Source organism: Hyla sarda, chromosome 1 (assembly GCF_029499605.1).
Source record: "Hyla sarda isolate aHylSar1 chromosome 1, aHylSar1.hap1, whole genome shotgun sequence".
NCBI lineage: Eukaryota > Metazoa > Chordata > Amphibia > Anura > Hylidae > Hyla > Hyla sarda.
The window spans coordinates 371,567,626-371,689,521 of record NC_079189.1 but is presented as its reverse complement, the minus strand read 5'-3'; the positions used below and the strand labels follow the sequence as shown (position 1 = coordinate 371,689,521).

The window sequence follows — 121,896 nt, the reverse complement described above, 5'->3', positions numbered from 1 at the left end:
CTGCTGTGGAACTCTGCAGCTCCTCAAGGGTTACCTTAAGTCTCTGTGCTGCCTTTCTGATTAATGCCCTCCTTGCCAAGTCCGTGAGTTTTGGTGGGCGGCCGTCTCTTGGCAGGTTTGCTGTTGGGCTATGTTCTTTCCATTTGGTTATGATAGATTTGATGGTGCTCCTGGGGATCATCAAAGATTTTGATATTTTTTATAACCTAACCCTGAGCTGTACTTCTCAACAACATTGACCCTTACTTGTTTGGAGAGTTCCTTGGTCTTCATGGCAGTGTTTGGTTACTGATACCTCTTGCTTAGGTGTTGCAGCCCCTGTGGCCTTTCAAAAGAGGTGTGTATATGTAATGACAGATCATGTGACACTTAGATTGCACACAGGTGGACTTTAATTCACTAATTAAGTGACTTCTGAAGGTAATTGGTTACATCAGAGCTTTTTATGGGCTTCCTAACAAAGGGGGTAAATCCATACGCACATTTTCTATTTCTAAACAGTTTTTTTATATATATTTTTTTCTCATTTCACTTCACCAACTTAGACTATTGTGTTCTGATCTATCACATAAAATTCAGATTAACAAAACATTGAACTTAAATGGGCACTCTCATTAAAACAAATTTTTGCTATTGCACTCCTTATGGGGAATAAAAAATATTTTTAATATAGTTTGTTTAAAAAAAAATGAAGTTTTCTTTGTTTTATTTGTGCCTAGAAAAGCTCAAGAGCAGATTTTCCCCCATCTCATACATAGACTTTGTATCGAAGCCCAAACACAGGAAGTGCAGCCTGGAGTGCTGAGGAGAGTGTGTCCAACCAACAGCATATGGCAGTTAAGTGACTATGATTGGATGAGGCTGGATACACACCCTCAGCACTCCAGGCTGCATTTTCTGTGTTTGGACCTTGGTCCAAAGTCTGTGTATAAGATGGGGAAAATTGTGGTCTTGAGCTTTTTTAATCCCTTAAGGACCATGGACGTATATACTCGTCCATGGTTCTCGTGGGTGCTGCCCAGTGCACCCACGAGATTGCGGCAGGGGCTCGGCTGTAACTCTGTCTCTCTCCTGTAGCACCCCACAACAATCGTGGGGTGCTGCTGCTTACCTGGGCAGCCGGGGGTCTTTAAAAGGACCCCCAGGTCTGCCCTGGTTATTGCCAGAGGCAAGTCCTGATATGCTGCCTGCCAGTGTAAAACTGGCAGGCAGCATATATCTGCAATGCTTTGGAATACTAAGTATTCCAAAGCATTAAAAAAAAGTGAAAAAAATATAAAATAAATAAGTGTATAAAAACAATAAGTGTAAAAAAAAGTGTAAACAAAGTAAAAATACAGTGTAAAAAGTGTAAAAAAATAATAAAAACACATTTATTAAATAAATATAGTAAAAAAAAAATGTATAATGTGTAGGATCACATGGCGCACATCTGCGGCATATTACATGCTGTGGATGCCTGCCAACAGTCACAAAAATGAGCTCCCTGCTGCGGCTGGGTAGCTTTGTGTGTCCACTAATAGTGGCGGATTTCACGAGCGGACACACTGAGCTACACAGCCACAGCAGTGATCTCGCTCTTGTGACTGCTGGGGGGCATCCGCAGTGTAAAATATGCTGCGGATGCGCTTTGTGACCTTACACTGCGTCCCGTTCATACTGCGTTTACGCAGTGTTAGAGGTATCCGTCAGCATCACGTCAAAAAGAGTGATGCTGATGTATACTGTAGCAGCAGCATTTATTTCTGAATGAGACTGCTACAATATACATTGGCATCCCTTTTGTCATAACAACGGACACCTATAGTGCAGAAACACAGTATGAATGGGGACAATTCATACAATGATGCCCTGAAAGCCAAAGGGGGCTCCTCTCCTTCTTGGTCCTACCGGGCGGTCAGGCAACCAGATATGGCCTAAGTAGGGATACTGCCCAGCCCGGCACAAACAGCATGATAAAATATGGGGCGTATTTCCTCCATTTCAAAAGTGACTTACCAAAATGATGTCCCACAAATAAAGAATTTGTGGGGAAAAAAAGCTAATTGCTATTTTTTCCACTGACTTTGAAATTTTTCTAACCACACAATAAGGGCTCAATGTACTCACTTTTGCCCTAGGTGAATACTTTAGGGGGTGTAGTTTTGAAAATGGGGTCACATCTGGGTGTGTGGTATTGTTCTGACATCTAGAATGCTTTGCAAGTTGAAGTGCGGCCTATAATTTGTATAATGATATCCTGAAAGCCAAATGGTGCTCCTCTCTTTTGGGTCCCACCATGTGGCCATGCAACCAAATATGGTCTAAGCGGGGGTATAACCGAATACGGGATGAACAGCGTAATAAAATATGGGGCGCATTTTCTACTTTTCAGATGCAATGTACAAAAAATATGTCCCACAAATGATGCATTTGTGGAAAAAAAAATAACATTTTTATTTTTTCACTGACTTTGTATCCATTCCAGCCACAGTCTTATAGTAATAAATGTAGGGGTACGTGGTCGCTTGAGTGCTCCGTACTCAAAAATAATGCATTCAATAAACAAGGAGAGTGCGACACACGTTTCAAATGCAGCTTTGATTTTTCTTTATGTATATATTCAGCAGATATACAATTTTCAAAAAGTAAATTCACTCATGTGCACAAATAGATCAGTAGCGTCCAGCGGGAGACATCTTTAGGCTCATCAGGTTTTCTTGACTTTTATAACCTGTGTACGGCCATCTCCTACACCAGTAGGTGAGTAAGTCCATGCAACGTTTCGAAGGAAACACCTTCTTTGTCCAGCATGATGTGAAAAACGCCCATCACCACATTAAATACGTTTACAATCTCGCGAGATCTTAATTCTACAGCGGAAATACAAAAGTTACAAAACACGTATCAAAAGGTATCAAAAGAAGTTAAAATCACATAAAAACAAAACAGTATAGTTAAAGTGTACGCTTAGTTATAAAAATACATTAAAGTTGCAGATCTCATTAATCCCATCCGTTTTTAACGTGCCCAGTTTTTGTATCCAGCGCACCTCGTTCCTCAGTAATTTCATTTTTATCTGTTCTTTATTCTCACCCTCTATGTTTTCAAGTATCTGCCATCTAAGTTCATTGACATTGTACAATACAGAAATGTAGGTGCACTACTGTGGTAGATGTATACAATGACATTGGCTAATCCCTCAACACTGATGTTAAAATTGAGACATTCGCCAGTGTATCCTTATATGAAGGACACACCAGAGACCGCACACCAACGCCAAGGTTTCTCAGATGGCACGGGACCTAACGCTAACCTACCTGTGCGTAATAAGCAAAAACCAGGGGCCAGTGGGCAATTACAGCAGCACTAGGTCGACATGTAGCCTGCTCCCAGTTCCCTCCAGCGTGACTAAGCACACATACAATGGAAGGGGGAGAGGCTAAAAGCCCCACCCAAGTTGGCTGATATAGGTGCATGGCCTCACAGGTGCAACCCTAATGCTGCCTGGAAAATGTTCAAGGCGCATTAACATATGGAGTTTACACACCTCCACGTATAAATTTACAAACAACAACAAAAAACGTGGTCTCTCATGGCTGGAGGTGCTCAACCCCAAATGCAGTTGTGCATATATACTGGGGGAGCAGCTCCTGCCCTTGTAGTCCGTTGCTAGGGGCGATCCCCAGCATAAAAATGCATACAATGGAGGATGCCTGCAGCGGACTACAAGTGCCACAATAGAATCCTACACCAGATAAACGGTGTGGATGTGTAACAATTAGAATAATACAATACAGAAATGTAGGTGCACTACTGTGGTAGATGTATACAATGACATTGGCTAATCCCTCAACACTGATGATAAAATTGAGACATTCGCCAGTGTATCCTTACATGAAGGACACACCAAAGCCCGCACACCAACGCCAAGGTTTCTCAGATGGCACGGGACCTAACGCTAACCTACCTGTGCTGGGAGCAGGCTACATGTCGACCTAGTGCTGCTGTAATTGCCCACTGGCCCCACTGGTTTTTGCTTATTACGCACAGGTAGGTTAGCGTTAGGTCCCGTGCCATCTGAGAAACCTTGGCGTTGGTGTACGGGCTCTGGTGTGTCCTTCATATAAGGATACACTGGCGAATGTCTCAATTTTAACATCAGTGTTGAGGGATCAGCCAATGCCATTGTATACATCTACCACAGTAGTGCACCTACATTTCTGTATTGTATTATTCTAATTGTTACACATCCACACCGTTTATCTGGTGTAGGATTCTATTGTGGCACTTGTAGTCCGCTGCAGGCATCCTCCATTGTATGCATTTTTATGCTGGGGATCGCCCCTAGCAATGGACTACAAGGGCAGGAGCTGCTCCCCCAGTATATATGCACAACTGCATTTGGGGTTGAGCACCTCCAGCCATGAGAGACCACGTTTTTTGTTGTTGTTTGTAAATTTATACGTGGAGGTGTGTAAACTCCATATGTTAATGCGCCTTGAACATTTTCCAGGCAGCATTAGGGTTGCACCTGTGAGGCCATGCACCTATATCAGCCAACTTGGGTGGGGCTTGTAGCCTCTCCCCCCTTCCATTGTATGTGTGCTTAGTCACGCTGGAGGGAACTGGGAGCAGGCTACATGTCGACCTAGTGCTGCTGTAATTGCCCACTGGCCCCTGGTTTTTGCTTATTACGCACAGGTAGGTTAGCGTTAGGTCCCGTGCCATCTGAGAAACCTTGGCGTTGGTGTGCGGGCTCTGGTGTGTCCTTCATATAAGGATACACTGGCGAATGTCTCAATTTTAACATCAGTGTTGAGGGATAAGCCAATGTCATTGTATACATCTACCACAGTAGTGCACCTAAATTTCTGTATTGTATTATTCTAATTGTTACACATCCACACCGTTTATCTGGTGTAGGATTCTATTGTGGCACTTGTAGTCCGCTGCAGGCATCCTCCATTGTATGCATTTTTATGCTGGGGATCGCCCCTAGCAACGGACTACAAGGGCAGGAGCTGCTCCCCCAGTATATATGCACAACTGCATTTGGGGTTGAGCACCTCCAGCCATGAGAGACCACGTTTTTTGTTGTTGTTTGTTCATTGACATTGTGTCTATATTCTGAAAAGTGTCTGGCTACACTTGTTTCAAATGTTTCTTTATTTGCCGCATTGTCTTCGCTCTTATTGACATTATCCTGTTCTTTTCTGTACGTTCTAATAGAACTCTTATGTTCATTAATTCTCTGTTTAATGCTTCTTGTGGTTTGGCCAACATAGCCCTTCCCACATGGGCATTTAAGAAAATAAATCACCTGTGTGCTGTTACAAGAATGCCAGCCTTTGATTGGGATCCTAGTCCCTTTCATAGGATGGACAACGACATCTCCTTTTATAATCGCATTACAATTTTGGCATGACAGGCAGGCAAATGTGCCTGACTGCCTAGCTTTCAAAAAACTCTGTTTGCTAACTTGCTTCTTTTTGATGTCAGCTTTCACTAAATGATTAGCTAGTGACTTGTTCTTTCGATATGTAAATCTCGGATGACTGCAAAACAAACGGGCGATTTTGTCGTCCGCTGTTAGCAGTCCCCAGTATTTACATATAGTTTGTTTTATTAGTTTAGAATGGCAGTCATATATAGAAAAAAAAGTTATTTCCCTATCACCTTTTACATCTTTCTTTTTATTTACCTTTTTCTTCCTAAGCTCTTCTCTCGGTATTTGATCAACTTCTCTCGCTATCTCCTGCATTTCTTTCTGATCATATCCTCGCTGTATGAACTTTTTAATCATAATCTCTTTATTTTTCTGAAATTCATCCTCTTTACTACAAATCCTCTTCGTTCTAATTAGTTGTCCCTTCGGTATTCCTTTGAACACCTGCGGGGCATGCCCACTGTTCCGATGTAACAAATTATTACGGTCACTGTCTTTCACGTATAATGTAGTCTCCAATTCACCTTTTTCATTCTTGACTACCTTCACATCCAAATAACTAATCTCCCTATCACTGACTTCCAACGAGAATTCAATGAGAGGGTGACATCCATTTAAGTATTCCACATATGTCTGAAGCTGAGACTGTGGGCCCGCCCAGAGAACGAAAACATCGTCCACATAGCGGACCCACAGCCTCAGCTTCTCACTAAATTCATGTCCAGCAATAAACTTGCTCTCAAATTTACACATGAAAATATTAGCAAGATTTGGTGCGACAGGGGACCCCATCGAGGTCCCCTGTTCCTGGAGAAAAAACTCATCACCAAATCGAAAGTAATTCTTAAGTAACACAGTTTCTAGTAAATCCATAAAGAATGCAATTTTCCCATTGGACAGACTACTGTCCATAATTAGATGTTCCTTAATAGCAAACATTCCCTCCTGGGTGGGGATATTTGTATAAAGGCTTTTAATATCAAGCGTACATAGCAGAACTTCTTGTAACCCAGTCAGACCAGCAATGCGGTCCAAAAATTGATTTGTGTCCCTAAGGCAGTTAGGAAGGGCAGTTACTACTTTTTGTAGATACCCATATAGGTTGCCAAAGGGCTAAGAACGGAGTTCTATATTTGTTGCCAAAGGTGCATAAGAATATGGAGAAACCCCCGGGACGTCCTATCGTCTCGGGGGGTGAACTCCCTAGCAAATACCTTGAGGGGTCTAGTTTTTAAAATGGGGTCATTTTGGGGGGGGGGGTGTTCCTATGTTCTACTACCTTCGAATTTCTGCAAACCTTGCATAGCACATAAAAAAATGTACTTTTCACATTTTCAAAATTTCAAGTTAAATTGTTAGGCTTCTAATTAATTTAAAATGTTAATTAAAAACAAACAAGAAAAATGCTGTCAAAATAAAGTAGACATCTGAAAGTATAAATTTCATAAACTATTTGGTCAGTATGTATAAATATATGCAACCTATTTGTGTTAAAATAGCAAAAAATCGTAATTTTGTAAAAAATTTCATGATTTTTTGCATTGTAAAAAAAAAACTACCAATGATATCGGTTTACTTTTACTATGTACATGAAGGACAACTTGTGACATGAAAACAATGTCAGAATTATCGTGATTGGCAAAACGTTACCAGAGTTATTCTCTAATAAAGACGAACATCCCCCATTTGAAAAAACAGGCCTGGTCTTTCAGGGGTGTACAGGTTTTTTGGGGTTGTTCCTTAAGGGGTTAAGCACAAATAAAACATAGGAAACTTAATTTTTTTTTTAAGTATATTAGAAATATTTTTTATTTACCATAAGAAGTACAATAGCAAATATTAGTTTTAATGATAGTTACCCTTCAAGGCTGTAATGTACCAAAATGGGAAAAAAGTCAAGGGGGTGAATAAGTTTGCAAGGCAGTGTGTATGTAAACATGAATAAAAATAAACATATGTGATATCACCATGTGCATAAATGCCCAAACTATAAAACTATAATGTTAATTAAACCGCACAATCAATGGTGTACACGTAAAAAAAATTCCACAGTCCAAAAATTGCATATTTTTGGTCACTTTGTATGCCCTAAAAAAATGCATAAAAAGCGATTAAAAAGTCCCATCAAAACAATCATGGTACCGATAAGAACTTCAGATCATGTCGCAAATAATTAGCCCTCATACTGCCCCGTATATGAAAAAAAATTTAAAAAGTTATAGGGGTCAGAAGATGACACTTTTGAACATACTAATTTTGGTGCATGTAGTTATATTTTTTTAAAGTAGTAAAATTAAAACTATATAAATTGGGTATCATTGTAACACTGTATGGACCTACAGAATACATGGTGTCATTTTTACCAAAAAATTTACTGCGTAGAATCAGAAGCCCCCAAAATTTACAAAATAGCGTTTTTTTTTTCCTATTTTGCCCTACAAATAATTAGTTTTTGTTTCGCCATAAATTTTGGAGTGAAATGATTGATGTCATTACAAAGTACAATTGGTGGCGCAAAAAAGAAGCCCTCGTATGGGTTTGTAGGTGCAAAATTGAAAACATTCTCATTTTTAGAAAGTGCATTGGAAAATACGAAAGTGCAAATATGAAAAAACCTATGGTCCTTACAGAGTACCAAACTAAACTTTTTAAATGTTGTTCCTTATGTTATTATAAGACACTTTGCTATTTATTTGCTTATTTATATGTTTTTAATGTGATTGAAAAAATGGCCGATAGGTGGCTCTGTTCTGTTCCCAAACAGTTAACTTGGTCTCCACCCAGACTTGCAGAAGTCCAAACTCAGGAAGTGCGTGCAGGGCTTGGTGAGGCACAGCTCTAGCAGGCTTCAGTGATGTCACCCCTGCTGGGGAACGCCCACTTTCTCCTGCCGGGAGCTCACACAATGGGGGACATTTATCAAAGCATTTAGTTTGCTTAAAATTGTCACAAAATAGTCACACTACTCTCTTTTTTCTGCCACTTTTTGATTATGCAGTGCCCTAAGCAAAAAATAGAAATCTTGCTTACCAAAGCAAAAAGTGATTTTTGACTTGCAGTGGTCAGAGATTTATCAAGTGCGAAAGTCGCAAAAAAGTCACATCACATGAAAAAACCAACAAAATTTACTCCAGCTCAGACATGGAGCAGAAAAAGCCACTACCAAAGCAAAAAAAAGAAAAATTGCTTACATGAAAGAAATTTATAACAGGCTGAAAGCAGTTGATAAATAAGTCATACATAAGCAAAAAAAAATTGTAAGAAAACATTGAGAAATGTCCACCAATGTGAGCAAGGGGAAAGGTATGATACACAGCTTTTTAATGCTTGGAAAATGTTTAAGGCAGTTAGTTTAGAAAATATGGTTTGATGACAAGCTCTCTTTAAGGAGTTAAAGGGGTTATCCAGGAAAAAAAATGTTTTTATATATATATATATATATATATATATCAACTGGCTCCAGAAAGTTAAACAGATTTGTAAATTACTTCTATTAAAAAATCTTAATCCTTTCAGTACTTATGAGCTTCTGAAGTTGAGTTGCTCTTTTCTGTCTAAGTGCTCTCTGATGACACGTGTCTCGGGACCCGCCCAGTTTAGAAGAGGTTTGCTATGGGCATTTGCTTCTAAACTGGGCAGTTCCCGAGGCACGTGTCATCGGAGAGCACTTAGACAGAAAAGAACAACTCAACTTCAGAAGCTCATAAGTACTGAAAGGATTAAGATTTTTTTAATAGAAGTAATTTACAAATCTGTTTAACTTTCTGGAGCCAGTTGATATTTTAAAAAAAGTTTTTTTCCTGGATAACCCCTTTAATGAAACAGGGGGAATTTATAATTCTATGTAATTTTTCTGTTGTTCTTCCACAGATAAGGTTTTTTGTTTTTTTTATGGTTTGTGTATGTGTGACTAATTTATTAAAATGGTGCACTGTATGGATAACTCCTTCATGACTCGGCTAATTTTTTTTTTACTTATGCTTTCTTCCTCAAAGTGTACCTGTCATAAAAATAAAAATAAAATGTTCTGCATGTTGTAGAGTCAAATGCACATTTTTCATTTATCAAAGTCTGCATGTTTTTAGATCAAAACTGATTTCTAAAAATAACAGAGATAAACACCCTTAGCTGAGTGCCTTTTTCTCTGCTGTCTGTGTGCATGATAAAGACACTACTGTACATTTACATTGGGAACCACATAGGAAATTCTTAGCATGCACTTCTCGCAGCTTGTTCTAATATTAGGTTGTGGTCTGACCATGCAGAGCTAGACTGATGAAAACTTTTGACGTGTTCCTAATCATGTCAAAATTAGTGATGATGGCCATTTAAAGGAGTAATCTTATGGAAAAAGAGGATATACGTTTTTTTTTCTCAATTAGATATCTCTTTTAATTTATGTACCCGTGTGTCAATTAACAGTAAAACTTTAACATGCACCTGTGTAATGGGTTAGAAATATGGATTTCAACATGGTAAAGGAGTTATTCAGGATTAGAAAAATAAAGTAGATTTTCCAGGTTATTTGTGATATTGCAGCTTATATCTATTAATGGGACGCAGCCCATTATGACCTTAAGGACACAGCCGTTTTTTGCAAATCTGGTCACTGTCAGTTTAAGCATTAATAACTGTGGGATGCTCTAACCTATGAATTTGATTCTGAGATAGTTTTTTGTGTGCCATACTCTATTTTATGTTATTGGTAAATTTTCCTCGATACTTGCATCATTTCTTGGTGAGAAAATCTAGAAATTTCATAAAAAATTAGAAAATTTGGCATTTTTCGAACTTTGAAGCTCTCTGCTTGTAAGGAAAGTGGAAGTTCCAAATAAATTATATGTTGATTCACATATACAGTATGTCTAGTTTGTGTTTGCATCATAAAGTTGAAATGTTTTTCCTTTTTGAAGACATTAAAGGTCTTTTTAGTTTAGCAGCAATTTTCCAATTTTTCATGAAAATTTCAAAATCTGAATTTTTCAGGGACCAGTTCAGTTTTGAAATGAATTTGAGGGTCTTTATGTTATAAATACCCTATAATGAACACCCTTATGAAAACTGCACCGTTACAGTATTCAAAATGAAAGTTTGTTAACCTTTTAGGTGTTTCACAGGAATAGCAGCAAAGTGGAGGAGAAAATTCAAAATCTTTATTTTTTACACTAACATGTTCTTGTAGATAATTTTTTTTCATATTTACAAGGGATAATAGGTAAAAATTTCCCACAAAATGTGTAACCCTATTGCTCTTGAGTAAGGAAATATCTCATATGTGGATGTAAAGTGTTCTGCGGGCGCAGTAGAGCACTCAGAAGGGAAGGAGCGACAATGGGATTTTAGAGAGCGAATTTTGGTGAAATGGTTTTTGGGGTGCATGTCTCATTTAGGAAGCCCACATGGTGCCAGAACAACAAAAAAAAAAACCCACATGGCACACTGTGGGAAACTACACCCCTCAAGGAACATAACAAGGGGCACAGTGAGCCCCACAGGTGTTTGACGGCTTTTCACTAAATTTGGATGTGAAAATGAAAAAATATATATATTTTCACTAAAGTGCTGGTGCAACCCCAAATTTTTCATTTTTACAAGGGGTAATAGGAGAAAAAGCCCTCCAAAATGTATAACACAATTTCTTCTGAGTATGGACATACCCCATATGTGGGTATAAAGTGCTCTGCAGGCACACTTCAATGCTCAGAAGAGAAGGAGCACCATTGGGCTTTTGGAGAGAGAATTTGGTTGGAATAGAAGTCAGGGGCCATGTGCATTTACAAAGCCCCCATGGTGCCAGAACGGTGGACCCCCCCCCCCCCACATGTGACCCCATTTTGGAAACTACACCCCTCATAGAATTTAATAAGGGGTGCAGGGAACATTTACACCCAAATTAGCAGGAAACTGCATAAGGGTTTCCACCTACCATTCTCCCAGCCCTCTGGCAGTGAGCTCATGGTAGGTTTCATACTGGTGTGGTTTTCTGTGGCGGCCATTGTTTCTGTGATGCTTTGTCTGTGGGGTGGAGTGGCCCAGAGCCAGGGGCTGCCTGGCCACTGGGTCGCTCCCCCTTTGGGCATGGGGTCTCGGAGGCGGTGGTCGCCGCCAGGTGCTACGCCAGTGTCAGGTTAGGGACCCACTCTAACGAGGTGGCCTTGACATGGCGAGTGGGTTTGTACTTTTTGATCAAAATGTATGCTAACAACCTGTTAGTTTTTAAAATTATGCTGCATTTGACAGATTTTTTGAACAGTGGGCTGTGTAAATGAAAAATAAAATTTTTCATTTTCATGGACGACTGTTCAAAAAATCTGTCAGACACCTGTGGGGTGTAAATGCTCACTGCACCACTTATTACATTCCGTGAGGGGTGTAGTTTCCAAAATGGGGTCACATGTGAGGGAGGTCCACTGTTCTGGCACTATGGGGGCTTTGTAAACATACATGGCCTTCAATTCCAGCCAAATTCTCTCTCCAGAGTCCCAATGGCGCACCGTCTCTTCTGAGCATTGTAGTTCGCCGCAGAGCACTTTATAAAAAAAAAATTTTTATCACTAAAATGCTGGTGTTACCCAGCATTTTAGTGAAAAAAATAAAAAAAATTATTTTCACGTCCAACTTTAAGGAAAATTTGTCAAACACCTGTGGGGTTTTAATGCTCACTATACCCCTTGTTACATTCCATGAGGGGTGTAGTTTCCAAAATGGGGTCATATGTGTTTTTTTTTTTGTGTTTATGTCAGAACTGCTGTAGCTATCAGCCACCTCTGTGCAAATCACCAATTTTGCCCTCAAATATACATAGTGCACTCTCACTCCTAAGCCATGTTGTGCACCCGCAGATCACTTAACACCCACATATGGGGTATTTCCGTACTCAGGAGAAATTGCGTTACAAATTTTGGGGGTCTTTTTTTTTTCCTTTTACCACTTGTAAAAATGAAAAGTATGGGGCAACACAAACATGTTAGTGTAAATTTTTTTTACACTAACATGCTGGTGTAGACCCCAACTTTACCTTTTCGTACAGGGTAAAAGGAGAAAAAGCCCCCCAAAATTAAGGAAATACCCCATATGTGGCCCTAAACTGTTTCCTTGAAATACAACAGGGCTCTGAAGTGAGAGAGCGTCATGCGCATTTAAGGCCTAAATTAGGGATTTGCATAGGGACGGACACGGCAGTGTTCCCCAAACAGGGAGCCTCCAGCTGTTGCAAAACTCCCAGCATGCCTGGAGTTATTTTGCAACAGCTTGAGGCTCCGTTATGGAAACACTGCCGTATGAGACGTTTTACATTTTTATTGGGGGCCAGTGTAAGGGTGTGTATATGTAGTGTTTTACCCTTTATTTTGTGTAAGTGTAGTGTAGTGTTCTTAGGGTACAGTCACAGGGGTGGGGTTTACAGCGAGTTTCCCGCTGGGAGTTTGAGCTGCGGTGGAAAATTAGCTGGAGCTCAAACTTAAAGCGGGAAACTCGCTGTAAACCCCCGTCCGTGTGAATGTACCCTGTACATTCACATGGGCGGGGGCTAACCTTCAAATGTTGCAAAACTATAACTCCCAGCATGCACTGACAGACCGTGCATGCTGAGAGTTGTATTTTGCAACATCTAGAGGCGCACTGGTTGGGAAACATTGTCTGTTTCCTAACTCAGTGTTTCCGCACCAGTGTGCATCCAGCTGTTGCAAAACTACAACTCCCAGCATGCATGGTCTTTCAATGCATGCTGGGAGTTGTAATTTTGCAACAGCTGGAGGCACACGGGTTGGGAAACACTGAGTTAGGAAACAGACAATGTTTCCCAACCAGTGTGCCTCCAGATTTTGCAAAACTACAACTCCCAGCATGTTGCAAAACTACAACTCCCAGAGCCAAAGGGCATGCTGGGAGTTGTAGTTTTGCAACATCTGACCCTTCACATGTTGCCAAACTACAACGCTCAGCATGCCTGAACAGTCTTGGCATACTGATGCCATCTTTACCCCGCTCTACTCGGACTTCCAGCGGCGGGCAGAGCGGGGATTGACCCCGCCCCTTCCCTGCGATTTGCCAGTCAGTCCTGACCTGCCAAATGCAGGGGGATAGAAGGAGGTGGCACCCCCGCCACCTCGCTCCTATCCTTTTAGGATGATCAGCTCTGATCATCCCTGTTTTCCGGGCTATTGGGTCACCAGAGTAGGAGAAAATCCCCATAGCAAACATATGCTGCTCTGGACAGTTCCTAAAATGGACAGAGATGTCAGCAGAGAGCACTATGGTCATGATATCAGCAGAGAGCACTGTGTTCCAAAAAGAAAATAATTTCCTCTGTAGTATTCAGCAGCTGATAAGTACTGGAAGGAATAAGATTTTTTAATAGAAGTAATTTACAAATCTGTTTAACTTTCTGGCATCAGATGATTTAAAAAAAAAAAAGTTTTCCACCGGAGTACTCCTTTAAAGGGGTACTCCAGTACTTAGACATCTTATCCCCTATCCAAAGGATAGGGGATAAGATGCCTGATCGCGGGAGTCCCGCCGCTGGGGAGCCCCGTGATCTTGCACGTGGCACCCCATTTATAATCAGTCCCCAGAGCGTGTTCGCTCCGGGTCTGATTACCGGCGACCACAGGGCCGACGGCGTGTGATGTCATGCCTCCGCCCCCGTGTGACGCCACGCTCCGCCCCTCAATGCAAGCCTATGGGAGGGGGTGTGACAGCTGTTTAGGTCTGGAGACATGCTTGGACAGTCCATCACCTTTACCCTCAGCTTCTTTAGCAAGGCAGAAGTTGTCTTGGAGGTGTGTTTGGGGTCCTTATTATGTTGGAATACTGCCCTACAGCCATGTTTCCAAAGAAAGAGGATCATACTCTACTCAGTATGTCAATGAACTGTAGCTCCCAGTGCCAGCAGCACTCATGCAAGCCCAGACCATGACACTCTCACCACCATGTTTGACTGTAAGCAAGAGACACTTGTCCTGGTACATCTCACCTGGCTTCTGCCACACACGCTTGACACCATCTGAACCAAATGAGTTTAGCTTGGTCTCATCAGACCACAGGACAGGGTTCCAGTAATCTGCTTGTCTACAGCAAACTGCTTACTAGCTTTCATGTGCACCATCTTTAAAAGAGGTTTTCTTCTAGGATGGTAGCAATGCAGACCAATTTGATATGTTCATATGGGCATATGGTCAGAGCACTGACAGAATGCTTCCACTCCTTTAACCTCTTCAGCAATGCTGGCAGCACTCAAACGTCTACTTCTTAAAGACAACCTCTGGTATGATGCTGACCACATACACTCAACTTCTTTGGATGACCAAGGCCTGTTCTGAACCACCCTACATCATCCTGCCCACCATGAAGCAGCTCAGTTTTATGACCTTGGCAATCTTCTCTTAGCCTAGGTCATCTTTATTACAAGCAACATGAGGTGCCATGTTGAACTTCCAGTGACCACTTTTAGAGAGTATGAGAGCAATTGCACCTAATTTAAAAAACCTGCTCCCTATCTCCCTGAGACCTTGTAACACTAATGAGTCACATGACGTCGGGGAGGGAAAATGGCTAATTGGGCCCAATTCTGACATTTCCATTTAGGCGTGTACTCACTTTTGTTGCCAAGGTTTAGACATTAATTGTTGTGTGTTGAGCTATTCTGAGGGACACAACATTAAACACTGTTATACAGGCTATGCACTCACTACTTTACATTGTAGCAGAGGGTCATTTCTTCAGTGTTGTCTCATGAAAAGATAAAATAAAATATTTACAAAAGGTGAGGGGAGGACTCATTTATATGAAATACTGCAATTCTCTCTGTTTTTCTATTTCTGGAGTATCTTTTTAAGGAGTAGCTTTTACTATTTTAATAAAGTAACGATATCACATTATATAATCACTATAAAGTCCACTATTTCTTATATGATACCAATTCTTAATCTGTAATTGATACCTTTATATTTTATGGCATTACCTTGCTGTTAGGCTGTAAACAGAGATTGCTGACTACACAAAGAGAATATTATGCTCTGTCATATAAAGTTCTGGAGTCTTCATACCACATTGTTTCCTGGATTATAGTTACCTGAAGCAGATGAGTAGATATGTCAAAAGTATTGATTCATTGTAACTGTGAATCTTATTAACATATTTTTTTAATGAAATATTAGGTGATTTATGAAACCATGTATAAAGGATCAGTGGTGTAATAGCACATAGCCGAGTAATTATATTGCTTATTTAAAGGACTACAAAAAGTGCAAACAAGAATCCCATTGGTTGCTATAGGCACTGTAGATACTTCCTCCAAACCTGCGACAGGAGTGAGAGGGCGCTGGACACACAGCAAAAGGAAAGGCATACGTTTGTTCCCCCATGATGCAACTCAGTAATATTGCTTCATCAGTAAGGCTGCTTCATACATAATTGACAAATAAGAGTCTTGCATCATTTATGAGAAGAGGGCCTCCCGGTGAAAATGGACAGCCCGGAACAACTAACCCTCCCCACCAGACAGTCCCTGCAGCATAGATGGCCCGGACCAGCTCACCCTTCCTTCCCACTGAGGAGAGGTGAGTAGAAAACTTAAGGGGGGTCTGGATGATGACGAAGGCCGCAGCGGTCTTCAAGGGATTGACAGGCGGAGAGTTCACTCGAGTATAAGTCGAGGGGGGGCGTTTTCAGCACGAAAAATCGTGCTGAAAAACTCGGCTTATACTCGAATATATACGGTAGTTAAAGGAGTACTATAGTACTCCTGCTCCGTCCTGCCCGGGCTGCAAAATAAATGAAAATGAATCATCACTCACCTCCCTGGGTTCCCACGGAGCTCCACTACTGCTGATCGGTCCTCCGGTCCATCTCCTTCATACTTCCAAGTGTTACAAAGCGTCACATGGCGCTCAGCCTATCCCCGGCCGAGGCAGAACATCGCGGCGGCCGGCGATAGGCTGAGCGCCATGTGACGCTTCGTTACACCCGGAAGTATGAAGGAGATGGACCGGAGGACTGATCAGCTATAGTGGCGCCCCGCGGGAACCCAGGGAGGTGAGTGATGGTTTATTTTCATTTATTTTGCAGCCCGGGCAGGACGGAGCAGGAATACTCTGCACTAGAGTACTCCTTTAACATGTGCCTCTAATTTGGGTGAGGGGTGAATTTATAAAGTTGTTTGTAACAGAGTGACCTAGATTTTTTCAGTGTGGCCTAGTAAATAACCTAGTCCCGTCCAAATTAATTATTTCCTTTGATCAAATCAAGCGCATGCACCTAAAGGAAATCACACAGACACACAAATGGTCAGTGGTAAAATACTTCTAGCTTTATTAGGAAGTCCACTGGGTTATATAACCTTTGTAATTAGCATAAGTTCCCATCCTCACTAGGGAGTAAAGTATAGCTGTGACATACCATCTAAGGTATGCTTTTCCTGAAGATATTGGCGTGCTCCAAAAGTCTTTGTCCAGAAAATTCCTCTTCTCGATGGGAGGGGGTGAGCAAGGAGTAGAGTAGCATGGGGAATGGGTCTTTATTAAATGGCCATTTTATGTGATTATATATACATCCATTACAAGAAGATAAGTTAGTAAATCTTAGGGTTAGGGGGTTAGGGTTAAGGGGTTAGGTCAGGGGGAGTGTTTCCAGAGGTCAAAAGTCACCCTCAACTTCCCAGCCTCCCAGCCACCTAGTGTTGGACCCAGCTGGTGTCGTTAGTAAATATTTGAATGCGATGAATTACGATCTATCAGACTTGTTATTTCTATGAGTTTAAGTGATATGTGTGTGGGTCCTTTCTTAGTATATTGTATACAGTGGCCCTACGAATGTGAAGCAAGTAGCAATGCGCACAATGTACGCATTGCCACTCAGTATTGTACAGAATTGGGGAGTTTAACGGTTAACATGGATCCCTACTTCTGTACTTACAGTCCAAAATGCATTACCTGTTTTGACTTCCTGCTCCAGTGCTCTACAGCGGTGCAGGGCTTCTGGTGTAGGCTGCGTGCAATGACATTTGTTAATCTAGTGCAGCCTATGGGAAAACTCCTGTGCTGTTCCTAGTGCCCTGGGCAAGCATCATAAAAAGAGGGTCCGGGCTTAGCCTAGGATCGCAGGGAAGGTGAGAGGATTTTTTTTTCTTAGGTTGGTTCATACTGAGGGCTTCTACCTGATGGAGGGGAATTACCTACTTACTGGGAGCATCTAATTAATGGGGGAAACTTCCTACTAACTGAAGGTTACTACCTAATGAGAGGAAATTACCTACCTACTGGGGCCAAGTACCTGGTTATTTATTTATTATTCTCAGTAATTATTTATTTACTTACTGAGACTTTAAAATAGAATTTTTACTTACTTTAAAAACACACAGAATTTAAAACATCTGTCCCACAACAGAATAAACACTTAAGTGTTTAAGTGTTTTATATTGTTTTGGGAGAAATGTTTTGAAAGTTATATTTTACAGTCTCAGTAAAAATATAAAGAAGAAAAAACCTAAACAATTCGAGTACCATTCACATTATTTAGGGAATATATTAGATTATCTATTTACTTGGGACCTACACAAACACTTCTATCCATTACTCTTCCCCCAAACCAATTTCCCCCCAAACCAAGGGAATCGTTATTTTGAGCATGTGATGGAAAAGTGCAAGGCCTAAGATGTTTGTCTGGCAATTTCTGCAGAGTTGAGTCATAATTGAAAGAATTCTAAATTCCAGATAGAGAAACAATGGCTTCAAGAAGATGCCGATTGTGAGTCACTGGATGTAAATACACTGTTGTGGAGCTGGGGTCACCAACACATGAGCACTGTATTGGTGTATGTTGGACAGTGGTTTTTAGTCATTATCATTATGGTGGTATTATCCAGACACTATGTGGTGGTAGTGGTATCAGTCATAGTGTGGTGGTATTCTTTTTACCTGTTATAGTGGTACAAAACAAAACAAAAAACACACATACTTTCCTCTACTGCTTACCCCGGGGCTGCAGCTCTTTAGATTAGATGGTGTGAGCTCCTGTTGTCCTTCATTCTCCTGATGTTGTACCACTCCCCTTTCAGCAAACAATATAGTTGAGGTATGGAGCACAAGGCCATCCATCACAAGCTGGCATAATATTGCCCTCAAAAACCTATTTAACCCTTTAAGGACTCAGGGTTTTTCCATTTTTGCACTTTCGTTTTTTCCTCCTTACCTTTTAAAAATCATAACCCTTTCAATTTTCCACCTAAAAATCCATATTATGGCTTATTTTTTGCGTCGCCAATTCTAATATGCAGTGACATTAGTCATTTTACCCAAAAATGCACGGCGAAATGGAAAAAAAATCATTGTGCGTCAAAATCGAAGAAAAAACGCCATTTTGTAACTTTTGGGGGCTTCCGTTTCTACGCAGTGCATATTTCGGTAAAAATTACAGCTTATCATTATTCTGTAGGTCCATACGGTTAAAATGATACCCTACTTATATAGGCTTGATTTTGTCGCACTTCTGGAAAAAATCATAACTACATGCAGGAAAATTTATACATTTAAAAATGTCATCTTCTGACCCCTATAACTATTTTATTTTTCCACGTACAGGGCGGTATGAGGACTCATATTTTGCGCCGTGATCTGAAGTTTTTATCGGTATGATTTTTGTTTTCATCTGACTTTTTGATCACTTTTTATTAATTTTTAATGGTTTAAAAAGTGGCCAAAAATGCGCTCTTTTGGACTTTGGAATTTTTTTGCGCGTACGCCATTGACCGTGCGGTTTAATTAATGATATATTTTTATAGTTCGGACATTTACGCACGCGGCGATACCACATATGTTTATTTATTTATTTTTTTTACACTGTTTTATTTTTTTTATGGGAAAAGGGGGGTGATTCAAACTTTTATTAGGGAAGGGGTTAAATGACCTTTATTAACACTTTTTTTTTTGCAGTGTTATAGGTCCCATAGGGACCTATAACACTGCACACACTGATCTTCTACACAGATCACAGGCGTGTATTAACACGCCTGTGATCAGTGTTATCGGCGCTTGATTGCTCCTGCCTGGATCTCAGGCACGGAACAGTCATTCGTCGATCGGACACCGAGGAGGCAGGTAAGGGCCCTCCCGGTGTCCTGCAAGCTGTTCGGGACACCGCAATTTCACCGCGGTGGTCCCGAACAGCCCGACTGAGCAGCCCTGTCACTTTCACTTTCACTTTAGAAGCGGCGGTCAGCTTTGACCGCCGCTTCTAAAGGGTTAATACCGCACATTGCCGCGATCGGCGATGTGTGGTATTAGCCGCGGGTCCCGGCCGTTGATGAGCGCCGGGACTGACGCTTCATATCGCGGGAGCCGGCGCAGGACGTAAATATACGTCCTGCGTCGTTAAGGGTTTAAAAACAGACTCTGGTCTGTCTGTGATGTCTGGATTCTGTTCATTGTGTGAGTCCAATGTGAGTCCAAAATTGCAAAATGTTTTAGAGTGCCTCATAGAGGCGTGTTACAGATCTCTCTCCAAAAGGAACATTAAGCAAACACAGTGTTTAGAGCTTTTATGCCTTATTGAGGCAAAAAACATTATAAAATCCATCCACTACTATAATCATGAACATATGTGGCTGAGATGTAACTGTATGATGATTTTAGCACCAAAAATTATGTGTGCAAATATTTTTAACCCAAAATGTATTAATGAATGTATTCATAATAAAAAGATATGAAAGAAAAAATAACTTATGTATAGACGAACCTAATTTAAAAAGAACACCTAAAATAACACCAAGTGGTTGTAACGCTGAGCGCTCCGGGCCCAGCTTCCCCTCTGGAGCGCTCGCGGCATCACTTCCCTGCTTGCAGCGCCCCGGTCAGCGAGTCTGACCGGGAGCGCTGCTCTGTGTCCCTTGGAGGGGATGCGATCCCCGTGGCGGGACGTGCCCACCTGCGGGTCGCATCCCGTGTCACTCATCGGCCCCGTCCTTCTGCTCATTCCCGGCGCGCGGCCCCGCTCTCTAGGGCGCGCGCGCGCAGGGTCTCTCAGATTTAAAGGGCCAGTGCACCATTAATTGGTGCCTGGCCCAATTAGTTCCTAACACTCCCTACACTATATAAACCCACTTCCCCTTCCTGTCCTCGCCGAATCTTGTTGCATTGTGCCCTGAGAAAGCGTTTCTGTGTGTACCATTGCCTGTGTATCCAGACCCTTGCCGTTGCCCCTGACTACGAACCATTGCTGCCTGCCCAGACCTTCTGCTACGTCCGACCTTGCTCTTGCCTTGTCCTTGTGTACTGCGCCTGTCTCAGCTGTCAGTGAGGTTGAGTCGCTATCGGGTGGAACGACCTGGGGGTTACCTGCCGCTGCAAGTCCATGGGTGGGCTCTGGTGAAAACCAGTAACCCCTTAGATTCCGTTCCCCTGGTACGGCCCACGCCATCACCTCACTGACACAAAGGATCCACCACCCGTGTCCTCTCCGCATACCAGTCCGGATCCTGACAGTGTTCTTCTATTTATATGGGGTTGGTCTTCTCAAAAAAAATGGCACATTCAAATTTGATAAATAAGACCTATAGCACAGAGAAGCATAGCACAGAGAAGTGCGCTGGGACAAATAAATACATATGAGTACATAAGAATGGTCTCCTAAACCAGTGTCAAGCACAATGAGAGACAGCAAATAGCTGAGAACCAAAAGAAGCGGTCCAAGACCGGCTAGTAAACAGATATACAGAGACCCCCTCGTTCCCCAGTCACCCACCACACCTCCGACGCGTTTCACCCTGGGGGGCTTTGTCCAGGAGCTTTTCCTGGACAAAGCCCCCAGGGCAAAACACGTTGGAGGTGTGGTGGGTGACTGGAGAAGGGGGGGGGGTCTCTGTATATCTGTTTACTAGGCGGTCTTGGACCGCTTCTTTTGGTTCTCAGCTATTTGCTGTCTCTCATTGTGCTTGACACTGGTTTAGGAGACCATTCTTATGTACTCATATGTATTTATTTGTCCCAGCGCACTTCTCTGTGCTATGTGGCCTAGACAGTCTAAGAATGAAATCTATGGGACCGCCTCATTCCCATACACACAGAGCGGGAATGTTGTGGCCATGAACTACTATCCCTATCCAAAATATTTGTTTGTCTTTTTAAGATATTTGGTCGCATACTGGGCCTCATTAAATAAGTCTTTTCCAAGTAGATGGGGTTTTGTACTAACTCTACACTTTATGCAGAAAACTGCAGAAAGGGGCGTGTCCATCAGGGAAAATGGGCATGTCTCCAAAAAAACCTGGATTTGAGCTCTGGAAAACCCGACAGCTAAGAGCATGTGTTATAAAATCAAAACATAGAAAAAATTGATAAATTCAAAATACATTAGTTAATACCATAGAAAAATATCTGTCAGAGAAAACTACACTCCACTCTTAGCGGTATACCCTAAAAGTGACCTGAGGCGGGTTTTCTGTCACCATGAATGAAGGCACAGGTAGTAGTACCTAACTGCGGACAGTAGTTACAGCCTTATTAGCCAGTACAGAAAAACATGGTAATGTAGTAATTAGGGCAGGAGCCGCTTAAGATTGCCTTACACTATGTGAGGGTTAGATGTCGTCCCAGGGGTCCTCATCTCAATTGGTAGACCATGTAGCTTTGTAGGGACACTGCTTGGCATTCTTAGGGCATGTAACAGTAGCAGCCCATTTTCCCCTCTCACCCAATTCTGGGGAATATTTTATAATTCATCCCACCTGGAAGTTGTGGAGGGTCACATGGAGACTTTTAACAGCTCTGTGGTTCACAAGTATCTCCTCCCCAGAGTCCTGAAGGAGACCAAATCCTCTCTTGTTGTCTTACTTAAGGACAATGGAACTTCTCTTCTCCATTAAGGCCCACCTTTAGTGAGGCTCATCTGCTCACTTTAGAGAGTGATGGTGATTCAGCCTCTGAGGGGCAGCCCTCAACCAGTTGCAAGATAGGTGCAGGGCTTTCAGCCCACTGGTAGAGAAGCATCTATGGTAGCGGTCTGAGTGGAAGGTCCTCTGTCAATGTGGAACTGAACCCACTGACAGCTTGACCAGGCATCCCCAGTTGCTCTGTACTTTTGGTGAATCACTTGAGTGTGTTGTAGTTCTGGGCATTACTGTTCATGGAACGGCACTAACTACCAGTGGAGTTGGAGGCCAGCTTTCGTCACTTTCCGGCAGTGGCATATAGAAGTGTAGCAGCTCTGGCAATCATAGCAATCACTTCAGTAGCAGCGGCACTACATGATGCAGTTTGTGTGCCATTTTGGAATGCTCTGAAGAGGCAGTCTATAGCATTGGTTTATGGCTCCTTTTTGGGAGTGTCTGCAATTTCTAGGTTTACAGTACCTTGGTTGGGGCAGAGATTTTCCTTCACGGGGTGTCTGAATTTGTTTACCCCTTTAGGGGTGGTAGATAGAGATGAGCGAACTTACAGTAAATTCGATTTGTCACGAACTTGGCAGTTGATGACTTATCCTGCGTAAATTAGTTCAGCCTTCAGGTGCTCCGGTGGGCTGGAAAAGGTGGATACATTCCTAGGAAAGAGTCTCCTAGGACTGTATCCACCTTTTCCAGCCCACCGGAGCACCTGAAAGCTGAACTAATTTATGCAGGAAACGTTATCAACTGCCGAGCCGAGAAGTTCGTGACGAATCAAATTTACTGTAAATTCGCTCATCTCTAGTGGTAGAAGACTGTGATAATACAGTTGAAATGTGGCCCTTAGTTTGTACATATAGTTGACACTGTTAACATTTATGGATGTAGATGGCGCAGAATAATATAATACAACACAGTCTTTAAGGAACAACATGGGCTCCCCCTCTTGAGATCAGTACCTGACTACTTAGCATGCACAGTTGCATAATGGTGTACATATCTGGCGGCTCCATGTGGCAAATGGCAAATAGCAAAGTTCACACAAGACATTAGGTAGGCAAACAGTCCAGTGGTGGCAGTTTGCAGAAAATAGTTCTCTGGCCCACAATAACAGTCAATTGCAATAAGCAACACTTTAGGAAAAGTCTTTTAAAAAGGTACAGACAGGTGACACCAGAAAAAGCAGTGGGATTAGAGCACTGGGTACAATCATTTTGGATTGGCACATAAACGGCACATTTCACAAGGACCTATATTTATAGGTAATTGATTTTTGGATTTAAAAAAAATCCATATAAGATTGTGCCCTGTAGTCACTGCCTCTTTCCTTCCATCTATGTATTCTATGTGAGTCTTAATATTTTAAGTTTTGCATAAAACATCTATTTTTTTCTACCTACTGGGAAAAAACACAGAAGTTTATTACATTCCACACATTTACCATTACTCATAATATTGTAATTAGTTGCAGCTAAAAATACTATAGAATCCTTCTTTTCTTGGCCTCTCTGTAATTACTCCTCCTCATAGTAACACATAATTAAAAGGGCTACAGAAAACCACAGACCACTGCACAGAAATAGACTCCCTTACCCAACTGTATCACTGGAGAAATCCTGCTTCTTCACACCATACTGTGCATCATACTGAAAAGAAGCACTGTACACAGCTACAATTACTGAGGCAAATAAACTAGGCAGCAAATCAGAATACGGTGATAATAATGGGGACTTTAACTATCCTGATATAAACTGGGAGACTGAGACCTGTGAATTTTATAAAGGAAACAGATTTCTGACTATAACTAAAGACAATTATCTATCCCAAATGGTGCAGGGCCCGACCAGAGGGGGCGCCCTACTGGATGTAATATTAACCAGCAGACATGACGGTGTAACTAATTTGCAAGTAGAAGGACACCTAGGGAATAATGATCATAATATAATAAATTGTAACTTGTCCTTCAATAAGGGAATCTCTCGAGGGGCCACAAAAACAATGAATTTTAGGATGGCAAAGTTTGATCAACTCAGAGTAGCCCTTAACAATATAAAATGGGATAATGTCCTCAAAAACAAGAATACTGACACTAAATGGGAGACTTTTCAAAATATCTGAAATTCTCACTGTAAGAGGTATATACCTTATGGGAATAAAAGGGTCAGAAATAAAAGAAAACCAATATGGATGAATAAGAAAGTTAAGGGGGCAATAAATGACAAAAATAAAGCATTTAAACTACTAAAACAGGACGGCAGTGAAGAAGCATTAAAAAGCTATAGAGAAAAATTTTAAATAGGGATGTCCCGATACCATTTTTTTAAGACCGAGTACGAGTACAGATACTTTAATTCTAGTACTCGCCGATAGCAAGTACGAGTACTTATATTTTAATGGGAATCTGACAACAGGGTGACCCGGTTTCTGGCGCTGCTTACCGTGATTGGGTTCCACAATATTTAAAAAGGGGTTTAGACAGCAGCAGCAGCCCCCCCCCCTTTAGACAGCAGCAAGGCCCCCTTTAAACATCAGCAAGGCCACCTTTAGACAGCAGCAGGGCCCCACTCCCTTTAGACAGCAGCAGGCCCCCCCCTTTAGACACCAGCAGGCACCCCCCCTTTAGACAGCAGTAGGGCCCCCCTTTAAACAGCAGCCCCCCTTTAGACAGCAGCAGGGCCCCCCCCTTTAGACAGCAGTAGGCCCCCCCCCCCGTTTAGACAGCAGCAGGGCCCCCCCGCTTAGACATTGGTAGCAGCACCCTCCTTGCAGGCAGCTCACCTCCTCTGGTCGGGTGCTACCGCTCTGCTGCCCCATCCTCCCGTCCTCCAAACCGCATAGTGTCGTCCTATGGAGGAGCATGTGACATACACGTCACTCTGCTTCCTGTGTAGCGTTATGCTGGGCGCAGGGGAGGAGGCAGAGTGACGTGTGTGTCACACGCTCCTCCATAGGACGACACGATGCATAACGGAGGAACGGGCAGCAGAGCAACACCAGGTATCGGACATGGTATCGGGGACATTAAACCCGATACCATGCAAATGGCTAGTATCGGCCACAAAAATAGAGATAGAAAGACTCATTGCCAAAGAGAGTAAAACTAACCCCAAAATATTCTTTAACTATATAAATAGAAAAAAGGTTAAAAATGAAAGTGTTGGTCCTTTAAAAAATGATGAGGAAGAAATTATAAACGGGGATCAGGAAAAAGCAAATATATTAAACAAATTCTTCTCCACTGTATTCACCGAGGAAAATGAAATGCCAGGTGACATACAGCGAGATAAGGTAAACTCCCCAGTACAGGTCACCTGTCTAACCCAGGAAGAAGTACAGTTCCGCCTACAAAAAATCAAAATAGACAAATCGCCAGGTCCAGATGGCATTCACCCCTGTGTTCTAAAGGAATTAAGTAATGTAATAGACAGACCCCTAGTTTTAATATTCAGGGACTCTATAGTGACAGGGACTGTTCCCCAGGACTGGCGCATGGCAAATGTGGTCACAATATTTAAAAAGGGGTCAAAAGGTGACCCTGGGAATTATAGGCCTGTTAGTTTAACCTCGGTTGTATGTAAATTGTTTGAGGGTTTTCTAAGGGATGCTATTTTGGAATACCTTGATAAAAATTAATGTATGACTCCATATCAGTATGGCTTTATGAGGGATCGGTCCTGTCAAACTAACCTGATCAGCTTTTATGAGGAGGTGAGCTCCAGACTGGACCATGGGCAATCGCTGGATGGAAAAGGACTTGGGAGTCTTAGTTAATAGTAAATTTAGCTGTAGTGACCAGTGTCGGGTAGCTGCTGCCAAGGCAAATAAAATCATGGGGTGCATCAATAGGGGCATAGATGCCCACGACAAGAAAATAATTCTACCACTGTACAAATCACTAGTCAGACCACACATGGAATACTGTGTACAGTAATGGGCACCAGTGTACAAGAAGGATATAGTGGAGCTGGAGAGGGTTCAAAGACAGGCAACCAGGGTAATACGGGGAATGGGAGGACTACAGTACCCAGAAAGATTATCAGAATTAGGGTTATTTAGTTTAGAAAAAAGAAGGCTTAGGGGATACCTAATAACTATGTATAAATATATCAGGGGACAGTACAGAGATCTCTCCCATGATCTATTTATACCCAGGACTGTATCTATAACAAGGGGGCATCCTCTACATCTAGAGGAAAGAAGGTTTCTACACCAGCACAGACAGGGGTTCTTTACTGTAAGAGCAGTGAGACTGTGGAATTCTCTGCCTGAAGAGGTGGTCATGGGAAACTCTTTAAAAGAATTTAAAAAGGGGTCTTGATGCATTTTTGGAGAATAATAACATCGCTGGTTATGTATACTAGATTTATAGGGACAGAACGTTGATCCAGGGATTTATTCTGATTGCCATATTTTTACCTTTAGTATGAGGGTTTTTTGCCTTCCTCGGGATCAACTCAGTAGGGACCCATTAGGGATATCGGTTGAACTTGATGGACTCTGGTCTTTTTTCAACCTTATGAACTATGTTACAACAGGATGCCTGTACAATTAGAATAGTGCAATAAAAAATGGTATACATTTACATACCAGAAAAACATAGCAGGCTGCACTTCTCTGTCCTGTCAAAAAAAGGAAAAACAGTTTTCAAATGTAAACTTATAGTAGAACCCTTTTAATGCCAGAAATGTATGTGCTATTTAGGGCCTGTCTTGTTTTATAGGGCACAAGGTGTAGTTTTTGTTTGTATCATTTTATTAGAAAATACATTTTATTAGGAAATTTTATTTAGCATATACATTTTATATAGCATTACATTTTTAGATCTAATCTCACTGTTACCCTCTAGCAATTACATTACTTTTTTGTATGCTCAAGGAAGTTACTATCTCAGTCACCAGAACTTCCTGAAAGATAACATTGCAGCAGAGAACAAACTCCTATTCCTGCCTAATGGTTATACAGCCACAGTTATAATGGAGAGAGAAGTTCAGCCTGCCTGACTGTATAGTTATGGTTTATTGTAATCATACTGCTTATTACACTTTTATGCTGTTCTTTCATTTAGGGTGTTTTATGTTACAGGTGTGAGTATAATAAAATCTTTCCAAATTAAATCCTATTAAATCTATGCTATTTTATTTCAGTCTATGCCTCATCCTCCAGTAAACACTGAAACAAGCATCTAAAAGTACAGTCATGGCCGTAAATGTTGGCACCCCTGAAATTTTTCTAGAAAATGAAGTATTTCTCACAGAAAAGGATTGCAGTAACACATGTTTTGCTATACACACGTTTATCCCATTTGTGTATAGGAACTAAACCAAAAAAGGAGGAAAAAAAGCAAATTGGACATAATGTCTCACCAAACTCCAAAAATGGGCTGGACAAAATTATTAAAAATGAATGGTAGCTCTGCATAAAACGTGATTTCCCAAGCCAATGTGCCATATATGCAAATGGAGACAAAAAATAGGTAACAGTCCTACTAGGCTAGGGATGGGAAATGAGCGAAAGAACAGAAGAAAATAAAGAGAAAGAGAGAGAGTTTCCAATCTTAAAATAACATTTCTTGAATATATTTAATGGAGTGAGGTCCTTAGCAGGGCCCTTGCTTCGGACTAATCACAAAAACATGATACAGTACATAATAGACTGTAATAGACATAATAGTACATAATAGACTTTCTTTTCTCCGTGCCCAGTCCTATACATATCTAAAGGGGTATTCTTACCTAGTGTTGTTTTTATATGTGGATTTTTCAGTACAGTCCTTACAGTCTATTATGTACTATTATGTCTATTACAGTCTATTATGTACTGTATCATATTTTTGTGATTAGTCTGAAGCAAGGGCCCTGCTAAGGACCTCACTCCATTAAATATATTCAAGAAATGTTATTTTAAGATTGGAAACTCTCTCTCTTTCTCTTTATTTTCTTCTGTTCTTTCGCTCATTTCCCTTCCCTAGCCTAGTAGGACTGTTACCTATTTTTTGTCTCCATGGACAAAATTATTGGCACTTTTTCAAAATTGTGGAAAAATAAGATTGTTTCAAGCTTGTGATGCTCCTTTAAACTCACCTGGGGCAAGTAACAGGTGTGGGTAATATAAAAATCACACCTGAAAGCAGATAAAAAGGAGAGAAGTTCACTTAGTCTTTGCATTGTGTGTCTGTGTGTGCCACACTAAGCATGGACAACAGAAAGAGGAGAAGATAACTTTCTGAGGATTTGAGAACCAAAATTTTGGAAAAATACCAACAATCTCAAGGTTACAAGTCCATCTCCAGAGATCTAGATTTGCCTTTGTCCACAGTGTGCAACATTATCAAGAAGTTTGGAACCCATGGCACTGTCAACACAGGATAATCCGGATGGTAGATAAGCAGCCTCAAACAAGTTCCGAACGTATTCAAGCTGTCCTGTAGGCTCAGGGAGCATCAGTGTCAGAGCGAACTATCTGTTGACATTTAAATGAAATAGAACTCCATTGCAGGAGACCCAGGAGGACCCCACTGCTGACAAAGATATAAAAATTCGAATTTTGACAAAATGAACTTGAGTAAGCCGAAATCCTTCAGGGAAAATATCTTGTGGACAGATGAGACCAAGATAGAGCTTTTTGGTAAAGCACATCATTCTACTGTTTATCAAAACCGGAAAGAGGCCTACAAAGAAAAGAACACAATGCCTACAGTGAAATATGATAGAGGTTCAATGATGTTTTGGGGTTGTTATGCTGCCTCTGGCACTGGGTGCCTTGAATGTGTGCAAGGCATCATGAAATCTAAGGATTACCAGCGGATTTTGGGTCGGATTGTACAGCCCAGTGTCAGAAAGCTGGGTTTGCGTCCGAGATCTTGGGTCTTCCAGCAGGACAATGACCCTAAACATATGTCAAAAAGCACCCAGATGGATGGATGGCAAAAAAGCGCGGAATAGTTCTGAAGTGGCCAGCAATTTGTCCAGATTTAAATCATATTGAACACCTGTGAAGAGATCTTAAAATTGCTTTTGGGAAAAGGCACCCTTCCAATAAGAGAAACCTGGAGCAGTTTGCAAAGGAAGAGTGGTCCAACATTCCGGCTGAGAGGTGTAAGAAGCTTATTGATGGTTATAGGAAGTGACTGATTTCAGTTATTTTTTCCAAAGGGTGTGCAACCAAATATTAAGTTAAGGGTGCCAATAATTTTGTCCAGCCCATTTATGGAGTTTGGTGACATTATGTCCAATTAGCTTTCCCCCCCCCCCCCCCCTTTTTTTGTTTAGTTCCAATACACACAAAGGGAATAAACATGTGTATAACAAAACATGTGTTACTGCAATCCTTTTCTGTGAGAAACACTTTATTTTCTAGAAAAATTCCAGGGGTGCCAACATTTACGGCCATGACTGTATAAGCATACTTTGAAGTGTGGTGTAAGCATCTTGTGGAAGGTGCCATTGTGTATCTCACTGTTCATTATATAAATCACTTTATTCCATTATCTATATGGTGTTGTGGTGAATGGGGAAGAATACATCTTATCAGATTTGTTACAGACTGTTGAATCAGTAGATGTTCTAACTTTGACACCTTGAAGGTTTTGAAATTCTGCCAAACAGTAAAACAGTGTTGTGTCAAAATTCTTAAGAGGCTTGTGTCTCTTGACAAATTTGGCATATTATAAATCCGAGCGCTTTTTCTCAAGACCAGTGTAAGAAATGCCAGTCTTCACCAATTCCCCTCTATAGGGTAGCACTTAATAAAAAAAAATACACTTCCTAGTACAGCCAAAAAAGTCCTAATAGCAGTATTAAATGGTCACTTTAACAAAACTTTGTATATATCAAAGAGCATGGCATTTTATTAAAATTATTATTGTACTTCATGGGAAAAAAAATCTATTTCTGTGTTAAAAGCAATGATATACCTACAACCACTAGGGATCCTCATTCTGATCACATCTCTGTCTTGTCTTACCCACAATGCCCTGTTTGTCTTGGCCAACGGCCACACCAAGACAATGTTCTGGTAGAGCAAGCAGAAAAACAGGCCTCATAAAGGGCTGCACTGAGGAGTGTGGGTGGAAGTTCCCGCATGGTATGAGTGCGCAAACATCCTACTTGCCTTAGGGAATGCCCCCTTTTCACCAGTGAATGGCCAGTAAGGGAGCAGAGCAATGGAGGGCATTCCAAAGTAGTAAAAATTCTGAAAATGCTCCTAATGCAGGGTAAGCTAGGACAGTTACACTTAAAGGAAGGGGAACTATCAAAATGGAATTATGGAGAATCATAAGACTATTAGACAAAACACAAAAATAGCAAGTACCTCCATCAATAAGATGAAGATAAATGTGCAGATATACTCTGCTATAACAAATGCAAAATATACAAAAGAATAGATTGAAGTAGCATTCAGCAAACGCTAAGGCACATGAGCACTGTATAGTATCTCCCTTAAGTGGGTCCATCCCTCACATTTTAATAAATCTATTATTTATTATATCTTTTCATATGACAAAATGCCTAAATTGGGCCCAACATGTCAATACTTTGTGTGGTCACTGCCTTAAGCTGCTTGGACCTGGAGGTTGCCATTGGAGTCCTCTTCCACTCCTCCATGATGACATCACAGAGCTGGTAAATGTTAAAGACTTTGCACTCCCCCACTTTCCATTTGAGGATGCCCCACATATGCTTTAAAGGGTTTAAGTCTGGATACATGCTTGGCCAGTCCATCACCTTTACCCCCAGCTTCTTTAGCATTGCAGTCGTCTCGGGAGGGTGTTTGGGGTTGTCATCATATTGGAATACTGCCCTGCAGCCATGTCTCCGAAGGGAGGGGATCATACTTTGCTTCAGTAGGTCACAGTACATGTTGGCATTCATGGTTCCCTCATGAACTGTAGCTCCCCAGTGCCAGCACCACTCAGGCAACCTCAGACCATGACCATTTGCCATGAGGTGCCATGTTGAACTTTCAGTAACCAGTATAAGAGTGTGAGAGCTATAACACCAAATTTAAGACACCTGCTTTTAATTCACACCAGAGACCTTGTCACACCAAGGAGTCACACGACATCAAGGAAAGAGAATGGCTTATTGGGTGTACTCCCTTTTGTTGTCAAGGTGAAGACATTAAAGGGGTACTCCGGCGGAAAACCTTTTTTTTTTTTTTAAATGAACTGGTGTCAGAAAGCTAAACACATATGTAAATTACTTCTATTAAAAAATCTTTATCCTTCCCGTAGAGGAAATTATTTTCTTTTTTAATTCCTTTTTTGTCTTGTCCACAGTGCTCTCTGCTGACACCTCTGTCCCTGTCAGGAACTGTCGAGAGCAGCATAGGTTTGCTATGAGGATTTTCTCCTGCTCTGGAAAGTTTCTGATATGGCATCAGGTGTCAGCAGAGAGCACGGTGGATGAGACAAAAAAGAAATTCAAAAAGAAAATAATTTCCTCTGTAGCACAAAGCTGCTAAAAAGTACTTGAAGGATAAAGATTTGTTAATAGAAGTCATTTACAAATCTGATTAACTTTCTGGCCCCAGTCGATTTAAAAAAAAAAAATTCCACTGGAGTACCCCTTTAATGGCTGGGTGTTGAGTTATTTTGCGGGGATACAACATTAAACACTGTTATACAGGCTGTGCACTCATTACTTTACATTGTAGCAGAAGGTAATTTCTTCAGTGTCAGATGAAAAGTTAAAATAAAATATTGATAAAAAGGTGAAGAGTGGAGTTACTTATTTGAGATACTGTAGATATTAAATATTTTTAAATTGCATTACTGCAATATCAACTATAAATGTAAATGTTAGGCTCTTAGCGCACTTTTTGATTAAAATGTGTCCTCATTTTGGATGGGACCCTAACATGTTATTCACTTACCTCTCCTAGCCTTTAGGCCTACATACTCGATGCATGAAGGATCCAACTAAATAAAACCAGCACTACGTGACAAGCACACTCGAAGGAAGTAGAACTTGCAAATAAGTTGTACAGCTGAGGAATTTATGGGAATCCACACTCCTGAGGAAGTCACTCTGTGACGGAACGCGTGGAGGTTTTTCAGACCGGGCATATGGGTGACATTTGCTCCCACTTCATGCAGGCTTTGCCTCCTATCTGACCTCACATATTTATTTCTTGCTGGCATCTTTAGTTCATTTAATATATTTTTTATAAATATTGGTTGCTTGGCACTTTATTACCAGATGAACCGCATGTCATTGTCTGATATCTATTGTGATACCTCTATATATAGGTTCAATTTGCACATGACACTTTACGGTTAGTTTGTGTGATTTAGGTCAGACGGGGGCATTTTGTACTGCAATTATTCTTATTTTGGTAGGTGAGCCACATTAGTTTCAGCCCTGGTCCGGATGAGACATATACTATGTCTCATTTGTGTGGTGTGGCCCGTTATAGGCCTTTTTAAGTGGTTTTAATTTATTTTTCTGTGTCTGTCATTATTGTTGTTTTTTCTGCTATGTCAATCATGTGCTCCTAATAAAGATTGTTATATTTTTGCATTAATTGAATACCCTCGGTGTGCTTCCATTTGTACATTATTTCTGGGTTTGTTGTAGTGTTGGCTTTATTTAATGTTGGTTAAGCACCCAGGTTTAATTATATCTTTCTAGCTGAGCCCCCCACCTTTCCTTCTTGAATTTTGCGGGGATACAACATTAAACACTGTTATACAGGCTGTGCACTCATTACTTTACATTGTAGCAGAAGGTAATTTCTTCAGTGTCAGATGAAAAGTTAAAATAAAATATTGATAAAAAGGTGAAGAGTGGACTTACTTATTTGAGATACTGTAGATATTAAATATTTTTAAATTGCATTACTGCAATATCAACTATATATGTAAATGTTAGGCTCTTAGCGCACTTTTTGATTAAAATGTGTCCTCATTTTGGATGTGACCCTAACATGTTATTCACTTACCTCTCCTAGTCTTTAGGCCTACATACTCGATGCATGAAGGATCCAACTAAATAAAACCACCACTACATGACAAGCACACTCGAAGGAAGTAGAACTTGCAAATAAGTTGTACAGCTGAGGAATTTATGGGAATCATAACACAATGCTACAATCAGGAAATATGAATCCTCATAAATATTTTACTGTATAACTGTAAACAACCTTCAGATTGATGTTAACATATTAAGGACGCAGCCCATTTGGGCCTTAAGGACGCATAACATTTTATTTTTACATTTTAATTTTTTCCTCCTCGCCTTCAAAAAATCATAACTCTTTTATATTTTCATCCACAGACTAGTATGAGGGCTTGTTTTTTGCGCGACCAGTTGTCCGTTATAATGCCATCACTCACTTTACCATAAAATTTATGGCGCAACCAAAAAAAACACTATTTTTGTGGGGAAATTAAAAAGAAAACCTCAATTTTGCTAATTTTGGAAGGTTTCGTTTTCACGCCGTACAATTTATGGTAAAAGTGACATGTGTTCTTTATTCGTTGGGTCAATAATATTAAAATGATACCCGTGATAACGTACTTTTCTATTACTGTTGCGCTTAAAAAAAAAACCTTTTTAACCAAATTAGAACGTTTAAGATCCCCCTATTTTGAAGGCCTATAACTTTTTCATTTTTCCGTATAAGCAGCGGTATGAGGGCTAATTTTTGTGCCGTGATCTGTACTTTTTATTGATACCATATTTACTTATATAAAACTTTTAATACATTTTTTATACATTTTTTTGGGAAAAAAATGTTATAAAAAAAAGCAGCTATTTTGGACTTTTTTTTTAACGTTCACGCTGTTCACCGTATGGTATCATTAACATTTTATTTTAATAGTTCAGATATTTACACACGCGGCGATACCAAATATGTATTTAAAATATTTTTTTAACACTTTTTGGGGGTGAAATCGTGAAAATGGGGCAATTTAAGTTTTTGTTGGGGGAGGGGGGTTTTCAAATTTTTTTACTTTATTTTTTTACTTTTATTTTTACACTTTAATAGTCCCCATAGGGGACTATTTAAAGCAATCATTCGATTGCTAATCCTGTTCAGTGCTATGTATAGGACATAGCACTGATCAGGGTTATTGGTCATCTTCTGCTCTGGTCTGCAGGAAGGCAGATCAGAGCAGAAGACTCCCGGAAGACAGCGGAGGCAGGTGAGGGGACCTCCGGCTGCCGTGCTGGATGATCGGATCGCCGCGGCAGTGCTGCGGTTAATCCGATCATCCAATTAAGTGATCGCGAGGCTGCAGATGCCGTGATCGGTATTGATCATGGCATCGGAGGGATCGCGGATGTCCGCCATTACTGGCGGGTCCCTGGCTGCGATCAGCAGCCGGGACCTGCCGCGCATGATCAGGGCATCGCTCCGATGCCCGCGGTTATGCTTAGGACGTAAATGTACGTCCTGGTGTGTTAAGTACCTCATCACCAGGACGTACATTTACGTCTTTCGTCGTTAAGGGGTTAAGGACACAATTCCATTTTTTTAATTTTTATTTTTTCAACTTCAGACCCATATGAGTGCTTGTTTTTTGCGCAATTAATTGTACTAACCATAAAATGTATGCCACAACCAAAATATTATTTGTGTGGGGAAATTGAGAAAAAAAACAGCAAATTGTCAAATTTTGGAGGGTTTTGTTTTTACGCTGTACACTTTACGGTAAAACTGACATTTTTTTATTTATTCTGTGGGTCAATACGATTAAAACCCATGTTTACATGTTTTTCTATTACTGTAATGCTTCTAAAGAAAAATATAACTTTAACAAAATTAGTTTGTTAGTGTGTTTTTTCATTTTTGCACTTTTGTTTTTTCCTCCTCACCTTCTAAAAATCTTAACATTTTCAGTTTTCCACCCACAGACCCATATGAGGGCTTGTTTTTTGTAATGATATCAATCATTTCATCACAAAATCTGTGGCGAAACCAAGAAAAATTACTTGTGGGGAAAGAAAAAAAAAAAAATATGCCATTATGTAACTTTTGGGGGCTTCTGCTTTTAGGAAAAAATGACACCTTCTATTTATTCTGTAGGTCAATGCGGTTACAACTATACCCAAATTATATAGTTTTTATTTTGTTTTTCTTCTTTCAAAAAATTAAAACTTTTTGTAGGAAAATTTGAATGTTAAAAATTTTTCTCTTCTGACGCCTATAATTTTTTTTCCGTTTCAAAATACGCAATTCTGGACTTTCGTATTTTTGCATGTATACTCCATTGTCCATGCGGTTTCAATAACATTATAATTTTATAGTTTCGAACACTTACGCATGCGGTGATAGCACATGTTTATTTTTGTTTACATATTTTTTTTAATGAGAAAAAGGGGGAAATCAAACTTTGAGGTAGGGGTTAAATCACATTTATTAAGATTTTAATCTTTCACATTTTTTTCAATTTTTTTAGTTCCCATAGGGGACTACAAAACATGCAATCATTAGATTGCATATATTGAACAATGCTATGTCACAGCATAGCATTGATCAGTTTTATCGGTGCTCCATTGCTTTAGCCTGCCATGGCTGACTGAAGCACAGGAGCACCGACTGGATGGCAATGAGATAGTTAAGGGCCTTCCCAACATCCTCTCAACTGATCGGGACATCGCGATTTCCCTTTGATCGTTCCATCTAAGGGTTAATGCTGGGCATCACTACGATGGGTGATGTCCGGCATTAGACAGGGGTCCCAGAGGCTGATAGCTGCTGGGGAGCGGGCATACATGTATGCCCTGCATCCTTAAGGGGTTTAAAGTTCCCTAATCTGACCCCCTATAACTGTCATATTGTTCAGTATACGGGTCTGTATAAAGGTACATTTTTTTCTTTAGTTTTCATCAGTGCTATGTATACGTATGTGTGAAGTTGTGATCACTTTTTATTTAATTTTTTTCTACGATGGGATATGACTAAAAGCAGCAATTTTGGACTTTTTTTTTTTTTTACGTTTTTGCTGTTCCTCGTACAAGACGATTAACATTTTATTTTAATAGTTTGTATGCACATGCTGATACCAAATGTGTTTATTTTTTTTATTTTTTACATTTTGTTTGGTAAAATGGGAAAAAAGGGGAATTTAATTTTTTTTATTGGTGGAAGGGCTTATTAAAACTTTTCTTTTCTTTACACTTTTTCGGACCCCATAGGGGACTATTTATTGAAATCTTTTGATTGCAGATACTGAACAGTGCAGTGCTATGCATAGGCATAGCACTGATCAGTATTATTTGCAATCTACTTCTCTGGTCTGCTAAAAGAAGAGCGCAGCAGACGGCCTGAGTAGGTGAGTGGAGTGGTCATTGTACCACGGGTGGTCCAATGTGTGTGTGTGTACCCCTTTGCAATACCAATACTTCAGATGCTGTGATTAGTACGTCACTATTAGCTAAGTACCAGGGTCCAGCGACATACATGTACGTCACGTGTCCTCTATGGCTTAAACCACATCAGGCTCTGCCTGTAAGAAGCCTACATTAATGCAGTTAGCAAAGTCTAAGAGTAGCCTTACAGGTAATATGGTTTCTACAAATCCTCCATGACAGCACCCCATGTGTCATACCATAGGTCCTAGAAGGAACAATAAAAAAAAAAAAAACACCACGAGAGGTTAAAAGCCCTTCCTAATCTGACCATCACCAGTGTATTATAACTCAACAGTAGCAGAGCATTAAAGTAATCCTGCACTCACCGCAATGGTAAGGGTCATCCGGCTCCTTCCCAGGAACTCCAAAATATGGACAGGCAAGGCTGGCGTGGGGTGCTCAGAGGCCTCTGAGCACCCCACGCCAGCCTTGCCTGTCCGTATGTTGGAGGTCCTGAGAAGGAGCCGGATGACCCTTACCTTTGCGGTCAGTGCAGAATTAATTTCATGCTCTGCTATTGTTGATTCTTGATACGCTGTTTACCACTATTCCTAGCACCACCGTTGGTCAATTGATTCTGAATACCCAGTGTCCATATATAGTTGTTATATTATACAGGCTGCGGTGCTGCGCTACATTCTACTTTATGTGCTAAGTGTATTATAACTGATCACAACTGGTCGTGCTTATAGGGAGGGTCACATTCCGATGTTGTCATGAAAGATTTGTAGTAACGATATTAGTGGTAAGTCTAATCCTATATTCTCCTATCTTCATGACAGCACCCTAGGAGACATACCATATGATGATGATAGGGTGGGACCACAGCCTGTCCTTCCGAAGGAAAGATCTTGTTTTGTCTACAGGTCTAGTCAGTAGTGCCTAGAAAAAATGTAAAGACTGTCCCAAGCTGTTAAATTGCAGATTTGCTCTACGAAAGAATACACATTCTCTGCCTATGTTTATATGGGTCTCAAAGATTGTGCTCTTAGACCTTATGGTATAGGTTTTTATTGAATCTCATTAATGAACTGCCCTATCCATCTCAACAATGTATTCTTTGCCACCTTTCTGCCTTTGTTTAGACCCTGAATACATAGATGATGGTCCTTCCTAGGATTAGATATTTTTATGTATTCCAAAGCCCTTCCAAGGTTTAGATACTTTTTTGTATTCCAAGAATTGTTACTACGTCGCGAGTATGAAAGGTTTCTTCTGGAGTTATTTTGTATTATTGCAGAATGATGGTAACACAATACTCTGAGGCATGTGGGGTCTATTTTGATAACTATTTTATGTCATTTAGGATTCTTAAATAAAGTTGTTTTATAGACATGGCCTATATCTCACTAACCCACCTTGATGTAGTGATGGCTACAAGAAAAATAGTTTTCTCTGTTAAACATAGAAGACTTCAAGACAGCCCATAATTGCTGAAAGGGCTGAAATGTGTTCATTGAGCATGCTGAATTTTAAACTTTTTTTTTTTTAGGCCTGCTTGTAAAGACTTCTGTAGAGGAAAAGTTGACCAGTTGCCCAATAGCAACCAGATTGCTTCTTTTATTTTTCAGAGGCCTTTTTAAAAATGAAAGAAGCGATCTGAATGGTTGGGCAACTGATTTGGCAATGGGCAACTGGTCGACTGTTCCTCTGCACAAGTCATGATGACTCTCCCTCCTAATCCATAATTGCTGCCTGTTTTTTCTTGAGCTTTTTAAGGCAACAGGCCTGACAAAGGGGTGGATGGTTGAATGGGAAGGGGCTTTTTAACCTCTCATGTGTTTTTTCTATTCCTTTTAGGACTAATAGTATAACTGCTAGGGTGTTGTCATGGAACATTCGTAGAAACCATGTTACCGGTAAGTCTAATCCAATATTTTACTTACAGCATTAATGTAGGTTTCCTATAGGCTAAGACTGACATAGTATAAAAGGAATGTGAAGGTTGTTTACCTTCATACAGTTAAATATTTATGAGGATACATATTTCCTGCTGTCACATAGTCTTATGATTTCCCATAAATTCCTCAGCTGTACAATTTCTTTGAAAGCTCACTTAGGCTGCATTCACATCTCCTTTTTGCAAACAGTTCCCGTATCTGGTTTCAGTGTAAAAACCGTATGGAACGGTATTGCAAACCATATGTATAGACATGTCATTGAAAGCCGTATGCCAACCGTAGCATCCAGTTGTGTACGTTTTGCACCATTTACAGTTTTATCAGGTTTTTTTTTCCCGTACACAAAACCGTAGTCTACTATGGTTTTATGTCCGGGTAAAAAACGGATACAACCCGTATACATTTTTTTCAAAATGGTGGTGAATGGGAATCGTACAGAATCGTATCTGCGTACAGTTCCATCCGGTTTGCACCATAGGTTTTGCAGTTTGCACATGCGCAGTGCACGCCGAAAGTTCTTCCCACAAATAGAACAAGAAGAACTTTACTTAATTAAGGACAAACAAAACCGAATCCGTTTTTTTCTTCAAAAAAAAATTTAAACTGTATGCAACCGGACATCCGTTTTCAAACCGTACACAGTTTAAAACCGTACAGAGGTCTATACGGTTGTACACAGTTGTATACAGTTCGATCCGGTTTTGAGACATACATTGTTTTTACATAAAACCTGATACGTATTGCAAAAAAGAGATGTGAATGCAGCCTTAGTAGTGGTTTTAATCAGGTCGCTGGATCCTGAATAAGATTTTTGGACCACGCTTAAGAGTATTCCTATGTTCAAGATGACATTCTAAGTTGATGTTCATGAAAAGTTAAACACTTATACAGATACATGTAATTTTACTATTTCCCCTATGGTTTCCCCTCCCATTCCTCTCTCACTTGTATAGATGTGGTAGTCTTGATTACCAACCACCATTTACATAGCAGGAAAAGGGGGAGGGGTGGGGGGTCTGGTGGTATTATAACTTATCCTAAGGTCATGGGTGGCATTAAAACTATTCACAGCAATGGAACAGAACTGCAATACCACACACAACCTGAGGACAGATATGGTGATACTCCTGGGAAAAAAAAAATCAGCTGTCATTTTCTAATCCTGAATAACCTCTTTAAGCTTTATGGTACGTTACTACATTTGAAATTCAGTAAAACAGTTAAATCTAGCCTGAACAAATGTAATATTTGAATAAACTTATATAATTTATTATATAGTTCTTATTTATTTAGCTTTTATTCCCAGAGTAGGTTGTTCTTTCTCCTCCAAGCAGTCTTAGAGAATGGGTTCCAGCTCTCCTCTATAACATTTGCCAATAAATAAACCTCCCAAATTTAACAAGCATTTGGAATTAGAATAGTTTTCTTCTCCAAGCTTTGAGTGTTTTGTTTGCATTCAATTGCTCTCTCAGTCTAATGTAAGTATCTGGTTTCCACAATGATCCCACTGCTATGCACCGCATTGCATGGATCACTTGTTCTAAAGCTTTGCTTGCTTGTCAAAGATACCTTCTAACATTTTACCGAGGCTGAATAGTTAGACGTAATAGAGAATCAATCTAAAAAATATTTTAAAAAGCTGATCACATGATGTAGACATTGCGATATCACTAAGTAGCAACTTCATGTTAAAAGTATATATTCCTGTTATAGAAGCTGCTTTGTCAAGGTCTAATAAGAGTGTCTCTTCCCTACAGCCAGGGGGTAAGAACCTACAAGCCCTGGTGCAAAAGTTCTGTCTGACAGCAGCCTTCTATCTGGTCCCCCCACTTAACACCAGTTAGATTATGTTCGGCATAAAAGTATTTATTCAGCCACCAATTGTGCAAGTTCTTCCACTTAAAAAGATGAGAGGCCTGTAATTTTCATCATAGCTATACTTCAACTATGAGAGACATAATGAGAAAAAAAAAATCCATAAAATCACATTGTCTGATTTTGAAAGAATTTTTTTGCAAAATAAATGGTGGAAAATAAGTATTTGGTCAATAACAAAAGTTCATCTCAATACTTTGTTATATACCCTTTGTTAGCGGTCAAGTGTTTTCTGTAAGTCTTCACAAGGTTTTCACACACCGTTGCTGGTATTTCGGCCCATTCCTCCATGCAGATCTCCTCTAGAGCAGTGATGTTTTGGGGCTGTCGTTGGGCAACACAGACTTTCAACTCCCTCCAAAGGTTTTCTATAGGTTTGAAATCTGGACACTGGCTAGGCCACTCCAGGACCTATGCTTCTTATGAAGCCACTCCTTTGTTGCCTGGGCGGTGTGTTTGGGATCATTGTCATGCTGAAAGACCCAGCCACATTTCATCTTCAATTCCCTTGCTGATGAAAGGAGGTTTACAATCAAAATCTCATGAAACATGGCCCCCTTCTTTTTTTTCTTTACATGGATCAGTCATCCTGGTCCCTTTGCTGAAAAACAGCCCCAAAGCATGATGTTTCCACCCCCATGCTTCACAGTAGGTATGGTGTTCTTTGGATACAACTCATCAGTCTTTCGCCTCCAAACACGACAAGTTGAGTTTTTACCAAAAAGTTCTGCTTTGGGTTCATCTGACCATATTACATTCTCCCAGTCTTCCTTGCTCTCTAGAAAACTTCAGATGGGCCTAGACATGTACTGGCTTAACCCCTTAAGGACCGGAGGTTTTTCCGTTTTTGCATTTTCGTTTTTTGCTCCTTGCCTTTAAAAAATCATAACTCTTTCAAATTTACACCTAAAAATCCATATGATGGCTTATTTTTTGCGCCACCAATTCTACTTTGTAATGACGTCAGTCATTTTGCCCAAAAATCTATGGTGAAGCAGGAAAAAAAATCATTGTGCGACAAAATTGAAAAAAAAACGCTGTTTTGTAACTTTTGGGGGCTTCCGTTTCTACGTAGTACATTTTTCGGTAAAAATGACACCTGATATGTATTCTGTAGGTCCATACGATTAAAATGATACCCTACTTATATAGGTTTGATTTTGTCGGACTTCTGGAAAAAATCATAACTACATGCAGGAAAATTAATACGTTTAAAATTGTCATCTTCTGACCCCTATAACTTTTTTATTTTTCCGTGTATGGGGCGGTATGAGCGCTCATTTTTTGCGCCGTGATCTGAAGTTTTTAACGGTACCATTTTTGCATTGATAGGACTTATTGATCACTTTTTATTCATTTTTAAATGATATAAAAAGTGACCAAAAATGCACTATTTTGGACTTTGGAATTTTTTTGCGCGCACGCCATTGACCGAGCGGTTTAATTAATGATATATTTTTAAAATTCGGACATTTCCGCACGCGGTGATACCACATATGTTTATTTTTATTTACACTGTGTTTTTTTTTTATTGGAAAAGGGGGGTGATTCAAACTTTTAATAGGGGAGGAGTTAAATGATCTTTATTCACTTTTTTTTTTCACTTTTTTTTTGCAGTGTTATAGGTCCCATAGGAACCTATAACACTGCACACACTGATCTTCTATGTTGATCACTGGTTTCTCATAAGAAACCAGTGATCAACAATTCTGCCGGATGACTGCTCATACCTGGATCTCAGGCACTGAGCAGTCATTCGGCGATCGGACAGCGAGGAGGCAGGAAGGGGCCCTCCCGCTGTCCTGTCAGCTGTTCGGGATGCCGCGATTAGCCGCGGCTATCCCGAACAGCCCGACTGAGCTAGCCGGGAACTTTCACTTTCACTTTTAGCCGCGCGGCTCAGCTTTGAGCGCGCGGCTAAAGGGTTAATAGCGCGCGGCGCCGCGATCGGCGCTGTGCGCTATTAGAGGCAGGTCCCGGCTTCACTATGATGCCGGGCCCGCCATGATATGATGCGGGGTTACTGTGTAACCCCGCGTTATATCAGGAGAGCAGGACCAAGGACGTACCGGTACGTCCTTGGTCCTTAAGGGGTTAAGCAGGGGGACACGTCTGGCACTGCATGATTTTAGTTGCTGGCCCAGTGTGTTACTGATGGTAGCCTTTGTTACTTTGGTCTCTCTGCAGGTCATTCACTAGGTCCCCCTGTGTGGTTCTGGGATTTTTGCTCACCATTCTTGTGATAATTTTGACACCACGGTGTGAGATCTTGAGTGGAGCTCCAGATCGAGGGAGATTATGAGTGGTCTTCTATGTATTCCATTTTCTAATAACTGCTCCAACTGTTGATTTCTTCACACCAAGCTGCTTGCCTATTGTATATTCAGTCGTCCCAGCCTGCTGCAGGTCTACAATTTTGTTTCTGGTGTCCTTTGACAGCTCTTTGGTCTTGGCCATAGTGGAGTTTGGAGTGTGACTGTTTGAAGTTGTGGACAGGTGTCTTTTATACTGATAAGTTCAGGTGCCATTAATACAGGTAACAAGTGGATGACAGAGAAGAAGAAGTTTCAAGCCTGTGAGAGCCATAAATCTTGCTTGTTTGTAGGTGACCAAATACTTATTTTACCTAGGAATTTTCCAATGAATTCATTAGAAATCCTACCATGTGATTTCCTGTATTCTTTGCCCCCATTCTGTCTCTCATAGCTGAAGTGTACCTATGATGAAAATTACAGGCCTCTCATCTTTTTAAGTGGGAGAACCTGCACAATGGGTGGCTGACTAAATACTTTTTTGCCCCACTGTATAAATCACCATACTGGGGGAATTAATAAAAAAAAATTGTGGTGCATGTAAGCCATGTCCTTTTGTCTAGGTCAAACTTTCTTGTCAAATGCAGCGCAAATATAAATTGTGTGTGTCTAATTTATTTATAAATCTGTTTAACAACATGTCTAACAAAAACAAAACTGTGCAAGCATGAGATCACGGCAGGGACTCAGCTGTAACACACAGATGAGACCCTGCCGCACTGCCAAGACCGAAGTAAACTTCGGTCCCGGCCGTTTAACCCTTACAGCTGTGTTTCGACAGAGGGAGGGAGCTCCCTCTGTCATCCCTGCAGCACCCCGCAGCGCAATTGCAGGGTGCTGTGTGTGATCCCGAGTGGGCGGGGGCTTGCCGCACTGCCGGGACCAAAGTATACTTCGGTCCCGGCAGTTTAACCCTTACAGCCATGGTCGGAAGAGACAGCGAGCTGTAAGGATTTTTGACAGAGGAAGGGGGCTCCCTCTGTCTCTCTCCTGTAGCACCCCGCAACAATCGCAGGGTGCTACATGTTACCTGGGCAGCCGGTGGTCTTTACAAGGACCCCCAGGTCTGCCCCGGTTATTGCCTGTCAGGACGTGCCAGATGCATGTGCTGATATGCTGCCTGCTAAGTATTCCAAAGCATAAAAAAGTGTAAAAAAAATTAAAGTGTAAAAACAATGGGTTAAAAAAAAGTGTCAAAAAGAATAAAAAAAAGTCTATAAAAAAAAAATGTATTAATATAATGAAAAATAAAAATTCATAATGTGTAGGATCACCCAGCGCACATCCACAGCATATTACATGCCTACCAGCAGTCACAATAATGAGCTTCCTGCTGCGTCTGGGTAGCTTTGTGTGTCCACTCATAGCGACGGATTTCCCGCCGCCAGTCATGAGCGGACACACTGAGCTACAGCAGTGATCTCACCCTTGTGGCATCTGTGATGTGAAACATGCTGCGGATGCGCTCTGTGTGACCCTACACTGTGTCCTGTTCATACTGCATTTCAGGAGTATGTTAGAGGTATCCATCAGCATCACGTCAAATAAAGTGATGCTGACTTATACTGTACAAGCTCCATGCGTTTCTGAATGGGACTGCTACAGTATACATTGGCATGCTTTTTTGAAATGACAACAGACACCTATACTGCAGAAATGCAGTATGAATGGGGACTATCACCCCCCCCCCAACAAAATAAACCAGTTTTTTTCAATATTTTTTTTTTTAAACACCCCCTGATGCATATATTGGCCAGAGTGAGTGCTTTTTCCCACAACATGACAAATATATCCATCAGGAACTTTAACTGTCACAGACAGCCGCACGTAACTGCTAGACGACCAAGGACCGATCAGAGCGGTCCCTGGTCCAGCCAATACACTTGTTGGGGTGCAGTATTGTTCTGACAGCTCCGATCCTTTGCAGGCATGGGGTGGGGTCTATAATTCATATAATGATGCACTGAAAGCCAAAGGGGGCTCCTCTCCTTCTTGGTCCTACCAGTCGGTCAGGCAACCAGATATGGCCCAAGTGGGGGTACTGCCCAGCCTGGGATGAACAGCGTGATTAAATCTAGGGCGCATTTCCTCCATTTCAAAAGCGACGCACCAAAATGATGTCCCACAAAAAGAATTTGTGGAAAAAATAAGCTAATTGCTATCTTTTTTCCAGACTTTGAAATAATTCTAGCCACACAATAAGGGCTCAATGTACTCACTTTTGCCCTAGGTGAATCCTTTCGGGGGTGTAGTTTTGAAAATGGGGTCACTTTCTGGGGGTGCAGTATTGTTCTGACAGCTAGAATGCTTTGCAAGATGAAGTGCTGCCTATAATTTGTATAATGAAATGCTAAAAAGCCAAATGGTGTTCCTCGCCTTTTGGGTCCCACCATGTGGCCATGCAACCAAATATGTCCTAAGCAGGGGTATTATCGAATATGGGACAAACATCATAATAAAATATGGGGCACATTTTCTACTTTTCAGATGCTATGTACAAAAAATATGATGCATTTGTAAAAAAAAAAAAAAGATGTAAATTTTTCCACTAACTTTGTAACCATTCCGGTCACACAAAAAAGACTCAAAGTACTCACTTTTGGTCTAGGTGAATACTTTAGGGGGTGTTTTTTCCCAAAATGGGGTCACTTGTGGGGGTTCTGTATGGTTCTGGCAGCTAAAACCCTTTGCAGGCATGAAGTGCAGCCTATAATCAATTCGGACTAAAATGATGCCCTGAAAGCAAAATGGCGCTCCTCTCCTTCTGGGTCCTACCACACAACCAAGGAACCAAATATGGCCTAAAAGGGGGTATTTCCAAACAAGGGCCGAGCAGCTCAATAAAATATAGGGTATATTTCTTTCAATATCAGAAGTGATTTGTGAAAAAAAAAGCAAATTTCACATTTTTAACACTGACTTTGGAATAATTGCTGCCAAAAAACTATGGTGTTAAAATACTCACTGTACCCCCTGGCAAATACCTTGTGGGGTCTAGTTTTTAAAATGGGATCACCTTCAAATTTCTGCAAATCTTGCATAGCACATAAAAAAATTTGCTTTTAAAATTTTCTAAATTTTGACAATTTCAAGATAAACTGTTAGGCTTCTAATTCATTTAAAATGTTAAAAATAAATAAATAAATGCTTTTAAAATAAAGTAGACATCTGAAAGTATAAGTTTCATAAACTATTTGGTCAGAAAGTCTAAATATATGCAACCTATTAGTGTTAAAATAACAAAAAATCTTTTTTTTATTTCATGATTTTTTGCATTGTAAAAAAAAACTACCAATGATATACTTTTACTATGTACATGAAGGACAACTTGTGACAAAAAAACAATGTCAGAATTATCGTGATTGGCAAAACGTTACCAGAGTTATTCTCTAATAAAGTCAGACATCCCCGATTTGAAGAACAGGTCTGGTCAGGGGCGTACAGGTTTACTTGTATTGGTCCTTAAGGAGTTAATGGAGGGAGCCAAAAAAAGTATACGCCTGTCTAAATCAACATGTCATTTGTCCATGTGGAAACACTACAGGCACCCCCCCCCCAAAAAAAAAAAAAAAAAAAAAACAACAAGAAACACTTAAACTCCTATGACTCCTAAGCCAAAACATAAACTCCTATGACGTAAACAAATACAAAAAACAATGGAGCTGTTCAGAGACAATTCATGAAAATATCATGCTTTTATTAATCAACATACATTTAAAAATATATAAAAAGGAGGAATGGACATCAAAGAACAGGTGGCATCACCAGGACAAGTACCATATAAAAAGTTAACAATAAAGAGTCATGGCCGTAAATGTTGGCACCCCTGAAATTTTTCAAGAAAATAAAGTATTTCTCACAGAAAAGGACTGCAGTAACACATGTTTTGCTATACACATGTTTATTCTCTTTTTGTGTATTGGAACTTAAACAGAAACAGGGAGGAAAAAAAGCTAATTGGACATAATGTCAAACCAAACTCCAAAAATGGGCTGGACAAAATTTTTGCCACCCCAAAACTTAATATTTGGTTGCACACCCTTTGGAAAAAATAACTGAAATCAGTCGCTTCCTATAACCATCAATAAGCTTCTTACACCTCTCAGCCGGAATCTTAGACCACTCTTCCTTTGCAAACTGCTCCAGGTCTAATCTTATTGGAAGGGCGCCTTTTTCCAACAGCAATTTTAAGCTTTCTCCACAGGTGTTCAATGGGATTTAGATCTGGATTCATTGCTGCCACTTTAGAACTCTCAAGCGCTTTGTTTCCATCCATTTCTGGGTGTTTTTGACATATGTTTGGGGTCATTGTCCTGCTGGACCCAAGATCTCGGACGCAAACCCAGCTTTCTGACACTGGGCTGTACAGTGCAACTCAAAATCCATTGGTAATCCTCAGATTTCATGATGCCTTGCACACATTCAAGGCACCCAGTGCCAGAGGCAGCTAAACAGCTCCAAAACATCATTGAACCTCCAACATATTCCACTGTAGGTACTGTGTTCATTTCTTTGTAGGCCTCATTCTATTTTCGGTAAAACAGTAGAATGATGTGCTTTACCAAAAAGCTGTATCCTGGTCTCATCTGTCCACAAGATGTTTTCCCAGAAAAATTTTGGCTTACTCAAGTTCATTTTGGCAAAATGTAGTCTTGCTTTTTTTTATATGTCTCTGTGTCAGCAGTGGGGTCCTCTTGGGTCTCCTGCCATAGCGTTTAATTTCATTTAAATGTCGACGGATAGTTCACGCTGACACTGATGCTCCCTGAGCCTGCAAGACAGCTTGAATATCTTTGGAACTTGTTTGGGGCTGCTTATCCACCATCCGGACTATCCTGTGTTTACACCTTGCATCAATTTTTCTCTTCTGTCCACACCCAGGGAGATTGGCTACAGTGCCATGGATTGCAAACTTCTTTATAATGTAGCGTACTGTGGACAAAGGCAAATCTAGATCTCTGGGGATGGACTTGTAACCTTGAGATTGTTGGCATTTTTCCACAATGTTAGTTCTCAAGTCCTCAGACAGTTCTCTTCTCCTCTTTCTGTTGTCCATGCTTAGTGTAGCACACACAGAGCAAAGACTAAGTGGACTTCTCTCCTTTTTATCTGCTTTCAGGTCTGATTTTTATATTGCCCAAACCTGTCACCTGCCCCAGTTTAAAGGAGCATCACATGCTTGAAACAATCTTATTTTTCCACAATTTTGAAAGGGTGCCAATTTTTGGAGTTTGGTGCGACATTATGTCCAATTTGCTTTTTTTCCTCCCTTTTTTGGTTTAGTTCCTATACACAAAAAGGGAATAAACATTTGTATAGCAAAACATGTGTTGCTGCAATCCTTTTCTGTGAGAAATACTTAGTTTTCTTGAAAAATTTCAGGGGTGACAACATTTATGGCCATGACTGTAGATAACAGCATGTAACATATGTAAACAGTATATATGGCTGTAATGGGGCTCAATATAGAGCTACACAAAGTGCAAGTGTTTTAGCCATAAATAATATAATTTATGCTACATAGATAATATAAATACCAACCAGGCAGAGACCAATAGAATGCCAAAGTCCCGGGATGCCACCACCCCAACATGTGTTTCGGTCCTGCACTTGCACTTTGTATAGTTCTATATTGACCCCTATTACAGCCATATATATATATATATATACACACTTGTTTACATGCAAGTTTTGCAGATATTGACATACCTTCTGGCATTATATGCTGTTATCTATTACCCTTTATTGTTAGCCTATTTTATATGGTACTTGTCCCAGTGATGCTGCCTGTTCTTTCATGTCCATTCCTCCATTTTATATATTTTTAAATGTATGTCGATCAGTTTCTTCAATAAAAGCATGATATTGTCATGAATTGTCTCTGAATAGCTCCATTGGTTTTTGTATATGTTTAAGTTTACAATAAAGCAAAATTGTGCACCAAAATTTTGTATATTTTTTAGCCCACTGCATTCCATTTTAAGCCATGTTTAAACCCCAACTGTGTCCTAATGAAAGATCTGGGACACTACCCCCACATCCATTCTCACACAAATAAAAAAGCAGTTAAGCAGTTTTTACATTTTCTGTTGTCAGCAAATGTAAAAATCCTGTCCAGCTAGCGGAGTTGTAAAGCTCATTATAAGAGAAATCTAATACACTAAGGCTACGAACAGACTGATTCATAGTTAGGGCACTCTAGTTTCCAACTAAAGCTATGTGTTTTAATGTTTTGAGAATAAAATTGTCCTGAGAAATTTATAACCAACAGTGTTTTTGATTAAAACTGAAGGAAAATAAGCCAATAAATGAATGCATTGTTTATAGGAGTAAAAAAGTATTGTGCAATTGTAAACAAGTTCCATAGAAAAAGGTCAGGATCAGTGAATAACTCTGGAATCCCTATGTCAATGAGAAGGTTCACAATAATTTAAGCCTTTTTGTCTAATTCTCATAATTGTTCCAATCCTGGATTTAATAGGATGCATGTTGCATAGCTGCACCTGATCCTGTCAGGTCTTCGGGCCTCAGACACTGGACTCAGGACCTGACAGGTGAGAACACATACTGTTCTCCTCAGCTCTATACCATGCCACATAGAGCTAACAAAGAACTTTGAATGCACCACACGGTGACTGAGATATATCATGGTGGATGGGACGCTGAGGCTTCCAATCATGCTCGCCTCACCCTTCTCCCACTCCACACTGAATTGACTGACAGCTTGATTGCAGGTAGGAGCATTGTTCAAATCCTTTTTTTTAGCTCTATGCATCATCAAAAAAATCTGAGAACAGAGTTGAAATGCTGTTCTCATCTGTTAGGTCCTGGGTCTGATGCACAAGGCCCCAGGGACTTGTTCTCATGTTCATGCTGCGTTTTGGGCAGTCTCTGGCATCTTCTCTCTGCCCAGAGGTCTTAACTGATAGGTCTTTCCCTGTTTGAGTATAGGAAGAGATCTGTCAATTAAAGCCAGAAGCCACCGGCATGAAAGTGTTGATCTCCTTTCAGTGTAACTACATTGCTGACTTCCTGATGAGGAAGTGAATATACATGACCACTGAAGTGGCTGAACATGTACAATACATTTAAAGAGGCACTGTCATTATGAAAACCTTTTTATATTTTGTAGTACTACTGATAAGATTTTTTTTAAATATACTTTTATTTAAAAAAAAAAATCAATTTTACAAAAAATAAATAAAGAAAATAGCCACCACTAGGGGTCATCTATCTTTATGCAGACAGACTACCCTGTGTTTTGTAGCATACTGAATACCGGCCGTAAAGTGTGTTGGTATGCAGTAGAGGAGATCACCACTGCACCCTTCAGCTGTTCCTTAACTAGTTCCCCCTGATGGGAGTTGTAGTTCTGCAACAGCTGGGGGTACAATCTTTGTAAAATAGTTTTTTAGAGCTGTGTATTCTCCAGCTGTGTGCCTCCATCTCTTGCAAAGCTACAGACAAAGGATGTGTGGGTATGCTGGAAGTTGTAGTTTTGCAACAGCTAAAGGCAACACTGCTCTAACACAGTGCTTTACAAACACTGCAGCTCCAGCTGTTGCAAAACTACAACTCCCAGCATGCCTGACAGCCAAAGCTTTCTCTGGCTCTTGAATGACAAAGAAACTGATCAGACATTCAGGAGTCTGTGAAAGCTGAATGACATACATAGTGACAGCTATGTTGATTAGCATCCAGCTTTACTAGGAACAGATAGAAAATGTATGCATAAAAACTACTGTGCTTTTATCACTAAAATCATTGCACTAATTTAGAAAGATCTATTTTTATATTTACATATTTAATATTGTTATAAATGCACCATAATGTCTTAGGAATACTGTAGGCAAACTCCAATAATCCTCCTCTCTGTGTAACATGTACAGCATAAAAACCAGTGTGCAGTGATCCCAGACTCAGAGCGGATGAGTCCTCCACAGTGAAGGAGAGTGATGGACACGCCCCCTCCACAAGGCAAGACGACAATGCAAGTGAGCAAGATATAAATTATATTTGTTAGGGATATATAGGTCCAAGACACATAAAAATTATATGTACATGATCAGGAATTGATACCGAGTAACATCACTTTTTGTTTTGGCAGTATGACAGGTACACTTTAAGACTATTGTACACTAGTAGACTACTAGTAACTACTTTGTACTGTTCAGAAAACGCAGGGACACAAATGTCAATTCACACAGCAGTTCATTGCTTTATTACCCAAATCAATATAAACTGTTTACAATCCTTACAATGTACAACCATTTGAAGCATTTAAGAAAAATAACGCTGTCAGATTTTGTCATATAGAAAAATAAAGGCTATAATTCATACAAACGGAGAGGCACTTCAAACAAAATGCCCTGAGGAAAGAAATTCATGTTAATCTATAACATGAACCTTTGCTGGAGAACAGGCTTATTATTTTAAAAAAATCAAAATAAGTTAAACAAATTGCAATTTACATTTTAAACAGACTATCTTCTCACAAAAATCTAATATTGTCATGTATTTCACTTCTGCAAATAGAAATGAATATTTTTGAAACAGATTAAATAGTATTATACAAGACAACACATCAGAACAAGTGATTGCTTGTCGCAACACTTATACTTTGTTGGAAATAGTTGTGTGGAATTTGTGATCTCTGGTTACAGCTTTAGGGGTTAAAGGGGTACTCCGGTGAAAACCTTTTTTCTTTTAAATCAACTGGTGCCAAAAAGTTAAACATATTTGTAAATTACTTCTATTAAAAAATCTTAATCCTTCCAGTACTTATTAGCTGCTGAATGCTACAGAGGAAATTCCTTTCTTTTTGGAACACTGATGACATCACGAGCACAGTGCTCTCTGCTGACATCTCTATCCATTTTAGCAACCATGCATAGCAGATGTATGCTAAGGGCAGCATGGTGGCTCAGTGGTTAGCACTGCTGCCTTGCAGTGCTGGGGACTTGGGTTAAAATCCCACAAAGGACAACAATAAATAAATACTTATTATAATTATTATAATAATGTCAGCAGAGAGCACTGTGCTCGTGATGTCATCAGAGAGCATTCCAAAAAGAAAAGAATTTCCTCTGTAGTATACAGCAGCTAATAAGTACAGGAATAATTAAGATTTTTCAATAGAAGTAATTTACAAATATGTTTAACTTTCTGGCACCAGTTGATTTAAAAGAAAAAAGGTTTTCACCGGAGTACCCCTTTAAGCTATATTGGACACAGCTATCAGAAAAGTACTAGTGTACCTGCAGAAAACTAATATGTAATGTGTCACGTTACTAAAGGAAGAACCCCTCCTCGCCCTTTTTTCATGGGGACAATCACACATTGCCCTGAAGGACTCTTAAGATTTTTAGCATTCTTATCAAAACAATACATAGCAGGAAATGGTTTGTCAGGGTAATAACAAAAAATATGCTTGGCATGAAAAATGCCAACTGGCAGCAATCCCAATTCAGGCACACAACAATACATAAAGATGTTCGTTATCACGAAGGAGGCACTTTTATGTTGACACATAAGAAATAATGGAGCTGGGAATTTATTGCACAACAACTCCTACGGAGTTAAAATAAACTGAGAATCTTTAAATAGCTCCCCAGCTATAGTTTCACAGGTACCTTTATACTGTATGCTTTCTGTAACACATTTTTAAAAGCTACTCCTAGCATCCAAAAAAGATTTTTGCCACATCAGTCATACAAATATTGTGCAATGTCAAACAGTGGCACGATGTGTGAATTTAAAGCATCAGAGCACCATGGCTGTACATTGATCAGTCTTGTATTTGTGGATATAGTGCTTTATGTCTCAGATATTCTTCTAGGCACTGAATAGCAGTAGGGTCTACGTCCATGTCAAATTTATTAGCAAACAGGTGATGCTTCCCTAACATAAACTGCAAGTCACCCCCACCGAACACGCACACTGAACGCACATGAGTCCCACTACACGGTGGATATGGTGCTCCTTTAGCAACATCTCCCTCCAGGTATTCCCACTTCACAAACCTGGCAATGGAATTCATGTCTGAAACATCATATTTACTATTAGCAGGAACAGATCCGGGCATTCCGGGAAATCTTTGTAGAGTTGCCCATAAAAATTCATCTGGGCTATAAGTGTCCTTAGACCACTCTAGGATCGTCCTGATTTTGTCATCTTCCAAGACATTGCTAACAAACGCTCTACTGAAAACAAAATAGGCACTACCAGAAAACACTGGGATTTCAAATGGTGGCGGCATCTTGTCAACGTCTGTTTTCCTAATACCATTATCAGTTATCTCATAATGCTTCCTCCACCGTACTTCCTTGTGTGGTGGCATTTTTTCGGTTTCTAGGCTGTTTTCACCTTTCAATGCTTTTAACATCTGTACCATTTCTCGGTTGGTTTTTATAGGAAAATCCATGCCACAGAGGTTTATTAAGTACTTCCACTGGGCTCCCGCATGGTGAAGATCTTTCATGCAATTGAGGTCAGCCTGCACACGTCTCCACGAAGCATACACTACATTCTCAGATTCAGAGGCTATAAAGACATTTTCAAAGCAGGAGGAGATGCCTTTTACTGCAGCCATAAAAGATTCTGAAGATTTCTTGTCCACATGAATGCAGTAATAATTCTGAGGCATGTATATAGTACGCAAAAGTCTTTCCAGCATATCAATTTTATGATGAACCACTATTGAATAGGCTATGGAGAATTCACGTTCTTCATCGCTAAGTGGATATAAAATATATTTCCGATCTCTAGTGAAAGAGTAACAATCTTTGGTCATATTGATGTAGTCATTTTCAGTCAGACGATGCTGCTCTCTCCTGTATTTCACAGTGAGGAGCTCTAGTTTGGCATTCTGGATCGCCTCAATGTCACCCCTGAGGATCTTTGTACAGTTCACATTACTATTGTGGTTCTCCTCAGCAATTTCTAAGTTTCTGTTCGTAAAATATGCTGTTTTGTTGTGGTTCTTTACCACTGTGAGGGTGGCTGCAGTGAGTGCGATTAAAAGCAACAAGCCTAATCGGCTGGCTTTACAATGGCGTAATCTTCTTCTCAGCATTGCAGAATAGTTTAAGCAATTTAAAACACAAGAACAGAAAAATATCAATTCTTGTCAAGTGAAGGGTCCTCCAGAATACCAGTGTGTCATCGAAGTTCAGTTGTTGTTACAAAATTCTTGGCAATACGAACCGCATTCATCCTAAAAAGATAAATATACAACAGTGACCACGTTGAACAGAAGAAATGTTTATTAAAGGGGTTCTCCAGTGCTTACACATCTTATCCCCTATCCAAAGGATAGGGGATAAGATGCCTGATGGCGGGAGTCCCGCCGCTGGGGACGCCCGTGATCATGCACGCGGCACCCAGTTTGTAATCAGTCCCTGGAGCGTGTTCGCTCTGGGTCTGCTTCCGGGCGACCACCGGGCCGGCGGCGCATGACGTCACGCCTCCGCCCCCGTGTGATGTCACGCTCCGCCCCTCAATGAAAGCCTACGGGAGGGGGCGTGATAGCTATCACGCCCCCTCCCGTAGGCTTGCATTGAGGTGCGGAGTGTGACGTCACACGGAGGCGGAGGCGTGACGTCAGACACCACCGGCCCGGTGGTCGCCCGTAATCCGACCCGGAGCAAACACGCTCCAGGGACTGATTACAAACGGGGGTTGCCGTGTGCATGATCACGGGCGTCCCCAGCGGCGGGACTCCCGCCATCAGGCATCTTATCCCCTATCCTTTGGATAGGGGATAAGATGTGTAAGCACCGGAGAGTCCCTTTAAAACACATAATACATTATTTTGCACAGATTTATGAACCTTAGATAGTAACAATTCTCTAGTAGCTAAGGATAAATTTTGCTTTCCAAACATCCTTAAATGTGCAGGTCACTTCATAAAACAGCCAGGTCACAGTCATACCTACAGACATTCCGTTTTAACAGTATGAAATCAGAGTGCATTTAATAAACTTAAGACAAAAATGCACACAGATTTGCCATGTGACAACTGACTGTTCCACAACAACATGGCGCTATTCGGCATATATGAATTTACCCTTAGGCTTAATCAGCAGTCTCTAGAACACAGGAAGCAACGCAGCTACTCTACAGTTATAACTGCAAAACAGTGGGAAACATTTGGGCCCGATTTATCTATGTGACAAAAACTGTGTCCCTGATTCATCAAAATGTGGAAGAGGAAAACTGGAGAGATTTGCCCACATCAACCAATCACAGCTCAGCTTTCACTTTACCAGAGCTCATTACAATAGGAAAGCCAAGCTGTGATTGGTTGTTATGGGTATAATCTCTCCAGTTTTTCTTACACATTTTCATAAATCAGAGCAACACAACCAATCAGAGCTCAGATTCATTCAGAGATTCAGTTAACAGAGTAATTTGAGAAATGACAGCTGAGCTGTCAAAAAAAATGTAATTGTTTTTGTCACATTGATAAACACATTGATAAATCTAGGCCTTGTTGTTCAGGTCATTGATTTTAATCATTCAGGTAACATTCTTTAAGCTATTGACACCTCTGACGATTACTTTTGCATGTTTTAGTGTAATGTTGAATTGTTAAATAAAATAAAAAATGGTCTAAAGTGAATGAAGATTGCAGACTGGGTACTTCGTACAATGCAGCCTGCTCCTAGCCTCAGACCTTAGTAATACATGACAGATGTGAAGACTGTCATCTTCACCTCCCCTTACAAACTACTATAGCTTCATTTACTGATTTACCCATCAGCAGCCCACAAAGGATCTCTTCTGTCTTGATGAATGAGTGATTCTCCCTCCTTTCCTAGAGAGACTGTCCTGTGTGCTTTTATTTATCTCCACACATACAGAGTGATAGCACTCTCTCTACTGGCTGCCTTGTGCATGCTTTTCTCCCTTTCTACAGACTGTGTAATGTGTTCTGTCTAAAAGTATGGTTGCTTTTCATCTTTTCCACAAACAACCTTTTTCACCCTGCTGCTATCTCATGGTCCCCGTCAGCTGGAAGGATTTGGAACCTATGTATAACCAGTACATCTCTGGGTCCTGAAAAATCTTTCCAGGACACAGGGATGTTCCAGTTATATTTCCACAGACAGATGCCAGAAGGCAGCGCAAACAGGCACATCAAAGGAGATGGCGCTGTTAGGATAGCTAAAAGAACAATGGTAACTCCCCCATTGCTAGTTTCTCAAAATTTGCATCACCTGCACTATGAAGCCTATATATTCAGTTTAGTGACCCTCCTGTTACTTTCCCTTTAAGCAAAGTAGTTTTCACATATAGCTTTTTGTGGCAGTTTTTCAGTAACATTTTTTGACTCAAAGAAGTGGATTTAAAACGAATGGGAAATATTATAATTCTCCTTTTGGATTTGGCTCCAAAAATGGAAGGAAAAAAACAGCCACAAAAAGCTGTGTGTTAAAAGAAATCCAAAAAGAAAAGAATTTGTTCTGTAGTATACAGCCGCTAATAAGTACTGGAAGGATTAAGAATTTGTAATAGAAGTAATTTACAAATCTGTTTAACTTTCTGGCACCAGTTAATTTAAAAAAATAAAATAAAAATAAAAATTTCCACCAGAGTACCCCATTGAAGTGAATAGAGCCAAGTTGCTATACCACACACAACCTGAGGAGGTGTGGTGCTGTTTTTGAAAGAAATCAGCTATGTTTTTCTATCCCTGGATAACCTTTTTTTAGTAGACTATTTTGTTTAATTTTGGAAACAAGTGAACAAGAATTTTGAGCATAAGTACACACAGACTTTCTATTCCTCAAGAAAAATGTCATAGATCTCAGACTGACCTATTGGACCTGCACTCAATTTTTTAACCCCTTAAGGACTGAGCCCTTTTTCGCAATTCTGACCGTCACTTTACGAATGAATAACTCGAAAACGCTTTTACCGAATATTCTGATACTGAGATAGTTTTTTTTCGTGACATATTCTACTTTATTTTGGTGGTAAATTTTCGGCGTTACTTGTACCCTTTTTTGTGAAAAATCCCCAAATTTTATGAAAATTTTGAATATTTTGCATTTTTCTAACGTTGAAGCTCTCTACTTGTAAGGAAAATGGATATTCCAAATAAATTTTATTTTTATTCACAAATACAATATGTCCACTTTATGTTGGCATCATAAAATGGACATATTTTTGTTTTTGGAAAAAAATTGAGGGCTTCAAAGTAGAGCAGCAATTTTCCAAAGTTTCATGAAAATTGCTAAATCTGAAGGGAGAGATGTTACAGAACTACAACTCCCAGCATGCCTGGGCAGTCTAGGCATGCTGAGAGTTGTAGTTTGGCAACATCTGGAGAGCTACCGTTTGGGCACCACTGTAACAGTGGTCTCCGAACTGTGACCCTCCAGATGTTGCAAAACTACAACTCCCAGCATGCCCAGTCAGCCTTTGGCTGTCTGGGCATGCTGGGAGTTGCAGTTTGGCCTTCCTAGTGGTTGCCACAGTAAAGATGACTTTACTTTCACTTTCATTCCCCCCCCCCCCCCCCTCACAGTAGTTTCCCTACCTGAGCCAGGATCCAGCAGTCTCCAGCGACGATCCGGGGTCCCCAGGCATCTTCTACTCCAGGTACCGGCCTCCATCTTCTTCCCACGATCCCCTCGACATCCAGGGGTGGGCATGGAAACCCACTGCCCTGCCCTGCCATTGGTCAGAATCAGAACCATTCTGACCAATGGCAGGGGATAGGAGGAGATCGCAGCACTGCGACCTCGCTCCTATCCCTCAGGATGATCAGGGCTGTCCCTGACAGCTCCGATCATCCCTATTTTCTGGGTGATCGGGTCACCAGAGACCCGATCAGCCCAGAATAGCAGAAAATCGCATGTCTGAATTGGCATGTGATTTTCTGTGATCGCCGACATGGGGGGGGTCTCAGGACCCCCCTCGGCTATGTAATTTCAGCAGGCATTCCGGTACGGTCCCCAACCGGCTAGTGGCCGTGACGAGAATTCCCACGGGCGTATGCATATGCCCCACGTCCTAAAGGACTCGGGATGCAGGGCATATGCATACGCCCGGCGTCCTTAAAAGGTTAAGGAAATCAAACCCATCAGCGATTGCAGACTTCTAAGTAGTTAAAAACTAATGTGTGTACTAGGGATCGACCGATATTTATTTTTTAGAGCTGATACAGATAACTTGTGAACTTTCAGGCCGATAGCCGATATAAATGGACGGAATATCGGTATAAGTTATTACCTCCCCCCCCCCCCCCATATATCTTTGGTAAAATGAGGGTGCGCGTGTGTGTGCGGGTATACCCTGATAAACTGTTTCTGGCACCGCAGAAGCCGCTGCAGATCAATGATTTAAAGGCGGCACTTTAAATCAATGAACTGCAGCGGCTTTTGCAGGGCCAGAGACCGCCAACCGCTTCTCTCCCCCTGCCGGTCCTGGGGTCCTGAGTTCAACCACCACCGCTGCCCCATTGCCTCCCCGATCCCCGGTTTTATAATTACCTGTTCCTGAGGTCCGCGCTACTTCAGGCTCCGGCAGCGTCCTGAGCTGTCACTGTGCACTGGGCCACTGACGGTGACGTCGCGTTGAGGAAGTCACTCGTCATTGCGCAGCGCACAGCAACAGCGCAGGACGCCGCAGGAGCCAGAAGTAGCACGGACCCCGGGAACAGGTAATTATAAAACCGGGGATGGGGGAGGCAATGGGGCTTCGGCAGTGGTTGGACTCAGGACAAGCAGGGGGAGAGAAGCGGGCGCCGGCGGCGGATAATCGGTCGATCCCTAGTGTGTACTATGAATTATTTTTTTCAAGTGTTTTACAAGTGTGACCATATAATAATGCAATACTACAGAAACAATCAGTTGACTTCAAATTAAATTATAATGGAATTTGCACAAAAGTTATTTTTATGTCAAATAAAATGATACTTTAATTGTCCCTAGTATATGGCTTGACGTAGTCAAATTCCAAAAGAAAGGAAAAATAGTGGCACCCACCAGCAGTGTAAACTGTCAAACTTATTGCACATGAGAACAAAAAATATTTTTCTTTCAGCTCACCTCCTCCACGGTCTGCGCGGACTTCAAGCCTGGCCTGGCTTCATACGTGTCAGCAATTGAAGAAAGGAATAGTCCAGCAGTACCTTTAAAATGTTGAATTTTATTCTTTCCTTTAAAACGAAGAGCACACTCCAAACACCATCACCATACCGGCAGGCAACTCACATGGACGCGTTTCGAACGCATGTACGTGTGGTGATCAAGAACGCGCATGCGTTCGAAACGCGTCCATGTGAGTTGCCTGCCGGTATGGTGATGGTGTTTGGAGTGTGCTCTTCGTTTTAAAGGAAAGAATAAAATTCAACATTTTAAAGGTACTGCTGGACTATTCCTTTCTTCAATTGCTGTCAAACTTATTGACAAATACTTTGAAGAAGGTGCCTTTTCATGTTGTACCTTGTTGTTCTCCAAAATATGTGTAAATAAAGAGGACTAAAATTTCATACTGCTGGAGAATGTGGCTGAGGCCACTTCCGGGTGTACGCAGGAAGCGGCACATGCGCAGTGGAGTCCTGTACAGAGCGGGGAGGAGAGGGACATACGGAGGGAGGGGATGAATATTCATAAGCCGGGCGTTGCTACGGACGAGCGGCGCTGACGTGCCAGAGGGAGGCACGTAAACCCACCCGTGCCAGTTAGAAGATCATTTGCATATCAGGAATAATGAAGATAACGGCCAAACGGCTGGATGGATATGGGCATGGTAGGCAGCATATTGATCAGCATCCCCCGAACTACCAGCCAGTACCTCTGGTTAGTGCGAGAGGAGTTTAGGGACAGTTTACCTTTAACTATATTGCATCCACAAAATTCAGGAAACAGACTAAACTTTTCATTTTTGCACTATGCTTTTTTTCCTCCTCACATTTCCTCCTTTCATAGCCATAACTTACTTTTTCATCTACATGCCCATACAAGGGCTTGTTTTCTTTTGTGGCATCAATTGCACTTTGTAATGATACTTAGCAAGCAGAGCTGGACAGCTTCAGCTCCCTGCGTAACTGCAGGTTTTGTGTTATGCCCGATACATATACAGTGTAACCGTGGAATCGGCAGTTGTGACTTTCTAAGGCTACATTCACACTGCCGGTTGTCTATTTTAGCATCGAGAAAGTGCTTGTATCGGCTTTTCTCTCTTCTTGACAATAATGGGGTCCATCGGGCCCCGTTGTTGCCAGTTATGATACCTGCATGCCTGGACAGTCTTTGGCAGCCTTTGGCTGACCAGGCATTCTGGGAGTTGTAGTTTTGCAACACCTGGAGGTACCCTGGTTGGGAAACACTGTTCTAAGGCATTTCTGGCAGAATATTGCACCATAAGAGACAGGATCTTTTTTATTTTTGCAGGCTACCATGGCTGTGTCTGTTTTCCTTACAGGATAATAAGGGATAGAATTCCTTTCTATGGCGACCATATGCTATTGCAAATAGGGAAAGAACCTTTCTCCACAGTGACTAAGTGCTACTGCAATATTACAGCCAATGCCTTTGTACTGCATTTTGTGGTCATTTTGGTAAATTATGCTTGTTATGCTATGAACCAATACCTAACCTCCCTGTTGACACAACTTATGAATTAGTGGCAGAAATGAGTCAGTGGATAGTTCTATATTATTGGTACCACTAGACTGGCAGGGCCCAGCAGAGCCTGGCGTATGCTATATTTGTTGTACCATAATTGGAACAAGTTACGTTTGATATTTTTTATGGTGGCAGTGTTTCACAGGCACGTTTACATAGAGATTAAAATACTTTTAAACAGGGATGCATCGAAATGGAAATTGGCTGAAAACTAAACCGAAAATGCATTGCCCCCCCCCCCCCCTATTTTTTTTTTCAATATACCGGTAGTTTTTGTAAAATTGTATTATCAGAATTATTTAGTTACTGATTTACTTGAAAGGGATGCAGGGTGGCTATAGAAGGTACTTGCCGAGCTTGGAGCCACAGCACTGCCACTCACCATACATTGACTCCAGGACACACTATACCTGATTGGTTACTGTGGGCAACTACTCCATTTTTCCTCAGCACATTTTGATAAATCTCCCCCTTTTTATCTAAAAAATAAAATAAAAATTAAATACTGATATATATATATATATATATATATATATATCTCAGTATGCTTAAAATGTTCTCTTCTGACCCCTTTTTCTTTGTATTGATCAGTACCATTTTTTTTTTATGGGACTTTTTCGATCACTTTTCTTCTGCTACATTAAGTGAACAAAAAATAAGCAATTCTGGATGTTGGTTGGCAATTGGGGGCAATTTTTACTTTTATTTAAGGGGATTTATTGACTATTTTTTTTTACAAATGTATTTTTACAATGTTTTTGTCCCCATAGGGCAGTGTTTTACAGTGAGCCTCCAGTTGTTGCAAAACTACAACTCCCAGCATGCCCAGACAGCCAAGGGCTGTGGGGCATGCTGGGAGTTTTAGTTTTTTAACAGCTGGAGACACACAGATGTAATTTTTTACTTCTAGACACTGATCAATGCTATGCTATAGAAACCTATAGCACATCACTGATCAGTGTTATAGGTGCTCCATTACTACAGGCTGCAAAGGCCTGCATTATTGAAGTGCCTATCAGACAGGAGGGATGAAGGTAGAGAACCTCCGCCTGTCCTCTCAGCTGATCGGGACCCTGCGGGTGCACCGATCAGCCCCACTGAGCTACCGCAGATTGCTTACGGCATTTTAGACCCGCGATCAACTGATCTCTCATCTGATGAAACAGAGATTAAACACTCTGGTCTCAATTCTGTGCATCATGTCTGGAGGAAACCAGACGCTGCTTATCACCTGCCTAATACCATCCTTATAGTGAAGCATAGTGGTGGCAGCATCAAGCTGTAAAGGTGTACAGTTATAATATTAATTGGTTCCAGGACAAACATTGTATGTTGAAACCATTGTATGTTGAGACCATAACGCTATGGAAATCTGGTAATTGGATCTGAAGCCACCAAAATGTCATCCAAAAATAGGAAAAAGTGAGGATTAAAGAAAAAAAAAAGTCTTTAACTAATATACAGGGTGGGCCATTTATATGCATACACCTTAATAAAATGAGAATGGTTGGTGATATTAACTTCCTGCTTGTGGCACATTAGTATATGTGAGGGGGGAAACTTTTCAAGATGGGTGGTGACCATGCCGGCCATTTTGAAGGAATAGGAAGCAATAGGAAGAGGGTCATGTGACACATCAAACTTATTGGGAATTTCACAAGAAAAACAATGATGTGCTTGGTTTTAACGTAACTTTATTCTTTCATGAGTTATTTACAAGTTTCTGACCACTTATAAAATGTGTTCAATGTGCTGCCCATTGTGTTGGATTGTCAATGCAACCCTCTTCTCCCACTCTTCACACACTGATAGCAACACCGCAGGAGAAATGCCAGCACAGGCTTCCAGTATCTGTAGTTTTAGGTGCTGCACATCTCGTATCTTCACAGCATAGACAATTGCCTTCAGATGACCCCAAAGATAAAAGTCTAAGGGGGTCAGATAGGGAGACCTTGGGGGCCATTCAACTGGCCCACGATGACCAATCCACTTTCCAGGAAACTGTTCATCAAGGAATGCTCGGACCCGACACCCATAATGGCCCTCATTTACTTAGAAAATCGGGTTGTAAGTCTATCTTTCTTTATTACCCGACTGCTTTTTTCCCCTGGTATTTATTATTATGTCACATCCTGTTTGTCGCACGTGGGTTTTGTTGGTTTTGGTTTCCAACTCCTCTGAGTTGTCGGGAAAAATTCCACAACAATTCAACAAATTCGGGTTGGAAACCTTTATAAATACGTGGGAAAGCTCAGAAATGTCGGGTTACGCCCCTTTTTCGAATTTGGGAGAATCCACATTGGGTTCGTCGGGAAAAAATGTTGCATCGTGTCGCAGACTGGCGCACGATGTCTGCGACATGTCGCAGACAAAGAAGCGCCAAAAAAAAACGACAAAACAAGTCGGGTTTAGAATAGTAAATGAGGGCCAATGTGGTGGTGCACCATCTTGCTGGAAAAACTCATAAAGAGGGAAACACATCATCATGTAGGCCCCTGGATATGAAAAATTGCTACATGATGATGTGTTTCCCTCTTTATGCTCTGAAGCTGGCACGTTCCCTGAGTTTTTCCAGCAAGATGGTGCACCACCACATTATGGGTGTCAGGTCCGAGAATTCCTAGATGAACAGTTTCCTGGAAAGTGGATTGGTCATCGTGAGCCAGTTGAATGGCCCCCAAGGTCTCCCTATCTGACCCCCTTAGATTTTTATCTTTGGGGTCATCTGAAGGTAATTGTCTATGCTGTGAAGATACGAGATGTGCAGCACCTGAAACTACGGATACTGGAAGCCTTTGCTAGCATTTCTGCTGCGGTGTTGCTATCAGTGTGTGAAGACTGGGAGAAGAGGGTTGCATTGACAATCCAACACAATGGACAGCACATTGAACACATTTTATAAGTGGTCAGAAACTTGTAAATAACTCATGAAAGAATAAAGTTACGTTAAAACCAAGCACATCATTGTTTTTCTTGTGAAATTCCCAATAAGTTTGATGCGTCACATGACCCTCTTCCTACTGAAAGTTGGATTCAAAATCGCTGACTTCAAAATGGCCGCCATGGTCACCACCCATCTTGAAAAGTTTCCCCCCTCACATATCAGAGCATAGGTCAAGTGTTCTGTCTGCACAAAAACTAGAAATATAGTAGCACAAATGAAGAACATGCAGATTCTTTTTTAGGTCCTTCCTCTTAGTAATTTACCTTTTTATTGCATTTTTATGGGATTTTTTTAGCGTACGAAAAGGAACAAACTAAAAGGCATACATTATATCTCTCCATGTATATCACTGCAAACCTTTAAATCTATCTCCGGGTATTTTAAAAGGCTTTATAAAGTCATAAGAGAAATCTTTAAAGTGCTGGTAGAGTGCTACAGTTTGGTAAAAAGATCAAAAAGAGACATACAATGAATAGAGATATATATATTCTATATATACACATACACACACACACACACACACACACACACACACACACACACACAGTAACCTCATAGGGGGACATGTATGAAAGATTTTACCCCTGTTTTGTGTGTATTTTTTTTGCGCAAGCCCTTTTTTTGCGCATTTTTTTTGCGCACATTTTGGTAGAGCATGTCCTCCAGATGTGGCCGAATCGGGGTACCTTGGAGTGACATCTATAGTACGCGTGGATTTATTAACTGCATACTTTTCCTTTACACCAAAAATTTTGCCGCAAGAGCTGTTTTTTTTTTTTTTTTGCGCAAATATAAACCATCTTGGACTTAACGTAGCAAGATGCTCTAAATCATTGATTCTATTTTCCAAAGAGTGGATTTAGGAGATTACTATATTTACCCGCAATTTATGAAGCGCATTGCGCTTGATTGATAAATTTAGCGCTTCTGCTCATAATTTTGAATTCGGGAAAAGGGGTAAACTGCTTCTACCATACACATATAATGATAAATGGCCCTCATTGTCTTTGATTTCCTATTACACTTATAAGGCTTAAAAAGCTTCTTTTAGCATAGGGTATGCCTCTGTATGAAGCCAGACACATCCAAAAGGCACAATACAGGCCCATAGATTTCTCTGACTTCAGTAATAAAATCAGGCAACACAGATCCCTTATACAGCCCTGTCCACGATGCTTACTAGTTGCATGCAAATAACCTTAAACACACTTTTAAATCCCTATTGATGCAAATTTTAGGGCTCTTTCACATGAGCGGATTTCATTTCAAACCCACCTCGGATATCCCACGAGTTTGAAAAGGGACGGGGCCTCTGTGGGCTACCCGCAGCAGATTTCCACCAGCGGAAGCTCCGCTGTTGTAAATTTTCTGCAGACCCTATTGACTTCAATGGGGTCTGCGGTGGATTTCCAACAGCAGAGATTCCGCTGGTATCTGAGGTGGGCTTGAAAAGAAATCTGCTCGTGTGAATGAGCCCTATGGCTGTGCTGTCAAAAGCCAAACAGCAGCACTAGTTAACCACACAGCCATTTAGCATGTGAAAAAACAAGCACGGCATTACCATGCCCCAACACTAACAGTGAAATTTAGCAGAAGAACATATACACTGACTAAAATAGATCTGGCACGACTAAAGCTCAGATGCGCCGCCCTACCAATAGTACCCGTTCTGAGCATAAACTGCAGTAAACTACTGTACAGAGGTTGACAGCTGAAAACACCTTAGTATACTGCAGGGTGGAAATAAGCTTGATACGGCCTGAAGATTAATTCTATTTGTTTTATCGAACATCATTACAAAGGCTGTTGTAAATATCACTCGGATCTGTAACACACATAAAAACTTTTCTAGACACAAGAATGTGTGTGTGAGATGTGTTCCCAATCCAGAACAGCTGCATAAAGGTCTAGCATTATTCAGCTCTAAAAACATGCAGCTAGCCAGTAGCTCGGAGTATGAAAGCGCTACTTTATGTAAGGAAAACTTTTCTCACCACTCGCTGAATATGCGCTTTTTGCAGTGTAAGGTTACTTAGTAACTTAATATTTATCCAGATGTAGAAGTCAGGGCTTCTTAGAAAGACTTCACATCTAATCATGGTTCTGCCAACAGATTTTCAGATTCCGCAAGGCATAGGAAAAAAAGAAAGAAAATTCTCATTCTAAAAGCAGAAAGCAACAATGCTATTTATGTAAAACAATTATCACCAACATCAGGAATAAACTAAATATTAAATAGCATTTAAAATAATATAAAAATGCTATAGATAAAAAAATAAATAAAAAAAGTGTCACGCTACTTAACCCCTTAAGGACACAGAGCATTTTTGGCTACTTTTGGAGGGTTTCATTTCTGTGCAGTACATTTTACAAAAGTATGTTTAACTTCTTAAGGTCCAAGCCCATTATATCCTTACAGACCAGAGCATTTTTTGCACATCTGACCACGATCACTTTAAAGGGGTACTCCGGCGCTAAACATCTCATCTCCTATCAAAAGGATAGGGGATAAGATGTTAGATCGCGGGGATCCTACCACTGGGGACCCCCCGCGATCTCTCCTGCAGCACTGACATTTTTCATCTGCAAAGAGCGAGGATCGCTCTGTGGCTGATGACGGGCAGTGCAGGGGACGGAGTATCATGATGTCATGGCTCCACCCCCTAGTGACATTACACCCCGCCTCTCAATGCAAATCTATAGGAGGGGGCGTGGCAGCCCTCATGCCCCCTCCCATAGACTTGCAGCACCCGTCATCAGCCACAGGGCAATCCTCGCTCTGTGCAGCTGAAAAACAGGGGTGCTGCAGGAGAGATTGTGGGGGTCCCCAGCGGCAGGATCCCCGCGATCTAACATCTTATCCCCTATCCTTTTGACAGGAGATAAGATGTTTAGATCCCTTTTAAGCATTAATAACTCTGGAATGCTTTTACTTATGAATTTGATTCCGAGATAGTTTTTCGCGATATATTCTACTTTATCATAGTGGTAAATTTTCGGCGATACTTGCATCATTTCTTGGTGAAAAATTCCAAAATTTCATGAAAAACTTTGAAGCTCTCTGCTTGTAAGGAAAACAGACATTCCAAATAAATGATATATTGATTCACATATATAATATGTATAAAAGTTGACACGTTTTAACTTTTTGAAGACATCAGAGGGCTTCAAAGTTTAGCAGCAATTTTCCAGTTTTTCACGAAAATTAGAATTTTTCAGTTTGAAGTGGATTTGAGGGGCCTTCATATTAGAAATATCCCATAAATTACCCCATTATAAAAACTGCACCCCTCAAAGTATTCAAAATGACATTCAGTAAGTGTGTTAACCCTTTAGGTGTTTCACAGGAATAGCAGCAATGTGAAGGAGAAAATTCAAAATTTTCATTTTTTACATACGCATGTTCTTGTAGACTCATTTTTTGAATTTTTACAAACGGTAAAAAGGAAAAAAAGCCCCCCAAAATTTGTAACCCAATTTCTCTTGAGTAAGTTAATACCTCATATGTGGATGTAAGTAGAGGGCTCAGAAGGGAAGGAGTGACAATGGGATTTTGGAGAGTGAATTTTGCTAAAATGGTTTTTGGGGGGCATGTCGCATTTAGGAAGCCCCCATGGTGCAAGAACAGCAAAAAAAAAAAAAACACATGGCATACTATTTTGTAAACTACACCCTTCAAGGCACGTAACAAGGGGTATAGTGAGCCTTAACAACTCACAGGTGTTTGACATCTTTTTGTTAAAGTTAGATGTGTAAATCAAATTATTTTTTTTTAGCACTAAAATGCATTTTTTCCCCCAAATTTACAATTTTTACAAGAGGTAATAGGAGAAAATGCCCCCCAAAATTCGTAACCCCATCACTTCTTAGTATGGAAATACCCCATGTGTTGACGTCAAGTTCTCTGCAGGCGAACTACAATGCTCAGAAGACAAGGAGCCACATTTGGCATTTTGAAAGCAAATTTTGCTAAAATGGTTTTTGGGGGGCATGTAGCCTTTAGGAAGCCCCCATGTTGCCAGAACAGCAAAATTTAAAACCACATGGCACACTATTTGGGAAACTACACCCCTCAAGGAACGTAACAAGGGGTACAGTGAGCCTTAACACCCCACAGGTGTTAAAAGACTTTTCATTTAAGTCAGATGTGTAAATGAAAAATTTTTCTTTAATCACTAAAATGCAGTTTTTTCCTAAATGTACCATTTTTACAAGAAGTAATATGATAAAATGGATTCCCCACCCCCACCCCAAAAAAAATAAAATTGTAACCCCCATTTCTTCTGAGAATGGAAATACCCCATGTGTGGACGTAGCCTGTCCTACGAAAAAGTTGCTGAGTTGCCCATAGCAAATAATCAGCTTGCTTCTTTCATTTTTGAAAAGGTCTCTGAAAAATGAAAGAAGCGATCTGATTGGTTGCTATGGGCAACTCAGCAACATTTCCTCTGGACAGGTTTTGATAAATCTCCCCCATAGTGCTCAGAAGAGAAGGAGCCACATTTGGCTTTTGGAAAGCAAATTTAGGAAGCCCTCATGGTGAAAGGACAAAAAAACAAAAACAAAAAAAACACAAAATCTGTCAGACACCTGTGGGGGTTACTTAACTCCAGCATGTACGGTCTGTCAGTGCACGCTGGGAGTTGAAGATTGCAACAGCTGGAGGCACACTGGTTGCGAAACACCGAGTTAGGTAACAAAACTACAACTCTCAGCATTCACTGACATCCAAAGGGCCTGCTGGCAGTTGTAGTTATGCAACAGCTGGGGGCACACTACTAAAACTCCCAGCATGCCCTTTGGCTGTCCGTGCATACTGGGAGTTGTAGTTTTGCAACAGCTGAAGGCACACTGGTTGCAGAACACTGAGCGTTTGTTTCCTTTTTTCATAGAAAAAAAAGTGCCTTCAGCTGTTGCATAACTGTAACTCCCAGCATGCACAGACAGCCAAAGGGCATGCTGGGAATTGTAGTTGTGGATCCAGCTGTTGCATAACTACAACTCCCAGCATGCCCTTTGGCTGTGCATGCTGGAGTTGCTGCTAAGCAAAAGCAGGAGGCAAACAGGCCTCACCTCCTGCTGTATCCTGCCACCTCCGCCACCGCCTGGAGGGACCCCCACGACCTCCGGACAGGTAAGGAAGGCCCTGATCGCCGCTATGATCACCGCTCAGCAGGATAGGGATTGGTCGGTCATCTGTAACCTCACTCCAGCAGGTAAATAGTGATAGGCGGTGTCTCGGACAGCACCTATCACCCTTTTTTTTCCCGGGTCACCGGAAACCCAAATGACCCGAAATCGACGCTAATCGCCGGGTTGAATTGACATGGGGGTTTGCACGGGATGCCTGCTGGATGATTTTCACTGCCCGGTTGCCGGCGGTGAACAGAAACATCCAGGGTATACAGCTACGCCCTGGGTCCTTAAGTCCCAGGACGCCAGGGCATACCTGTACGCTCTGTGTCCAGGACGGGTTAAAAATTGCCCTATTCTGACCCATATAATTTTATTTTTCCATTTAGGAGGTTGTGTGAGGGCTCATTTTTTTGGGGCATGATTTGTAGTGTTTATCGGTACCACTTTTGCGCATACGTGAGTTTTAATCATTTTGTAATGAATTAGGGGGAAAAAAAAAACAGTAATTATGAACTTGTTGAATTGTTTTTTCTGTACACTTACATCGTTCACCATGACAAATTATTAACATTATATTTTAATAGTTTGGACATTTACACACGCTGCTATACAAAATTTGTTTCATCATTTTACACTTTTTATTGTAAAATGTCAGATAATAATAGTACTTTCTGTAATTCCTGAATGCAATAGTTTCCCCCACTCTTCATCACAGCCTCCCAAGCTACCTACTCCCTTCCCACAGCACTACTACTAGTTCCCTGCCCAAAGTAGCTGCAGAACACTACGCCACACAGCGAACTCCCTCCACACAGAAAATCTACAAAAGCTACTGTATTCATTCAGTCTGCTCCTCTGCCTGTGGCATTGCTCAGCACAAGGCAGCATGCTGTAAACACCTAATTTTGTTTAGTGCAATCCACATTGATTCAAGGCTTGCTAACCTGTCCTAAGGCTTTGTACCAGTAGCTGCTGGCTCATAACAGAATACCTTATGCATAGGTGCATTGGATTACAGCCATGACATTACTAGGTGATTTAAAGATTATAAACCACATCTTGGAATAACAATAAGTGCTTACCTGTCAATAAAACTTTCAGTGTAGCCCCAGATGCAACGTCAATAAGTATTTACTGCAATAGCAACAGAAACTGCTGTTATTGTTGTCTCACTACAGTCAGGACACTAAAGAAAAGGGTTTTGCTTGTGTATTGTTATAGTTAGCTCTTGCTTAATAAAATGGCTTTACTTAAGCTAAACAGGTCTTTACAAAACCATCTCAGGCATTTCTACACCCCCATACAGAGCTAACAAAAGAAGGCTGGGCTCCTAACAAGAGGAATAGAATAGGAATCACTCGGTTTAAAAACTAGTTGGGCTTGTTGGCCATACCCTATCCATGGTGTTTCAGAAGTTTTTTTTTTCCTACTAGTCTCAATGTAAAAAACTGATTATGCTATCTAAACATAGTATAGCAGAGAAACAATTCTAGGAATTTACAACTAGAAGGGTCTACAAACCTGATTCTTTGTCCTATGCCTTACTGCATAGCGTACACTGCACACTGATAATATCGTACCTCCGCTGTCTCACTTTCATAGTGTTTTTAGATTTTTTTTTTTTATAATTATAGAAAAATTCTAGGTATATGATGCTCAGCACCACTAGAAAACCTAGTAAGAGGTTCATTCCACAGTTTCCATAGCAGGTCCTCATTAGACAAGCCCAAGACTCAGTTCCATGACAGCAACAGAGACAAAGGTTAGCATGGTAAGGCGCACACACCGCAGAGTGCAGCATCTAACATGTTTATGTAACAGAAACGGAAAACAATAATTAAAGTCAAGGGAATTGATAAGCTGCTAGCTTTCGAGCAATCCCTATAGTGTTTTCCCCACTGGCACTAACTCTTTCACTGCCAAGTACGCATGTATGCTGTGACTATTTCCCTCTAATCATGCACTTTGTGAGTAGGGCACTCCTGCAAAACACGCTGGGGGGAGATTTATCAAAACGTGTCCAGAGGAAAAGTTGCTGAGCTGCACATAGCAACCAATCAGATCACTTCTTTCATTTTTGAAAAGGTCTCTGAAAAATGAATCAATCTGGTTGGTTACTATGGGCAACTCAGCAAATTTTCCTCTGGAAAGGTTTTGATAAATCTCCCCAACCCCTTCCCCCCACCCCCTCCATGTCATCACGGCACATTGATAACGTGGGCACAGGAACCACCTACTTTATCTTGCAGATGCTTACCAAAGGTTACTCCAGTCCGAGCTGTTACAACCTTAAAAGCCCACCTCCCTCTATCTGCCACACAATCACAAGGTGGCAATTGGCTGCCATGGCAGTCTAGGGCCCTAGATTAGCCTTTAGGTCTGCCATATACTTAAAAAGGGTTATACAGGATTTAAAAATATAAAAATAAAACTGAGTTAATCCAAAAACAGCACCACGCTTATCCTGAGGTTGTGTGTGGTATTTCAACGTGCTTCAATGGAACCCAGTTGTGATACAACACATAAATTAAAGGGGTACTCCGGAGGAAAACAATGTTTCAACTGGTGCCAGAAAGTTAAACACATTTGTAAATTACCTCTATTAAAATATCTTAATCCTTCCAATACTGATCAGCTGCTGTATGCTCCACAGAAGGTTGAGTTGTTCTTTTCAGTCTGACCACAGTGCTCTCTGCTGACACTTCTGTCCACATCAGGAACTGTCCAGAGCAGGAGAGGTTTGCTATTGGGATTTGCTCCTACTCTGGACAGTTCATGACACAGATGGAGGTGTCAGCAGAGAGCAATGTGGTCAGACTGAAAAGATCAACTCAACTTCCTCAGTAAAATACAGCAGCTGATAAGTACTGGAAGGATTAAGATTTTTAACTAGAAGTAATCTACAAAATCTGTTTAACTTTCTGGAGTCAGTTGATAGGAAAAAAATAGTTTTCCACCGGATTACCCCTTTAAGGAAGAGAGAAAGAAAGACTAGTTTTTTCGTATTTTGGATAACACCTTTTAGGCTGCAAAAGATCAGCAATATTTCCACAGGGAAAAATCTGAACCAAACCATCTGGAATTTAACTCCTTCCCACAAATGGAGGTAAATTTACGTCCACTGCGGGCTCCCGCTGTATGACGCATGCTCAGCAGGTGAGTGTGCATCATACCCGGTGGGTCCTGGTTGCTATCAGCAACCAGGACCCGCGGCTAATACCGAACATCGCCGATCGGGCTCATGTCCGATATTAACCCTTTAGACACCACAATCAAAGTTGATTGTGGCGTCTAAAACAGGAGATTGCCATTGCTGGCTAGCTCAGTAGGCTCTTCGGGACCGTGGCGCCACGAACCGCTAAAAGGACAGCGGGAGGCGCCTTACCTTGTTCCTCGCTGTCCGATCTGCTTTTGATTGCTCCAAGCCTGAGATCCAGACTGGAGCTATCGAGCACAAATTACACTGATCAATGCTATGCTATGGCATAGCATTGTTCTGTGTATGCAGTCGAAGGATTGCATGTAATAGTCCCCTATGGGGTTTTAAAAAAAAGTAAAAGTGAATAAATGTGATTTAACCCCTTCCTGAAGAACAGTTTGTTTTTAAATGGGGGGAAAGGGGGGTGATTCAAATATATATGTAAACAAAAATAAAAAATAAACATGTGGTATTGGCACGTGCGCAAATGTCCTAACTATAAAAAATATAATTTTAATTAAACCACACGGTCAATGGCGTACGTGTAAAAAGATTTCAAAGTCCAACGATGCTCCGGAACCTGTATTGCCTGTCATTACGCACAGAGTGAGTTTGCTCTGTGCAGTAAAGACACTGGGGTGCTGCAGTCAAGATCCTGGGGGTCCCCAGCAGTCAGACCCCCACGATCAGATATCTTATCCCCTATACTTTGAGTGGAAAAACACTGCCTGGTCAGATTAATCCAGATTTCTGTTGCACCATGATAAAAGGAGGGACAGAATTGGGTACAAGCAGCATGAATCAACAAATCTTCCTGTCAGGTATCAGCAGTTCAAGCTGATAAAGGCAGTGTATTGGTGTGGGGAATGTTTTCTTGGCACACCCTGGGTCTTCTGACGCTGGCATGGCAACTGTTCATCCTATGGTAAAAGGACACTTAGGAGACTGCACCATGTGACAAGGGTTCTACAGTCATGGATTGGTTCCAGGAACATAAGGTTTCCGTGCTTGCCTGGCCAGGTTTCCATTACCAGGTCTTAATCCTATAGAACAGAGCTAAAATCATGATATTTGAAATACAATATAGGCCAATTGGATTGTATAAAAATGGAGCTCAATAAAATTGTGGTAAACCTGAGCACAAAGGGTTTGGGAAATGTACCTGGACCAAGTTTTTATTTTAGGTTTGCTACATAGAATGCCAGGAGGCCACTGGAAGCTGCCTATAAGATGATCAGCAGGCTGTGGTGGATCTAAGCTATAGCCAGAGGCGCTCATTTTTAACACATTACTGGTTCCTCCTTGAGCAGACAGAAGAGGGGGGGGGGGGGGATGTCACAGCTACACAGTGAAAGAGCAGAGCTGGTATGGAAGATTTGTGCACTATGGCTAAGAACATTATATTAGTAAGTTTCTTTATTTTTCATTTAGACACCATACACCGGTTTCTTCTTCAACCCCTTTAACTCTTTCAGGGTTCCTCATTTCTCATCCAGCTTTCCTTAGAGGAGATATGTAGCTTCCTGATACCTAGTATCCACACACACCTTAGGGGAAATATTTCTAACAATCCCTGACAACCATTTCTGTCACTGTTTAACAATATTATATAAAAATAAAATAAAATAAAAATAGCACTGTTAAACGAGCATTAACAGAATGAATAAGCATTACTGACAAGGTACCAAGACTTCCTTTGCAGCAAAACATTTCATGCCAAAATATCTGTACTTAACTGCAAAGTGAAGTATATTAAGGCACAACTGTCATGGAAATGATACCCCCAGACTAATAACATGATAGTATAGATGATGACACTTCTAATGCAGCTGTACTTTTGGCTGCTGTTTATCACCCTTTATCAGCAGGAAAATAATGTTATCGTGCGGTCAGCAACAGTAGGATAGGCGTGGCTGGGGATCGTAATGCCCCTCCTCCGCCACGCCTATCCCCTGTAAGTGAGCACAGGACCACTGTGTGATTGACACACAGGTCCCCACCCCCAGATGTCCATGATGTGCGGGCCGGCGTGACTCCACTGAGCCTATACATATTATGTGCACCTTTATGTTATATGAAATACAGTACCCGTACTCCTTTCTTCTCATGGTGCCGGAGACGCGCTGCTTCTGCTTTCACTATAGGCAGTGAGCTCGCTCCCTGCCTCTAGCACTGCGCAGGCGCACTGAGCTGGCGGCAGACAACGGGAGCGAGCTCACTGCCTATAGTGAAAGCAGAAGCAGCGCTTCTCCGGCACCATCAGAAGAAAGGAGTATGGGCACTGTATATCATATAACATAAAGGTGCACATAATATGTATAGGCTCAGTGGAGTCACGCCGACCCGCACATCATGGACATCTGGGGGTGGGGACCTGTGGGTCAATCACACAGTGGTCCTGTGCTCACTTACAGGGGATAGGCTTGGTGGAGGAGGGGCATTACGATCCCCAGCCACACCTATCCGACTGTTGCTGACCGCACGATAAAACTACTTTCCTGCTGATAAAGAGTGATAAACAGCAGCCAAAAGTACAGCTGCATTACACGTATCATCATCTATACTATGTCATTAGTCTGGGGGGTATAATTTCATGACAGTTGCGCTTTAACTGTGAAGAGCACTGTCCCTCAACTTATGACAGAAGTATTTCCCCATCATTTGAAAGCCTTGTGGTTTCCTGTGTGTTTCTGTTAGCTTCACAGTATAGGATGTTGAAACGCTCAAATATGATAAAGGTCTCCTCTCCTCCATTAGTCACATAAAATAGACCTGTAAAGCTAGACACACAGTGCACTAGGGCTTAACAAACTTAACCCCTTAAGGACTCAGGGTTTTTCTGTTTTTTCACTTTTGTTTTTCCCTCCTTACCTTTAAAAAAAAATCATAATTCTTTCAATTTAGCACCAAAAAATCCAAATGATTTTTTGCGCCACCAATTCTACTTTGTAATGACATCAGTCATTTTACCCAAAAATCTATGGTGAAACGGAAAAAAAAAATCATTTTACCCAACCCCCACCCCCCCCCCCCCATGTCGGCGATCGGAGAAAATCACATGTCAATTCAGACATGCGATTTTCTCCAATTCCGGGCTGATCGGGTCTCTGGTGACCCGATCACCCGGAAAATAGGGCTGATCGGAGTTGTCAGCAACAGCCCCGATCAGCCTAAGGGATAGGAGTGAGGTCACAGAGCTGCGATCTACTCCTATCCCCTGCCATTAGTCAGAACGGAGTTCTGACCAATGGCAGCGCAGGACAGGGGGTTGCCATGGCAACCCCCCGTTCTGCCCACCCCTGGCTGTCGAGGGGATTGTGGGAAGAAGATGGAGGCCGTACCTGCAGGAGAAGATGCCTGGGGACCTGGGATCTTCGCTGGAGACTGCTGGATTCCCAGCATGCCCAGACAGCCAAAGGCTGACTGGGCATGCAGGGAGTTGTAGTTTTGCAACATCTGGAGGGTCACAGTTTAGAGACCACTTTTACAGTGGTGCCCAAACGGTAGCCCTCCAGATGTTGCCAAACTACAACTCTCAGCATGCCTGGACTGCCCAGGCATGCTGGGAGTTGTAGTTCTGTAACATCTGTCCCTTCAGATTTAGCAATTTTCATGAAATGTTTGAAAATTGCTGCTCTACTTTGAAGCCCTCTAATTTTTTCAAAAAGCAAAAATATGTCCATTTGGTAATCCTTCCAGTACATATCAGCTGCTGTATGCTCCACAGAAAGTTATTTTCTTTTTTAATTTCTTTTCTACCAGACCAAAGTGCTCTCTGCTGACACCTCTGTCTCTGTCAGGAACTGTTCAGAGTAGGAGCAAATCCCCATAGCAAACCTATCCTGCTCTGGACAGTTCCTGACATGGACAGAGGTGTCATCAGAGAGCACTATGGTCAGACAGAAAGGAAATTCAAAAAGAAAAGACCTCTGGGGCATACAGTAGCTGATAAGCTAAAAAAAAAAAATTTCCACTGGAGTACTCCTTTAAGGTAAGGAGTAGCTCGGGAAAGTGCGGGCAGCTCTCTGGTCTCTGGGAATGTATGGGCACAGGTGGGTGGCCTGTGCTCCTTGTATGATGTTCCCCACACCGGCTCTGACAACTTCAGGCCAGGGTGCAACTTCACTTCCCCCCCCTATCTATAGTCAATTTGGTTATTGTCTTTTTACTAGGGAGTTTCCTCCTCTAGTTCCAAGAAGGCTTTGTGAAAAACACATAATAGAGAGTGTGCAAAGTGCAAGAAGCCAGTCTGTGCAGCCTGTATAGATATTATAGTGGCTCAGGAGTGCTCTGCAGTTGCTAGTAGGCTCAGTCTAGCAGATTGAGGATTCAGGATTTTTACATATTTGCACTTTAGTTTTTTCCTCCTCACCTTCTAAAAATCATACCACTTTCAGTTTTCCACCTACAGACCTATATGAGAGCTTGTTTTTTGCACCACCAATCTCACTTTGTAATTAAATCAATTACTTCACCCCCAGAATCTACAGCAAAGCAACAAAATTGAAAAAAAAAAAAAAAAAAAAAAAAAACTATTTTGTAACTTTTGGAGCTTCCGCTTCTACGCAGTGCACTTTTTGGTAAAAATGACGTTCTTTCTATCTTGTAGGTAAATAAGGTTACAACGATACCCAAATTATATCATTTTTATTTTGTCTTCTTTTGAAAAATTACCGTATTTTTCGTCCTATAGGACGCACCGGCGTATAAGACGCACCCAATTTTTAGGGGCAAAATCTAAAAAAATAAAGATTTTGAACCCAATAGTGGTCTCCAACCTGCAGACCTCCACATGTTGCAAAACTACAACTCCCAGCATGCCCGGACAGCCGTTGGCTGTCCGGTCATGCTGGGAGTTGTAGTTTTGCAACATCTGGAGGTCCGCAGATTGAAGACCACTGCATAGGAGGTAATACTCACGTGTCCCTGCCACTCCGGACCCGTCACCGCTGCCCTGGATGTCGCTCCATCGCTGTCGCCGTGTCCCCGTCGCTCCGGAACGTCTCTGCTGCCGGCCGGGTATCTTCGCTCTCCGTCGCCGTAATCACGTCGTTACGCACGCCGACGCACATACGCGACGACGTGATGACGAGGAAGGAGAGCGCCGGCCATACAGGGGATCCCTGAACGGAGAAGACAACGAGGAGGCAGGTAAGGTCCCCCCCCCGGTGTCCTGTAAGCACTAACCCGGCTATTCAGTCGGGCTGTTCGGGACCGCCGCGGTGAAATCGCGGCGGTCCCGAACAGCCCGACTGAACAGCCGGGTTAGTGTCACTTTCCCTTCAGACGCGGCGGTCAGCTTTGTTCGCCGCGTCTGAAGGGTTAATACAGGGCATCACCGCGATCGGTGATGTCCTGTATTAGCCGCGGGTCCCGGCCGTTGATGGCCGCAGGGACCGCCGCGATAGGGGTGTATTCGCCGTATAAGACGCACCGACTTTTTCCCCCCAGTTTTGGGGAAGAAAAAGTGCGTCTTATACGGCGAAAAATACGGTATAACTTTTTGTACAAAATTGCTCCGTTATCTGTAGTTTTTCTCGGTACCATTTTTGTTTTGATGGGACTTCTTGGTCGCCATTTAAAAGAAAAAAATTTATGTATACAATGTGCCTAAAAATTCTGGACTTTGGTATTTTTTTACATATACGCCATTATCCATGTGGTTTAATTAACATTACATTTTTGTAGTTCGGACATTTATTTGCATGCGGCGATCCCATATCTTTTTGTTTATTTTTCAAAATGGAAAAAAGGGGGCGATTCAAACTTTTATTATATCAATAAATCCCATTTCTTAAGATTTTTTTACATACATTATTTTTGCCCTATGGGGACTATAAAATGCAATCATTAGATTGCATACACTGAACGATCCTATGCCATAGTATAGCATTGATCAATGTTATCGGTGCTCCAGCCTGCCTGACTGAAGCCTAACGGGCTAACTGGAGCCTTGGAGAACTGATTGGACAGGGAGGAGGCAGGCACCCCAGACATCCGGTGCATGGAGCGAACTTCGCTCCGTACCGGATGACTGGCAATAAGGAAGGGGCGGAGGCTTGTGTTGTCACAGTCACGCCCTGCTCCTAAGGTCACGGCCTCAATGCAAGTCTGTGGGAGGGGGCGTGACAGCCATCATGCCCCCTCCCATAGACTTGCATTGAGGGAGCGTAGCAGTGACTTCACAAGCAGGGAATGACTGTGACGTCATGAGCCTCCGACACTGCACCTGATGCTCTAAACGAACACTGGGTGCAGCAGGGAGATCGTGGGGGTCCCCAGCGATCAAACATCTTATCCTCTATTCTTTGGATATGGGATAAGATGTCTAGGGGCGGAGTACCCCTTTAAAGTTTATGTTTTGACTGCTAAGAAGTCACACTGTCTGCTGGAAAGAGCTGGAGACACCGTTACTTATCTCTTCAAGTTTATTCCCAAGATATGGCCCACTCTACACCATCCGTGCTCCCGCACACAATTGTCCAGGAGTTTGTTCACACACCTACTGGTGAGCTGAAATAAACTTTTACTCAATAAGCTTGGCATCAAACATGTATAATACAGAAAAAGATGACAACACATTCCAACTGGTGTAGGCTATGCCTCATTGCAGAGGCATACTTCAAACACTGTCATTGTCATTTCCTTCATAAGAAGAGTGCAGCGAGTCAGAAGAGAACAGCATTTCCTTTGACTAGCAAAGAGGATGCTAGGGCAGGCAGTAAAAGGAAATGAAAGTAAAAATAACGGCAGCGCAGAGTTGAAAAGCCACCTTGCTGCAAAATATTGCATACTGTAGGGAAACAAGGACATATTTACGGTTGTAGTCAACAATATAGATTGATTAGTATCCGATATTATATGCTTATAATATTTCAACCCCTCAAGGACAAGTCCCCCCCCCCTTCATAAAATCATAACGATTCCAATTTTCCACCTACAGACCCGATTGTACTTTGTAATAACACTAATTTTAACACAAAATCTATGGCGAAAAAAAAAATATTCCTTATTTGTGGGGGCTTTACGTTAAAAATGACACCTTATCTTTATTTTGTAGGTCCATACGATTAAAACAATACCCAATTTATATAGGTTTTGTTTTATTTTACTACTTTTAAAAAGTTATAACTTTTTGTATGAAAATTTCTTAAAACTGGTCTCTTCTGACTCCAATAACTTTTACTTTACTGTATATGGGGCTATATGAGGGCTAATTTTTTACGCCATGATCTGTAGTTTTTATCGGTACCATTTTTGTTGTGATGGGAGGTGGGTCATAATAAATCCCTCAATACCATAACTGAATGGGTTAACATATTGGTAACAGTCAGTAAAACACAGAACACACGTAAGCATGTAAGCATGAATGTCAGGACAATCCCACAAAATTATATAAGAGGAGATTATATATATATATATATATATATATATATATATATATATATATATATATATATATATATATATATATAGTGTAAGGATTTCTCCCTGGGGATAGCTCTGGGATCATCCTTGATATAGCCACAGGACACGTTTCTAGTTCATTCAGCAGGCAAACAACATACTTTATGCAAGTCCGGGCCCTCGCAAGCTTTATTAGACAGGTTGCAGGATAAATAAAAACATAACACAGGAACAAACAAAACCCTAGACAGTCAAATCACTAACTAAACAATCCAGCATGCCCTGACTATCAACTGATAGGCTTTTCCTGGCCAGTTAAACTTATGCCTCCTGCAACCTTCTACTCACTGTTCACACAGCATTTGCAACCTGTTTCTGTGTGTCTCGTCCCCACTTGGGGCTACTCACAGCTCAGGCTGTGTGTTCCTCACCAGGACCCCCCCTGCCTCCCCCCTACAGCCACCTTGCTGTCTTCCGGGGAGAGCACCAACTATTCTGTCTGACTTCCTTTTAAACATTTCTTTCTCATACTGTTCCTTTTAAACACACTTCCCCTTTCTGCTACCTGATTAATTAGGCCACAGGTGGAGGTTTCTCCAGGGTTAGCTTGGGAAATACACCCTTCCCTTGCCACAGTGTCACTAGTTATATGAACAAAAAGGTATAGCAGCACTACTTCATATCATCAAAAAGGAGCAATGGTTGCCAGTGATCCAAACCCGATCACGGTTCACTTTAGATAAGCAGACAACAGCACAGCACTCCAGGAGTTGTGAGATAACAAGTGAGTTTGTTCAGCCCATGGGCCCAGCAGCTGCTGACATGGGCTGAATAATCTCACAACTCCTGGAGTGCTGGGCTGCTGTCTGTGTATATATATATATATATATATATATATATATATATATACACACACACACACACATATACATTTACATATACACACAGAGTGGTCCCTCAACATACGATGGTAATTCGTTCCAAACGAGCCATCTTTGTCGAATCCATCGTATGTTGAGGGATTCGTGCAATGTAAAGTATAGGAAGCTGTACTCACCTGTCCCCGCCGCTCGCGATGGTGACCCGCTGTCTTCTCCGGTCCTCCGCTGTCTTCTCCGGTCCTCCGCTGTCTTCCGCAAGGCCTTAATGGGCCTGCGTAGCAACGTCATTACGCCGCTGCGTACGCCATTCCTATTGGATGACGTGCGCAGTAGCGTATTGACGTCGTCATTGGAGAGGGCCGAGAAGACACCGGAAGACCAGCGCTGGACCCGGAGGGCACCCCGGAGCATCGTGGAGGGGTAAGTAATACTTACCGCACCACACAGGGAACATTAAGCTGCTATCCGGCAGCAGCTTAAGCATTTGGCGCTGCCGGATAGCACTTGATTCGATGGCCCCGACATTAAAAAAAGCATCGTATGTCGATTTGATCATATGTCCGGGCCATCGTAGGTCGGGGGGTCACTGTAAATATTAGGGATGCACCGAAAGGGAAATTTTGGCCGAAACCGGAAATGCATCGCCCCACCCCCTTTTTTTAAATATCGTTTTTGTTACATTTTATAACCTTTTTTTGGCATGTGATGTGACCAAAATCAGAAATGTTTGCGTTGAATTTTTTTTGGGCGTTTATACCGTTCACATGGCAGGATCAGAAACAAAATCATTTAATAGTTAGGACAAGTACGCACGTGGTACCAAATATATTATTTTTTTCATATTTTTTGTATGGAAAATGGGAAAAAGGAGAGTGAATTTAAACTTTTATTTAACTTTTTTTTATACACTTTATTAATCCCCTTAGGGGACTTTTAGGAGGAATCATTAGATTCCTCATACAGATCAATGGGGTTCCATAGAACCCCATTGATCTGTGTGCTCTGCAATCATTTGGTTGAGCCTGCTATAGAGATGAGCGAAGTTACAGCAATTCCATTCATCACGAACCTCGCGGCTTGGCGGTTACTGACTTTAGCCTACTGTATATGGACTGTATCCACCTTTTTCAGCCACTTGCAGCACCTGAAAGGTGAACTAATTTATGCAGGCTAAAGTCAGCAACTACCGAGCCATGACAAATTGAATCACTGTAACTTCGCTCATCCCTAGCCTGCTAAGCCAGGCTCAATCAAATGAAGAGCCACGGACCCCAGGGATGCAGAGGTAAGCCCTCCAGCTACCTCCACAGTGGAGCGCCCCCCACCCCCCCCCCCCCCCCGCAATCGCACTGTGGGGGGGGGGGATCCACCCCACTGGACCACCAGGGAGTGTTTAAAGCACCCTTTAGACGCTGCTGCCAGCTTTGACAGCAGCGATCTATAGGGTTAGGTCGTTACTTCAGTAGAGGGAAAGGTGAGAGCTCCTGTTCTAATCACGACTTGTTACTAATATCTTCTGTTCTTAGAGCAGCCTCCTGACTAAAATTGGGATCTCAGTCACCTAAATCCTTGACTGCCATGGCCCAAGGCCACAGTATCATTCACAGTGGCTTTCCCTTTTGATCAGGTCACCAGGTTCTCCAGTGACCCATTGGGAGGTTAGGTAGCCCCCCATGCAGTCAGTTCTGTGGATATAGAAATTACTTTTGGCTGTCTGATCTGTAAGCCTATCATAATTTAGCACACAGTAAGTGTTGCTCTAACAGCAGCCTATATCAAAGTGACAACAGGTGTAAGGTAAAAGCTGCTGGTCCTGTCCAAAAGGACAGCATGCAGCACTTTTTTTTTTCCGTTCAATTGATGGACACCATGCTGAAAACTAGATGGATGGAAGTTATGCATGGAATCCTGATGACTGGCACTATCTAGCCATGTGCTTATTTACACTCAAGTTTTTGTGCTGAAAGATCCACTTTAACAGGTTTTGCTCTTTGTAATATCAACAACAGAGAAAATGTATATGTACACACAAACTGCAATGAAAAAAAATTAAATAAAAAAAAGTTTTTGGTTGCATAAAACCATAAGGCCTCATGAAGATATGTCAATGAAAAAATTATATGGCTGCTGAAATGCAGAGCCAAAACCGTAAAAAGAAAAAACGGAAGAGGTCACTAAACTTGTCCTGCATTTATTTATTTTTTCCTTAAAAAGGGGTTGTGCGCTGCCCTGCAGTTCGGAGCTCTGCTCACAGCGTCCGGAAGTTCATTACTCCCAACGCTGTGTGCCGGCTTCAGTGTTCGCAGTCGCCGGGCGTGACGTCACGCCCAGCCCCTTCGTGACGTCACACCGCCCCCTCTACCAAAGTCTATGGGAAGGGGGCGTGACAGCAGTAGCGCCCCCTTCCCATAGACTTTCGTTGAGGGGGCGGGCAAGACGTCACGAGGGGGCGGGCGAGACACACGAAGGGGCTGGGCGAGATGTCACGCCCGGCGGCTGCGAACACAGAAGCCCGCACACAGCGTTCGGAGTAATGAACTTCCGGACGCTGTGAGCGGAGCTCCGAACTGCAGGGCAGCGCACAACCCCTTTAACCAGAAACACAGTTTAGCAAAAAATAAATAAAAATAATAATAATAATAATAATAATAATCTAAAAATATTAAAAAAAGAAGTCAGAGCAGGAACAGAAGTGAAGTCAGAGTAGGCTAAACCCGAAATGGCCTGACTGGTTTAGCGGCCTAGGTGCTTAGTTATTCTATTCTACATGTTAATGCTGCTATGATCCCTATATTAGTGGTCACATGTTCATGTAAATCTTGCAGAGGCAACCCCAGCTGGCCATATAGGATTATTCAGAGATATATAGGAGATGTAGAAACAGTGACGTGTGCTCACAATCACTCCCTCATACCTTACTAAAACATGAAGATTAAAGGGGTGCTCCATTGGAAAAAAAAAAAATTCTGGTGCCAGAAAGTTAAACAGATTTGTAAGTTACTTCTATTAAAAAATATTAATCCTTCCAGAACTTATCAGCTGCTGTATAATACAGAGGAAGTTCTTTTCTTTTTGAATTTCTTTTCTTTATGACCACAGTGTTCTCTGCTGACACCTCTGTTCATGTCAGGAACTGTCCAGAGCAGGAGAGGTTTGCTATGGAAAATTGTTCCTGTTTTGGAGAGTTCCTGACATGGACAGAGGTGTCAGCAGAGAGCATATCCTGTGAAACACAGCTGTTCAGTGTGAGAAGTGTGCGGGTGTGTCCCTGTTTGAGCTCTCCAGGACTTCCAAGAGAACTACAGAGGCAGGTGCTCTAACTGCTTTTCCCAGGAGGGTGGCAGACTCCTGGGGAGAGCCTCCCCTGCATGGAGCCCCGGAAATCTCGAGCCTCCACTTCCCGTTCTTCCAGGCTGGCGGGGGGTGGAGAGAAAACTGCAACAGCCATTGTTCCGGCCGGAGGAAGAAAATCTGGCAGAGTCTGCAGCAATGCAGGCTCTGCTTCCACGGTGACGGGGGCCAACCAGAGATCTGGAGGAAGCAAGGCGAGGAGGAAAAAAGTGGAGATGTGGGCAGAGAGAGGGCCCAAGGAGTCGAGCGATACATACTGCTCCCGCATGGCCGCACGCTTTGCGGAATATGACCAGTGCGGTAAGGAGCTGAGGATGGCCAGGGAGGATCTACGTGTGGCTCAGAATCTGGTGAGCACGGGGTCCAAAAAGAACAGGCCAGAGCTAAGAAAGAGGATCACAGCGCTGAAAAGCAAGATTGTGAAGCTTGAGGAGAGGAGAGACGAGATCCTGGAGGGAAGCGGTCTTTTCCAGGAAAAGCTGATTAATGAAGACCGGTTTGCCGCCACGAAATCCCCAGGTAAGGTGGAGGTGGATGATGGGGAGAGTAGTGGCGGTGAAGAAAGTGAGGATGGTGGTGATGAGGAAAAGGATGAGAATGTGGAGGAAGACGCTGTGCCTGTGGCTGCTCCCTGTGACACCCAGGCCACCCAGGACAGCTATATTGAACCGGCCCAGGTGGCTCTTCCTTCAAGTGAGAGCGAGGAGGATGATGTGGAGAGTGAGGCTGGGGGATTGCTAAGGGCGATAGTCATGCAGGAGTCCCCAGCCCACCTCCAGCATTTCACCTTTGGTGATGATCTCTGTGATGATGTGGCAGTTAAGAGGAAAAAGCAAAAGACACAAGAATCAGTGAAGTACGTGTTTGTTCCTTTCCAGCAGTCTGGGCCAGCTGCAAAGCTGGTTCAGGCTGCTGGGCCCCCCAGACTGCCAGACTCCGTTTCTGTGGTGGAACGGAGCCAGCATGGGGGGGTACAGCATGGCGTCAGTAAAAGCTGCAGACGCAATAGATGTGAAGCCCACCCATCCTGCCGGTAGGGAGGGGCAGGATGGGCTTATGGTGGGAAGCGCGAGTTATGCCCCTGTGTGCTCGGGGGGCGGTTCCCCGAGTACTGTGGGCATTACCGGCACTGCGGGGCACTCCCCTGTGAGGGGGGGGGAGTGTCCGGGCGCCGGGATTATCCACAGAGCCTGTGAAGTTGGGTGAAGCAGGTGCTGGCGCTGTGGGAGGAGCTGGGGTGCGCCCGGTGGGGCAGCCCCAGAATCAAGATATGATATCAGCCATGAAGGAGAAACCATCGGCGTCGACCCCAGCAGCGGCTAAGCCAGCACAAAGGACTTTACTAAAGCCAGCCATACTACAAGTCCCAGCCAGCCCAGAATTTGTTAGTCAGGACAAGAATGTAGGATGTGATATTGATGGGTGTAGTAGTGTTGTGGGTGAGAGGAGTGTATGTGGGAGTGTCAGTGGATTGAATGTTGATGGGAGTGGTAGTAGTATGGCTGGAAATAAAGAGGTTGAGAGTTGTGGTGTGAATGGTGTTGTAAGTGGTTCTGGCTCTGGGTCTGGTCCGGCTGCCCCCCCGGCAGTGACTGCTCCTAGGAGCTATGCTAATGTCGCTGCCGGGGGTTCAGGGGGGTCCCCGTCTCCGTCCGGCCCTGGGGGCCATTTGCAACAGCGCCTCCTGGAGGCTCTACGCAGGGGTGACAGGTCGATCCAGGTAGAGGGAAGGGGTGAGGTCGACCTGTCTTTCTGGATAGAGAGGCATGGTTTGGGGGCTTTCCGAGAGCGGAATGGGGAGGTGGTCTGGTCCCTCCCGACAACCGGGCAGGACAATAACCGTAGGAATGTGGTCCGTCTGATTTGGAGGGGCGAGGATGCGTGCCCACCTCGCGCTAAAGTGGTTGAGCTCCTCCTTCAGATGGAATTCAGGGCGAGTGACATCTTTGCCCTGATTCACCCCTACGGATCGTCTGAGTTTGACGTCAGTTTCGTTCGGCCAGAGGGTCTCGAACTCTTCTGGTCGAATTACGAAGTGGCAAAAAACGAGCCCGGCTGGCGGGATTTCGCCGTAAAGGCGATTTCCCGTCAGAATGCTGTCAAGAAGGTGACCGTTTTGACCCGTAACGAGTCACTTTCTTGTTATGACATCATGACCTGGCTCGGACGGTATGGGGATGTGACGGACATGCCCAAGAAAAACTTGGATGAGCACGGGATCTGGTCCGGGGCCTGGACGTTTTCTGTCAAACTCAAGCGTTCAGGGAGTACGGTTGCCCACATTCCGTCAGCCGCCTTCCTTGGACGTGATAGGATCCAGGTCTTCTACCAGGGGCAGCCTAAGGTCTGTCACAGGTGTGGCAGCCCCACCCACTTTAGCGCAGCCTGTACTGTACAGGTCTGCGCTTTGTGTGGTGGGGTGGGACATCTGGCCGCATCCTGTAGGCAGATCCGGTGCCACCTGTGTGGTGTCCTTGGGCACCCATTTAGCCGTTGTCCTAGCGCCTTCGCCCGTGCAGCGGCCGCTCCGGCTGAGGAGAGCTGTGAAGTTGCCTCGGCCGGGGAGGGTATGGGCAGGGATGGGGGTGCAACAGGGCTCGTGAGGAGGAAAAAGGGCCCCGCCAAACTAAGGCGGGAGGAAAATCGTAGAAGGAGTAGGGAGCTGGAGAGTGCCCAGGTGACGGGGGTAGCTCCGGCCTCTGCTCCTGAAGCTGGCCCTGTAACCGCTGAAGCCCTGGAGGAGGATGTGCTGGATGGGGAGATCAGGAGGCTTCACAGAGAGGAAGGCAATATGGCCTACCCTTCCGATTCCTCCCACTATGAAAGTGTGGATGAAGAGAGTGGGGAGAGGCCTAAAAAGAAAGACAAGGGCAAAAGGAAAGGGAGAAAGAAGAGGTCAGAGCCCTCTGTTCCTTGTACTACGGGCCAGGTTCAAAACGGAAGCCTGACTGCCCCCCCTCTGGTTGACCTGTCAAACCGGTACCTCGTCCTCGATACCATCTCCTCCCCCTCCTTGGCTGGGGAGGGTGAGGGCGAGGTGCCTAGGGAGAAAGAGCCTCTGGGAGGAACTGGGCCCTGTCCTATTGAGGCACCTTCCTCAGAGGGCAGGGCTAGACCGGGGCCGGACAGAGACGGGGATAATATGGATCTATCTGAATCGAAAAAAAGATCCAAGAGTGGTCCTGCCCTCTCGTCTTCTTCGGGGGATGAGGGGGCAAAAAAGGGAAAACAAAAGTAAAGGGTGTGGCCGTCTAATTTAATCACCCTGTATGGCGGCACTCACCCCATTGACGCTGGCATCTATTAATTGTGCCAGCATAAAGTCGGATACGGCTAGATTCGCAGCCTTTGATTTTCTCGGCCGCGTTGAAGCCGACATTTTCTTTTTACAGGAGACCAGGTTGTCAGATCTAGCCTCTCTGGTAAAAGCCAGAAGAGAGTGGAGGCGCGGTCCCTCCCACTGGTCTCTTGCGGCTGAGCCGTATAGTGGGGTGGCAGTCCTTTTTACCGCTCCTGTTGAATGCCGACGGGTTATTGAATTAGAAATGGGGAGGTGCCTGATCTTAGATGTCTTCATGAAGGGACAAGAGCTCCGGCTCATTAACATCTACGCCCCGCAAAGTAAGCGGGGCCGTAAAGATCTCTTTATGAGGATTAAGCCCTTTCTTTTTACGAGTCGGCAGGTGATCTTTGGAGGGGACTTCAATAATGTCACGAGGTCCCAAGATAGGAGAGGCTCCAATAGTCCGCTGACTTGCGATAGTGTGGCGCTGATTAGCATAGCTAGAGAAGCTCGCCTAGAGGATGCCCACATCCGGAGCCCCTCGGGCCACGCGGGTTTCACCTATCATCAAGGTAGTCGCAGGTCTAGGATAGATAGGTTTTATTTAAAGGAGGAAGCCGTCTCTTCTGCAGTGTCCGTGGTTGAGGTGGAGTTCTCCGATCACTGTATGATTTTGTTTTCCCTGAATGTTTCAGAAACCCCCCGGATGGGAAAAGGTTATTGGAAGCTGAATTCGTCCCTCCTGGAGGAAGCGGAGATAAGACAGTCCTTTGAGGATTTTCTTCAGAGTCAGGTACCTTTACTGGGCCTATGTAGTAGTAAGTCAGAGTGGTGGGAGATATTCAAGAAGCGGGTTGCGGGGTTCTTCCGCCAGCTCTCGAGCCTCAGGTCCCTGAACAGGTATCGCCTGTATCAGGGTCTGAGGAGGAAACTCGAGCTTCTTGTCTCGACTGGAGGTAGCCAAGAGGATATCTCCAGAGTGAAGTCCTTGCTGATGAGGTGTCAGTACGATAGGCACGCATCTTTGGTTTTTGAGAGGGATTTCGGGAAGTACCGCTCGCCCGACCCTTACAGAAACTGTAAGATGTCAGTGAGTAGTAAAGTCATTTCAGGACTGATTGATAGTACAGGATCTCTGAATCGGTCCAGATCAGGGATCTTGGAGATCGTCAGATCCTTCTACTCTCACCTCTTGGGAAGGAAGGATCTGGATCGGGATGTGATGTCGGGTTTCCTGGCTGAAACCATTCCTGAGCCAGGGGTAGACCCCTCTCTTGGCGTTTTGGCAGAAGAGATCAGGGAAGAGGAAGTGAGACTGGCGATCGAGGGGCTTGCCCCCAAGAAGTCGCCAGGTCCGGATGGCTTAACATCTGAGTGGTACAGGACCTTTAAGGAGTCTTTAGCTCCCCTCTTGACTGAGGTATTCAATGAGTGTCTCTTCTCGGGCACTCTGCCAAAGTCAATGAGGAGGTCAGCCCTGATTCTTCTCTCAAAGGGTAAAGATCCCAGCCGTATTGAGAATTGGAGACCCATAGCTCTTCTCAATACGGACAGGAAGCTTCTGGCCAAGATACTGTTTAATCGGCTGGTGAAGTTTGCACCCCGGCTCCTTTCGGAGGCCCAGCACTGCACTGTTCCAGGCCGAAGCACCTTAAGTGCTGTCCTTAGTGTCAGGGAGGCAGTGGAGCGGAGTAGTGCGGGTTTCTGGAAGGGGTACTTGCTGTCCTTGGATCAGGCCAAAGCATTTGATCGGGTGAACCACGAGTACCTCTGGTCCGTCCTCCTGAGATATGGCTTACCGAGTACTTTTGTTAATTGGCTTAAGATCTTGTATGCAGGGGCAGAGAGTTTCCCACTGGTGAACGGGTGGTCTGGCCACTCTTTTGGAGTGGGGTCTGGAGTCCGTCAGGATTGTCCTTTGAGCCCGCTGTTATATGTGTTCGCGATCGATCCCTTCCTTAGGAGGGTGAGTTGCGGACCGTTGGTGGGAGTCGGGATGAGTTTGGCGGAGCCGGGGGCCATCCAGGGGGTAGTGGCGTACGCCGACGATGTCACTATTTTCGTCTCCTCGAGAGAGGGGGTTGATGTGGTGATGTCGGAGGTGGAACGCTACTCGGAGGCATCCGGGTCTAAGATCAACCGGGATAAGTGTGAGAGTCTCTGGCTGGGAGGGGGGGATCCCACGTTTGATCTCCTGGACACCCTTCCAGGGCCCCAAGAATCAGCAAAAGTCTTAGGCATCACATTTGGCCAGGATGATTATCCCACCAAAAACTGGGATGGTAAGCTCCAGGATGCCACTCAGAAGGTGGACCAGTGGATGGGTTGGTCTTTGACCCTCAGGGAAAGGGTACACCTGATCAAATCGTACCTGCTCCCCTTGTTTATCTATCTGGGCAGCGTATGTATCTTGCCAGAGGCTTACTACACTAGGATCTACAGCCTGTTTTTTCAACTGTTATGGGGGAACAGGATGAACCTAGTCAAGAGGGAGGTTACGTACCGCACGAGGAGACTAGGGGGTTTATCTATGGTAAACCCTGTGGTGTTCTTAACAAACACCTTCTTGAAAGCTAACATCTCAAACCTCTGGTCAGAGAGGGCTCCTCCGTGGGTACTCTCCTGCAGGGAATGGTTTCGGCCTTTCTTCCAGGAATGGGAGACAGGAGGGCAAGTGAAGGACCTCCGTATGCCCCATGGATATCTTCCGGCTTACGCTATCCCGACTCTGAAGGCGATACGTCGGTGGGGTCTGGGAGTGTGGGAGATCAGGACCCAGTCAAGGCAGTTCCTTGACAAACGGGTTCTGTTGACCCACTTCCAGAAGCCTCTGGCACTCAGGGACTGCCCAGGTCGGGATCTGAGGGTGGGGTTGTACCTTTTAAACATGAAAAGGATCCCCCAGAAGTTTTGGGACTTGGCCTGGTGCTGCTTTCAGGGGAAGCTATATGTAAGGGACAACCTGAAGTGCAGGAACTCTGATGACCGGGGATGTCCCCGAGAAGAGTGTGGGGACACGCTGGAAAGCATGGACCATTTCCTGCTTCATTGTCCCTTTAATATAGGGGTTTACAACCGGGTGGGCGCTTCCATCGGCTGGAGTCAACTTGCCGGCCTTACCTATCCGGAGTGGGCTTATGGGGCATTCAGGACACTGGGTGGCCGAGACCGGGGCACTTTATTCTTAGTTAGTTTAGTGGTTAGGTACTACACGTGGAATGCACGGTGTTTAGTGTCGACCCAGCAGAAAATCCTCTCCGAGGTGGAGGTCTGTAGGAATATCACCGGTGACCTCGGGAAGATCAGGTCTTTGGAGTATGGCAGTCTTGGTACCAGTAGGGCTTCTCTCCTGTGGAGAGGGTTTTCTTTTGATGTGCCCTAGGTACTAGATCTTTTGGGTAGAGTACCTTTATTTTGGATAGGGGAAGTGTGATAGGGATAGAGATAGGGTGAGAGTAGGGTTAGCTTTAATGGAGGGATAGAATTAGGGAGAATTGTAGGGGGAGTTAGGAAAAGAGTTAAAAATTATTTTGGTGTATCAAGTCTGCCATCCTTCTTTCTGGTGGTGGGCTAATGCATGTGCACGCTAGCTTTTTTGTTTTGTTTTAAGCTGATATGGCATGAAGGGCTTACAGGCGACCAAACTTGGGCCTAAAGTGGGTTGTGGTTCAGTGTCTGTTAGTTAGTATGTATAAGTTTGTGTATAAGTTGGTTGGGTGGAGTGCTAGGTGGGGAGGGTGTATTTGTGGGTGGTGGTGTGTTTTCGTGTTTTTGGGGGACCTGACATGGGTCAGTTAAGGACAGAACTTTGTAAACTGTAGAGGAACGGTATGGACTCTGACCCATGTGCAGGAGGGGTGGTGTGGGTGGGGGCACAGTTCTAGTGTAGGGATTTCCTGTTTTTTTTTTTTTTTTTTATTTATTTTTTTTTTGTAGGTTTCTGTAAATAGGGTGCATATATTTATGTTTATATACTATAATTTATTAATTTCTATTAGTGATTTTGTATCTATTTGGTTTTGTATCTACATCGTTTTATATTGTCTCATATGATAGTTATGGCAGTCGGACCAGTTGTTGTGTTATGTGTTTTTGTTTATTTATTTATATTTTTAATTTTTATATTTTTTATTTATTTATTTTCCCCTTTTGTTTTGTTTCCCGATTATGGATGGTTTTGAGTCACAGCCGGGTAGTGCTAATTTTATGTTTATGTTTAAGCCAAGTTGTGCTGTTTATTTTTATTTATTTATTTCTTTATTTTTATAATTATTATTTATTTATTTATTTTTTATTTTTTACCCCCCCCCCCCCCCCCCCGAGTATGGATGGTTTGAGTTACAGCCAGGTAGTGCTAATTTTATGTTTATGTTTAAGCCAAGTTGTGCTGTTTTTATGTTCATTTTTGGTATGTGTGTCAGTGTGTTTTTGTTTGTTTGTTTTCTTTTTGCTTTGTAAAGCTGGGCTGGCCGGTTAGGCAGGGTTTTGTTTTTGATTTATATTATAGCTGGTTAAGCTTGTTTTTTGTTGTATTGGATAAGTTTTGTATTTTTATAATAAAAAGAGTGTCAGCAGAGAGCACTGTGGTCAGACAGAAAAGAAATTCAAAAAGAAAGCTGATAAGTACTGGAAGGATTTAAAAAAAAGTTTATTTAAAAAATAAAACAAAACAAGTTTTCCACCGGAGTACCTCTTTAACCCCTTAAGGACCAGGCCATTTTACACATTAGGACCAGAGCGTTTTTTGAACATCTGACCACTGTCACTTTAAACATTAATAACTCTGGAATGCTTCTAGTTATCAATCTGATTCCGAGATTGTTTTTTCGTGACATATTCTACTTTAACATAGTGGTAAAATTTTGTGGTAACTTGCATCCTTTTTTGGTGAAAAATCACAAAATTTGATGAAAAATTTGAAAATTTTGCATTTTTCTAACTTTGAAGCTCTCTGCTTGTAAGGAAAATGGATATTCAAAATATTTTTTTATTTTATTCACATTTCCAATATGTCTACTTTATGTTTGCATCATAAAATTGACGTGTTTTTACTTTTGGAAGACACCAGAGGGCTTCAAAGTTCAGCAGCAATTTTCCAATTTTTCACAAAATTTTGAACCTCGCTTTTTTTCAGAGACCAGTTCAGGTTTGAAGTGGATTTGAAGGGTATTCCCATTAGAAATACCCCACAAATGACCCCATTATAATTCACAATCTTTATTTTTTACACTCGCATGTTCTTGTAAACCCAATTTTTGAATTTTTACAAGGAGTAAAAGGAGAAAATGTATACTTATATTTGTAGCCCAATTTCTCTCGAGTAAGGACATACCTCATATGTCTATGTAAAGTGTTCGGCGGGCGCAGTAGAGGGCTCAGAAGCGAAGGAGCGACAAGGGGATTTTGGAGAGTACGTTTTTAAGAAATGGTTTTTGGGGGGCATGTTGCATTTAGCAAGCCCCTATGGTGCCAGAACAGCAAAAATAACCCACATGGCATACCATTTTGGAAACTAGACCCCTTGGGGAACGTAACAAGGAATAAAGTGAGCCTTAATACCCCACAGGTGTTTCACGACTTTTGCATATGTAAAAAAAATATATATTTTTTCCACTAAAATGTGTGTTTCCCCCCAAATTTCACATTTTTGTAAGGGTTAATAGCAGAAAATACCCCCCAAAATTTGTAACTCCATCTCTTCTGAGTATGGAGGTACCCCATAAGTCGGCATGAAGTGCATTACGGGCGAACTACAATGCTCCGAAGAGAATGAGTGATATTTGACTTTTTGAGAGAAAATTTTGCTCGGGGGGGCATGACGCATTTAGGAAGCCCCTATGGTGCCAGAACAGCAAAAAAAAAAAAAAAACACATGGCATACCATTTTGGAAACTAGACCCCTTGAGGAACGTAACAAGGAATAAAGTGAGCCTTAATACCCCACACGGGTTTCACGACTTTTGCATATGTAAAAAAAAATATATATATTTTTTCCACTAAAATGTGTGTTTCCCCCCAAATTTCACATTTTTGCAAGGGTTAATAGCAGAAAATACCCACCAAAATTTGTAACCCCATCTCTTCTGAGTATGGAGGTACCCCATAAGTGGACCTGAAGTGCACTACGTGCGAACTACAATGCTCAGAAGAGGAGGAGCACCATTGAGCTTTTGGAAAGAGAATTCGTTTGGAATGGTAGTCAGGAGCCATGTGCATTTACAAAGCCCCCCGTGGTGCCAGAACAGTGGACCCCCCCACATGTGACCCCATTTTGGAAACTACACCCCTCACAAAATTTAATAAGTGGTGCAGTGAGCATTTACACCCCACTGGCGTTTGACAGATCTTTGGGACAGTGGGCTGTGCAAATGGAAAATTAAATTTTTTATTTTCACGGATCACTGTTCCAAAAATCTGTCAGACACCTGTGGGGCGTAAATGCTCACTGCGCCCCTTATTACATTACATGAGGGGTGTAGTTTCCAAAATGGGGTCACATATGGGGGGGTCCATTGTTCTGGTACCATGGGGGCTTTGTAAACACAAGTGGCCTTCAATTCCGGACAAATTTTCTCTTCAAAATCCCAATGGCGCTCCTTCTCTTCTGAGCATTGTAGTGCACCCATAGAGCACTTTACATCCACATATGGGGTATGCTCTTACTCAGAAGAAATTGGGTTACAAATTTTGGGGGGCTTTTTTTTATTTTCCCTTGTGAAAATGAAAAATTTAGGGTGACACCAGCATTTTAGTGAAATTTTTTTTTTTTTTTCACTTTCCCATCCAACTTTAATGAAAATTTGTCAAACACCTGTGGGGTGTTCAGGCTCACTATACCCCTTGTTACGTTCCGTGAGGGGTGTCGTTTCCACCCCTGTGCAAATCACCAATTTAGGCCTCAAATGTACATGGTGCGCTCTCACTCCTGAGCCTTGTTGTGCGTCCGCAGAGCATTTTACGCCCACATATGGGGAATTTCCGTACTCAGGAGAAATTGCGTTACAAATTTTGGGGGTCTTTTTTTTCCTTTTACCTCCCGTGAAAATAAAAAGTAAAGGACAACACCAGCAGGTTAGTGTAAAAAAAAATTTTTTTTTTACACTAACAGGCTGGTGTAGACCCCAACTTTTCTTTTTCATAAGGGGTAAAAGAAAAAAAAAGCCCCCAAAATTAGTAGCGCAATTTCTCCCGAGTACGGAGATACCCCATATGTGGCACTAAACTGTTTCCTTGAAATACGACAGGGCTCCAAAGTGAGAGAGCGCCATGCGCATTTGAGGACTAAATTAGGGATTGCACAGGGGTGGACATAGGGGTATTCTACGCCAGTGATTCCCAAACAGGGTGCCTCCAGCTGTTGCTAAACTCCCAGCATGCCTGGACAGTAATTGGCTGTCCGGAAATGCTGGGAGTTGTTGTTTTGCAACAGCTGGAGGCTCTGTTTTGGAAACACTGCCGTACAATACGTTTTTTATTTTTTATTAGGGGGACAGTGTAAGGGGGTGTATATGTTGTGTTTTACTCTTTATTATGTGTAAGTGTAGTGTAGTGTTTTTAGGGTACATTCACACTGGCGGGTTTACAGTGAATTTACCGCTAGGAGTTTGCGCTGCGGTGAAAAATTTTCCACAGCCCAAACTTGAAGCAGAAAACTTACCGTAAACCCGCCAGTGTGAATGTACCCTGTACGTTCACATGGGGGGGGGGGGGGCAAACCTCCAGCTGTTTCAAAACTACAACTCCTAGCATGTACTGACAGACCGTGCATGCTGGGAGTTGTACTTTTGCAACAGCTGGAGGCACACTGGTTGGAAAACCTTCAGTTAGGTTCTGTTACCTAACTCAGTATTTTCCAACCAGTGTGCCTCCAGCTGTTGCAAAACTTCAACTCCCAGCATGTACTGATCGCCGAAAGGCATGCTGGGAGATGTAGTTATGCAACAGCTGGAGGGATCGCAACTACAACTCCCAGCATGCAGAGACAGCTGTTTGGTGTTTAGGCTTGCTGGGAGTTGCAGTTTTGCAACATCTGCAGAGCTATAGTTTAGAGACCACTGCATAGTGGTCTCCAAACTGTGGACCTCCAGATGTTGCAAAACTACAACTCCCAGCATGCCCAGACAGCAAACTGCTGTCTGGGCATGCTGGGAGTTGTAGTTTTGCAAGATCTGGAGGTGCACAGTATAGAGATCACTGTGCAGTGGTCTCAAACTGTAGACCTCCAGCTGTTGCAAAACTGCAACTCCCAGCAAGCCTAAACAGCTCTCTGGGCATGCTGGGAGTTGTAGTTTTGCAACATCTGGAGGGTTACAGTTTAGAGACCACTATAGTGGTCTCAGACTGTAGCCCTCCAGATGTTGCTAAGTAACTCACAGCCTTCCGTTGGATCCAGGGAGCTGCGTCGCGGTCCTCTTCTTCTGCCGATCGTCGCCCGCTGCCGCCGCTGATCGTCGCCGCTGCCGTCGCCGATATGCAGGACCCTCCTCTCTGGCTGTACATGTTGTATCCCATTTATTATGTAATAGCCAGACTTGTGTTTAATAACTAATGGATTATTATTAACACAACTGAACCAGAAGTGGGAAATACCTTGTTGTAAAACGTAACCAGTCACTGCCTTTTTTCTCTACCATATACAAGTAGTGTGCCATGGAAAGATTCCTTTTCGCTTTATGCCCTGCATTTCTGTGCTCTCAATTGTACAACTCTGAGTAATACTGAAAAACAGAGGTTAGTTTCATGGCTTAGGCTTTGTTCACACCTACGTCATCAGCAGACTGCAGCACTAAGATTACCAGAACCCTGTAGGACACCTGACCGACCTCCATTGTAAGGTAATGAAACCTGTCATCATAGGTGGAGGAAACACATACCTTCCTCAGGTGTAGATCCGTCACCTGGATTCTTTATCACTGACACGATCACTAGGGTACGCTTACACCTGGCAATATTGGCTGTGGCTAATATGAGTATTCCTTTACTGTAGGTGGCGCCTGGACTTGCCGCTTTAAAGGGGTACTCCAGTATAAACAAAGTATTATTATTTTTTTTTTTCAAATCAACTGGTGTCAGAAACAGGTTTCTAAATTACTTCTATTAAAAAAAAAAATTTTTTTTTTTTTAAAAATCACCTCTTCTGCTCAGACAGAGGTGTCAGCAGAAAGCACTGAGGTCAGACTGAAAAAGAACTAAACTTCCTCTGACGTATACAGCAGCTGAGAAGTACTGTTAAGATTTTTTTTTGTAATAGAAGTAATTTACAAATCTGTAAATTTTTTTGGCACCGGTTGATTTAAATGGGGACTCCGCTGCTCAACGTTTAGAACAAACTGGAGCCAGCAGCTCGTGATGTCATGGTCCCGCCCCCTCATGATGTCACACCCCACCCCCTCAATGCAAGTCTACGGGAGGGGGCATGACAGCCGCCACGCCCCTTCCCATAGACTTTCCTTGAGGGGGTGGGGTGCGACATCATGAGGGGGCGGGGCCATGAAGTCACCGACTCCAGCGGAGTACCCCTTTAAAAAAATAAATTAAAAATGTTTCCCAGCAGTGGTAAGTCCAGGTGCCGGTGAGTTGCAAGCTCTGGTAACCGCGGTAAGTGCTCGCCATTTCCCTGGTGTGATATCATTGTATATTTCAAACCAACAAATCTATCTGGAAACAGAAATTTCATGTTCTCATAACATAGTATTTCTTGGCTTGATTTGGGCTCACCGGGTAGAGAAGACTAGAGACCACCAATGCAGATGACTATCCTTTGCCTGGTGAAAAACCCTTTCAAGAAGCTAGTGGGCTAAGATGGCTAGTCTTCTAAAGGCAACTACTTCTTAGAAAGAAGCCAGCTGATCGCTGCAGGCAAGAGATCAGCTATGATAGGAAGAGTCCCAGCCAGCTATACATTCGCTGTACAATACTTGTGTCTGAGGCAATGTAGCTTATAGATGTCAGCTATTAGAATACATGTTTGACCAGCATTACGGAAGGGGTGGTCATAGTGGGACTGTGCCTTTAAAGAGACCTATCACAAACCCCCTATGATCCTGTAGTGCTAGTCAATAGCATCCATATATTACCATTTATATAGTGTAATGGAGAAAAGGTGTAATGTCCTGGCTGGTATCATGCCTATATACCCCAACCAGGGCAGCCTGCAAACACAGCACATCCTCTGCCCCACTTCATGACTTATAAAAATACAAGGCAACTGAGACCTAACAATGAGAACAGGTACATGCACTGACACTTCTGCAGCAACAATACGAGCCATGGGGAGCCATGTTGCAAAACTACAACTCCCAGCATGCCCGGACAGCCATCAGCTGTTCGGGCATGCTGGGAGTTGTAGTTTTGAAACATCTGGAGGTCCGCAGGTTGAAGACCACTGCCAGGCTTTCGCCATCATCCAGATCCCACTTTAGTTTTCTACTCACCTCCCCTCGGTGGGAAAAAAAGGGTGAGCTGGTCCACGCCATCTATGCTGCAGGGACCATCCGGTGGGGAGGGTTAGTCGTTCGGGGCTGTCCATTTTCACCGGGAGGCCCTCTTCTCCGCTCCGGGCCCGGCCCCGGACTAGTGACATTGCCTTGACGACGACGCGCAGGGACATCCCTGCGCATGAACGAGTGAGATGATGACGAGTGAGATGATGACGAGGGTGATGATGATGTTAATGACTGGGGGATGGGGGCTGGTGATAATGACGAGGGTGATGATGATGTTAATGATGGGGGGTGCGGGCTGGTGATAATGACGAGGGTAATGATGATGTTAATGATGGGGGGGGTGATAATGACGGGGGGGGGGGGGATATATTTCCCACCCTAGGCTTATAGTCGAGTCAATAACTTTTCCTGGGTTTTTGGGGTGAAATTAGGGGCCTCGGCTTATATTTGGGTAGGCTTATACTAAAGTATATACGGTATATCATTTATTTTATTATTTTTATATCTTTTTCACATCTTTTCTTTTTCACATTTTTTTATTTTCTTTTTTTTTTTCATTTTTTCCCCCCACTTTTTTCACACTTCTGTTTTTATTTTATTTTATTTTTTTATATATTATACACAGAATTCAATGGAGTACACATTTGTACTCCATTGAATTATGCCTGTCTGTCAGTACTGACAGACATAGGATAGATCAGTCCCTACTAGAGATGAGCGAACTTACAGTAAATTCCCGTCACGTCACGAACTTCTCGGCTCGGCAGTTGATGACTTATCCTGCATAAATGAGTTAAGCTTTCAGGTGCTCCCGTGGGCTGGAAAAGGTGGATACAGTCCTAGGAGACTCTTTCCTAGGAATGTATCCACCTTTTCCAGCCCACGGGAGCACCTGAAAGCTGAACTCATTTACGCAAGATAAGTCATCAACTGCCGAGCCGAGAAGTTCGTGACAAATCAAATTTACTGTAAGTTCACTCATCTCTAGTCCCTACCTTAGGTAGGGAATGATCGCTCATGTTGCCATGACAACGGAGGCCAGTGTGAGGGTACGTTCACACGCTATTTGCTTTTGCAGGTTTTCTGCTGCATATTTGAAAGGGGGCGGGCTCTTCTCGTCTGTCCACCGCAAGCCCCATTGAAGTCAGTAGGGAATGCAGCGGATTTTCTGCAGCGTAAATTGCACAGCGGGAAGTCTACTACGGACAGCCGAGAAGAGCCTGCCCACTTTCAAATACGCAGCGGAAACCCCGCAAGAACAAATAGCATGTGAACGCACCCTAAGGCCTCCGGTTGCCATGGCAACCATCTGCGCTCTGCTTTCCCTTTGCAGAGTGCCGATCAGTGACAGAGGGAACTGTTAGGGTGCATGCAGACACCACGTTTTTGCTATACAGTTCCCGTACACGGTTTCAAGTTAAAAACCGTGCGGAACCGTATAGAAAACCGTATGCATTGACTTAAAATTGTTAACTGTATGTCAAACTTATCATCCGGTTTTGTCCAGTTTATTACCCGTACCCAAAACCATAGTCTACCACGTTTTTTGGTCTGGGTGAAAAACCTTATTAAACCGCATACTTTTTTTTTTTTTTACATGGGAGTCAATGGGAACCGTACAGAACCGTATGTGCGTAGTACGGTTCCATCCGTTTTCACCAGTTTATACTTTGCACAGTTTTTCTTCTTGGGATTTCAATCAAACAAGTGAAATTTTAAAATGGAGTGAAAAGTTAAAAACGTGCACATTTTTTTCTTAAAAAACGGATGCAACCGGACATCATTTTTCAAACCTTACACGGTTTTTAACTGTATACGGGTTGAAATTTGTACACACGTTTTGATACAGTTTAGTCCGGTTTTGAGGAATCAGTTTTTTCATCAAAAACCTGATACGGGAACTGTATTGCAAAAACGTGGTGTGAATGCAGCCTTACACTAATAGACACTGTGGTCTCAGTGACCGCAGCATCTACAGGGTTAACCCAGGATCGGGACATCGCAGCGAGTCTGCTCGTAACGGCGGATTGTCGCTATGAGCAGGCACAGTTAGAGGAACAATGTAGGGGTCCATCGGCGGCGGATCTGCAGCGTAAAATATGCTGCGGATCCCTCCGTGTGAAGGTGGCCTAAAAGTTGAGGCCACAAACTTTGGTTTCAGACCAGAGAATCTTTTTCTCACAGTCTGACAGATCCCTGAGTGTTTCTCAAGCGCGGTCCTCAAGACCCCCCAACAGGTGATGTTTTCAGGATTTCCTTAGTCTTTCACAGATGATATAATGGTCAGTGAATCAGGTATCACCACAGTTATATCCCCTGTGAAAGACTAAGGAAATCCTGAAAACATGTTGGTGGGGGGGGGGGGGGGGTCTTGGGAAACACTGCTCTACATGCTTCTTTTGTAAACTGCTTTAATGTGTCTCTTAGGGTGCATTCACACCATGTTTTTGCAATACAGTTCCCGTATCAGGTTTTTGATTACAAACGGATACCTTGAAACTGGACTAAACTGTATTAAAACTTAAGTACAAATTTTAACCCGTATACGGTTTGAAAAATTATGTCCGGTTGCATCTGTTTTTTAAGAAAAAAATGTATATGTTTTTAAATTGTCACTCCATTATGAATAAAGTTTCACTTTTTTTGATTGAGATTCAAAAAAAAGAAAAAAAACTGTGCAAAGTAAAAAACTGTATGGCGCAAACTGGATTGAACCATCTGCACATACGGTTTTGAACGGTTCCCACTGACTCCCATGTTAAAAAAAAAAAAATGTACACGGTTTAATATGGTTTTTCTCCCGGACCAAAAACCGTGGTAGGCTACAGTCTTGGGCACAGGAAAAAACAGACAAAACCGTACAAGACGCAAAACGGATGCATCTGGATGCATCTTTGGTTTGCATACGGTTTTCAATACGGTTCCGTACGGTTTTCACATAGAAAATGTATACGGGAACTGTACTGTAAAAACGTGGTGTGAATGCAGCCTTGCTGAGGAAAGGCTTCTTCCTGGCCACTCTGCCATAAAGCCCAGAATGGACATGATTTGGAAAGACACCAACCAAGGTGAAGAAACATCTCAGAGACCACCAACAGAAATGGGAGACCCCAGAGCTACATTTCAAGTGTCATAGCAAAGGGTCCGAATACTTATGTCCATGAGAAATGTTAGGTTTTCTTTTGTCCACTCATTATGGAATATTGAACACAGAATATCTGGTGATGTATAGTGTATATAGTGGTGTAAACTACTATATATACTGCGTGTATGTATATATAGTAGTTTGAAGTAGCGGTATTAGTCCAGTGATGCGGATGCTAAATTATTGGCTGTTGGATCCTATGATTTTGCATATATATATATATATATATATATACACACACACATACATACATATACACACACACCACCAGATATAGTACAGTATATATATATTATACACCACCATACATCACAAGATATAGTACATTATATACAACCATACATCACAAGATATAGTACATTATATACAACCATACATCACAAGATATAGTATACACCACACACACACACTATTCATCACAAGATAATGTATATATTATACCCCACCATACATCACAAGATATATTATACCCCACCATACATCACAAGATATAGTATACACCATACACACACTATACATCACAAAATACTGTATATTATACACCATACATCACAATATATTATACCCCACCATACACACACTATTCATCACAAGATAATGTATATATTATACCCCACCATACATCACAATATATATTATACCCCACCATACATCACAATATAATACACTCCCTGTTTCAGCCCATAGATAAAGCGCAGGACGATGATGCCCGGCTGCATGTGCCGCCCCGTCCAGGGCTCTGTTACCCCGGATGTTGTGCCCCTTACCTGTGAAGCTGCCCCCTCAGGTGAGGTTCGTGGAGCCGCAATGTCTGGCCGTCCAGTCTGACCACAGGCACAACTACTCCCGGGGCGAGCGGCTCTCCTCATCACTCTGTGCCCCTCCCACCGTCACTCTCAGCTGACACTTCCCCTGCAGCTTCACCTTCTGGCAGTGCCTCACCTTGTATCCCGCCCAGGACATAAACCTCAGGGGTGATGCTGTTATGGCGCCAGAGTGGGATTACAGCGGCGTCACCCCAGGAGTTTGTGTCCGGAAAAGAGCGCACTGTATTACAATGCCTTATTCTACTGCATGTGGTGTTATAAAGATGGCGGAGGATCAGCGCCACCCCCTGGACATCACTGGTAGCGCACGACCGATCACTATCCGTTAAAGACAGTATCGGAGCTGCTTCCTTTATGAGTGGCATGAATGAGAGAAAATGTCCCATCCTTCACCTACACACAACTAGTATATGTTCTATGATATTATATAGATGGGTGATGTGAGATAAACCACTATAGTAGGTGATCTGCTAATGATGAACTTTAAAGGGGTTCTCCGGTGCTTACACATCTTTTCCCTATCCAAAGGATAGGGGATAAGATGCCTGATCGCGGTCACGCCCCCTCCCATAGGCTTGCATTGAGGGGTGGAGTGTGACGTCACACGGGGGCGGAGGCATGACGTCACACGCCGCCCGCCATATAGTCGCCGGTAATCAGTCCCGGAGCGAACACGCTCTGGGGGCTGATTACAAACGGGGTGCCACGTGAATGATCCCGGGGGTCCCCAGCGGCGGGATTCTCGCGATCAGGCATCTTATCCCCCTATCCTTTGGATAGGGGAAAAGATGTGTAAGCACCGGAGAACCCCTTTAAAGGAAAGCTGTCAACAGTTTCACCTGCACTAACCTGATGGTAGAGACAGGAAGTGCAGGTGACACTAATGACAACCAGACTTACCTGACCCCGTTCCATGTTCCGGTTCTCTTTATTCTTCAATATCTTCTGTTCCAGGGCCAACTTGGAGCATGGGTGGAGCTTTGTGACATCACCGCTGCTGTATGCTAGCAGCGGGACCCAGCAGAGAAGCAGGAGCAGTGACGTCACTAAGCTCAACCTGTGCCCCGAAACGGAAGATACCGAAGAATATAGAAGAGAACCAGAGCACGGAACGGGATCCGGTAAGGCCCCTTTCACACTGTCGTTGGTGACCGGCAGTGTGACGGCCGATAGAAGATAGAGGGAGAAAAATTTGTGCTTGAGACTGGAGATGAGCAAACTTTTAAAAAATTCGGTTTGGCTGATTCCCCGAATTTTTCCAAAAAGTTTGTTTTGGGTCGAATAAATTTGTGGCGAAACTGTATTAAAAACGGCATAGAGCCCCAATAGGGGGTGTATAACACTTTGCCATGCTGTAAGGCTGGGTTCACACTACGATTTGAACTACGGCTCCCGTATACGGCTGTGAGGAGGGGTGGGCGGGACTTAATAGCGGCGACCGCACTCAGCCGTATTTGGGAACCGTAGTTAATGTATGTCTATGAGCCGACCGGAGTGAACCGCAGCCTCCGGTCGGCTGCTTTTTCGGCCGTATGCGGTTTCCCGACCGCAGGCAAAAATGTGGTCAACCACGTTTTTGCCTGCGGTCGGGAAACCGCATACGGCCGAAAAAAGAAGCCGACTGGAGGCTGCGGTTCGCTGTGGTACATTGAGGGTTTCCTTACATTATAACCCCTTACATTGAAAGATCAATGTTGAAATCTTAATTAAGCACTTATGTTAGCTATTGCTACCATAACAAATATTGAGTTAATATCCCAGTCCCAGCAGCATCAGAAAACAATATATTGGCTGAATGACACAGCCTGGAGGTGGGGAAAGCATAAGGAGTCCATATAGTGTCTGAATGGTACAGCCTGAAAGTGGTGGAAGCATGAGGAGACCATATAGTGTCCGAATGACACAGCGTGGAGGTGTTGGCAGCATGAGGAGACCATATAGTGACTGAATGGCACAGCCAGGAGTTGACAGCAGCATGAGTAGACACTAGGCCACACAATCCCTAAGATTAAAAGATGAATTCAGAAATTTAAACCGAAGTATTTTTGAAATTTAAAATGAAGATTTTGGATAGCTAGTGCTACCATAACAAAATTTTTATTCCCAGACTCAGGCCCACCAGCAGTATCAGTAAACCATATATTGCCTTAATGACACAGCCTGGAGTTGGCTGAAGCATGAGGAGACCCAAGGACTTCACTATCCCAAAGAAAAAAACACAAGAATTTTTGAAATTTAAAATGAAGATTTTGGATAGCTAGTGCTACATAACAAAATTTTCAGTCCCAGACCCAGGCCCAACAGCAGTATCAGTAAACCATATATTGCCTAAATGACACAGCCTGGAGTTGGCTGAAGCATAAGGAGACCCCAGAGCTTCACAATACCTAAGAAAAAACACAATAATTTTGAAATTTAAAATGAAGATTTTGGATAGCTAGTGCTACCTACCATAACAAAATGTTTATTCCCAGACCCAGGCCCAGCAGCAGTATTAGTAAACCATATATTGTCTGAATGACACAGCCTGGAGTTGGCTGAAGCATGAGTACACACCAGGGCTTCACAATGCCCAAGAAAAAACACAAGAATTTTAGAAATTTTAAATGAAGATTTTGGATAGCCAGTGCTACCTACCATAACAAAATTTTTATTCCTAGACCCAGGCCCAGCAACAGTGTCAGTAAACCATATATTGCTAAATGGCACAGCCTGGAGTTGGCTGAAGCATGAGGAGACCATTGAAATGTATGATTTTTTTATTTAAATTTAAGACTTTGATATTTAAATGAATGATTTTGAAATTGAACTTTTAACTCCTAAGTTTTAGTGTCCCGGACCCCTGTGTGTGGGTACAAAGGGCCAAATCTAACAAACCCCCACAGGGCTTATGTGCCCGTCAGATGTAGGCACAATGTCTCCATTGCCCTGACCAGCCATTGTTTCCATAACTTTTTCGCCAAAGCAAACCATGTGAAGGACAGCGTGACACAACCATGCCCTGCACACATGTTATACTGAAGGGCCACTGAGACTTGTCCGGGCAGTGGAGACTGAGGACACGGTGGAGGATGAGGATGCGGAGTCGCACACTGTCACAGGACCAACGGGCTGACAGAGTGGAGCAGGAAGCACCATGAGTACACAAGAGGAGTTCACAAACCCTAAAATTAAAAGGTGAATGTTGAAATCTCTATTAAAGATGCATGTGAGGTAGCGCTACAATCCAAAAATTTAAGGTCCAAGCCCAGAAGCATCAGTAAGCCAAGTAGTTCCTGAAAGACACAGTCAGGAAAAGGCATCAGCAGTACACAAGAGGATTTCATAACACCTAAAATTGAAAGATCAATGTTGAAATCTCAAACGTATGTCAGCTAGTGCTAAACATCCAAAAATGTATGGCCCAAGCCCTGAAGCATCGGTAAGCCAAGTAGTTCCTGAAAGACACATGAGCAGTCAGGAGCAGGCATCAGCAGTACCCAAGAGGGTTTCATAACCCCTTACATTGAAAGATCAATGTTGAAATTTCTATTAAGCATGTATTTAGCTAGTGCTAAACATACAAAAATTTAAGGGCCAAGCCCAGAAGCATCAATAAGCCAAGTAGTTCCTGAAACACACAGTCAGGAGCAGACATCAGCAGTACCCAAGAAGGTTTCATAACCCCTTACATTGAAAGATCAATGTTGAAATTTCTATTAAGCATGTATTTAGCTAGTGCTAAACATCCAAAAATTTAAGGCCCAAGCCAAGAAGCATCAATAAACCAAGTAATGAACAACTTAAAGCCTACTGGAACTAAATCTACCACTTGGGATAGTCAGTCAATTCCAACAGCCGATGGTCAGTATCCACAGTTCCCTGTTTCTGCTAGTCCTTGGCAATATTCCTTTTATTACTGGTCTGGTATCAACATGTCTATAATGCTGCAAGAGTAACTGAAGGATAGCCACATGTTTCCTACAATACACAGTCAATATATGGAGACCATATAGTGGCTGAATGACACAGCCTGGAGGTGGCCGAAGCATGAGGAGACCATAAAGTGTCTGAATGGCACATCCTGGAGTTGGCAGCAGATGAGGAGACAATAGGGCCTCACAATCTCTAAGAGTAAAAGATGAATTTTGAAATTTCCATTGAAGATGTATGGTACCTAGTGCTACCATAAACATATATAGGTAATTTCCTAGGCCCAGCAGCATCACTAAACCATGTAGTTGCTGAATGACACAGACAGGAGCAGTCTGCAGCAGGAGTGCACAAGAGGGTTTCATAACCCCTAAGATTGAAAGATCAATGTTGATATCGCAATTCAGCATGTGCTAGTGCTAACATCCAAAAACATAAGGCCCAAGCCCAGCAGCATCACTAGGCCAAGCAGTTCCTGAAACACACAGCCTGGAGAAGGCCTCAGCATGACTTTACAAGAGGGCTTCACAACCCCTAACATTATGTTAATGTTGAAATCTATATAGAAGATGTATTTTAGCTAGTGCTAACACATAAAAAAAAATTAGGCACAGGCCCAGCAGCATCACTAAACCATTTAGTTTTTTTTTTGTTTTGTTTTTATACAAATTTATTACAATTTCAAATAAATACAATCGAAATACACATCACCAACACCTTATACAATCATAACCCCCCCCCCTTTTTGACAAAGATTTCACATTGGTAGCACCCGCCATCCAAAAATTTGAAATTAACAGACCCAGGCCCCACCTCTGCGGCATCAGTAACCCATATATTGCCTGAAGGACACAGCCTGGAGTTGGTTGATGCACCAGTACACACCAGGGCTTCACAATCCCCCCTCCAAAATCAACACAATGAGACATTTTTGTCAAAGATTTCTCATTGGTAGCACCCGCTATCCAAAAATTTGAAATTTCCAGAACCAGACCCCACCCCTGTGGCATCAGTAACCCATATATTGCCTGCATGACACAGCCTGAAGTTGGCTGATGCAAGAGTACACACCAGGGCTTCACAATCCCCCCCCCCCAAAAAACCAACACAATATATGAAATTTTTGTCAAAGATTTCTCATTGGTAGCACCCACTATCCAAAAATTTTAAATTTCCAGAACCAGGCCCCACCCCTGCGGCATCAGTAACCCATATATTGCATGCATGACACAGCCTGGAGTTGGCTGATGCAAGAGTACACACCATGGCTTCACAATCCCCCTCAAAAAACAACACAATATATGAAATTTTTGTCAAAGATTTCTCATTGGTAGCACCCGCTATCCAAAAATTTTAAATTTCCAGACCCAGGCCCCACCTCTGCGGACCAGGAACCCATATATTGCCTGAAGGACACAGCCTGGAGTTGGCTGATGCACCAGTACACACCCGGGCTTCACAATCCCCTCCAAAAAACAACAACATTTTAGAAATTTTTTTAAGAAATACCTTTGTGTAAGAACAAGCACATATCCAACAGTTCACAAGACTCTATAATGCAGGACGGTGGACCACCCAAAGACATTCTTCTCAAAAATTATAAACCACACAATGTTTGAAATTTTTTTACAAAAACTAATTCAATATGTGTGTAAGCGCATCTGTCTCCAAAAGATCAGATGACCAAAGGACTTTTTTTGCCCAAAATGATGAAGCAGAGTTAATCCCTGTCTGTATTTTTTTTTTTTTTTTTTTTCATAAAAAAATCACACGCAACAAGCGTTCCGTTGTGTAACGATTAGCATTCTGGAAAATTCAATTTTATTACTGATAAAATTATCAGTAAATAAAAATAAAAAACACTACCCAAGAGTGTTTAATTACCCCATACATTACACCAGAAGCAGTCAGGAGTAATCCTCAGCAGTACCCAAGAGGCTTTAATAACCCCCTACCTTTGCAAGATGAATTGCGAGATCGAGCAATACCAGGTGTGTTATGCCCTTTGATTTCCTGGGCTGCAGGCGCGCTCCACTGAACGGATTAGCGTGTCTCTATCTTTCATTGACCGGTGCTGGTAACCCGCTAACTCCCGGAAAGGTAAGCTGCCGCGAAGCAGGTGGTCTCCCCTGGGCACGTTTGGCTCCAGAATTTCCACTACTGCCACACCACGCTGACTGCCAACCGTGCTACCACCTTGCTGACTCAAGGGCAACCTGCAACTCTCTTCTCCCGATGATGAACCCCCCTTCTCCTGAGATCGAGCAATAACAGGCGTGTTATGCCCTCAGATGTCCAGGGCCGCAGGCGCGCTCCACTGAACGAATTAGGGTGTGTCCATCTTTTTCTGTAGCACCTGCAATCCAAAAATTTTAAATTCCCAGACCCAGGCCCCACCTCTGCGGCATCAGGAACCCATTTATTGCCTGAAGGACACAGCCTGGAGTTGGCTGATGCACCAGTACACACAGGGCTTCACAATCCGCCCCAAAATCAACAAAATTGTATACATTTTTTTTTTTATTTACAACTTTGTGTAAGCACAAGCGCATATACAGCAGTTCAGAAGACTCTATAATGCAGGACGGTGGACCACCCAAAGACATTCTTCTATAATATAATAAACCACACAATGTGTTCAAATTTTTTAAAATAATTGAAATTCCAAGACCAAGGCCCCACCTCTGCTGCATCAGTAACCCATATATTGCCTAACGGACACAGACTGGAGTTGACTGATGCACGAGGACACACTACACACCCGTCACCCGGGCTTCACAATCCACCCCAAAAAAACGCATTTTTTTTTAGAAATTGTCTGACAAAATACCTTTTTGTTAAAACAAGCGCATATACAGCAGTTCAGAAGACTCTATAATGCAGGATGGTGGACCACCCAAAGACATTCTTCTCAAAAGTAATAAACCACACAATGTTTGAAATTTGGTTAAAAAAAATATTACATGTGTGTAAGTGCATCTGTATCCAAAAAATCAGATGGCAAAAGGATTCTAATCGCCAAAAATGATTAAGCAGAATTAATCCCTCTCCATCTATTTTTTTTTTTCATTAAAAAATCACACGCAGCAAGCGTTCCATTATGTAACGGTTAGCATTCTGCAAAATTCAATTTTATTACTAATAAAATTACCAGTAAATTTAACAATAACACTACCCAAGAGTGTTTAATTACCCCATTGCACCAGGAGCAGTCAGGAGTAGGCCTCAGCAGTACCCAAGAGGCTTTAATAACCCCTTACCTTGCCCGATCAATTGCGAGATCGAGCAATAACAGGTGTGTTATGGCCTCAGATGTCCTGGGCCGCACTAGCGCTCCACTGAACGGATTAGCGTGTCTCTATCTTTCAAGGGCAGGTGCGTGTTGCACGCTGAAACCAGTTCGTGATAGGGATCTGTGATTGCAATTATTTAATCTTAAAACAAGGAATTACCAGTAAGTGAGGGTCATAAGCTGGCGTTTATTAAGTCCCTGCCCTTTGTACACACTGCCCGTCGCTATAAGCGATTGGATTAGTTAGTGAGTTGGTTAGGGAGGTCCTCGGATCGGCCCAGGCGGGGTAGGAGAAGGCCCTGGCAGAGCGCCGAGAATTTAACGATCATTGTTGAAATTTGCATTAAGCATGTATTTAGCTACTGCTAAACATCCAAAAATTTAAGGCCCAAGGCCAGAGGCACCAGGGAGGCAAGTAGTTCCTGAAAGTCTGGAGAATGCATTTGCAGTACCCAAGAGGTTTTCATAACCCCTTACATTTAAAGATCAATGTTTACATTTGCATTAAGCATGTATTTAGCTACTGCTAAACTTCAAAAAATTATAGGCCCAAGGCCTGAGACACCAGGGAGGCAAGTAGTTTGTGAAAGACACAGAATGAGTCTGGAGCAGTCATTCGCAGTACCCAAGAGGGTTTCATAACCCCTTACATTTAAAGATCAATGTTGACATTTGCATTAAGTATGTATTTAGCTACTGCTAAACTTCAAAAAAATATAGGCCCAAGGCCAGAAGCTTCAGGTTTCCCCATATTAGGAGCATTGTTGTCCCCCAGATTAGTATATATATGAAGTTAAGGAACATCCAATAAGGCAGTGATGAAAAAATAATATATAACTTTTATTCTGATTCTTTTTCTAAAAATACAAGAATTAAAAAGTCCATAGCTAGCAGTATAGTTGGTCAACACAGGACCGTGCTCATGACATGGGTATGGGGTAACAGGTGAATACCTATGTCTAAATAGTCCTACCTCATCCTAGGACTATCCCTCACTACATTTAGAGTGGGTGGGGGTGGGGGTTGGTGATTTCCACTCGCAGGTGGTTAGCTAATTAATCTCTCATACTCCTGTCCAACGCGTTTCTCCCACTTGTTTCAAGGGTTCATCAGGGAAGCGAGGAGGGAATAATAGGCTACCAGTATATAATCATATCACACAAGGGTACATAGAAATAGGTATATATGGACTAAGTTCAGATCAGTAGTTAGTCAAGATCAGTAGGTGGTCAAATACAGACCAGATAAACACTAGATAGAAGAGATAGATATGTCAGTCAGTCACTGGCAAGTTGGAACCACAGTTAATGTCCAGATTGGTAAGTTTACAGTCCGAAACAGTCATTCAGAGTGATGTGTACACCGTCAAAGAGTCCAGAGTCAATCTGATAACCGCAACCCACCATGTCATAATTTTAAATTCAGTAAAACATATAAATTATCTATATATAACACCACAGCCATATAGGGTATGTGTTGTCACATCCATGTAGATTCCAATATTGGCGATAGCACAGAGTGGTTATTACTTCCACACAGGTATATAGTAACACTCGGGTTCTATACATATATAGATGAACTTGGTTTTAAATAACCATGTATGAAAGCTTGGGTGGTTGATTCTCCTATGTAGACTGGCGGTATTTATTGTACTCTGGACGTCCAGAGTACAATAAATACCGCCAGTCCACATAGGAGAATCAACCACCCAAGCTTTCATACATGGTTATTTAAAACCAAGTTCATCTATATATGTATAGAACCCGAGTGTTACTACATACCTGTGTGGAAGTAATAACCACTCTGTGCTATCGCCAATATTGGAATCTACATGGATGTGACAACACATACCCTATATGGCTGTGGTGTTATATATAGATAATTTATATGTTTTACTGAATTTGAAATTATGACATGGTGGGTTGCGGTTATCAGATTGACTCTGGACTCTTTGACGGTGTACACATCACTCTGAATGACTGTTTCGGACTGTAAACTTACCAATCTGGACATTAACTGTGGTTCCAACTTGCCAGTGACTGACTGACATATCTATCTCTTCTGTCTAGTGTTTATCTGGTCTGTATTTGACCACCTACTGATCTTGACTAACTACTGATCTGAACTTAGTCCATATATACCTATTTCTATGTACCCTTGTGTGATATGATTATATACTGGTAGCCTATTATTCCCTCCTCGGTTCCCTGATGAACCCTTAAAACAAGTGGGAGAAACGCGTTGGACAGGAGTATGAGAGATTAATTAGCTAACCACCTGCGAGTGGAAATCACCAACCCCCACCCCCACCCACACTAAATGTAGTGAGGGATAGTCCTAGGATGAGGTAGGACTATTTAGACATAGGTATTCACCTGTTACCCCATACCCATGTCATGAGCACGGTCCTGTGTTGACCAACTATACTGCTAGCTATGGACTTTTTAATTCTTGTATTTTTAGAAAAAGAATCAGAATAAAAGTTATATATTATTTTTTCATCACTGCCTTATTGGATGTTCCTTAACTTCATATATATAGTATAATTTCTCTCTCCAAGGGCATCTTTATCAATACACCCTAATAGTGAGAAGTCTCATGGGGAAAGGGGTGTTCTTATTGAAGAATAATTCCCCAGTGATATATTAGTCCCCCAGATTAGGCAGCATAGATGTCCCCCAGATTAGGACCATGGTTGTCCCCCAGATTAGGCAGCATAGATGTCACCCAGATTAGGAGCATAGTTGTCCCCCAGAATAGGCAGCACAGATGTCCCCCAGATTAGGAGCATAGTTGTCCCCCAGATTAGGCAGCATAGATGTCACCCAGATTAGGTAGCATAGATGTCCCCCAGATTAGGAGCATAGCTGTCACACAGATTAGGCAGCATAGATGTCCCCCAGATTAGGAGCATATTTGTCCCCCAGAGTAGGCAGCATAGATGTCACCCAGATTAGGCAGCATAGATGTCACCCAGACTAGGCAGCATATATGTCCCCCAGATTAGGAGCATACTTGTCCCCCAGAGTAGGCAGCATAGATGTCACCCAGATTAGGAGCATACTTGTCCCCCAGAGTAGGCAGCATAGGTGTCACCCAGATTAGGAGCATACTTGTCCCCCAGATTAGGCAGCATAGATGTCCCCAGATTAGGAGCATAGTTGTCCCCCAGATTAGGCAGCATAGATGTCACCCAGATTAGGCAGCATAGATGTCCCCCAGATTAGGATCATACTTGTCCCCCAAATTAGGCAGCATAGATGTCCCCCAGATTAGGAGCATAGTTGTCCCCCAGATTAGGCAGCATAGATGTCCCCCAGATTAGGCAGCATAGATGTCCCCCAGATTAGGAGCATAGTTGTCACACAGATTATGCAGCATAGATGTCCCCCAGATTAGGAGCATACTTGTCCCCCAGAGTAGGCAGCATAGATGTCACCCAGATTAGGCAGCATAGATGTCACCCAGATTAGGCAGCATAGATGTCACCCAGATTAGGAGCATACTTGTCCCCCAGATTAGGCATCATAGATGTCCCCCAGATTAGGAGCATAGTTGTCCCCCAGATTAGGCAGCATAGATGTCACACAGATTAGGCAGCATAGATGTCACCCAGATTAGGAAGCATAGATGTTCCCCAGAGTAGGCAGCATAGATGTCCCCCAGATTAGGAGCATACTTGTCCCCCAGATTAGGCAGCATAGATGTCACCCAGATTAGGCAGCATAGATGTCTCCCAGATTAGGAGCATACTTGTCCCCCAGAGTAGGCAGCATAGATGTCACCCAGATTAGGAGCATAGTTGTCCCCCAGATTAGGCAGCATAGATGTCTCCCAGATTAGGAGCATAGTTGTCCCCGAGATTAGGCAGCATAGATGTCACCCAGATTAGACAGCATAGATGTCACCCAGATTAGGCAGCATAGATGTCCCCCAGAGTAGGCAGCATAGATGTCCCCCAGATTAGGAGCATACTTGTCCCCCAGATTAGGCAACATAGATGTCACCCAGATTAGGCAGCATAGATGTCACCCAGACTAGGCAGCATATATGTCCCCCAGATTAGGAGCATACTTGTCCCCCAGAGTAGGCAGCATAGATGTCACCCAGATTAGGAGCATACTTGTCCCCCAGAGTAGGCAGCATAGATGTCACCCAGATTAGGAGCATACTTGTCCCCCAGATTAGGCAGCATAGATGTCCCCAGATTAGGAGCATAGTTGTCCCCCAGATTAGGCAGCATAGATGTCACCCAGATTAGGCAGCATAGATGTCCCCCAGATTAGGATCATACTTGTCCCCCAAATTAGGCAGCATAGATGTCCCCCAGATTAGGAGCATAGCTGTCCCCCAGATTAGGCATCATAGATGTCCCCCAGATTAGGCAGCATAGATGTCCCCCAGATTAGGAGCATAGTTGTCACACAGATTTTGCAGCATAGATGTCCCCCAGATTAGGAGCATACTTGTCCCCCAGAGTAGGCAGCATAGATGTCACCCAGATTAGGCAGCATAGATGTCACCCAGATTAGGCAGCATAGATGTCACCCAGATTAGGAGCATACTTGTCCCCCAGATTAGGCATCATAGATGTCCCCCAGATTAGGAGCATAGTTGTCCCCCAGATTAGGCAGCATAGATGTCACACAGATTAGGCAGCATAGATGTCACCCAGATTAGGCAGCATAGATGTTCCCCAGAGTAGGCAGCATAGATGTCCCCCAGATTAGGAGCATACTTGTCCCCCAGATTAGGCAGCATAGATGTCACCCAGATTATGCAGCATAGATGTCCCCCAGATTAGGAGCATACTTGTCCCCCAGAGTAGGCAGCATAGATGTCACCCAGATTAGGAGCATAGTTGTCCCCCAGATTAGGCAGCATAGATGTCTCCCAGATTAGGAGCATAGTTGTCCCCTAGATTAGGCAGCATAGATGTCACCCAGATTAGGCAGCATAGATGTCACCCAGATTAGGCAGCATAGATGTCCCCCAGAGTAGGCAGCATAGATGTCCCCCAGATTAGGAGCATACTTGTCCCCCAGATTAGGCAGCATAGATGTCCCCCAGATTAGGAGCATACTAGTCCCCCAGATTAGGCAGCATAGATGTCCCCCAGATTAGGAGCATAGTTGTCCCCCAGATTAGGCAGCATAGATGTCACACAGATTAGGCAGCATAGATGTCCCCCAGATTAGGAGCATAGTTGTCACACAGATTAGGCAGCATAGATGTCCCCCAGATTAGGAGCATACTTGTCCCCCAGAGTAGGCAGCATAGATGTCACCTAGATTAGGCAGCATAGATGTCCCCCAGATTAGGAGCATACTTGTCCCCCAGAGTAGGCAGCATAGATGTCACCCAGATTAGGAGCATACTTGTCCCCCAGAATAGGCAGCATAGATGTCCCCCAGATTGGGAGCATAGTTGTCCCCCAGATTAGGCAGCATAGATGTCACCCAGATTAGGCAGCATAGATGTCCCCCAGAGTAGGCAGCATAGATGTCCCCCAGATTAGGAGCATACTTGTCCCCCAGATTAGGAAGCATAGATGTCACCCAGATTAGGCAGCATAGATGTCCCCCAAATTAGGAGCATACTTGTCCCCCAGAGTAGGTAGCATGGATGTCACCCAGATTAGGCAGCATAGATGTCCCCCAGATTAGGAGCATACTTGTCCCCCAGATTCGGCAGCATTGATGTCCCCCAGATTAGGAGCATAGTTGTCCCCCAGATTAGGCAGCATAGATGTCACCCAGATTAGGCAGCATAGATGTCACCCAGATTAGGCAGCATAGATGTCCCCCAGAGTAGGCAGCATAGATGTTCCCCAGATTAGGAGCATACTTGTCCCCAGATTAGGCAGCATAGATGTCACCCAGATTAGGCAGCATAGATGTCCCTCAGATTAGGAGCATACTTGTCCCCCAGAGTAGGCAGCATAGATGTCACCTAGATTAGGCAGCATAGATGTCCCCCAGATTAGGAGCATACTTGTCCCCCAGAGTAGGCAGCATAGATGTCACCCAGATTAGGAGCATACTTGTCCCCCAGAATAGGCAGCATAGATGTCCCCCAGATTGGAAGCATAGTTGTCCCCCAGATTAGGCAGCATAGATGTCACCCAGATTAGGCAGCATAAATGTCCCCCAGAGTAGGCAGCATAGATGTCCCCCAGATTAGGAGCATACTTGTCCCCCAGATTAGGCAGCATAGATGTCACCCAGATTAGGCAGCATAGATGTCCCCCAGATTAGGAGCATACTTGTCCCCCAGAGTAGGTAGCATAGATGTCACCCAGATTAGGCAGCATAGATGTCCCCCAGATTAGGAGCATACTTGTCCCCCAGATTCGGCAGCATTGATGTCCCCCAGATTAGGAGCATAGTTGTCCCCCAGATTAGGCAGCATATATGTCACCCAGATTAGGCAGCATAGATGTCACCCAGATTAGGCAGCATAGATGTCCCCCAGAGTAGGCAGCATAGATGTTCCCCAGATTAGGAGCATACTTGTCCCCAGATTAGGCAGCATAGATGTCACCCAGATTAGGCAGCATAGATGTCCCTCAGATTAGGAGCATACTTGTCCCCCAGAGTAGGCAGCATAGATGTCACCTAGATTAGGCAGCATAGATTTCCCCCAGATTAGGAGCATACTTGTCCCCCAGAGTAGGCAGCATAGATGTCACCCAGATTAGGAACATACCTGTCCCCCAGAATAGGCAGCATAGATGTCCCCCAGATTAGGAGCATAGTTGTCCCCCAGATTAGGCAGCATAGATGTCACCCAGATTAGGCAGCATAGATGTCACCCAGATTAGGCAGCATAGATGTCCCCCAGAGTAGGCAACATAGATGTCCCCCAGATTAGGAGCATACTTGTCCCCAGATTAGGCAGCATAGATGTCACCCAGATTAGGCAGCATAGATGTCCCCCAGATTAGGAGCATACTTGTCCCCCAGAGTAGGCAGCATAGATGTCACCCAGATTAGGCAGCATAGATGTCCCCCAGATTAGGAGCATACTTGTCCCCCAGATTCGGCAGCATAGATGTCCCCCAGATAAGGAGCATAGTTGTCCCCCAGATTAGGCAGCATAGATGTCACCCAGATTAGGCAGCATAGATGTCACCCAGATTAGGCAGCATAGATGTCCCCCAGAGTAGGCAGCATAGATGTCCCCCAGATTAGGAGCATACTTGTCCCCCAGATTAGGCAGCATAGATGTCCCCCAGATTAGGAGCATACTTGTTCCCCAGAGTAGGCAGCATAGATGTCACCCAGATTAGGCAGCATAGATGTCCCCCAGATTAGGAGCATACTTGTCCCCCAGATTAGGCAGCATAGATGTCCCCCAGATTAGGCAGCATAGTTGTCCCCCAATGAGCGCGTGCCGGTCAGAGCCAATCAAAGGGCCGTAAGTGTCAAGCGGGCCGTACGATCCCCAGGTCTGCCCCAGGGGGTTTCATAACCAACCACAATAGAGAAATTTTTGTTGTAGGAGCATGGTCAATTTACTCAGACCCATCTGTCATTGGTGGCTGGAAATCCTGGCTGATCCATCCCTGATTCATCTTGACAAACGTCAGTCTCTCCACATTTTTAGTGGACAGACGAGTTCGCCTTGGGGTGACTGTGGCCCCAGCAGCACTAAACACCCGCTCTCATGGCACACTACTGGCCGGGCAGGACAGCTTTTCCAGGGCAAACTCCGCTAGTTGCGGCCATTAATCGAGTTTCGATAAAAACAAGCAATCTCCAGGTAGCAGAGCGGGATCAATGGAAGCGCTGAGACCAGATAAGAAGTTAAAAGGATTTATTTCCCATAATGCAACACGTTTCATGGTCACCCGCTTCCTCAGGCCCGCTCTGCTACCTGGAGATTGCTTGTTTTTATCGTGATTCTATTTCAGCGGGACGAAGCTGCAGAGACCCTTTGATGATACGCCCTGTTCCATTGTTGTACTTGGTTGGAGTACAACTTCATGTGGTAAGCGCAATTCACACTTAGCGTTACCAACTCACCTTTGGTGTTACACTACGGAGCGCATCCGTTTGTGCTTTTTTTATTTCATAAATCGAGTTTGGCTGCCCAGAAGTCCAGTGGATGTTCAACGGTTGTTGGCAGGGTCATGTCGAGGTAAGCCACCACCTGCTGGTTCAGGTCCTGCTCCATGTCCACCTGCTGCTGATGAGTAGCTTCACTATGTGGCTGAAGGAAGCTACTCATCAGCGACTGTAGACTCAGGCTGCTGCAGATTGAGCCGGTACTGCTCCTGCCACCCATCCCCTCCCCAGCAGCCGTGGCAGTGGAAGGTGAGCGCAGACGGCCCCCCGAGTCAGACCTGCGAGTGGAGGGACCATGTGGCCGATAGGCATCGGCCAACCGACTACGTAGAAGCTCCCTGAAGTAGGTCAGTTTGTCCTCCCTCTCAGTGGGTGTAAAAAAGGTCCCCATTCTGGGCCGGTAGCGAGGGTCTAATAAGGGGGAGATCCAGAAGTCATTGCACTGACGAATTTTGACAATTCGGGGGTCACTACGCAAGCAACTCAGCATGCATTGTGCCATTTGTGACAGTGACTCGCTGGGACTACCTGCCTCCATCTCCACTGCATACTGCCACGGTGTGTCTGGGTCCTCTGTCTCGCCTCCCTCGTAATAACCCTCCAGCTCCTCTGGCTGCTCCTGCTCCTCCTCTCCTGTCCAATGACCAGAAACACTGGCCATCTCATCCACCGTAAACTGTGCTCCGCTGTGCCCCTCATCATCCTCCTCCAGTTCATCCCCCACAGGACTCATGTAGCCTTCTGATGTAGGCGCAACATCTCCATTGCCGTGACCAGCCATGTTTTCAATCATTTTTTGGAGTAAATGTAGGAGTGGAATTACGTCGTTGATGGCGTAATTCGAGCGACTAACAAAAAATGTGGCTTCCTCAAAGGGCCTCAGCAAACGGCAGGTGTCACGTATGAGCTGCAACTCGTTGACATTGAAGTTACACAGGGGAGTACTCCTATCTGCTTGTATCATCAAAAAATCCGTGATGGCTTTTCTTTGTTCGTATAGTCTGTCCAACATATGGAGGGTGGAATTCCAACGTGTGGTAACGTCACAAATGAGACTATGTTGTGGGATACCGTTCTGATGCTGCAGCTCAAGCAAAGTGTGCTTGGTGGTGTACGAGTGGCTGAAGTGCATGCACAGTTTCCTTTCCATTGTCAGGACGTCTTGCAAATGGGGTGAAGACTTGATAAACTTCTTGACAACCAGATTCAACACGTGTGCCATGCAGGGCGAATGGTTCACACTTCCTTGTCGCAGCACGGCCACAATTTTCTTCCCATTGTCGGTCACCATGGTTTCCATTTCCAGATTTCGTGGAGTAAGCCATACTCGGATTTCTTCCCTAATGAACTTCAGCAGTTCCTACCCTGTGTGACTCCGTTCGCCAAGGCAAACCATGTGAAGGACGGCTTGACACCGCTATGCCCTACACACGTGGTACGATGAAGGGCCACTGAGATTTGGATGTGCAGTGGAGGCCGAGGACACGGGGGAAGAGGAGGAGGCGCACACTGTAAAAGGATCAACTGCCTGGGAGCGAGAGCGTGGAGGAGGAAGCGGTGTGACCTGTCCAAATTGCTGTTGTGGCTGTGCAGGAACAACATTTACCCAGTGGGCCGTAAAAGACATGTATTGTCCCTGCCCGTAGTTACAGCTCCACACGTCGGCGCTGCCATGCACTATTGAACACACCGACAGGTTCAAGGACTGGCCCACCTTCTCTTGTACAAACTTATGCAGGGCTGGTACTGCCTTTTTCGCAAAGAAATGACGGTTTGGGACTCTCCACCTCGGCTCGGCACAAGCCATCAATTCCCTGAAAGCTGCAGAGTCCACCAGTTGGAAAGGGAGGGACTGCAACACCAGCAACTTGGACAGGAGCACATTCAACTTCTGCGCCGTTGGATGAGTGGGCGCATACTGTTGTCTCTTGGACATGGCTTTGCCGATCGATTGTTGGCGGAATGGCTGACTACGAGCGGAGGACGCAGGAGCGCAAGAAGGAGGGTTTGACACAATGCTCCCTTCGGCTGAGGTGGTGGAGCCTTGGCTGGATGACGGAGGGAGCGGATGGCCACTGTGTGATGCGTCAGGCTGGACTACTACCTCGGAGCCACGGTTATCCCAGGCCGCTTTATGGTGGCGAATCATGTGTTGACGCAGGGCCGTGGTGCCGAGATTGGGACCCTGGCCACGCTTCACTTTCTGCCCACAGATTTTGCATGTGACTACGCTAAGGTCCTCCGGATTCTTTATGAAGAACAACCACACCGCAGAGTAGCTGATTTTCCCACCGCAGTTCGCCCTATTTCACTTCTATTGGCGCCGTCTCCAGGAACCCCTGTTCTACTACCTCCCTGAATGGTAGCTTGCTGCGAAGCAGGTGGTCTCCCCCTGGCACGTTTGGCTCCTGAACTTCCACTACTGCCACCACCACGCTGATTGCCAACCGTGCTACTGCCTTGCTGCCTCATAGACAAAGAGCAAATCTCTTCTCCTGATGATGATGAAGCCCCGGCTTCTGCCCCCGGCTCCCAATTGCGATCGGCTTCATCATCATCTAAAGATGTGTGCACGTCACTGATGTCTTCCTCGTGTTCCACAACAGTGTCTGCATCAGGACCCTGAACAATTGAAACACCGCCTCCCACGTCACTCTCCGCATCACTACTTGGCCACCTTGTGGAGCAAGGGACGCATGTCTCCTCACATTCTTGGCTGCCCATTAGATGCTGACTGTCCTCTATTACATCGTCCTCACTAAATAGTGGAGCTGAACCCAAAGCATGAGATACTTCTTTGGGAGAGGGAACAGCATAGGACAAAGGCAATGGGATTACGGGGTCTGCTCCCAGGCCATGCCAACTGAGGGTTGTGTCTGAGGAACCCACCGACTCTTGACTGGGGTTGTCAGATGTCGCTTGTGATGATGGGGATGAGTGTGCAAACCAATTGACGAGGAGAGATGGGTCGACGACACGACCGCTGGGTGTTAACGGGAGCTCAGCCCTATTGCTGCGACTCCTGCTGCCACTCGCCCCAAGTCTGCTGCCAACTCTGCCTGACGTATGTAGGCCTCTGCCCCTTCTCTGTGCACGTCCTGGCACTTCCCTGCCTGACATATTTAGTGCGTTTATGAGGGTATAGAACAGCAGCAGGCGATTACTTACGGCTGTCCTTTCCGCCAAAAAACATAGTATTTTTGTAAAACACCAGCCGGTGAGTACTGTTGCTTGGATTTCCACAGTATGTAGGCCCTTGACAGATTAACAGGTACAAAATGGTACACTAATTAGATGTATGTATGCGGTATGCACTGATGAGGGAAGAAAAATGCACTAAAATATGACAAAAACTCAGTATTTTTGTAAAACACCAGCCGGTGAGTACTGTTGCTTGGACTTTCACAGTATGTAGGCCCTTGACAGCTCAACAGGTACAAAATAGTAGACTGCTTTGATGTAGGTATGTGGTATGCACGTAAGAGGGCAGAAAAATGCACTACAGTCCGCTGAAAAAACTTATTTTTGCACAGCAACAGCAACAGTGTAGCACCAAAAAAAAAAAAAAAGAAATGTGTATTAAACCCAAAATTGCACTCTGTCACAGAGTATTAAGAATGGCGTGAACTGCTGGTTATTATACCGTCTACAGACTAGTATAAGCAGCAGATGATTTCTTGTGGGAAAAATACACAGAATTGCACTGAAAAATCACTCCTGCCTCCTGTGATAAGGTCCATGAAGTTAAGGCAGCTTGTTGATATGAAAACGGTAATACAGAAATAGCGTTCGGCACAGCACTACATAGATGTTGCTTTATGGCAAGTTCATATACACCTGTTCTGGGAATGGCAACTGCAGTGAATCCGGACTGGGGTGCTCAATTCTTGGAAAACAGTCTATATGAATGCAGCAATGAAGAAAGTAAATGGCACTCACCAGTTTCGTGATATAACAAACGTGTTTATTCCATGTAGCGGGTGGACGGCGTCCGAGTCCTCCCTTGCCTTGCCTGTAACTATGTTGCACTTTATAAAAAAAAACACATTTGTTATATCACGAAACTGGTGAGTGCCATTTACCTTCTTCATTGCTGTGTTGATATGAAAAGCTATCTGCCCCTCTCTGATAAAATGCTAAATAACGTGACTGGGAGTATAATGGCTGGCATAAAAATCCTTCTCAGTGAGAACAAGCACTGCACTTCTCTCTGTACACAACGCTGATGTGACTAGCAGTTGGCAGTGGAACGCTGCGTCAATTCAGCGTGTCTGTGTAACACACAGAGACACGCAGTCCCTCCTATCCCTCTATGTCGTGAAATGAGCAGGGCTGTGACATCACAGGGGTCAATGAATGCTGATAGGCTGCATCCCGCATGTAATGCAGGGTCATCACGCCTACCTCCCTTCCCGCCTTGCCTTCCCGCCTTCCCAGCATCCCCTGCTCCATGTACTGACATGTGGATCTGCCATTTTAGGTCTCCCGGAGCCTGGAAGGCTGTTAAATGGAGCGATTCGCACAATAGAATCTTCTGCTTTGATTTGCTCATCTCTACTTGCGACATCTTTTTCTCCAGCTGTCTTCCAGCAGAATAAACAGCCACAGTAACGGACGTCAGAGAATCCCATTCAATGGTCTCCGTCACACTAATGTCCGTTAAAGGCAAAAAATAAATAAAAGTTCTTCAAATCCCAAAGTGTGTGTAAATGCACCTTTAGGGTCAGTACCCAAGTCCCTTTTTTCTGCAAAAAATATGCTGTTTTTTTAAGGTAAAATGATCTACAGTGGGACAAAAAAGTATTTAGTCAGCCACCAATTGTGCAAGTTCTCCCACTTAAAAAGATGAGAGGCCTGTAATTTTCATTATAGGTATACCTCAACTATGAGAGACATAATGAGAAAAAAATGCATAAAATCCCATTGTCTGATTTTTTAAGAATTTATTTGCAAATTATGGTGGAAAATAAGAATTTGGTCAATAACAAAAGTTCATCTCAATGCTTTGTTATTTACCCTTTGTTGGCAATGACAGAGGTCAAACGTTCTCTGTAAGTCTTCACAAGGTTTTCACATACTGTTGTTGATATTTTGGCCCATTCCTCCATGCAGATCTCCACTAGAGCAGTGATGTTTTGGGGCTGTCTCTGGGCAATACAGACTTTCAACTCCCTCCAAAGGTTTCCTATGGGGTTGAGATCTGGAGGCTGGCTAGGCCACTCCAGGACCTTGAAATGCATCTTATGAAGCCACTCCTTCATTGCTCGGGCAGTGTGTTTGGGATCATTGTCATGCTTAAAGACCCAGCAACGTTTCATCTTCAATGCCCTTGCTAATGGAAGGAGGTCTTCACTCAAAATCTCAAGATACATAGCCCCATTCATTCTCTCCTCTGCATGGATCAGTCATCCTGGTCCCTTTGCTAAAAAAAACAGCCCCAAAGCATGATGTTGCCACCCCCATGTTTCACAGTCGGTATGGTGTTCTTTGGATGCAACTCAGCATTCTTTCTTCTCCAAACACAACGAGTTGAGTTTTTACCAAAAAGTTCTACTTTGGTTTCATCTGTCTATATGACATTCTCCCAATCCTCTTCTGGATCATCCAAATGCTCTCT

General features: G+C 43.0%; 1 protein-coding gene across 7 annotated transcripts; it reads right to left on the bottom strand.

The window, feature by feature from the left end:
- Window positions 1-2,580: 2,580 nt before the first annotated feature.
- Window positions 2,581-101,462, bottom strand: GCNT1 (glucosaminyl (N-acetyl) transferase 1). 7 transcript variants are annotated; one of them, XM_056523394.1, is made up of 3 exons: window positions 100,947-101,382; window positions 97,023-97,200; window positions 51,912-53,964 (listed from the first exon to the last, which is right to left on the bottom strand). In XM_056523394.1, exon 3 carries the CDS (start codon window positions 53,821-53,823, stop codon window positions 52,537-52,539), a length of 1,287 nt encoding a protein of 428 aa, XP_056379369.1. In that variant the 5' UTR covers window positions 53,824-53,964; window positions 97,023-97,200; window positions 100,947-101,382; the 3' UTR covers window positions 51,912-52,536. The 7 variants fall into 7 exon arrangements, 4 of the variants coding, with proteins under 4 accessions (XP_056379369.1, XP_056379379.1, XP_056379359.1 ...); XM_056523404.1 differs by lacking the exon at window positions 97,023-97,200 and adding an exon at window positions 65,327-65,435; XR_008844779.1 differs by lacking the exons at window positions 51,912-53,964; window positions 97,023-97,200 and adding an exon at window positions 2,581-2,852 and having other exon boundaries at window positions 100,947-101,462.
- Window positions 101,463-121,896: the final 20,434 nt, after the last annotated feature.

What these genes read in the sequence shown, in the direction of transcription:
- GCNT1 (XM_056523394.1), bottom strand. Translation starts at nt 53,823, where the DNA reads ATGCTGAGAAGAAGATTACGCCATTGTAAAGCCAGCCGATTAGGCTTG.